At 42.7% G+C, this 132,804-nt stretch overlaps 2 protein-coding genes across 10 annotated transcripts; one reads left to right on the forward strand and one right to left on the reverse strand.

The window, feature by feature from the left end:
- Positions 1–10,350: 10,350 nt before the first annotated feature.
- On the reverse strand, positions 10,351–76,751 carry LOC123491232 (AP-2 complex subunit alpha-2-like). 6 transcript variants are annotated; one of them, XM_045221379.1, is made up of 23 exons: positions 75,950–76,751; positions 65,670–65,881; positions 44,999–45,192; positions 43,972–44,101; positions 41,599–41,700; positions 41,199–41,458; positions 37,335–37,503; positions 37,062–37,199; positions 34,772–34,954; positions 34,381–34,478; positions 33,850–34,081; positions 31,509–31,688; positions 29,188–29,342; positions 28,621–28,680; positions 26,416–26,487; positions 25,927–26,009; positions 22,516–22,605; positions 16,544–16,667; positions 16,277–16,393; positions 16,102–16,171; positions 15,844–15,978; positions 13,672–13,683; positions 10,351–12,833 (listed from the first exon to the last, which is right to left on the reverse strand). In XM_045221379.1, exons 1-23 carry the CDS (start codon positions 76,014–76,016, stop codon positions 12,756–12,758), a joined length of 2,961 nt encoding a protein of 986 aa, XP_045077314.1. In that variant the 5' UTR covers positions 76,017–76,751; the 3' UTR covers positions 10,351–12,755. The 6 variants fall into 6 exon arrangements, with proteins under 6 accessions (XP_045077314.1, XP_045077316.1, XP_045077315.1 ...); XM_045221381.1 differs by lacking the exon at positions 28,621–28,680; XM_045221380.1 differs by lacking the exon at positions 13,672–13,683 and having other exon boundaries at positions 75,950–76,750.
- Positions 76,752–80,741: 3,990 nt separating this feature from the next.
- On the forward strand, positions 80,742–85,770 carry prmt1 (protein arginine methyltransferase 1). Of its 4 annotated transcripts, none has more exons than XM_045221385.1 (10): positions 80,742–80,822; positions 81,953–82,048; positions 82,308–82,463; positions 82,852–82,915; positions 83,044–83,186; positions 83,773–83,884; positions 84,530–84,645; positions 84,812–84,962; positions 85,186–85,307; positions 85,555–85,770. In XM_045221385.1, the coding sequence occupies exons 1-10, from the start codon at positions 80,796–80,798 to the stop codon at positions 85,636–85,638; spliced, it is 1,071 nt and encodes a 356-aa protein (XP_045077320.1). In that variant the 5' UTR covers positions 80,742–80,795; the 3' UTR covers positions 85,639–85,770. The 4 variants fall into 4 exon arrangements, with proteins under 4 accessions (XP_045077320.1, XP_045077322.1, XP_045077321.1 ...); XM_045221387.1 differs by having other exon boundaries at positions 83,773–83,860; XM_045221386.1 differs by having other exon boundaries at positions 81,962–82,048.
- Positions 85,771–132,804: the final 47,034 nt, after the last annotated feature.

Below are 132,804 nucleotides of genomic sequence, written 5' to 3' on the forward strand. Positions count from 1 at the left end.
TGGTGTGTAATGAGGAGCAAGCGGATGCTGCACTTGACACATACAGTGCCTTCGGAAAGTATTCAGACCCCTTGACTTTTTCCACATTTTGTTAGGTTACAGCCTTATTCTAAAAATGTATTACATCTATTTTTTCCCCTCATCAATCTACACACAATACCCCATAACGACCAAGCAAAAACATGTTTTTAGAAATGTTAAATGTTAAAATGGAAATATCACATTTATGTGAGTATTAAGACCCTTTACTCAATACTTTGTTAAAGCACCTTTAGCAGCGATTACAGCCTCAAATCTTCTTGGGTATGACCGCCTGGTATGGCAACTGCTTGGCCTCTGACCGCAAGGCACTACAGAGGGTAGTGCGTACGGCCCAGTACATCACTGGGGCAAAGCTCCCTGCCATCCAGGACCTCTATACCAGGCGGTGTCAGAGGAAGGCCCTCAAAATTGTCAAAGACTCCAGCCACCCTAGTCATAGACTGTTCTCTCTGCTACCGCACGGCAAGCGGTACCGGAGTGCCAAGTCTAGGTCCAAAAGACTTCTCAACAGCTTCTACCCCCAAGCCATAAGACTCCTGAACAGCTAATCATGGCTACCCGGACTATTTGCACTGCCCCCCACCCCATCCTTTTTACGCTGCTGCTACTCTGTTAAGTATTTATGCATAGTCACTTTAACTCTACCCACATGTACATATTACCTCAACTACCTCAACTAGCCGGTGCCCCCGCACATTGACTATGCAACGATACCCCCCTGTATATATAGCCTCCCTACTGTCACTTTATTTTACTGTATATATAGCCTCCCTACTGTCACTTTATTTTACTTCTGCTCTTTTTTTCTCAACACTTTTTTGTTGTTGTTTTATTCTTACTTTTTTTGTTTAAAATAAATGCACTGTTGGTTAAGGGCTGTAAGTAAGCATTTCACTGTAATGTCTGCACCTGTTGTATTCGGCGCATGTGACCAATAAAATTTGATTTGATTTGATTTGATTTGATTTGATTTGATGATGCTACAAGTTTGGCACACCTGTATTTGGGAGTTTCTCCCATTCTTCTCTGCAGATCCTCTCAAGCTCTGTCAGGTTGGATGCTGAGCGTTGCTGCACAGCTATCTCTCCACAGATGTTCGATCGATTGCAAGTCCATGCTCTGGATGGGCCACTCAAGGACATTCAGAGACTTGTCCCAAAGCCACTCCTGCGTTGTCTTGGCTGTGTGCTTAGGGTCATTGTCCTGTTAGAAGGTGAACCTTCGCCTCAGTCTGAGGTCTTGAGCGCTCTGGAGCAGGTTTTCATCAAGGATATCTCTGTACTTTGCTCTGTTCATCTTTCACTCAATCCTGACTAGTCTCACAGTCCCTGCCGCTGAAAAACATCCCCACAATGCTTCACCGTAGGGATGGTGCCAAGTTTCCTCCAGAGTGACGCTTGCCATTCAGGCCAAAGAGTTCAATCTTGGTTTCATCAGACCAGAAAATCTTGTTTCTTGTGGTCTGAGAGTCTTTAGGTACCTTTGGCAAACTCCAAGCGGGTTGTCATGTGCCTTTTACTGAGGAGTGGCTTCCATCTGGTCACTCTACCATAAAGGTCTGATTGGTGGAGTGCTGCAGAGATGGTTGTCCATCTGGAAGGTTCTCCCATCTCCACAGAGGAACTAGAGCTCTGTCAGAGTGACCATCAGGTTCTTGGTCACCCCCCTGACAAAGGCCCTTCTCCCCCAATTGCTCAGTTTGGCCGGGCGGCCAGCTCTAGGAAGAGTCTTGGTGGTTCCACACTTCTTCCATTTAAGAATGATGGAGGCCACTGTGTTCTTGGGGACCTTCAATGCTGCTGAAATGTTTTGGTACCCTTCCCCAGATCTGTGCCTCGACACAATCCTATCTTGGAGCTGTACGGACAATTCCTTCAACCTCATGGCTTGGTTTTTACTCTAACATGCACTGTCAACTGTGGGACCTTGTATAGACAGGTGTGTGCGTTTCCAAATCATGTCCAATCAATTGAATTTACCACACGTGGACTCCAATCAAGTTGTAGAAACATCTCAAGGAGGATCAATGGAAACAGAATGCACCTGAGCTCAATTTCGAGTCTCATAGCAAAGGGTCTGAATACTTATGTAAATAAGGTATTTCTGTTTTTTATTTTTTAATACATTTCCCCAAAAAATTAAAACCTGTTTTCACTTTGTCATTATGGGGTATTGTGTGTAGATTGCTGAGGATTTTTATTTATTTAATCAATTTTAGAATAAGGCTATAATGTAACAAAATGTGGAGAAAGTCAAGGGGTCTGAATATTTTCCGAAGGCACTGTAAATGAAATTGCTTATTCCAGTTACTAATTAGCATGCACCCATTCAGAAAATGACTGAAAACTGCTAAATCCCCGTGGATTAATGAGGAATTGAAAAATGGTATGGTTGAGAGGGATGAGGCAAAAGGAATGGCAAATAAGTCTGGCTGCACGACCGATTGGCAAATGTACAGTCGTGGTCAAAAGTTTTGAGAATGACACAAATATTAATTTTCACAAAGCCTGCTGCCTCAGTTTTTATGATGGCAATTTGCATATACTCCAGAATATTATAAAGAGTGATCAGATGAATTGCAATTAATTGCAAAGTCCCTCTTTACCATGAAAATGAACTTAATCCCCAAAAAACATTTCCACTGCATTTCAGCCCTGCCACAAAAGGACCAGCTGACATCATGTCAGTGATTCTCTCTTTAACACAGGTGAGAGTGTTGACGAGGACAAGGCTGGAGATCACTCTGTCATGCTGATTGAGTTAGAATAACAGACTGGAAGCTTTAAAAGGAGGGTGGTGCTTGAAATCATTGTTCTTCCTCTGTTAACCCTGGTTACCTGCAAGGAAACACGTGCCGTCATCATTGCTTTGCACAAAAAGGCCTTCACAGGCAAGGATATTGCTGTTAGTAAGATTGCACCTAAATCAACCATTTATCGGATCATCAAGACCTTCAAGGAGAGAGGTTCAATTGTTGTGAAGAAGGCTTCAGGGCGCCCAAGAAAGTCCAGCAACGCCAGGACCGTCTCCTAAAGATGATTCAGCTGCGGGATCGGGGCACCAACAGTGCAGAGCTTGCTCAGGAATGGCAGCAGGCAGGTGTGAGTGCATCTGCACGCACAGTGAGGCGAATACTTTTGGAGGATGGCCTGGTGTCAAGAAGGGCAGCGAGGAAGCCACTTCTCTCCAGGAAAAACATCAGGGACAGACTGATATTCTGCAAAAGGTACAGGGATTGGACTGCTGAGGACTGGGGTAAAGTCATTTTCTCTGATGAGCCCACTCCCCGGAAAAGACAAGGTGAGCGCTACCATCAGTCCTGTGTCATGCCAATAGTAAAGCATCCTGAGACCATTCATGTGTGGGGTTGCTTCTCAGCCAAGGGAGTGGGCTCACTCACAATTTTGCCTAAGAACACAGCCATGAATAAAGAATGGTACCAACACATCCTCCGAGAGCAACTTCTCCCAACCATCCAAGAACAGTTTGGTGACGAACAATGCCTTTTCCAGCATGATGGAGCACCTTGCCATAAGGCAAAAGTGATAACTAAGTGGCTCTGGGAATATAACATCGACATTTTGGGTCCATGGCCAGGAAACTCCCCAGACCTTAATCCCATTGAGAACTTGTGGTCAATCCTCAAGAGGCGGGTGGACAAACAAAAATCCACAAATTCTGACAAACTCCAAGCATTGATTATGCAAGAATGGGCTGCCATCCGTCAGGATGTGGCCCAGAAGTTAATTGACAGCATGCCAGGGCGGATGGCAGAGGTCTTGAAAAAGAAGGGTCAACACTGCAAATATTCACTCTTTGCATAAACGTAATGTAATTGTTAATACAAGCCTTTGACACTTATGGAATGCTTGTAATTATACTTCAGTATACCATAGTAACATTTGACAAAAATATCTAAAGACACTGAAGCAGCAAACTTTTGAAGACCAATACTTGTGTCATTCTCAAAACCTTTGACTACGGCTGTACTGCAAATTGAGAAATCATGTGACTAAACTGAATAAAAAGAAGAAGAAACTATACTATGATACAAAGATAAATTATATAAAGAATGATAGTAAAACGCTTTGGGAACACCTTAAATGAAATATTGGGCAAAAAGGAAAACCCAGCTCCATCATTCATTGAATCAGATGGCTCATTCATCACAAAACCCACTGATATTGCCAACTACTTTAATGATTGTTTCATCGGCAAGCTTAGCAAACTTTGGCATGGCATGCCAGTAACAAATGCCGACACTATACATCGAAGTATAACTGACCATATTATGATTTCCGAAAAGTGAGTGTGGAAGAGGCAAAAAAAGTATTGTTGTCTATCAACAATGACAGGCCACCTGGGTCTGACAACTTGGATGGAAAATTACTGAGGATATTAGTGGACGATATTGCCACTCCTATTTGACATATCTTCAATCTAATACACAAAAGTGTGTGCCTTCAGACCTGGAGGGAAGCAAATGTCATTCCACTGCCCAAGGATAGTAAAGCCCCCTTTACTGGTTCAAATAGCCGACCAATCTGCCCGTTACCAACCCTTAGTAAACTTTTGGAAAAAATAGTGTTTGACCAGATACAATGCTATTTTACAGTAAACAAATTGACAACAGACTTTCAGCACGCTTATAGGGAAGGACATTCAACATGCATGGCACTTACACAAATGACTGATTGGCTGAGAGAAATTGATGATACAAATATTGTGGGATCTGTTTTGTTAGACTTCAGTGTGGCTTTTGACATTATTGGTCATAGTCTGCTGCTGGAAAAACTTGTGTTATGGCTTTACACCCCCTGCTAAATTGTGGATAAAGAGTTACATGTCTAACAGAACACAGAGGGTGTTCTTTAATGGAATCCTATTCAACATAATCCTTGGTCTTCATGGTGCCGCTTGCTTGGTGGTGCCCCTTGCTTAGTGGTGTTGCAGACTCTGGGGCCTTTCAGAACAGGTGACAGATCATGTGACACTTAGATTGCACACAGGTGGACTTTTAACTAATTATATGACTTCTGAAGGTAATTGGTTGCACCAGATCTTATTTAGGGGCTTCGTAGCAAAAGGGGGTGAATACATATGCACGCACCACTTTTCCGTAATTTATTTTTTAGATTTTTTTGAAACAAGTTATATTTTTCATTTCACTTCACCAATTTGGACTATTTTGTGTATGTCCATTACATGAATTCCAAATAAAAATCAATTTAAATTACAGGTTGTAATGCAACAAAATGCCAAGGGGGATGAATAATTTTGCAAGGCACTGTATAAGGTCCCACAGTTGACAGTGCATGTCAGAGCAAAAACCAAGCCATGAGGTCGAAGGAATTGTCTGTAGCACTCAGAGACAGAATTGTGTCAAGGCACAGATCTGGGGAAGGGTACCAAAACATTTCTGCAGCATTGAAGGTCCCCAAGAACACAGTGGCTTCCATCATTCTTAAATGGAAGAAGTTTGGAACCTCCAAGACTCTTCCTAGAGCTGGCCGCCCGGCCAAACTGAGTAATCGTGGCCAGACGGAAGCCACTCCTCAGTAAAAGGCACATGACAGCCGGCTTGGAGTTTGCCAAAAGGCACCTAAAGACTCTCAGACCATGAGAAACAAGATTCTCTGGTCTGATGAAACTAAGATTGAACTCTTTGGCCTGAATGCCAAGCGTCACGTCTGGAGGAAACCTGGCACCATCCCTACGTTGAAGCATGGTGGTGGCAGCGTCATGCTGTGGGGATGTTTTTCAGCGGCAGGGACTGGGAGACTAGTCAGGATTGAGGGAAAGATGAACGGAGCAAAGTACAGGGAGATCCTTGATGAAAACCTGCTCCAGAGCGCTCAGGACCTCAGACTGTGGCGACGGCACACAGCCAAGACAACGCAGGAGTGGCTTCGGGACAAGTCTCTGAATGTCCTTGAGTGGCTCAGCCAGAGCCCGGTCTTGAAACCGATCGAGCATCTCTGGAGAGACCTGAAAATAGCTGTGCAGCGACGCTCCCCATCCAACCTGACAAAGCTTGAGAGGATCTGCAGAGAAGAATGGGAGAAACTCCCCAAATACAGGTGTGCCAAGCTTGTAGCGTGATACCCAAGAAGACTCAAGGCTGTAATCTCTGCCAAAGGTGCTTCAACAAAGTGCTGAGTAAAGGGCTTGAATACTTATGTAAATGTCTTTTTTCGGTTTTCTATTTTTTATAAATTTGCAAAAAATCTGTTTTTGCTTTGTCATTATGGGGTATTGTGTGTAGATTGATTAGGGAATTATTTTTAAAATAAATCCATTTTAGAATAAGGCTGTAACGTAACAAAATGTGGAAAAAGTCAAGGGAAGGGGTCTGAATACTTTCCGAATGCACTGTATGTCTATGTATGCGGATGACTCAACACTATACACGTCAGCTACTACAGTGAGTGGAATCACTGCAACACTTAACAAAGAGCTGCAGTCAGTTTCAGAATGGATGGCAAGAAATAAGTTAGTCCTCAATATTTCTAAAACTGAAAGCATTGTATTTGGGACAGATCATTCACTAAACCCTAAATCTCAACTAAATCTTATAATGAATAATGTGCAAATTGAGCAAGTTGGAGAGACTTAACTGCTTGGCCAAAACATGTTGATGCAAGAGTAGCTAAGATGGGGAGAAGTCTGTCCATAATAAAGCACTGCTCTGCCTTCTTAACAACACTGTCAATAAGGCAGGTCCTACCGGCCCTAGTTTTGTCGCACCTGGACTACTGTCCAGTTGTGTGGTCAGGTGCCACACAACTGGCTCAGAACGGGGAAGCATGGCTGGCCCTGAAATGTACACAGAGAGCTAACATTAATAATATGTATGTCAATCTCTCATGGCTCAAAGTAGAGGAGAGATTGACTTCATCACTACTTGTTTTTGTAAGAAGTATTGACATGCTTAATGCACTAAGCTGTCTGTTTAAACTACAAGCACACAGCTCGGACACCCATGCATACCCCACAAGACATGTCACCAGAGGTCTCTTCACAATCCCAAAGTCCAGAACATACTATGGGAGGCGCACAGTACTACATAGAGCCATGGCTACATGGAACTCTATTCCACATCAGGTAACTGATGCAAGCAGTAGAATCAGATAAAAAAACAAAACTGATAGAAATACACCTTATGGAACAGCGGGGACATGAAGAGACACACACACACAGGCACAGACAAACGCTTACACTTACACGATAAGACATGCACTCTACACACACATAGATTTTGTATTGTAGATATGTGGTACAGTAGTTGCCTGATGGCACACACTTAAATGTATTGTGAAAAGTGTTATTAAATATAATGTCATGCAATATTTTAAATTGTATATAACTGCCTTAATGGTGCTGGACCCCAGGAAGAGTAGCTGCTGCCTTGGCAGCAGCTAATGGGGATCCTAATAAATACAAATACAAATAATGTAATCATTCAATCATAGCCTTTAAGTAGTGACCCACAGCTAAAATTAACATAACATTGCACAACTCAAGATAAATGGAAAGGACATGGATAATCTATATTTAGTTAATGTTTTATTTCTGCATCAAGGCTAATCTTTGCTTTCTACGGGGCACACGTTTGCATGTTCACTCTAGCCTAGGAGACGGCCTAGTTCGTCCCATTGGTGCATCATGAAGAGTTACTCCTCTCCCTGAAGCCCTATATTCGGGTCAAATTAAGAATAATAAATAATTAATCTAATCTTATCTCATTCCAGTTCTGCGTTTACCCGTTAACAGTTCAGGTTTATGACTGGGGTAAGATTTGCTGACCCTAAACCTGTGATTGAGGGACATTCTAACCTGGTGTTGAATTAGGAAAATAGAAATATGACTCTAGAACATGTCTGCTGTCGTTTTGATCATTGAGTGATAAAAACGCATGCAGGCGCAGCTTTCTTCGGTGGAAGCTCGTAATAGATGTGATCAGCACAACAAAGGACATCGGGAACAGGTGAATAATGGGTTTGGGTGTGGGTCACTTAGCCTCCCCCTGTGACCTGTTCATAGAGGAGGATGTAATACCAAATCAGGAGTTCCTTTCTGATTAATCAGGTCAAATCACGTCATCTCACACCAGAAGACATAAATGTAATTTATCTGTGGATTGAGGGTCGGTTTCCAAACACATCTCCATTGATCATGCTTTTTAGTCAAGGACTAGGATTAATCTGGGTCCAGGAAAAAGGCTCTATTATGTAATGATGACAGTGAGGATGGAATCTGTTATAATAATAATAATAATAATAATAATAATAACTATTTTGCACTATGGCGTATTTATTGCCTTACCTCCATAACTTACTACATTCGCACACACTGTATATATTTTCTGTTGTATTTTTGACTTTATGTTTTGTTTACCCCATATGTAACTCTGTGTTGTTGTTTTTATCGCACTGCTTTGCTTTATCTTGGCCAGGTCGCAGTTGTAAATGAGTACTTGTTCTCAACTGGCTTACCTGGTTAAATAAAGGTGAAATAAAAAAATATAAATAAAATAATAATATGCCATTTAGCAGACGCTTTTATCCAAAGCGACTTACAGTCATGTGTGCATACATTTTTACGTATGGGTGGTCCCGGGGATCGAACCCACTACCCTGGCGTTACAAGCGCCATGCTCTACCAATTGAGCTACAGGGGACCACCCATACGTAAAATCTTTGCACACTTGAGCTGCGTTTACACAGGCAGCCCAATTCTGAATTTGTCAAAAGATCTGATCTGATTGGTCAAAAGATCAGAATTGGGCTGCCTGTGTAAACGCTGCCTAAATCTGTAAAGGCCCACTCTGTGATCTGTTAAGGCCTCTGTGACATACTCCAGATCCTATCACCCCTTTCATCACTGCTTCAAAGTAATCCTCAGCCATTAGGTCAGAGCTACAGACAGTGGTGTAAAGTACTTAAGGAAAAATACTTGAAAGTACTACTTAAGTAGTGTTTTAGGGTGTCTGTACTTTACTTTACTATTTCTATTTCTGACTACTTTTACTTCACTACATTCCTAAAGAAAATTATGTACTTTTTACTCCATACATTTTCCCTGACATTCAAAAGTACTCGTTACATTTTGAATGGTTAGCAGGACAGAAAAATGTCTAATTCACACATTCATCAAGAGAACATCCCTGGTCATCCCTACTGCCTCTGATCTGGTGGACTCACTAAACACACGCTTCGTTTGTAAAGTGTTGGAGCATGCCCCTAGCTATCAGTAAATTTAAAAATCAAAGAAAATGGTGTTGCCTGGTTTGCTTTATATAAGGAATTTGAAAAGATTTATACTTTTACTTTTGATACTTAAGTATATTTAAAACCAAATACTTTTACTCAAGTAGTATTTTACTGGGTGACATTCACTTTTACTTAAGTCATTTTCTATTAAGGTATCTTTACTTTTAGTCAAGTATGACAATTGGGAACTTTTTCCACCACTGGTTACAGGTTGGTAACATGCAGTGTTTGGGAAGCTACTCTGAAAATATAGTTTACCAATTACTTCACACTGGAAGTTAAGCTACACTAATGCTACCCTCAAGAAAAATATAGTTTACTTGACTAAAGTTACTTTGAATAAGTATTTCACAACATCCAAACTACTTCATGAAAAAGCATCATATGTAAATCTGATATGTCAGACTACAAATCGCAAGAACAGATCACTTTGGGGTCATATGTTAACATAATGTGGAATTTAACATATTAAACACAAACAGTTTCAAGTGAGAGTTAGGCAAATCTGATGCCGAAAAAGGAACTTATTGCCTACCTCACCCACATTTTATTTTATTTTTTCAAAAACAGTAGTGTCTAGTTCCAGTAGTTAGCTACACCGCTACATGGCAAAAAAGTTAAAACACTACCTAGATTTGAATTTAATTCAACTACCACCAAGCTACTGGAAAATATAACTAAATTACGAGTTGAACTACATGTAGTACACTACTCCCCAACACTGGTAGCATGCCACACTGCCTGCTTTAGCAGGATCTTTATTCAATGAGCAAAATCACTTAACATCTCTACTCCTTAGTCAATGTGATGAGTTCTTATTGATAGGACTATGTGATACATCCAACTATGGTTCTGGAGAGCTGCCGGGTGTACAGGCTTTTGTTCCAGCCCAGCACTAACACACAACATCCGTTTTTTGTTGCGGACGTGGAACTGTGGTGAGCTTTGGAAAGAACTTCCTCTTGACGAACAATGATCATCATCACCATCACACACAGACACACACAATTTCCCACTAAGAAAGACAGAGCCAGAGTATATGGCATAGTTTTACTTTCACATTATTCAGTACAGAGTAAATCTTAAATCTAACACAGGTATCTGACAGGTTTAACACCGATACACAGGGCTGCATTAGCTAGCGGATACTGCATAGACGCGCACACACACACACACACACAATTATTCTACAGTTTCCACTACAATGATCAGACTGTCCCACCAATGCTGCATGGGTTAGATGTATAAGTGACTCCTGTTGAAACTAATATGATCATGTCTCATAAACATAATTTAGGATATTTTTATCACGTGGTACACCGACACACACTCAAACACACACGCGATGCCCACCCCTGATGACTCGATCCCGGTAGTTGTGATTGACAGTTGGTCTTTGAGTTCTCTCCTCCCTCTCGTCTCTAAGAATGGACATGTGGGCACGCGTGTCTGAAATGTGAGTTTACAGATAAGTGCTGTCCAGTGTCTTTGTGGTTGGTTGTGTTTTCAAAGATAATAATCAATCTATCTGCAGATTGCAATCTTCTCCCAATTAATACCATAAGGTAAGTACTTGTGTCGTGTGTGTGCGTGCACAAGCCTCTGCGTGTTTAGAGATCAAGTTCTGAGGTACTCATATTTTTTCAGTCAATCACAGTGTCAAGCAGCACTCTACTCTCCAATCCCATCCCTCTTTTCAGCACAAAAATATAACAAATAAAAATAATGAATACTAGGCCTCTGCTCTGCCGCTTCACTCTTCATGTCAACACGGACTGGCCCACTGCCCTCTAACTCCTCCCAACTACCACCTGAAGTCCCCATCAATGGGGCCTGCTCAATGCTTACTTACGCACGACATAAACATGTCATAAGCTGTCATAAAACATCCCATGTCATCTCTCAACCAATGATCCCTGCTTCAAGTGTCAAAAAACATTGCTAATCTGAAATAAATGTACATCAGTTTTCACGACGTCTTATAATTCCTTATCTGTTATGTCATGCTTACGATGGTGGTAAGTAGGCTTTATGATAGGTTTAAGTCAAGTGTCAACCTCGCCTCTGTCTGATTAACACTGTAAACAAGACCAGCTACCCTGCTACTCTCTCCATATCTCTCTCCTTCTAGCTGACACCTCTACCCTATTCACAGGGTACACACTGCTGGCCCTACTCTCTCACACTACCTACACACACACACACACACACACACACACACACATACACACACAACAGAAGCAACACAACATTACACCATTAAAGAAACATACAAACACTTCAATAACTCCACTACTAATAAAAGGAAAGAAATGGAAAGATGAGAAGATTAAAAAAAAAAGATAAAAAGGGGTAATTAATTACATTATTTCTTTTATATATATATATTCCATGAACAGGTACAGAATCATTTGAGTTTATATATAAAGTATGGTTACACGCCAGAAAGATGGGGGAAGTGGGAGTGGGGTTGTGTGTGTATGTGTTTGAGGGGTATTGATGGACTGAGGTCTCTTGGAACCACCTAAGTGCACTGGCCATTTCCACTGGAATAGAGCTGGAACTGTAGACTTGGGAATGTGCTGGAATTATTTTATGGAATATTATATATCAGCGATTATACTGATAGAGGCCCTTGGGATCTATGTATAACAGGTAGGGGTCTGGGACAGCAGAGGGTGGAGAAGAGATGGGGTTGGGGTGAAGGTGGGTGTTTAGAGTGTGTAGTTTTGGACCCTTACACAGAAGAGTCCCATTTCTTTAGTGTGATTTCGTTTTACCCCTCCCTCCCACTAAATGAGGACCATATACAGATACTTTAAACAGACACTTAAGCATGTACAAATATATGCATGTATGTGCCTACATGTGAGAGTTCTGGCTGTGTATTATACATGTATGTGTGTGTGTGTGTATGTAGAACTGGTCCTCCCATGCAACTCCCAGGAATAGTCTAAGGTTGAAATGTTGCGGAATCGACACACAGAATCTCCCACCCTCCCCCATGAATCACACATGCACGGATACACACACCAGCTGTCATCATAAGTACAGGAGCACTCAGGGCTTAAACAGACAGGACGGAGAATAACAGGACACACACACACCAGCATGATTCTGTAACACACACACACAGTCATACACTTACGTTCACAGGTAAACACCGAAAAAAAACAATTTTAGCGCCGATGATAATAAAACAGTAATAATAAGAAGAATCTGAATTATAATCGTGACAATAATAATAAATGACAATAATAATAGGGCAGTCGGGTAAGTGACAACAGCTGCTTTTTTTTCTCCCTTATGTAAGTATTTTTCCTTCTTCTCGTTGATTCTTTGTTTGGGGGGGTTGAAATGCTGGTCTCTGTGTGTTGGGTGTCTAGAGCGTGATGATGATGGTGGCCTGGGGCGCGTTGGGTGGGTTCTAGACTCAGGGTTTTAGAACTGTTCTGCCAGGAGGTCACAGACGCGCTGGGAGACGGTGTCCTTGCTGCTGCGCAGAGTCAGCCGGTACATCTGACAGAGAGAGGGGACATAGGTTTAACATGGGTAAACACACACACATACACACTAACATGCGCGCACACACACACACACACACACGTGTGCTCAAGAATACACACATCTGTGCACTCAAGACCGCACACAGACAACACACACCCCCTTAAACATGAATTAACATACATGGTGGTCAGTAAAGTTCAAACACACATAATATATTTATATACAGTGCCTTCAGAAAGCATTCATACCCCTTCACTTACTCTACATTTTGTTGTGTTACAGCCTGAATTCAAAATGGATTAAATTGTGTTTTTCCTCACCAATCTACTCACAATAACCCATAATGACGAAGTGAAAACAAGGTTTTTAGAAATGTTTGCAAATTGATTGAAAATGAAATACAGGAATATCTCATTTACATACAGTACCAGTCAAAAGTTTGGACACACCTGTGTGTAGATGGGTAAAAAACATTTATTTAATCAATTTTGAATTCATGCTGTAACAATAAAATGTGGAATAAGTCAAGGGGTACGAATACTTTCTGAAGGCACTGTATATATTGGATCATCTAAAGGTTTAACACGAGACAAGGGTAGAATGGATATACACTGATGACACATTATCAACCTGGAGTCTAACACTGCACAGAGAGAGAGAGAGAGAGAGAGAGAGAGAGAGAGCGAAAGAATGCAGAGATTCAAGTGTTCCATTTTGGGGTGTCAGTGAGAAAATGTGGAAAAATCAAGGTGGAGGGAAAAGTGAATGAGAAAGTGAAAAAAGGATGTGAAAGACAGAAGAGGGGGATGAGGAGAAAGAAAGAGAGAGAACAGGGACAGATGTGTGTTACCTGCTCGCCAGGCTTGATTTGCAGCAGCACACAGAAAGACACAGACAGCCGTGAGTGATGCAATGAGAGCAGCACAAAGAAGGACAGACGGACTCTGTGTGTGTGTGTGTATATATATATATATTCATGTACATTAGGGTGTGTGTACACTACCGTTCAAAAGTTTGGGGTCACTTAGAAATGTCCTTGTTTTCGAAAGAAAAGCAAATGTTTTGTCCCTTAAACTAACATAAAATTGATCAGAAATACAGTGTAGACATTGTTAATGTTTTAAATGGCTATTGTAGCTGGAAACGGCTGATTTTTTATGGAATATCTACATAGACCCATTATCAGCATTTTGCAATTATGTTAGCACAGCTGAAAACTGTTGTGCTGATTAAAGATGCAATAAAACTGGCCTTCTTGAGACTAGTTGAGTATCTGAAGCATCAGAAATTGTCGGTTCGATTACAGGCTCAAAATGGCCAGAAACAAAGAACTTTCTTCTGAAACTCGTCAGTCTATTCTTGTTCTGAGAAATGAAGGCTATTCCATGCGAGAAATTGCCAAGAAACTGAAGATCTTGTACAACGCTGTGTACTACTCCCTACACAGAACAGCGCAAACTGGCTCTAACCAAAATAGAAAAAGGAGTGTGAGGCCCCGGTGCACAACTGAGCAAGAGGACAAATACATTAGAGTGTCTATTTTGAGAAACAGACGCCTCACAGGTCCTCAACTGGCAGCTTCATTAAATAGTACCCGCAAAACACCAGTCTCCGGGATGCTGACCTTCTAGGCAGAGTTACAAAGAAAAAGCCATATCTCAGACTGGCCAATAAAAATAAAAGATTAAGATGGGCAAAAGAACACAGACACTGGACTTTTTCTTTGCAGCACTTGTTGGCTGCTTTTCCTTCACTCTGCGGACCAACTCATCCCAAACCATCTCAACTGGGTTGACGTCGGGGGATTGTGGAGGCCAGGTCATCTGATGCAGCACTCCATCACTCTCCTTCTTGGTCAAATAGCCCTTACACAGCCTGGAGGTGTGTTGGGTCATTGTCCTGTTGAAAAACAAGTGATTGTCCCACTAAGCCCAAACCAGATGGGATGGCGTATCGCTGCAGAATGCTGTGGTAGCCACGCTGGTTAAGTGTGCCTTGGATTCTAAATAAATCACAGACAGTGTCACCAGCAAAGCACCACCACACCATCACACCTCCTCCTCAATGCTTCACGGTGGGAACTAAACATGCGGAGATCCATCCATTCACCTACACTGTGTCTCACAAAGACACGGCGGTTGGAACCAAAAATCTCCAATTTGGACTCCAGACCAAAGGACAGATTTCCACCGGTCTAATATCCATTGCTCGTGTTTCTTGGCCCAAGCAAGTCTCTTCTTCTTATTGGTGTCCTTTAGTAGTGGTTTCTTTGCAGCAATTCAACCGTGAAGGCCTGATTCACGCAGTCTCCTCTGAACAGTTGATGTTGAGATGTGTCTGTTACTTGAACTCTGTGAAGCACTTATTTCGGCTGCAATTTCTGAGGCTGGTAACTCTAATGAACTTATCCTCTGCAGCAGAAGTAACTCTGGATCTTCCTTTCCTGTGGCGGTCCTCATGAGAGCCAGTTTCATCATAGCGCTTCATGGTTTTTGTGACTGCACTTGAAGAAACTTTCAAAGTTCTTTAAATTTTCCGGATTGACTGACCTTCATGTCTTAAAGTAATGATAGACTGTCGTTTCTCTTTGATTATTTGAGCTGTTCTTGCCATAATATGGACTTTGTCTTTTACCAAATAGGGCTATCTTCTGTATACCCCCCCCACCCCCACCCACCTTGTCACAAAAAAACTGATTGGCTCAAACGCCTTAAGGAGGAAAGAAATTCCACAAATTAACTTTTAAGAAGGCACACCTGTTAATTGAAATGCATTCCAGGTGACTACCTCATGAATCTGGTTGAGAGAATGCCAATAGTGTGCAAAGCTGTCATCAAGGCAAAGGGTGGCTACTTTGAAGAATCTCAAATATAAAATATATTTTTTGGTTACTACATGATTCCGTATGTGTTATTTCATAGTTTTGATGTCTTCAAACTTTTGACAGGTACTGTACATTTGTGTGTGTGTGTGTATATGCATGTACATGTGTGTGTGTATGTGTGTGCGTGTGTGTGTGTACCTGGGCCTGCGCATTGGGTTCCAGTCTCAGCAAGCAGCCGACCTGTTGGGCCTTGGTCTGGATGACTCCGGCACACACATAGTTCTCTGGGTTAGGATCCACATTCTCCAACAGGGCTGTCCCCAGGCCCAGCAACTAGAGACGAGGGAGGGGGGGGGGGAGAGAGAGAGACAAAATGGGAGGGAGTAAGATGTGGTAGACATACAGCAGGCAAGGGAATTATATGAATATGCGTACAGTGTGTGTGTGTGTGTGTACCTTGGCCTTGAGCACTTCTGTGTCCATGCCATGGCTGGCCTTGAAGATCTTTTGTGCTTCTTGCTGGGGCCTGAAAAGAGAAGAAAACAGTCATAAATACACACACGCACCCTCTTACATGCTCACCCTAGACACACTCTCACACACACACACCCCTACACACACTCTCACTCACTGGCTGAGTTGTTTCCAGCGCTGGAAGAAGTCTGCGGCGGCCATCTCTGTGGGTTGGAAGAACTTGTTGATGGTGACAGGCAGCTTGAGAGAGATGTTCTGCAGGGCTCCCCCATACCTGAGAGGAACACACACACTTTATATACTGAAGACGACAAAACAAAATGTGTGTGTATGTTTGGGATACTACTGATCTTGCATGCGTGATTGCTAGGTGTTTGTATTGCATGTTCTGTGTAATATTCTGTGTGCGTACACGCGCGTGTACCTGAACTTGATGTTGAGCAGCGGAGCGTCAATGAAGTCGGTCAGACACTCAATGTTGATGACCTGCTGCACCTGTGCTCCTCCCTCCACTAGGGGTTCCACTGTTTTGGTCTGCACATTGAGCTGTGGGAAAGCCAGTCAAGGAGAGGAACAGAGCCGGGACAAGAGACCACACCGGGGGGACTGTATATTGAATATAGCTATGCATGTTAAATACATGCAAGTATAGCCTACAACCCAAGGGACACACACAGTAGTGTTGCACGGTATACCGAAACTTCGATACTAGAACATGAAAAACGGTTCAGTACTAGAATTTGTTACTTTACTGGTTAAAGAGACAGCTTATTCTATGGAAATGTGCGCTACTTCTACGCAAATGTTGTTGATCAGTACAATAAAATAATTAAGGGAAACATATTTTATATCAACTGTAGCCCCATGAAATCAACCAAAACAAGCTCAACAACTCAATGCATGCACACACTCATATTGAATATGCATTCACCTGTATTGTGGATAGGCCTAGGCTACATCATGATTTACCCAATTTATCAATAGAGATTTACCATTCAAAAAAATTATTACCATTATGTTGATATGTAGTTAGATTGGTAAAAGCAAAGTCAAATGTATTGTATGATTGTGTAATTGATTCATTAAAGGGGAATGAAAACACTTAGTAAAACGAATCAAAGAGATCCCCTAATATTAAACATCTGCATTTAACATAGAAACATCTCTATTTTTAGGATTTTGATCTTGAACAACGTTTATTAGAGGTATGGGTAGGCCTAGGGCTGTGGCGGTCATGACATTTTGTCAGCCGGTGATTGTCAAGCAAATAACAGCCGGTCTCATGGTAATTTACCGTTAATTAACAGAAAACACATTTAGCATCCACGCATAGCCTACAAGCCACTGATGCAGACCTTTGGAACATCTACATTTTAAAAAGTCTACAAAATCCATATAATATAGCCTACACCATCACAATAAATCCATTATTTATTTTAGACAGGTCTAAAGAAACATGATATGAAGAAAATGTAGTCTATTTCAGAAGAACAGAATAGCATACTCTGAGTTGTCCTTATGTTAGGTTCTGATATGGCTATGCCATATGGCTGTGGGTTACGCTAGTTCATTTGGCAGACAAGATTTGCTTAGAATTCCATGGCATTATTTTATAGTATGAAGAATACAACTGAACATACAGTGGGGAGAACAAGTATTTGATACACTGCCGATTTTGCAGGTTTTCCTACTTACAAAGCATGTAGAGGTCTGTCATTTTTATCATAGGTACACTTCAACTGTGAGAGACGAAATCTAAAACAAAAATCCAGAAAATCACATTGTATGATTTTTAAGTAATTAATTTGCATTTTATTGCATGACATAAGTTTTGATCACCTACCAACCAGTAAGAATTCCGGCTCTCACAGACCTGTTAGTTTTTCTTTAAGAAGCCCTCCTGTTCTCCACTCATTACCTGTATTAACTGCACCTGTTTGAACTCGTTACCTGTATAAAAGACACCTGTCCACACACTCAATCAAACAGACTCCAACCTCTCCACAATGGCCAATACCAGAGAGCTGTGTAAGGACATCAGGGATACAATTGTAGACCTGCACAAGGCTGGGATGGACTACAGGACAATAGGCAAGCAGCTTGGTGAGAAGGCAACAACTGTTGGCGCAATTATTAGAAAATGGAAGAAGTTCAAGATGACGGTCAATCACCCTCGGTCTGGGGCTCCATGCAAGATCTCACCTCGTGGGGCATCAATGATCATGAGGAAGGTGAGGGATCAGCCCAGAACTACACGGAAGGACCTGGTCAATGACCTGAAGAGAGCTGGGACCACAGTCTCAAAGAAAACCATTAGTAACACTACGCCGTCATGGATTAAAATCCTGCAGCGCACGCAAGGTCCCCCTGCTCAAGCCAGCGCATGTCCAGGCCCGTCTGAAGTTTGCCAATGACCATCTGGATGATCCAGAAGAGGAATGGGAGAAGGTCATGTGGTCTGATGAGACAAAAATAGAGCTTTTTGGTCTAAACTCCACTCGCCGTGTTTGGAGGAAGAAGGATGAGTACTGTAATTGCAAACAAAGGTTTCTGTACCAAATATTAAGTTCTGCTTTTCTGATGTATTAAATATTTATGTCATGCAATAAAATGCAAATGAATTACTTAAAAATCATACAATGTGATTTCCTGGATTTTTGTTTTAGATTCCGTCTCTCACAGTTGAAGTGTACCTATGATAAAAATTACAGACCTCTACATGCTTTGTAAGTAGGAAAACCTGCAAAATCGGCAGTGTATCAAATACTTGTTCTCCCCACTGTAGCTGAATAAAATAGAAAATATATTTTCTCCAAAGGATTTGAGGGAGTGCGCACATGCAGCTATTCTGTGTTGAGCGGTTAACAAAGAAACAGGTACTCCTATATGCTTAATTTTGAGTTATTTATGTAACTTTAGTTGTGATACAAATGTATGTTTTGATTTTTAATACATTCTAAGGCTACATGATGCGACTAATGATGATTTGAAAAAGGTTGCATGAAAGGCATGAGCTCTGCTTTGTTTTTTTGCGCAGGCTGTAGACACTTCATTAGTCTCTCATTCACAATTTGACAAGCACTTGATAATGCCTTGAATTTCCTGGCTGCATCTCATTTGTGTGGCTGTAATCCCCCCTAAACAAATCCATGCCTTTTGCGACCTGTGGCCGTTGTGCCCTTGGGCTGAATATAATAATTATAATTCCGTTCTCCTGGCTGCGTTCCCGAAGCACCTCTCACTCACATGGCTCTCCTTCACGTGATCGGGTCTTTCTCACAGGCTACAAGTGAAGACCGACACATCGGGGACGCAACTGCACGCCTCCTTATCCAATTCCGAGGTGCATATTGAAGATATTGGAAGAACTGTCCACATTTACTTTTCGTCAGCCAACAAGATGAGTAGGCCTAACGAACAGCAAAAGCACTAGCGTATGTCCATCTACTATCTCCCATAGTACAAAAGTTGACCTATTCTATTTTGTGCGAGAAATAAATATTCCAAACATAGTCTGGGACAGTTGTGGGATGCGATAGATCCCAAATTAATACAACCACGAGCATCAAAAAACCTGTTTTAAGCAATGACCCTGACGCAACAGATGAGAACATTTAGCTTAAAATGTTCATAAACTATTAGGCTATTTCTTCACATTATAAGCGTGAATGTTCCATTAGCAGGAAAACACCATTCTCAAAAGTGACCACAAATGCAATTATGCATGTAATACTTTTATTATAAAGGTGCATTTTTATGGTGGAAATGATCTTCCCCAAACATGAAACTCACGCACTGCGTATGTATGGCAGTTAGGCTCTACACCTGTTGTAATGCAGGATTAATGTGCTTCATTTTAAGAAGTTATTTGGCCACTTTAGTTGTGATACAAACCTTATCAAAACATATAGGCCTATGGGCTAGGCTACATGAGGTGTGCGACTATGATTTGGAAAAAGACGCCAAAACAAAGCATGCACAACAGCTGGGCATCATTCACAAGTGATAATATATAATTCACAAGTGATAGGCTAATATTGTCATCCCATCACACTATTCTTGATTTAATCTTGCCTTTACATATATTAAATAATGTGTGTGAAATTTGTTTTGATTTAGAATGGACCATTATCATGCACCTGTCTCGAAACAGGTGCAGCGGGAAAAAATACTTGAATAGCGAATGGAGGACGCTTTTTCCGTGGTTCATTTTCATGCCAGCCAGGTAGGCTATACTCCTGTTGTAAAGAGAAGTAATGCGCTTAATATTAGGAAAATTGAGAAATAAATATAGGTCTAGCCTATACAAAGCTGATGGGATCCTCCTCTTTTTAAGAGGCCATCACTCTGTTTTCTCACGCAATTGCATAGCCTTTAGAAATGTTGCACAACATGAGCTCATGGGCTCTAATGAATGTTTGATTACATTTTGGATCACATTTGCATTGATGTCAGAGTGATTAGAGGGACAATAGAGTGCTGAGTACCAGGCAGTTAGCAAGTTAGGTAGGCTACTAATGACCATCAGCAGCATCAGAGCTTGGAGAAGCCTAATTACCGTGACTTAACAGTAACATGGAATTTGACTGCCGTCATACTCATGACCACCGGTGTGGTGGTAATACGGTCAATTTAACAGCCCTAGGTAGGCCATCTTGAATTGCCATAGTAACGACTGAAGCCTATGCGTCATTGACAGGATTTAGCAAATAGTGAGTTTTGGCATGTGAAGGGAGGCGCCTCACTTCCACTGGACCACAAAGGTTTCTCACATTCAGTGGTGTAAAGTACTTAAGTAAAAATACTTTAAAGTACTTCTTAAGTAGTTTTTTGGGGGTATCTGTCCTTTACTATTTCTATTTTTGACAACTTTTTCTTCACTACATTCTTAAAGACCATAATTTACATTTTACACCATACATTTTTCCTGACACCCAAAAGTACTCATTACATTTTGAATGCTTAGCAGGAAAGGAAAATTGTCCAATTCACATACTTATCAAGAGAATATCACTAGTCATCCCTACTGTCTCTGATCTGGCGGACTCACTAAAGACAAATGCTTCATTTGTAAATTATGTCTGATTGTTGGAATGTGCCCCTGGCTATTCGTAAATGAAAAACAAGAAAATGGAACCATTTGCTTAATATAAAGACATTTATAATGATTTATACTTTACTTTTGATACTTAAGTATATTTAAAACCAAATTATTTGACTTTTACTCAAGTAGTATTTCACTGGGTGACATTCACTTGAGTCATTTTCTATTAAGGGATCTTTACTTTTACTCAAGTATGACAATTGGGTACTTTATCCACTATTGCTCACATTAAGGTAAGAAACTGATTTAGCTATTCTCTTGTCTTTTAATGTTAATGTTTTATTTGATAGCTGTAAAAAATAAAATGTTAATATTGACAATTTGAAGAGCATTTGTCAATATAAGTATTTTGAGCTAAAACAAACTGGCTAGTGTCATTCAATATGTAGCTAGCTAGCTAGCCAGCCAGCCAGCCAGAGAGGGCTGCTGCAGGATTGTTTTTTCCAGTAAAAATGTAGCTAGCTAGCTAGGTATGAACCCCAATCCCCATAGCTATAATTATTAGCTAGCTAGCTAACTAACTAAATAGCCAGATTTAATTCCTAAAATTAGTAGCTAAGCCTGCTGGCTGTTGATTGCAAGAATTAATGTAGCCTAAGCCTGAAGCCTAACCCTTAAAAAAAATGTGTTTCAGGTTGTGGCACTCCAGTCAGTGTGATTAATTGCGGACATGGTCACTATTAAAGTCACTGGTCATTGCGCCTTTCTTGCATGCTTTTAATTTGTTCCTATTCTAACTCTTTGTGTATTAGGCTATAGGCCTAGTGCAATGTATGTAAGAAGAAATTGAAGTTATAAGAGCCAATTATTATTAATTCAAGGAATTCCTGCCAGTGATGCAACAAAATGCCAATATGCCGATTTACAGTTACAGTTAGCTGGTGTTCTAAAGCCTATTGTTTCCATTCCCCTTTAATACATACATTACTGTCCCAGAAAAATTGACGTAAAAAAAATAAATGTAATGATATTGAACATAAAAAATGCCCAAAGACTGAACAGAGCAGTAGCAGAGTTTATCTGTCTGGATCAACTGCCATTTTGTGACTTTGGCTAATATTCCTTCTTTTTTTGCTGTGGTATCATTTTGGCATCGTTTTGATATCGAGTATCGTGATGGTATTGCGTATTGTGATACTAAACCTGGTATAAATATAGAAGTCAAAACTCTGCTATCGTGACAACACTAACACATAGTGTGCAAGATAGGGGTGTGTGTGTGTGTGTGTGTGTGTGTGTGTGTGTGGGCGTGCGTGCGTGCGTAAACAGTAAGTGAATGCATTGAAGGATATGAGACTGCAGCTCCCCTGGGCAGCTGACTGTGGTGCTAAAGCTGACAAACTGCACCGAGGTCTTATTGCCATAGAACAGATACATCCTCCCTAGAAAAACAAACAAAAACACACACACACACACACGTTAGAAGATATGTCAAGTGGACACATTTAGGTGACATTTCCAAAAGAACACATACATGTTATAATACATTACGTATTGTTATGTATACTCCCTTATTTCAGGCTATAATGCAGCATTACAAACCAACTCATTCCCGTTTATAATGCATTATAATTAATAATTCTTCATACATAGAGTACAATGTGTATGGATACGGATACAGTCGGTAACTTACCCATGCCATCAGTAAAAGCACAATAGGCTACAGTTGAAGTAGGTAGTTTACACAGACCTTAGCCAAATACATTTAAACTCAGTTTTTCACAATTCCTGACATTTAATCCTAGTAAGAATTCCCTGTCTTAGCTCAGTTAGGATCACCACTTTATTTTAAGAATGTGAAATGTCAGAATAATAGTAGAGAATTATTTCTTTCAGCTATTATTTCTTTCATCACATTCCCAGTGGGTCAGAAGTTTACATACACTCAATTAGTATTTGGTAGCATTGCCTTTCAATTGTTTAACTTCGGTCAAATGTTTCAGGTAGCCTTCCACAAGCTTCCCACAATAAGTTGGGTGAATTTTTGCCCATTCCTCCTGACAGAGCTGGTGTAACTGAGTCAGGTTTGTAGGCCTCCTTGCTCGCACACGCTTTTTCAGTTCTGCCCACACATTTTCTATAGGATTGAGGTCAGGGTTTTGTGATGGCCACTCCAATACCTTGACTTTGTTGTCCTTAAGCCATTTTGCCACAACTTTGGAAGTATGCTTGGGGTCATTGTCCATTTGGAAGACCCATTTGCGACCAAGCTTTAACTTCCTGACTGATGTCTTGAGATGTTGCTTCAATATATCCACATAATTTTCCTTCCTCATGATGTCATCTATTTTGTGAAGTGCACCAGTCCCTACTGCAGCAAAGCACCCCGTGCTTCACGGTTGGGATGGTGTTCTTCGGCTTGCAAGCTACCCCCTTTTAGCCTATCAGAAGCTTCTAAAGCCATGACATCATTTTCTGGAATTTTCCAAGCTGTTTAAAGGCACAGTCAACTTAGTGTATGTCAACTTCTGACCCACTGGAATTGTGATACAGTGAATTATAAGTGAAATAATCTGTCTAAACAATTGTTGGAAAAATTACTTGTGTCATGCACAAAGTAGATGTCCTAACCGACTTGCCAAAACTATAGTTTGTTAACAAGACATTTGCGGAGTGGTTGAAAAACTAGTTTTAATGACTCCAACCTAAGTGGATGTAAACTTCCGACTTCAACTGTATATACAGTGGGGAGAACAAGTATTTGATACACTGCCGATTTTGCAGGTTTTCCTACTTACAAAGCATGTAGAGGTCTGTAATTTTTATCATAGGTAGTACACTTCAACTGTGAGAGACGGAATCTAAAACAAAAATCCAGAAAATCACATTGTATGATTTTAAAGTAATTAATTTGCATTTTATTGCATGACATAAGTATTTGATACATCAGAAAAGCAGAACTTAATATTTGGTACAGAAACCTTTGTTTGCAATTACAGAGATCATACGTTTCCTGTAGGTCTTGACCAGGTTTGCACACACTGCAGCAGGGATTTTGGGCCACTCCTCCATACAGACTTTCTCCAGATCCTTCAGGTTTCGGGGCTGTCGCTGGGCAATACAGACTTTCAGCTCCCTCCAAATATTTCTATTGGGTTCAGGTCTGGAGACTGGCTAGGCCACTCCAGGACCTTGAGATGCTTCTTACGGAGCCACTCCTTAGTTGCCCTGGCTGTGTGTTTTTCGGGTCTTTGTCATGCTGGAAGACCCAGCCACGACCCATCTTCAATGCTCTTACTGAGGGAAGGAGGTTGTTGGCCAAGATCTCGCGATACATGGCCCCATCCATCCTCCCCTCAATACGGTGCAGTCGTTCTGTCCCCTTTGCAGAAAAGCATCCCCAAAGAATGACGTTTCCACCTCCATGTTCTTGGGGTTGTACTCATCCTTCTTCTTCCTCCAAACACGGCGAGTGGAGTTTAGTCCAAAAAGCTCTATTTATGTCTCATCAGACCACATGACCTTCTCCCATTCCTCCTCTGGATCATCCAGATGGTCATTGGCAAACTTCAGACGGGCCTGGACATGCGCTGGCTTGAGCAGGGGGACCTTGCGCGCGCTGCAGGATTTTAATCCATGACGGCGTAGTGTGTTACTAATGGTTTTCTTTGAGACTGTGGTCCCAGCTCTCTTCAGGTCATTGACCAGGTCCTGCCATGTAGTTCTGGGCGGATCCCTCACCTTCCTCATGATCATAGATGCCCCACGAGGTGAGATCTTGCATGGAGCCCCAGACCGAGGGTGATTGACCGTCATCTTGAACTTCTTCCATTTTCTAATAATTGCGCCAACAGTTGTTGCCTTCTCACCAAGCTGCTTGCCTATTGTCCTGTAGCCCATCCCAGCCTTGTGCAGGTCTACAATTTTATCTCTGATGTCCTTACACAGCTCTCCGATCTTGGCCATTGTGGAGAGGTTGGAGTCTGTTTGAGTGTGTGGACAGGTGTCTTTTATACAGGTAACGAGTTCAAACAGGTGCAGTTAATACAGGTAATGAGTGGAGAACAGGAGGGCTTCTTAAAGAAAAACTAACAGGTCTGTGAGAGCCGGAATTCTTACTGGTTGGTAGGTGATCAAATACTTATGTCATGCAATAAAATGCAAATTAATTACTTTAAAATCATACAATGTGATTTTCTGGATTTTTGTTTTAGATTCCGTCTCTCACAGTTGAAGTGTACCTATGTTAAGAATTACAGACCTCTACATGCTTTGTAAGTAGGAAAACCTGCAAAATCGGCAGTGTATCAAATACTTGTTCTCCCCACTGTATACACACACACACACACGTGCAAATACACCCATTCAGCAGCCAAGTTATGCATTATGCTCACTCACCTAGCATCTAATGCATTATAGAAACTGAAGCATACCTAACCACTGAATAAAACATTCTGTATACTAAAATGGAGATGACAAAGCTAGGATGTGAACACAAATACTAAATGACGCCATCTATTAAATTCTGTGCACGCTCAGACGTACTTACCAAAGCTATAGAACAGTACAGACATCAGTTCAATAAGGTTACAGCATATAGGCTAATGTATTTCACATGGGACTTACCTGCAAGAAAATGTTTAATACTTCAAGAGAAGAATCCTAACTTGAGACCCACACAATCTCCCAGAACTCACATCAATGTGACAAATGTGACTTAGGATTCAAGCATCTCCCCGCATTGTCTAGTAGCCCAAACTCACCCAGGTTCTGGCGGTACTCAGACTTGATCCCGATCTGAAGCAGCTGGTTCTCAAACAACACACCGTTGTTCTTACACACAAATCTGACAGGAGAGAGAGAGGGAGAAAGTTAGTGCGGGAGGGAGGGAGAATGAAAGTGTTAGGATTTATCATCATTTATCATTAACTGTTTATAACATCTCAAAACATGCGGTGGTACATGCATCACCTATAAGTTACTGTAACTCTTCAGTTATGCCATCCTATCCCAATATCAATTCACTTTGCAAGCAAACATATAGATGTATCTTACCACACGTGAATGACCTAACATAACAGATGTCATTGACATCTACACAGTTTATGTTTTGTGTCAATCCAGTAGGTTGTTAGATACCTTTGCTCAAGAGTGATAGCACCAAAAACAAGCTAGCCCCACCGGAAAGAGAGAGATCGGGAGAGAGAAAGATGGAAAGGGAGAGAGGAGGAGGAGCGAGAGAAAGCTCTTACTTGTTGAGAAGCTCGTCTGACTCGGGCAGAGGAGGGGCAGGATCCTCAGAGGCCGCAGAAGGGGGAGCAGAGCTGAGAGAAGGAAGGAGGGATGAAGCAAGGATGGATAAGAAGAGGTGGATGACAGCACCAACAGAAAAGGCAGGGGGGGTGTGAGAGAATGTAAAATGTGTTTGAAGGGGACCAAATGATTTACAGATATTAAAAAGGGAGAGAGAGAGAGGGAGGGAGAGAGAGAGGATGAGTGTGTTGAGGAAGACCCAAAGCAGTGATGCATGACAAACAAAATGGAGGAAGGAGAACAAGCGAAAAAGCAGAGGTGGGTTAGTATGAGCACTTAGATCCAATTCACCAAAACTGACAGCATTAACATTAACAAAAATAATGAGAAATATTTTGCTGGTAAAAAAAAAAAAAAGTGTGGTACATGTACAGTGAGGGAAAAAAGTATTTGATCCCCTGCTGATTTTGTACGTATGCCCACTGACAAAGATATGATCAGTCTATAATTTCAATGGTAGGTTTATTTGAACAGTGAGAGACAGAAAAACAACAAAAAAATCCAGAAAAACACATGTAAAACATGTTATAAATTGATTTGCATTTTAATGAGGGAAATAGGTATTTGACCCCCTCTCAATCAGAAAGATTTCTGGCTCCCAGGTGTCTTTTATACAGGTAACGAGCTGAGATTAGGAGCACACTCTTAAAGGGAGTGCTCATAATCTCAGCTTGTTACCTGTATAAAAGACACCTGTCCACAGAAGCAATCAATCAATCAGATTCCAAACTCTCCACCATGGCCAAGACCAAAGCGCTCTCCAAGGATGTCAGGGACAAGATTGTAGACCTACACAAGGCTGGAATGGGCTACAAGACCATCGCCAAGCAGCTTGGTGAGAAGGTGACAACAGTTGGTGCGATTATTCGCAAATGGAAGAAACACAAAAGAACTGTCAATCTCCCTCGGCCTGGGGCTCCATGCAAGATCTCACCTCGTGGAGTTGCAATGATCATGAGCACGGTGAGGAATCAGCCCAGAACTACACGGGAGGATCTTGTCAATTATCTGAAGGCAGCTGGGACCATAGTCACCCAGAAAACAATTGGTAACACACTACGCCGTGAAGGACTGAAATCCTGCAGCGCCCGCAAGGTCCGCACATATACATGCCCGTCTGAAGTTTGCCAATGAACATCTGAATGATTCAGAGGAGAACTGGGTGAAAGTGTTGTGGTCAGATGAGACCAAAATCTCTTTGGCATCAACTCAACTCGCCGTGTTTGGAGGAGGAGGAATGCTGCCTATGACCCCAAGAACACCATCCCCACCGTCAAACATGGAGGTGGAAACATTATGCTTTGGGGGTGTTTTTCTGCTAAGGGGACAGGATAACTTCACCGCATCAAAGGGACGCTGGACAGGGCCATGTACCGTCAAATCTTGGGTGAGAACCTCCTTCCCTCAGCCAGGGCATTGAAAATGGGTCGTGGATGGGTATTCCAGCATGACAATGACCCAAAACACACGGCCAAGGCAACAAAGGAGTGGCTCAAGAAGAAGCACATTAAGGTCCTGGAGTGGCCTATCCAGTCTCCAGACCTTAATCCCATAGAAAATCTGTGGAGGGAGCTGAAGGTTCGAGTTGCCAAACGTCAGCCTCGAAACCTTAATGACTTGGAGAAGATCTGCAAAGAGGAGTGGGACAAAATCCCTCCTGAGATGTGTGCAAACCTGGTGGCCAACTACAAGAAATGTCTGACCTCTGTGATTGCCAACAAGGGTTTTGCAGAGGGGTCAAATACTTATTTACCTCATTAAAATGCAAATCAATTTATAACATTTTTGACATGCGTTTTTTCTGGATTTTTTTTTTGTTATTCTGTCTCTCACTGTCCAAATAAACCTACCATTAAAATTATAGACTGATCATATCTTTGTCAGTGGGCAAACGTACAAAATCAGCAGGGGATCAAATACTTTTTTCCCTCACTGTATATATGAAGAAATATACAGCATAGGTAGGCTACAATTCCATATTCCAACAACCCACATGCAATAGAGGGTGTGTGTCCATGTGACTAGTCTAACGTTGAGATGTCCATGCAGCCTCCCTAAATGGCTTTAGTTTAGATAAGAACAACAGTGTTCGTGTGTGTTTGGGTGCAACATGACAGTCAGCCATCTTATTACTGGCCCCTTACTCCGAGTCACCAGGACCCTCCACCAATGGGGAGTCAGAGGCCTCGGGAGCGTGAAGAGCGCTGCCAATGTCCAATCACAATCAAGGACAAGAGACACACAAGCACGCACATTGCCAGACAAGCACGCACACACACACACCAAAAACACAGAGAAAGGGAAATAGAAAAGGGGAAGGAGAGAAAGTAAGAAAAGAGAAAGACAGTCACATAGACAGCAAGATAAAAAGAGAACAGACAAGATTACACATAGAAGACGCAGAGGAAACAAGAAGACTGACTGATAGAAAAACAGATGACCAGCACATATCACAGACAGCAAGCGTCATAAGAATTAAAACAACAACGCTAATTTTCAAGAGCTAGCTTCATATTCTACCACAGTGCATCTGGACAACTAAGACACAACAACCACACCACAAACAACATCAAGTTGCTACTAGACACTGATCTTAGGTCAGTTTTGAATTTCTAAGGGTAGGCTTGGAGGGTGGGGGGTGGGGGGGGTAATTTAGGCTGATCCCAGATCTGTGTCTATGGGAGTCTTCTAGTCACAGGGTGAACATTCACCTCAGGAAGCCGTCGTCGTTCACACCGGCAGAGGAGGCAGCAGGCCCCGCCTCTGAAAACACATCAACCAATAGGCTGCCTGCACTGGGAGCGGCCCCACTAACGGGAGCGGCCGAACGAAGGCCAAGCAGATCCGCTGAAGGGGAGGGGGTGGACTGGAAGACAGAGAAAGATGGACAGAGAACAGAGGGTGGGAGAGAACAGAGAGAGAGAGAACAGAGGGAGCGAGAGAGAAAACAATTGTATAATAATAGCAGTGTTTTGAGAATATTAAACTAAATCCAATACACAGACAGTGATTGTGTTTTTTCCAAAGCGTTCACCATCTCTTTCAACTGCCACCGGTTTTCGAATACAAGTGATTTATGTCATTGTGCTGTGTCTTGAAATTGTTACAAACTAATTTCCCCTTCGTAGAACAACAAAGATGACAAGGGCGGGAGGGTCTACTAAGCTATCTATTAAGATGGTCATACCAAGGATCATTTAGCTATTGGATTTGGAATTTTAGGTCCCCTTTAGGTATACATAAAAATAAAAAAACATTGAATTTGGCCTTACTGCTATTAGCCCATAGAAACGCATTCAATAACAGATTCATACATGGAAAAAAAAAATATCAAAAGGAAGTTTGTTTTAAAATGTCTGTCCTATATCTGAGAGATACACTACACGACCAAAAGTATGTGGACACCTGCTTGTCGAATATCTCATTCCAAAATCATGGGCATTAATATGGAGTTGCCCCCCCCCTTTGCTGCTATAACAGCCTCCACTCTTCTGGGAAGGCTTTCCACTAGATGTTGGAACATTGCTGCGAGGACTTAGTGAGGTCGGGCACTGATGTCGGGCGATTAGGCCTGGCTCGCAGTCGGTGTTCCAATTCATCTCAAAGGTGTTCGATGGGGTTGAGCTCAGGGCTCTGTGCAGGCCAGTCAAGTTCTTCCACAACGATCTCGACAAACCATTACTGTATGGACCTCGCTTTGTGCACGGTATGGACCTCGCTTTGTGCACGGGGGCATTGTCATGCTGAAACTGGAAAGGGCCTTCCCCAAACTATTTCCACCAAGTTGGAAGAATCATCTAGAATGTCATTGTATGCTGTAGCGTTAAGAATTCTCTTCACTGGAACTAAGGGGCCTAGCCCGAACCATGAAAAACAGCCCCAGACCATTATTCCTCCTCCACAAAACTTTACAGTTTCCACCGCTCCAGAGTCCAATGGAGCCGATCTTTACACCACTCCAGCCGACACTTGGCATTGCGCATGGTGATCTTAGGTTTGTTTGTGTGCGGCTGCTCGGCCATGGAAACCCATTTCATGAAGCTCCCGACGAACAGTTCTTGTGCTGATGTTGCTTCCAGAGGCAGTTTGGAACCTGGTAGTGAGTGTTGCAACCGAGGACAGACGCGTTACGTGCTTCAGCACTCAGCGGTCCCGTTCTGTGAGCTTGTGTGGCCTACCACTTCGCGGCTGAGCCATTGTTGCTCCTAGACTTCAGAATAACAGCAGCTACCGGGGCACCTCTAGCAGGGCAGAAATTGGACGAACTGACTTGTTGGAACGGTGGCATCTTATGACGGTGCCACGTTGAAAGTCACTGAGCACTTCTGTAAGGCCATTCTACTGCCAATGTTCGTCTATGGAGATTGCACGGCTGTGATTTTATACACGTCAGCAACGGGTGTGGCTGAAATAGCCGAATCCACTAATTTGAAGGGGTGTCCACATACTTTTGTATAAATAGTGTATAAGAAAGATCAGGTAATTATTTAACCAATTTATTTTGCCACTAAACTACTTCCATATTTACTTCCATTCATTTTTTAAACTGGTAACGGGCTACCTTCAGACGAGTCTTGTGAGGCTTGTGGGCATCCTAGAGCAAAACAACCAACATGTATGTGTTCGTGAGAGTCTCATATTAGTGTGCAGTCCCAAACTGTTTGGGCACTACAGACAGAAGTTGGCAGATCGGCAATACCGACATCAGAGCAAAACGGAGAACACCATCGTGTTCTTGAGTCTCATCTTTCCATAGAGTGGTTCAGACGCTACAGAGGTTTTCGTGAGAAGACCGATTTTCTGGATGTCTCATGGTCTGACAAACACCGCAGTAACTTGGCCACCTTTGACTGCAGAAGGCCGCCATTGACGGATGCAATGGATTGAGACACACCCCATGCAAAAACATTTGTTTATGCTAATTCGATTTCCACAGGTGTGCGGACATCGACTCTGGGGGTTAATGCACTTCTTTTGTAGGTAATAGGTGCCATTTGGTATGCAGATACAGTATATTGAATTGGATGCTCACAGCGTTAGAGGCTGCGATGGCAGCGTCGCCCCCCCTGTCCCCTCCACCATTGAGCTCTCCTCTCTCCTTGCCGTCCTCCAGCTCTACCGACACAGCACCTGGACCCTTCTTCTTCTTCAGCTTGGCCAAGATGGACGACTCCCTCTCTGGGAAGGGAGGCATCTCCTCCAGCACAGTGGCCTGAAGAGGCGGAAGGAGGGAGAGGAAGAGGGGAAGGAGGGAGAGAAAGGGAGAGAGAGGGGGAAGGAGAGCCAGAAAGACACCATTCTTTGACCAGGCAAGTCAATAAACAAGGCTCATGGTAGCTGTTGTTATGTGGTTACTGTTATGGCAATGTGACTAAACCAGTCACTGGGGTTACAGTTATGACTATTTACAAATCCTGTCAGGCCTGTGACCGTATAGCAACGTCCATGACAATGGTTTAGGTTCACATTTGAAACACTGAACCGCAGCTGAACACTGCAAGGTTATGTTGTTGCTGCTCTGTGGCCTGCAATCAAATCAAAAAGTATTCTACAGTGCCTTCAGAAAAGTATTCATAACCCTTGACTTTTTCCACATTTTGTTGTGTTACAGCAACATTTTTACAAAATGTATTAGAAGTGAAAAGCTGAAATATCTTGAGTCAAGTATTCATACCCTTTGTTATGGCAAGCCTAAATAAGTTCAGGAGTAAAAATGTGCTTAACAAGTCACATAATATGTTGCATGGACAATAATTGTGTTTAACATGATTTTTGAATGACTACCTCATCTCTGTACCCCACACATGCAATTATCTGTAAGGTCCCTCTGTCAAGCAGTGAATTTCAAACACAAATTCAACCACAAAGACCAGGGAGGTTTTCCAATTCCTCGCAAAGAAGGGCAGCTATTGGTAGATGGGTAAAAAATAAAAAGCAGACATTAAATACATGCATTCTGTTTGCAACAAGGCACTAAAATAATACTGCAAAAAAATGCACTTTTTATACTGAATACAAAGTGTTATGTTTGGGGCAAATCCAATACAACACATTACTGAGTTCCACTCTCCATATTTTCAAGCATAGTGGTGGCTGCATCATGTTATGGGTATGCTTGTAATCGTTAAGGACTGCAGAGTTTTTCAGGATAAAAATAATGGAATGGAGCTAAGCACAGGCAAAATTCAAGAGAAAAACTTGTTTCAGTCTGATTTCCACCAGACACTGGGGGAGATGAATTCACCTTTCAGCAGGACAATAACTTAAAACACAAGGCCAAATCTACTCTAGAGTTGCTTATCAAGAAGACAGTGAATGTTCCTGAGTGGCTGAGTTACAGTTTTGACTTAAATCGGCTTGAAAATCTATGACAATACTTTAAAATGGCTGTCTAGCAATGATCAACAACCAATTTGACAGAGCTTGAAGAATTTTGAAAAGAATAATGGGCAAATATTGTACAATCCAGGAGTGCAAATATCTTAGAGACATACCCAGAAAGGCTCACAGCTGTAATCGCTGCCAAAGGTGATTCTAACATGTATTGACTCAGGGGTGTGAATACTTATGTAAATGAGATATTTCTGTATTTCATTTTCAATACATTTGCAAAGATTTCTAAAAACATGTTTTTACTTTGTCATTATGGGGTATTGTGTGTAAATGGGTGAGATTATTATTTAATTCAGGCTGTAACAACAAAATGTGGAGTAAGTGAAGGGGTATGAATACTTTACGAAGGCACTGTAAGTGCATTTAAAATGGCAACATACTTTGCAGTAAAAAAAAGAAGAAAAGAAAGAAAACAAGAGGCAATGAAAGATCAGTAAAATAACAAAAACAAGTGCAGAGCTGTGGTAGCCTGACGCCTCACACTAAATTCTTCCTCTGCTCTGTTGTTCGCCACAGAGAGTCTGAAACTGCTACCGTAGAAGTCGTTTGTATGGCTTTAAAATGAGGGGCGTTGTACAAAACAAATTCATCAGCGATTGGATAGTCTAAGAAATCTAACCAATCAGATTATCAAAGTTGATAACGTCATCTTGTAGACCGGCTCTGGCCCAACCCATCAGTTTCTGGGACCAATCAGAACGGTAAAAATGGGTTCACATTCTAGAAATTGTTGGGGAGAGGGGCAAATCCAGATTCATTGTGGAAAAGAAACGTCAGTTCGTCAGAGCGATGTGGAAGGGTAGCCAGGTAAGAGCTGTGTGTGTAGTGGTAACACCCCCTGGCACAGTCACATATACGACTCTCCACTGGAGACCAGGGTTCGATCCCTGTGCCCACCCTTCCAACCAGTCTCAATAAAGTGTCAGAACACCTACAAATATATGTATTTTTTTTTACAGATCAAAAACCCAAGTCCTCACCAGGACATCGGTGCTGGCGATGGAGGAGAGCTTGAGGTACTCCACGGCCCTCTGCTGCAGCTCCACGTCAGAGTTCCTGATCTGGCTGTCGGAGCGAAGCACCTCCTGGATGGTGGCCTTGGTCTCTGGGAACAGGTTGATGAACTTGATGTAGGCGGAGAGCAGCAGGGCACGTGTGGGCACCGAACACAGGTGGAACTTAGAGTGGAGCAGGTTGAACTGGACCAGAGGGCTGGAGACAGGGATGAGAAAGAGGAGAGAGAGGGAGGAGAGTGAGAGTGAGAGATGAGAGAGAATAGAGAGAGAGAAAGAGGAGCGGTATGGAGATAAAATAATAGCGGGAAGAGAGGAGAGAGGATGTGAATGGAGAAGAAGATGGAGAGAAGGATGACAAAAAGGTAGAACCATAAAAAGAAAAGAGAGAAAGAGGGGGAGGAAAAACCTGATTAATACATCCGAAAACAAGGAGCCGCATATTTGTGTGCGTCTCAGGTTGATGATGTCACTGGTGTGGGAGAGGCCACCACTCACCTGGAGCGGGGGTCCCCGGCGATGAGGTTTCCAAACTCTCCCAGGATGTACCCCCCCACCTTCACCATGTTCTCATGACAGGCTGGGGCCTGCAGCGCCTGGAGAGGGGGCGGAGGGGGACAGTTAAAAACATAAGTTATTTGAACAGATTTTATGATAGCCAAATGCTATGGGTCTTCAGGGACGTGTTCATTAGGCACCAAACAGAAACAAATTACTCAAACAGGGAGGACTTTATAAAAAAAACACAGGTTTTTGATTCCCTTTGCAATAGTTTTAAAAACGTTTTCACCCTAATGTACTCAACCAGGGAATATGATTGAGGAATTTCCAAGCTGAGATAAAAAGAGCACCATTGGATCCAGACGTTTCCGGCTTGGGGAACCCCTACCTCAAAGACAGTCTTGGCGGCGTAGCCCTGCACGTCGTCGCGGTTGATGACAATCTGGATGACGCGGTACCACACCTCCTCGCTCACGTAGTCCCCAGCAATGCGGATGAGGTTAAGGATGGTGTCCACATACCATGAGTAGTCCACCGCATACTTCTCTGCCAGGATGGCCACCTTCAACACCTGGGAGAGAGGGAGCAGAGAGTTAACACCAGGGGTTCCCAAACTTTTTTGGCCCACGACCCTATTTTGATATCTGAAAATTCTTGCGACCACACCCATGCGATAAAAAAAACTAAATAACAGCCATGTTTACTTTTTTATTTGGGGCTATGGCAGTCAATTGAAAAACATTCTAACAGTATTTCTGATTGTCTTCTTAACTCACCAACACATACTTTTAATGTGGAGCAGTCTATTGCAAATTAGTCTGACAAAATGTATCTTATCTCACCACCACTAATGAGATGGATGTGCTTGTTGCATGTCACGTCGGAGCTTCTCAAAGTCAAGGGGCGTGATCGACAGTGCGCACCTCATCTCTGCTGTCACATCCAACCTGGATCGATATTTGGTTTTAATGCAGACGAGAGCACGGAATCCAGCTTCACACAGATATGAGCTGGCAAATGGTAGCCTACCATGAGTTTTATGGTGCTTTCAAGACAACTGGGAACTCGGATCACGATGTCAGTGATCTTTAAGTCGGAAAGTCAGAGCTCTAGAAAGAGTCCCGAATTCTCGAGTTGGATGACAGTTCAAAACAATTTTTTCCCAGTCAGTGCTGATTTCTTTTCGAATTCCCAGTTGTCTTGAACGCACAGAAGTCGGAAGTGTGAGATTTCCGAGTTCCCAGTTGTTTTGAACGCGGCATTAATGCTTAGAGGGAGACGGCAGGGTATTCCCTTTGAGTCAGGAACCAAAACCCCTCCGTAGTGACCCGTGAATGTGTTGTCTGCAGCACATGACAGCTCGATCAGCTGTTCAATTTCACTAACCAACTGAGCCAGGATCACAGTCAAACGGATTGGGATGTAGGTCCGTCTCAAAGTGCTCTTCCAAGCATTGGAGGTAAGCAGTCAGCACTTGTGTGAGACACTTACTGATGCTGTTTTCTGTTATTTTATTTTCATTACACAGAAAGTCAACCAAGTCTGTCTTTTTTTTACATCCATTGTGAATGACAACAATTCCTCTCTTAAAGAATTATCTCCAACACTCCCCCTCGATAACCACCAAGCCTCGGTGTGAAATAGAACATTGTCATGCTCTGATCACATATCTCCACATAGTTTTGCGAACAGGCGTGCGTGCATTGGATGTGGTTTGATGTAGTTTACAAATCGAAGTTACCTGCTGCAGTATATTTCAGAGTTCTGTGCTCAGCTCTTTTGCCACCAGCTGCTCTCTGTGTATCATACAATGTGTCCATATGGCAGAGGGAGACACATTCATAACTAGAGTGCAGAGGCCTGCCCGCTGTTCCCTGATAGATGGAGCCCCATCTGTGCAAAAGCCCACCATTCGATACCATATGGAATCTGTTTTTTGTCAATATAGCCACACAGCACACTGAACATCCCCTGTGCCGTTTCATGCTTGGGAAGTGTGAGACAGAAAAAGATGTCCTTGTGAATAGCATCCCACAACATGTATAGCGAACAAAGGTCAATGCATGGGCATCTCAGCCCTCACAGCTAAAGTCCATTTGGAGAGCATAAGCTGGGGAGTTTGAGTCGTTCAGTCAGAGTTTCCACTTGATTGCTAGCAATAGCATACATTCTTCATTTAACAGTGTTATCTGACAAAGGTATTGATGTGAGTTTCTGTGCCTCCCCACACACTGTTTTTACTATATCAATTGCGGCCGGTATGTCAGTCTCTGCAATAGTGTGTGGTTTTATAACGTAGCGTGCCTAGCCATTCACAGTGGAAATGATTGAAGTGCAACGGTCAAGTGCGGCCTTTTCCCATGATCTAAGGTCGCTCTCTAGTTTAATCTTTTAGATTCAAAAAATGTTCATTTAGATTTGTAAGGTTAACCACATTACAATGATTTTGAGATACAAAGACGATACAATATATATATATATTTTTTTTAAATGTAATTCTGTTCAATTTCTTTTCAAGATTTTGGAAATTCTCCCGCGACACCATTTTCATATCAGGCGACCCCTAGTTTGGTAACCGCTGGGTTACACACTCTTTGACACAGACACAAACGCAAAGACACACATGCAGGCATACACCCAGTGGTTACCATACAATATACACACACGCAGACGCGTACCATCTCCTCTCTGATGGAGTAGTCGGCTGTCTCCAGGTAGCTGAGCATCTCGGCAACGATCTGCTTGGCGTTGCTACGGTCACACATGGCGTAGAGCAGGTCAGCAGCCCTCTGGCGAACACTCACATCCCTCTCAGTCTGGAGAGAAAAAGATAAGGTATAAAATGTTACAAAATCCATCAAAGTGCATAAAACAAAAATGTTAATCAAAAAAGCAGTGTCCCGTCTGAGCAGGGTGAGTGTGTGTGTAGCGTGAGTTTGACAGAGACAGACCTTGAGTGCGTTGATGACGGTCTCAATGTGGGTCTTGACGGCCTCATGGGAGAACTCCGAGCTGGCCAGGGTACACATGCTCTCCAGAGCCAGGTAGCGCAGGTTGGTCTCTCTGTGCTGCAGAAACTGACCCAGCTGGTTACAAGCACGCACCAGCAGGTTGGGTTCACTGGAGAGGGGGAGGTAGGTGGAGGGATAGAGTGAGCCACACCACACCATAATTGCCATTCTTTAGGTTTAGGATGAGAAAGAGAGACAGAGAGAGAGATACACAGAGAGAGGGAGAGAGTAGAAAGAGGAATATACTGTGTGTGTGTGCGTAAAAAATAATACATACCCCTTGACTTATTCCACATTTTGTTGTGTTACAGGCTGAATTCAAAATTGATAAAATAGATTTCTCTCACCCATCTACACACAATACCCCATAATGACAAAGTGAAAACATGTTTTTAGAAATGTTAGCAAATTTATTGAAAATGAAATACAGTATTCAATAAAGTATTCAATATAGTATTCAATACATGTTAGAATCACCTTTGGCATCGATTGCAGCTGTGAGTCTTTCTGGCTAAGTCTCTAAGAGCTTTGCACACCTGGACACCTGGTGGTCCTCTGTAGCTCAATTGGTAGAGCATGGCGCTTGTAACGCCAGGGTAGTGGGTTCGATCCCCGGGACCACCCAAACGTATAAATGTATGCACACATGACTGTAAGTCGCTTTGGATAAAAGGGTCTACTAAATGGCATATTATTATTATTATTATTATTATTATTACAATATTTGCACATTATTCATTTTAAATTCTTCAAGCTCTGTCAAGTTGGTTGTTGATCATTGCTAGACAGCCATTTTCAAGTCTTGCCATAGATTTTCAAGCCGATTTAAGGCAAAACTGTAACTAGGCCACTCAGGAACATTCAATGTCGTCTTGGTAAGCAACTCCAGTGTAGATTTGGCCTTGAGTTTTATTGTCCTGCTGAAAGGTGAATTTGTCTCCCAGTGTCTGTTGGAAAGCAGACTGAACCAGGTTTTCCTCTAGGATTTTGCCTGTGCTAATCTCTATTCCGTTTATTTTTATCCCCCCAAAATCTCCTAGTCCTTACAGATGACAAGCATACCCATAACAGGATGCAGCCACCAACATTCTTGAAAATATGAAGAGCGGTACTCAGTAATGTGTTGTGTTGGATTTGCTCCAAACATAACGCTTTGTATTCAGGATATAAAGTTAATTTCTTTGCTACATTTTTTACAGTTTTACTTTAGTGCCTTATTGCAAAAAGGATGCATGTTTTTGAATATTTTTATTCTGTAAAGGCTTCCTTCCTTTCACTCTGTCAATTAGGTTAATATTGTGGAGTAACTATCCTCAGTTTTCTCCTATCACAGCCATTAAACTCAGAAACTGTTTTAAAGTCACCATTGGCCTCATGGTGAAATCCCTGAGCGGTTTCCTTCCTCTCCGGCAACTGAGTTAGTAGGAAGCCTATATCTTTGTAGTGACGGGGTGTATTGATACACCATCCAAAGTGTAATTAATAACTTCACCATGCTCAAAGGGATATTCAATGTCTGCTTTTTAAAATTATTACCCATCTCCCAATAGGTGCCCTTTTTTTGCAAGGCATTGGAAAGCCTCCCTGGTCTTTGTGGTTGAATCTGTGTTTGAAATTCACTGCTCGACTGAGGGATCTTACAGATAATTGTATGTGTGGAGTACAGAGATAACTTAGTCATTAAAAAAATCATGTTAAGGGCCTCCCGAGTGGCGCAGCGGTCTAAGGCACTGCATTGCGGTGGTTGAGGCGTCACTAGATCCGGGTTCGATCCCGGGCTGTGTCACAGCTGGCCGCGACCGGGAGACCCATGAGGCGGTGCACAATTGGCCCAGCATCGTCCGGGTTAGGGGAGGGTTTGGCCGGCCGAGATGTCCTTGTCCCATCGCGCTCTAGCAACTCTTGTGGCGGGCCGGGCGCATGCACGCTGACATGGTCAGCAGTTGTACGGTGTTTCCTCCGACACATTGGTGAGGCTGGCTTCTGGGTTAAGCGAGCAGTATGTCAAGAAGCAGTGCGGCTTGGCAGGGTCGTGTTTCGGAGGACGCATGGCTCTCGACCTTCGCCTCTCCCGAGTCCGTACGGGAGTTGCAGAGATGGGACAAGACTGTAACTACCAATTGGATATCACGAAATTGGGGCGAAAAAGAAAATATATATATATAATGTTAAAGACGTATTGCACACAGAGTGAGTCCATGCAACTTATTACGTGACTTGTTAAGCAAACGTTTACTCCTGAACTTATTTAGAGGTTGAATACTTACTGACTCAAGACATTTCAGCTTTTCATTTTTTATTAATTTGTAGAAATGTGTAAAAACATAATTCCACTTTGACATTATGGAGTATTGTGTGTAGACCAGTGATACAATATCTACATTTAATCAATTTTAAATTCAGGCTGTAACAACAAATGTGGAAAAAGTCAAGGGGTGCGAATCCTTTCTAAAAGCACTGTATATAGACACTGAGTGTACAAAACATTAGGAACACCTTCCTAATATTGAGTTGCACCCCCTTTTGCCCTCAGAACAGCCTCAATTCGTTGGGGGAATGGACTCTATAAGGTGTACACTGAGTATACAAAACATTAGCTCTTTCCATGACATAGACTGATCAGGTGAATCCAGGTGAAAGCTATGATCCCTTATTGATGTCACCTGTTAAATCCACTTCGAATCAGTGTAAATGAAGGGGAGGAGACAGGTTAAAGAATGATTTTTACGCCTTGAGACATGGATTGTGTATGTGTGCCATTCAGAGGGTGAACGGGCAAGACAAAATATTTAAGTGCATTTGAACTGGGTATGGTAGTAGGTGCCAGGAGCACCAGTTTGTTTCAAGAACTGCAATGCTGCTGGGTTTTTCACGCTCAACAGTTTCCCATCGCTCGTCGTCCTCACCAGGGTCTTGACCTGACTGCAGTTTGGCGTCGTAACTTCAGTGGGAAAATGCTCCCATTTGATGGCCACTAGCATGCTGGAGAAGTGTGCTCTTCACAGATGAATCCCGGTTTCAACTGTACCGAACAGATGGCACAGTGTGTATGGCGTCGTATGGGCTGATGTAAATGTTGTGATCAGAGTGCCTCATGGTGGCGGTGGGGTTATGGTATGGGCAGGCATAAGCTACCGACAACAAACACAATTGCATTTTATCAATGGCAATTTGAATACACAGAGATACCATGACAAGAATCTGAGGCCCATTGTCGTGCCATTCATCCGCTGCCATCACCTCATGTTTCAGCATGATAATGCACAGCCCCATGTCGCAAGGATCTGTACACAATTCCTGGAAGCTGAAAATGTCCCAGTTCTTCCATGGCCTGCATACTCAGACATGTCACCCTTTGAGCATGTTTGGGATGCTCTGGATCGACGTGTACGACAGCTTGTTCCAGTTCCCGCCAATATCCAACAACTTCGCACAGTCATTGAAGAGGAGTGGGACAACATTCCACAGGCCACAATCAACAGCCTGATCAACTCTATGCGAAGGAGATGAGGCAAATGGTGGTCACACCAGATACGGACTGGTTTTCTGATCTACGCCCGTACCTTTTTTTTAAGGTATCTGTGACCAAAAGATGCATATCTGTATTCCCAGTCATGTGAAATCCATAGATTAGGGCCTAATGAACTGTAACTCAGTAAAATCTTTGAAATTGTTGCATGTTGCGTTAATATTTTTGTTCAGTGTATATGTGAGAAAGAAAAATATACAGAGAAAGAGATACTGAAAGAAGGAGAGAAGAAGAAGAAATAGACGCCTAGACTGACAGACAGACAGTCCCCTCACCTGTCGTAGTGGATAATGAGCGAGATGGCCTCGAACAGGATGGCGTTCTTGGCGTTGGAGTGCTGCACCTTTTTGGACTTGGGTGGTTCCTGGGCCTTGTTCAGGATGGTCTCCAGACACTCCACCAGGCGGCCCTTCACGGCACCATCCTCCGGCGGGGGGTAGCACTGCAGCAGGCGCAACAGTTTACAGGACAGCCACGGGGCCGGGACAAAGTAGTAGGTGTAGTCCTGCAGGTCAGTGGAGGCTGACGACACAATCTGGAGAAGAATAAAGGGAGGAGGAGAAAGAGAGATTGGTTGAAATCCTGGTGATAGAGACATTGGGGCAAAGGGAGGATGGATCGCTGGACTGATATACATGATTTGATAGGTATACATGCACACATGCGCACACACACCCTGCTCAGACGAGACACAGCCAGGGACACACAGGTTTTGAACTCATCTGGGTTCTTCGAGCTGAGACAGGTGATGAGGGAGATGGCTGCCGTGACAACACCCTGCGAGAGAGAGACACGGTCATCATCAGAAACAACAGTAACACCTAAACGGCATAAACTTCAACCTTACAGTCTCAATGAAGTCGGTAGTTATGTTGCAACATCCATACCAGCGTACCACTTAGAATACATATCCATTCCTTCATACTAAGATAGCACCCTCGGCTGTGTTGTCAGCAACCGGATGCATACCATTTTCAGGGGAAATGGAAGAGAGAGCCTGTGACGCGACTTACGCTTTTTGGACATTAACAAGGCGACACTCCATCTTAACTCATCCTCCACATTTAGATTTTTGAACAGTGCAGAAGATAACCTCCCATGACAGTTTTTTGTTGTTGTTGTCAAGACCAGTATCTGAGGCATCTATTTTCAGGCATTTATTTTATGCCTGCTACGTTAGGTTACTCTGGCTGCATTTAGACAGGTAGCCCAATTCTGGGGGGTGTGTTACCGCCCCAACAGATCCACAGATGATGCAATCTCTATTGCACTCCACACTGCCCTCTCCCACCTGGACAAGAGGAACACCTACGTGAGAATGCTATTCATTGACTACAGCTCAGCATTCAACACCATAGTGCCCTCTAAGCTCATCACTAAGCTAAGGATCCTGGGACTAAACACCTCCCTCTGCAACTGGATCCTGGACTTCCTGACGGGCCGCCCCCAGGTAGTAAGGGTAGGTAACAACACATCTGCCACACTGATCCTCAACACAGGGGCCCCTCAGGGGTGCGTGCTCAGTCCCCTCCTGTACTCTCTGTTCACCCATGACTGCATGGCCAGGCACGACTCCAACACCATCATTAAGTTTGCCGACGACACAACAGTGGTAGGCCTGATCACCGACAACGATGAGACAGCCTATAGGGAGGAGGTCAGAGATCTGGCCGTGTGGTGCCAGGACAACAACCTCTCCCTCAACGTGACCAAGACAAAGGAGATGATTGTGGACTACAGGAAAAAAAAGAGGACTGAGCACGCCCCCATTCTCATCGACGGGGCTGTAGTGGAACAGGTTGAGAGCTTCAAGTTCCTTGGTGTCCACATCACCAACGAACTATCATGGTCCAAACACACCAAGACAGTCGTGAAGAGGGCACGACAAAGCCTATTCCCCCTCAGGAGGCTAAAAAGATTTGGCATGGGTCCTCAGATCCTCAAAAAATTATACAGCTGCACCATCGAGAGCATCCTGACTGGTTGCATCACCGCCTGGTATGGCAACTGCTTGGCCTCCGACCGCAAGGCACTACAGAGGGTAGTGCGTACGGCCCAGTACATCACTGGGGCAAAGCTTCCTGCCATCCAGGACCTCTATACCAGGCGGTGTCAGAGGAAGGCCCTCAAAATTGTCAAAGACTCCAGCCACCCTAGTCATAGACAGTTCTCTCTGCTACCGCACGGCAAGCGGTACCGGAGTGCCAAGTCTAGGTCCAAAAGACTTCTCAACAGCTTCTACCCCCAAGCCATAAGACTCCTGAACAGCTAATCATGGCTACCCGGACTATTTGCACTGCCCCCCCACCCCATCCTTTTTACGCTGCTGCTACTCTGTTAAGTATTTATGCATAGTCACTTTAACTCTACCCACATGTACATATTACCTCAACTACCTCAACTAGCCGGTGCCCCCGCACATTGACTCTGCAACGGTACCCCCCTGTATATATAGCCTCCCTACTGTCACTTTATTTTACTTCTGCACTTTTTTTCCTCAACACTTTTTTTGTTGTTGTTTTATTTTAACTTTTTTTTGTTTAAAATAAATGCACTGTTGGTTAAGGGCTGTAAGTAAGCATTTCACTGTAATGTCTGCACCTGTTGTATTCGGCGCATGTGACCAATAACATTTGATTTGATTTGTCCTTTTTTTTCACTAATTGGTCTTTTGACCAATCAGATCAGCTCTGAAAAATATCTGATGTGATTGGTAAAAATACTAATTAATGTGGGAAAAAATCTGAATTGGGCTGCCTGTGTAAACACAGACTAAGAGTAGCATTCTAGACTAGTGTAGATATTGTAACAGAGCCAGCTTGCGCCACCTATTGGCCTGGAAGATAAATGCACTAGTACATCTGATTCAACCTGATAAATCAGGGGCGTATTCCTTAGTGTAGGAAACCGCTTTGCAACGAAAGCAAATGTTTCTAATTAGACAAGTTCAGTTTAGTTGCTCCCCGGTTTTCAGGTTTGATTCCTAGTGAATAAACCCCAGGTGTGCTAGTGTTGGGCTGGAGCAGACATGTATGGCCTGTCTCTCACCATGTGCTGGTCGTTGAGGAGGTGCACCACCCGGGAGGTCCACTCCCCCATCAGAACCAGGTCTGGGGAGGCCTTGTACAGACGCAGAAGACACAGGGCAGCAGACTGCTTCACACTGTCCATGGTGTCCCTGGCAATCGCATCACAAACAACACAATGTAAATGTAAACACAATGCTCACTATTAGTATTTGTATTTATTATGGATCCCCATTAGCTGCTGCCAAGGCAGCAGCTACTCTTCCTGGGGTCCGGCAAAATTAAGGCAGTTGTACAATTTTAAAAACATTACAATACATTCCTTACAGAATTCACAACACACTAAGTGTGTGCCCTCAGGCCCATACTCCACTACCACATACCTACAACACAAAATCCATGTGTACGTGTGTGTATAGTGCGTATGTTATCATGTGTGCAATTTTCCTAAGTCCCTCTTTGTGGCACCTGACCACACGACTGAACAGTAGTCCAGGTGCGACAAAACTAGAGCCTGTAGGACCTGCCTTGTTGATAGTGCTGTTAAGAAGGTAGAGCAGCATCTTAGCTACTGTTGTATCAATATGTTTTGACCATGACAGTTTACAATCCAGGGTTACTCCAAGCAGTTTAGTCACCTCAACTTGCTCAATTTCCACATTATTTATTACAAGATTTAGTTCAGGTTTAGTGAATGATTTGTCCCAAATACAATGCTATAAAGGAGTACCAGTCTCCAACAACTCTGGTCCTGGAAAGATATTGTCTGTACCGCAGATTTTGTCTAACCATGCTGTTATAGCATATTAATACAAAGAAAATCATGTCCTCTCCGTGTACACAGTCCCCCTCCCCCTTCCTCCATTTGCCTCTCCGGTCTCCTCACCCTCCCTTCCCTTCCTCCATCCCTCTCTTCCCAACCCCTCCCTCTGACAAATGTTGTTGTAAAAAGTAATATAAGAATACAATTTGACTGACTGATTGCTCTCTCCCTCTACCCCCCTCTCCCTCATTACTCCTCCCTCTCTCTCCATCCCCTCCATTCTTACCCGGCCACCAGAATGCGTGGGATCTCTCCAGCGAAGGCCTCGGCCATCTCGCGGCTGCCCACGTTGGCGATGCAGTGCAGAGCCAGGCACATGAAGGTGGGGTTGCGGCTAGACAGGTCGTTCTTGATGGCGTTATTGATGAGGCGGATCAGCTCACTGTTGCTGTTCACCAGCACCGAGATGAACAGGTAGCCCTGGGAGTGGAGAGAGGGAGGGAGGGAGGGAAGAGAGAGGGAGAGATCAGTCAATCATATTTTATTTGTATAGCCCTTTTTACAACAACATTTGACACAAAGTGGTTCACAGTAACCCGACAAGCAGCAGCCAAGTGGCAAGGAAAAATGTGTTAATTCCTAAAAGGAAGAAACCTTGAGAGGAACCAGCCTCAGATGGGGGAGGGAGGGAGGAGAGAGGGGGTGAGGCGATACATTGGAGGGATGGAGTGTAGGGGACAGAGGATGGAGGATGCAGGATGGAGGGAGAGGAGGGAGTTGCGTCATCGGAAGAGAGGTGAATATGATGAAAAGTGGGGCGGGCGGAGGAGTGAAAGAGGGAAGCAGAGACTGAGAAGGGAAGGAGGGGAAGGGTGTAGAAAAAAAAGAAGAGAGAAAGTGAGCTGTAGGGAGTGATGGCAGGACGCCTTGTGGAGGGTTCATCCCTCCCTGCTGTATTTGTCTGCGTCCCAAATGGCACCCTATACCCTATGGGCCCTGGTCAAAAGTAGTACACTATATAGGGACGCATTTGAGACACACTTTCATGTGGCTGAGACTCAGAGAGACGGAGTGGGCCATCATAACCTCCAGAACCTGAACCGTGGCTGCCTGCCACTACCCCTCATATCATATTCCTTTCATAACACACTCATTCCCTTATAGTGCCTTCGGAAAGTATTCAGACCCTTTGACTTTTTGCACACTTTGTTACGTCACAGCCTTATTCTAAAATTGTTTTTTTTTTCTTTTTTTCTCAGCAATCTACACATAATACACCATAATGACAAAGCAAAAACTGTTCTTTAGAAATTTTGGCAAATGTATTAAACATGAAAAACAGAAATAGCATATTTACATAAGTATTCAGACCCTTTGCTATGAGACCCGAAATTGAGCTCAGGTGCATCCTGTTTCCATTGATCATCCTTGAGATGTTTCTACAACTTGAATGGAGTACACCTGTGATAAATTCATTTGATTGGACATGATTTGGAAAGGCACACACCTGTCTATATAAGGCTCCGAGACAGGATTGTGTCGAGGCACAGATCTGGGGAACGGTACCACAAACTGTCTGCAGCATTGAAAGTCCTCAAGAACACAGTGGCCTCCATCATTCTTAAATGGAAGAAGTTTTGAACCACCAAGACTCTTCCTAGAACTGGCCGCCCGGCCAAACTGAGCAATCGGGGGAGAAGGGCCTTGGTCAGGGAGGTGACCAAGTACCCGATGGTCACTCTGACAGAGCTCCAGAGTTCCTCTGTGGAGATGGGAGAACCTTCCAGAAGCACAACCATCTCTGCAGCCCTCCACCAATCAGGCCTTTACGGTAGTGTGGCCAGACGGAAGCCACTCCTCAGTAAAAAGCAGATTTAACTCTTTGGCCTGAATGGGAGAGGAACCTGGCACCATCCCTAAAGTGAAGCATGGTGATGGCAGCATCATGCTGTGGGGATGTTTTTCAGCTGCAGGGACTGGGAGACTAGTCAGGATCGAGGGAAAGATGAACGGAGCAAAGTACAGAGAGATCCTTGATGAAAACCAGCTCCAGAGTGCTCAGGACCTCAGACTGAGGCAAAGGTTCACCTTCCAACAGGACATCGACCCTAAGCACACAGCCAAGACAATGCAGGAGTGGCTTCGGGACAAGTCTCTGAATGTCCTTGAGTGGCCCAGCCAGAGCCCGGACTTGAACCGGATCGAACATCTCTGGAGAGACCTGAAAATAGCTGTGCAGCAACGCTACCCATCCAACCTGACAGAGCTTGAGAGGTAATGCAGAGAAGAATGGTAGAAACTCCCCAAATACAGGTGTGCCAAGCTTGTAGCATCATACCCAAGAAGACTCAATGCTGTAATCGCTGCCAAAGGTGCTTCAACAAAGTACTGAGTGAAGGGTCTGAATATTTATGTAAATGTGATTTCTTTTTTTTCTTTTTTTAAATTAGCTTAAATTTCTAAAAACCTGTCTTTTGCTTTGACATTATGGGGTATTGTGTGTAGATTGATGAGGGGAAAAAACAATTTTATCAATTTTAGAATAAGGCTGTAACGTAACAAAAGTCAAGTAATGTGGAAAAAGTCAAGGTGTCTGAATACTTTCCGAAGGCACTGTATCCTGCAGTTTTCAAGGGGAACAGCATTAAACTTAAACTAACTAGTTTTATAAAATATCATTTGTTCCCAAATGTGTTACTTGATTGTAATAGAATCAAGTATCTCTACCTACCTATTCACCTACCTATCCATTCACCCATCCCTCCCTTCATTAGCCAGTCACCCTCTCCTCAGACAGAAAACACTCGCAGCCATTACACAGCCGAATAAGCTGCAGAGAGGAGAGCAGAGATGAGGAGAGGCATTTCATTTTGTTGAGCGACAGCATAGAAAGATGGGACCTAGAATGTTTGAGTGTCCTGACTGAGTGCATTGCCTAATGCTCGTCTCCTGTGTCACTATGGCTACGTCCTGATTCTCCACTCTTTTCCAGAAATGTGCACTTGCACACTCCCGTCATTGATTTAAAAGCATGGAATTGGTGTAAGTACTGGCTGGAGGGAGTTTCCACCATTGTCAAATCCATGTGAGAAAGTATGCAATTGCACACTTCGGGAGAATGGTAGAGAATTGGGACTTAGCCCACGTATTGTTTCTAATGCTGTCAAGCTGGGCGATCCCAAAGCCATAACGGCTAGCAGAGCCATATATTTACAGAGTTAGAGAATTAGAATCCGAAATACTTGTCATGAATTGATCCATTTAATGTTCAAAGGCACAAACATGTCGTCCGTTATTAAAGTTGGCAGAACTCTCCATGGCTCTGTCGGCTAGTAGCCTCCCACTGGCTGCCACTTAATGTATGTTCTACTGTGATGAGGGAGAGAAAGATCAATAACACTTCATTTGTAGTGATCGCTATCACAGGCTTACATAATACTGTCATTCGAATGTGTTAGGGGCCTACGTATATCGTCACTGGATTGATATAGGCCCAACATGTGATGCATCTGAAGTCCTTATTACAAGGCTTCATTATGCCTCATAAGATAGTGGGGGAAAAAAGTATTTAGTCAGCCACCAATTGTGCAAGTTCTCCCACTTAAAAAGATGAGAGAGGCCTGTAATTTTCATCATAGGTACACGTCAACTATGACAGACAAATTGAGAATTCTTTTCTCCAGAAAATCACATTGTAGGATTTTTTATGAATTTATTTGCAAATTATGGTGGAAAATAACTATTTGGTCACCTACAAACAAGCAAGATTTCTGGCTCTCACAGACCTGTAACTTCTTCTTTAAGAGGCTCCTCTGTCCTCCACTCGTTACCTGTATTAATGGCACCTGTTTGAACTTGTTATCAGTATAAAATACACCTGTCCACAACCTCAAACAGTCACACTCCAAACTCCACTATGGCCAAGACCAAAGAGCTGTCAAAGGACACCAGAAACAAAATTGTAGACCTGCACCAGGCTGGGAAGACTGAATCTGCAATAGGTAAGCAGCTTGGTTTGAAGAAATCAACTGTAGGAGCAATTATTAGGAAATGGAAGACATACAAGACCACTGATAATCTCCCTCGATCTGGGGCTCCACGCAAGATCTCACCCCGTGGGGTCAAAATGATCACAAGAACGGTGAGCAAAAATCCCAGAATCACACGGGGGGACCTGGTGAATGACCTGCAGAGAGCTGGGACCAAAGTAACAAAGCCTACCATCAGTAACACACTACGCCGCCAGGGACTCAAATCCTGCAGTGCCAGACATGTCCCCCTGCTTAAGCCAGTACATGTCCAGGCCCGTCTGAAGATTGTTAGAGTGCATTTGGATGATCCAGAAGAGGATTGGGAGAATGTCATATGGTCAGATGAAACCAAAATATAACTTTTTGGTAAAAACTCAACTCGTCGTGTTTGGAGGACAAAGAATGCCGAGTTGCATCCAAAGAACACCATACCTACTGTGAAGCATGGGGGTGGAAACATCATGCTTTGGGGCTGTTTTTCTGCAAAGGGACCAGGACGACTGATCCGTGTAAAGGAAAGAATGAATGGGGCCATGTATCGTGAGATTTTGAGTGAAAACCTCCTTCCATCAGCAAGGGCATTGAAGATGAAACGTGGCTGGGTCTTTCAGCATGACAATGATCCCAAACACACCGCCCGGGCAATGAAGGAGTGGCTTCGTAAGAAGCATTTCAAGGTCCTGGAGTGGCTCTAGCCAGTCTCCAGATCTCAACCCCATAGAAAATCTTTGGAGGGAGTTGAAAGTCTGTGTTGCCCAGCAACAGCCCCAAAACATCACTGCTCTAGAGGAGATCTGCATGGAGGAATGGGACAAAATACCAGCAACAGTGTGTGAAAACCTTGTGAAGACTTACAGAAAACGTTTGACCTGTGTCATTGCCAACAAAGGGTATATAACAAAGTATTGAGAAACTTTTTGTTATTGACCAAATACTTATTTTCCACCATAATTTGCAAATAAATTCATAAAAAATCCTACAATGTGATTTTCTGGAGAAAAAAAATCTCATTTTGTCTGTCATAGTTGACATGTACCTATGATGAAAATTACAGGCCTCTCTCATCTTTTTAAGTGGGAGAACTTGCACAATTGGTGGCTGACTAAATACTTTTTTCCCCCACTGTATGCTTTGTGAGTCTTTACATGCAACCACAAATCGTCATTAAGGCTATTCACTTAGATTGTTAATAATGGCGACGGAGGGGATGGCTGCCGTTTTACGGGCTCCTAACCAACAGTGCTATTTTGTTAGTTTTTACCATCGGTCCCCATTGTTTGTCACTTATTTTGTACATAAAGTTGCTGCTACCGTCTCTTATGACCGAAAAGAGCTTCTGGACATCAGAACAGCGATTACTCACAAAATACTTGGATGAATTTTTTTATTTAATGAGTCCCACGCGAAGGATATAGGTCCAAATCCCCGTCATTGGCGTGAAGAAAATATGAAAATACAGAGGGAGAAGGTCGGGGTGCCTTGTTTGGGTTCGTAGGCAAGTGAGTAAATTGCCATTACCATCGGTCCTATTGCAATCACTGGAAAACAAACTCGATGATCTACGATCCAGACTCTCCTACCAACGGGACATTAAAAACTGTAATATCTTATATTTCACAGAGTCGTGGCTGAACGACGACATGGATAATATAGAGCTGGCTGGGTTTTCTGTACATCGGCAGGATAGAGTAGCTACGTCTGGTAAGACGAGGGGCGATAGTGTGTGTCTATTTGTCAATAACTGCTGGTGCACAATGTCTAATATTAAAAGAAGTCTCGAGGTATTGCTCGCCTTAGGTAGAATACCTCATGATAAGCTGTAGACAAAACGATCTACCAACAGAGTTCTCATCTATATTTTTCATTGTCGTCTATTTACCACCACAAACCGATGTTGGCACTAAGACCATCCTCAGTTAGCCTTGAGCCAGGCCCATCTCCCGGCTATCCACAACTCTATCAACAGGACGGGACCTCCTAGTGTCGACACGGAGCCGATCCATCACGACTGGTCTGCCGACGTAGTCGTTTGATGCGGTTTCAACAGGCTTCCCGTTGTGACGACCATGAAGATACACCTGCTAGCACCGGCCCGCTAGCACGCGCAATCAACAGCCGTGCCTCCTGCTCGCCTGTGCTGTAGCAGCCTACGAACTGCTCCCGGACTTACCTATTGCTGTTCAATGGACCTTATGATCACTCAGCTTAAGCTACTGTTCCTTTACACGGTACCCCATCCTGTTTATCTGTTTAGCCTCAGCCCAAACTTTCGTCGCCATTACCAGTTGTTGTCTTAGCCCTCTCGAATAACACCTGTGATTGCGTTATGCCTCTCCCCCATGTCAATATGCCTAGCCTATTGCTGTTTGGGTTAGTTGTTATTGTACTATTTCACTGTAAAGCCCCCTGTCCCGCTCAACCTGCCTCAGATAGCTTCTTTGTCCCACCCCCAATACACGCAGAGACCGGCTCAATCGGTACCTCCAGTGATGCTATCTCTTTCATCGTTACCCAATGCTTAGGTGTACCTCCACTGTACTCATATCCTTCCATATCCTTGTCTGTACATAATGCCCTGAATCTATTCTACAACGCCTGGAAATCAGTCCCGTTTATTCTCTGTACCCAACGCACTAGAAGACATTTTTTACATTTTAGACATTTAGCAGACGCTCTTATCCAGAGCGACTTACATGAGCAATTAGGGTTAAGTGCCTTGCTCAAGGGCACATCGACAGATTTTTCACCTAGTCGGCTCGGGGATTAGAACCAGCGACCTCTCGGTTACTGGCACAACGCTCTTAACCACTAAGCTACCTGCCGCCCAGTTCTTAAAGCCTTTAGCCGTATACTTATTCTATTCCTCCTCTGTTCCTCTGGTGATGTAGAGGTTAACCCAGGCCCTGTAGCCCCCAGTATCACTCCTACTCACCAGGCGCGATCATTTATTGATTTCTGTAACCGTAAAAGCCTTGGTTTCTTGCATGTTAACATCAGAAGCCTCCTCCCCAAGTTTGAGTTATTCACTGCGTTAGCACACTCTGCCAACCCTGATGTTCTAGCAGTGTCTGAATCCTGGCTTAGGAAGGCCACCAAAAATTCAGAAATGTCCATCCCGAACTACAACATTTTCCGTCTAGATAGAACTGCCAAAGGGGGCGGAGTTGCAATCTACTGTAGAGATAGCCTGCAGAGCTCTATCATACTATCTAGGTCTGTGCCCAAACAGTGAGCTTCTACTTCTAAAAATCCACCTTTCCAGAAGTAAGTCTCTCACTGTTGCCGCTTGCTACAGACCCCACTCAGCCCCCAGCTGTGCCCTGGACACCATATGTGAATTGATTGCCCCCCATCTATCCTCAGAGTTCGTACTGCTTTGTGACCTAAACTGGGATATGCTTAACACAATCTAGCCATCCTACAATCTAAACTAGATGCCCTCAATTTCACACAAATTATCAAGGAACCTACCAGGTACAACCCTAAATCCGTAAACATGGGCACCCTCATAGATATCATCCTGACTAATTTACCCTCTAAATACACCTCCGCTGTCTTCAACCAAGATCTCAGCGATCACTGCCTCATTGCCTTAATGGGTCCGTGGTCAAACGACCACCCCTCATCACTGTCAAACACTCCCTAAAACACTTCAGCGAGCAGGCCTTTCTAATTGACCTGGCCCAGGTATCCTGGATGGATATTGACCTCATTCTGTCAGTAGAGGATGCCTGGATGTTCTTCAAAATTGCTTTCCTCTCCATCTTAAATAAGCATGCCCCATTCAAAAAATTCAGAACTAAGAACAGATATAGCCCCTGGTTCACCCCAGACTTGACTGCCCTTGACCAGCACAAAAACATCCTGTGGCGTACTGCATTAGCATCGAACAGCCCCCGCGATATGCAACTTTTCAGGGAAGTCAGGAACCAATATACACAATCAGTTAGGAAAGCAAAGGCTAGCTTTTTCAAACAGAAATTTGCATCCTGTAGCACTAACTCCAAAAAGTTTTGGGACACTGTAAAGTCCATGGAGAATAAAAGCACCTCCTCCCAGCTACCCACTGCACTGAGGCTAGGAAACACTGTCACCACCGATAAATCTACGATAAATCGAGAACTTCAATAAGCATTTTGCTACAGCTGGCCATGCTTTCCACCTGGCTACCCCTACCCCGGCCACCAGCTCTGCACCCTCCGCTGCAACTTGCCCATGCCCCCCCTCCCCCGAACTGGTCATGGGTGCACCTCAGCAACGCTCAAGGTCCTAAACTATATAATAACCGTGATTGATAAAAGACAGTACTGTGCAGCCGTCTTCATCGACCTGGCCAAGGCTTTTGACTCTGTCAATCTCCGCATTCTTATTGGCAGACTAAATAGCCTTGGTTTCTCAACTGACTGCCTCGTGTCAAATCGGAGGGCCTGTTGTCTGGACCTCTGGCAGTCTCTATGGGTTCAATTCTCGGGCCGACTCAGATCCACCTCTACGGAGACGACACCATTTTGTATACATCTGGCCCTTCATTGGACACTGTGTTAATAAACCTCCAAACGCGCTTCAATGCCATACAACACTCCTTCTGTGGCCTCCAACTGCTCTTAAACGCTAGTAAAACTAAATGTATCAATCGAACGCTGCTTGCACCCGCCCGCCCGCCCGACTAGAATCACTACTCTCGGCGGGTCTGACTTAGAATACGTGGACAACAACAAATACCTAGGTGTCTGGTTAGACCGTAAACTCTCCTTCCAGACTCACATTAAGCATCTCCAATCCAAAGTTAAATCTAGAATCGGCTTCCTGTTTCACAACAAAGCCTCCTTCACTCATGCTGCTAAACATGCCCTCGTAAAACGGACTATCCTACCGATCCTTGACTTCGGCGATGTCATTTACAAAATAGCTTCCAACACTCTACTCAGGATGTAGTCTATCACAGTGCCATCCGTTTTGTCACCAAAACCCCATATATTACCCACCACTGTGACCTGTACGCTCTCGTTGGCTGGCCCTCACTACATATTCGTCGCCAAACCCACTGGCTCCAGGTCATCTATAAATCACTTCTAGGCAAATCCCCGCCTTATCTTAGCTCATTGGTCACCATAGCAACACCCACCCGTAGTATGCGCTCCAGCAGGTATATCTCACTGGTCATCCCCAAAGCCAACACCTCCTTTGGCCGCCATTCCTTCCAGTTCTCTGCTGCAAATGACTGGAACGAACTACAAAAATCTCTGAAGCTGGAGACTCTTATCTTCCTCACTAACTTTAAGCATCAGTTGTCAGAGCAGCTTACCGATCACTGTACCTGTACACAGCCCATCTAATTAGCCCACCCAACTACCTCATCCCCATATTGTTATTTACATTGCTCATTTGCACCCCAGTATCTCTATTTGCACATCATCTTCTGCACATCTATCACTCCAGTGTTAATACTAAATTGTATTTATTTTGCACTATGGCCTATTTATTGCCTTACCTCCATAATTTACTACATTTGCACACACTGTATATAGATTTTCTATTTTCTATTGTGTTATTGACTATGTTTTTGTTTATTCCATATGTAACTCTGTTGTTGTTGTTTTTAATCACACTGCTTTGCTTTATCTTGGCCAGGTCGCAGTTGTAAATGAGAACTTGTTCTCAACTGGCTTACCTGGTTAAATAAAGGTGAAATAAAAATAAAATAAAAAAGAAGAAGGATTCTCTGCCACTCTACTCTCTTCTCAAATTCTCCTCCTCTGTTCCTCTTGCTAATAGAAAGTCTTCTCAAATGCTTTCACATGGAAGGCCATTCTAGTTCAAGAGGCTTGTCGTCCTTTAGGGTTGGGTGCAGAAGAAAGAAGGAAACGGATACTGTAACAATGACCTGAGGAGAATGAGAGACCGGGAGGTAGCCTACACGTCACCACATCATGACAAAGTGTTGTGTAGCCATTGTCTGTGTCCCAAATGGCACCCTATTCCCTACACAGTGCACTACTCTTGACCAGGGCCTTGTTTCCCAGAGTCTTCGTGGCGTTAAGATCACCATTAGAACCTTCTTACGATGTATATTTAGTACCCGAGGTGTTTCCCAGAGCCTTCATTAGTAACGTAGCTCTTAAAAACCTTTGCAAATCAATGCGTGATCCAGACCACTCGTAGAGCAGCCAAAGTGCATTGCTACGCCTCGAACATACCTATAGTGTCATTGCGCAAAAGGGTACGCAGCATTATCTGGATATGTGTGCAACAAAAGTTCAACATTCACCTTCTGCTACCATTTCTGACACCCTAGACCCACTTCAATTTGCTTACCGCTCCAATAGATCCACAGACGATGCAATCGCCATCGCACTGCCCTATCCCATCTGGACAAGAGGAATACCTACGTCAGAATGCTGTTCATTGACTATGAACAAGCTAATCTCTAAGCTCGGGGCCCTGGGTCTGAACCCCACCCTGTGCAACTGGGTCCTGGACTTCCTGACGGGCCGGCCCCCAGGTGGTGAAGGTAGGAAACAACACCTCCACTTCGCTGATCCTCAACACAGGGGCCCCACAAGGGTGCATGCTCAGCCCCCTCCTGTACTCCCTGTTCACCCATGACTGCGTAGCCACACACACCTCCAACTCAATCATCTAGTTTGCAGACGACACAACAGTAGTAGGCCTGATTACCAACAATGACAAGAACTCCTACAGGGAGGAGGTGAAGGCCCTGGCGGAGTGGTGCCAGGAAAATAACCTCTACGTCAACAAAACGAAGGAGCTGATCGTGGACTTCAGGAAACAGCAGAGGGAGCACGCCCCTATCCACATCGACGAGACCGCAGTGGAGAACGTGGAAAGCTTCAAGTTCCTCAGCAGACATCACTGAAAATGGTCCACCCACACAGACAGTATGGTGAAGAAGAAGCAACAGCGCCTCTTCAACCTCAGGAGGCTGAAGAAATGTGGCTTGTCCCCTAAGACCCTCACAAACTTTTACAGATGCACCATTGAGAGCATCCTGTCGGGTTGTATCACCGCCTGGTACGGCAACTGCACCTCCCGCAACCGCAGGGCTCTCCAGAGGGTGGTACGGTCTGCCCAACGCATCCCCGGGGGCACACTGCCTGCCCTCCGGGACACCTACAGCACCCGATGTCACAGGAAGGCCAAAAAGATCATCAAGGACATGAACCACCCGAGCCACTGCCTGTTCACCCCACTATCATCCAGAAGGCGAGGTCAGTACAGGTGCATCAAAGCTGGGACCGAGAGACTGAAAAACATATTCTATCTCAAGGCCATCAGACTGTTAAATAGCCATCACTAGCCGGCTACCACCTGGTTACTCAACCAAAATTCTTATTGGATAAAGTCTTTCAAAAGCGAACAATGCCTCCTTCCCTCGGCTGTGCATGTTTCTAACAGAAAAAAGCATCAGTAGTTGTCCCACACGAGTCATGACTGCTCACCTCCAACGCTTGAAAGATCACTTTTGGACCTACTTCCCAATCTGTTTGACTGTGATCCTGGCTCAGTTGACATGCTGGTAAGTGAAATCATATGACCGAAGACTGCAGACAACGCATTCACAGAGAATAATACCATGCCGTCTCCCTCTGAGCATTAATGTAATTAACCTCTACGTCAACAAAACGAAGGAGCTGATCGTGGACAACTGGGAACTTGGAAAAAAACGAACTCTAAAGACTGGGAAAAATAGTTTTGAACGGTCATCCAACTCGGAATTCCAACTCAGGAACTCTTTCTAGAGCTCCGACTTTCCGACCTTAAGATCACTGACGTCATGATTTGACCTCCGAGTTCTCAGTTGTCTTGGAAGCACCATAGAGCTCATGGTAATAATATGCCATTTAGCAGACGCTTTTATCCAAAGCGACTTACAGTCATGCGTGCATACATTTATTTGTGTATGGGTGGTCCCGGGGATCGAACCCACTACCTTGGCGTTACAAGCGCCGTGCTCTACCAGCTGAGCTACAGAGGTACCCTTCACCAGCTCATATCTATTCAGTCTGCATTAAAACCAAATATTGATCAAGGTTGGATGTAACAGCAGAGATGAGATGCGCACTGTCGACCAAGTCCCTTGACTTTGGGAAGCTCCGACGTGACATGCATCAAGCACACCCATTTTATTAGTGGTGGTGAGATAAGATACATTTTGTCAGACTAATTTGCAATAGACTGCTCCACATTAAAAGTATGTGATGGTGAGTTGAGAAGACAATCAGAAATACTGCTAGAATGTTTTTCAATTGACTCCCATAGCCCCAAATAAAAAAGTTAACATTGGCTGTTAATTACAGATTTATTTTCACATGGTTGGGGTCGAAAGAGTTTGGGAACCCCCTGCACTACTGTAAGTCGCTCTGGATAAGAGCGTCTGCTAAATGACAAATGTAAAATTTATTTAAAAAAAACTAGCAATAAGTTAGTCTACCAGTACCAGTCGACTTGGTTGCTATTGCTCTCCCCCTCTCGTCACGCACATTTGAGCTGCTGCTCTGCTTCGAGTCTCTTGCTCTCCCTCATGCATTACAGCTAGGGTTAATAAAATATCATTTATTTCCTCCTACTAACGTTACAGCATTTGTTGCATTAGTTATTTGTTTGATTATGATGATGATCGGAACCTGTTAGTGGTAGTTTTGTGATAACTGCACTGTGATTTTAAAGAAAGAAAAAAACATTGTTTTTCGGTTAAGGATTTTTCTTAACATTCAGGATCTACATTTTGTTTAAACGTTTTAACATTTAAACGTTCTAGGGCTGTCCCCGACTTTAAAAAATCTTGCTCGGCCAAAAGTCGTCTGTTCTTTCGACCAATCGATTAGTAGAAATTTGTTCCATATATAGTGTTTTCCATATATGTGTTTTAATCAAATCAATTACATATGAATTGAGCTTGTCTGATGCTTTAAGCGCACTGTTTGATGAAATAAGACACAAATGACTCAAGAGGGAGCCAGAGATCAAGAAGAGAACCAGCTTAACCTGACCATCCTCCTCCTGCTGACTTTTACAGATTCGGCCATTACTCTCCTGAAGTTGCCGGTAATAGGCTACACGAGAAGTCGGCAGCCTTTCTCATGTGGAATGCCAACTTATCTTACAATTTCTACCGATCTGCGTGCCAGTTATGGTTTTCATATGCACATTTTTGTGGAACATTTTAATTTAATTTATAATAACGTCTTAGTATCTCATAATCATTGTCATGTGGTTAATCAAAATTCTATCCAAATATAAATGAAAATTATACAAAACTAAAAAGTAACTTCTATTGCCATTGCCAACTAGGTAAAAATAGCCTAGATAAAGCCTACAAATAAAAACATTGCAGCCTGCAGGTAGAAAATATCCAGGTAGCCTATAGGCCTACATCTATGCATAATCAGTGCACGTCCTTACTTAACATTGACAGTAGTGCTCCAAACAAATAACTATGATTAAATTGACAAAAATCGTAAATGGAATGAAGTTACATTTACATTTTAGTCATTTAACAGACGCTCTTATCCAGAGCAACTTACAGTTAGTGAGTGCATAAAAAAAAATCATACTGGCCCCCCGTGGGAATTGAACCCACAACCCTGGCGTTGCAAGCGCCATGCTCTACCAATTGAGCTACAGGAGGCCAGAAGTTGTTTCTCACAAGTGTAGCATAGGTTGTGCGCTCTGCAAACAACGTGTCCACTCTTACAATGAGAATGGTAAAAGACTGGAATAATAATACATTGAAAGCATTAACAGAAATGACTGTAACCAAACAAACATTGTAGATTAGAAATTATAGGAATTAACGGTAAATGTAGGCTACTACTGGTGATATATGTAATGGGGAATTGATAGACACTAACAATCAAGGCAAACAACTCACACAAAGTTATGAAACAATGAATGTGCACAAATTGGCAGGAGAGAGCGCATTCTGAAGAGAGACGTGCATTGTGCATTTTAGCCACACTGACCTTCTTCTTGGACTGCGCCATCCATGTGGCCTCCGCAATGGATTAGTTCACTGAGATGGGCGTGAATCAGACAGGTGTGTCGTATGCCTTAAAAATCAAAACAATTTGCTACTGCTCGACTAAAAAAAAATATTGGTCGACCAACAGCCTATCAACCAAACAATCGACCAGTCGACTAATTGGGGTCAGCCCTAAAACGTTCACAACCCTAATTTGAGACGTAACCATTGTTTTGTCTTAAGGTGCATTGGAGCGTTCCTCCACCAAACGGTGAAGAGGCATGACATCATCATTTCAATTCAAACCCTCTGAACCTGGGTTGTGTTAGAGTGAATAGATGACATGATTTCTTACTGTGAACATCAGAGGCATGTCTTCACAGTATTTTTATATGTGAATATTCCACAATGATGTACCCTACTGAATGTGCAATGTGGCCTTGTAAAAATACTTTGTAACGTATTGCCTTCCTTTTTCCTCAATGAAACCACTAATCTGACATGACTAGAGTGAATGTGTGGTTTCCACAACATTATCAAAGGAAGGAAAGGAAGGCAAAACATTTTCAAAGTATTCAAACCAGACCAAAGGCTACCATTGTGAAAGAGTTAGTACTGAAACACGCCCTGTCAGGTCAAACTTCAACGTAAATCTTTTTATATACATATCGTATAACCCAATAGTCATACATACCGTGACATATATAGGACTACTTATAAGTCTTTGCACTGGCAATTGAATGTTCCGGTCAGAATATCTGAACACCAAAGCAGAGCTTGACATTCGAATGAATGACACTAAGTTCAATGATCTGTTGTACTGCAAATATAAACAGACAAGACTAGGACCCCAGAATGGGTTATGTTAATGGACCAGTGTATGTTTACTATAAGCATTGAAAGAACAGTTTAAGAGAAAAAGTAATACAGTGGCAGAGGGTATTTACAAACAGCACAGGAATTAAATCATCAACATGTATTGATCACATCTTTACTAATGCTGCAGAAATTTGCTTTAAAGCAGTATCCAAATCCATAGGATGTATATAGTAGCCATATCTAGGAAAACCAAAGTTCCAAAGGCTGGGCCTAATATAGTGTATAAGAGGTCATACAATACGTTTTGTTGTGATTCATATGTTGATGATGTAAATAATATTTTCTGGTCTGTGGTGTGTAATGAGGAGCAACCAGACGCTGCACTTGACACGTGTGAAACTGGTTATTCCAGTTACTAATAAGCACGCACACATTAAGAAAATGACTGTAAAACTGTTAAATCCCCTTGGATTGATGAGGAATTGAAAAATTGTATGGTTGAGAGGGAGGAGGCAAAAGGTATTGCAAATAAGTCTGGCAGCCCAACTGATTGGCAAACGTACTGCAAATTAAGAAATCATGTGACTAAACTAAAGAAAAATAAACTATACTATGAAACAAAAATAAATGATATAAAGAATGATAGTAAAAAAGCTTTGGAGCACCTTAAATGACATTTTGGGGAAAAAAGTAAACTCGGCTCCATCATTCATTGAATCAGATGGCTCATTCATCACAAAACCCACTGATATTGCCAACTACTTTAATGACTTCTTCATTGGCAAGATAAGCAAACTTAGGTATGACATTCCAGCAACAAATGCTGACACTACACATCCAAGTATATCTGACCAAATTATGAAAGACAAGCATTGTAATTTTGAATTCCGTAAAGTCCGTTTGGAAGAGGTGATAAAATTATTGTTGTCTATCAACAATGACAAGCCACCCGGGTCTGACAATCTGGATGGAAAATTACTGAGGATAATAGCGGACAATATTGCCACTCCTATTTGCCACATCTTCAATTTAAGCCTACTAGAAAGATTGTGCCCTCAGGCCTGGAGGGAAGCTAAAGTCATTCCACTGCCCAAGGATAGTGAAGCCCTCTTTACTGGTTCAAATAGCCGACCAAAGTCGTGCTATAAATTCTCAGACAACACAAAAATTCCTTGATGCCCTTCCAGACTCCTTCTGCCTACCCAAGGACGTCAGAGGACAAAAATCAGTTAACCACTTAACTGAGGAACTCAATTTAACCTTGCGCAATACCCTAGATGCAGTTGCACCCCTAAAAACGAAAAACATTTGTCATAAGAAACTAGCTCCCTGGTATACAGAAAATACCCGAGCTTTGAAGCAAGCTTCCAGGAAATTGGAACGGAAATGGCGCCACACCAAACTGGAAGTCTTCCGACTAGCTTGGAAAGACAGTACCGTGCAGTACCGAAGAGCCCTCACTGCTGCTCGATCATCCTACTTTTCCAACTTAATCGAGGAAAATAAGAACAATCCAAAATTTCTTTTTGATACTGTTGCAAAGCTAACTAAAAAGCAGCATTCCCCAAGAGAGGATGGCTTTCACTTCAGCAGTAATAAATTCATGAACTTCTTTGAGGAAAAGATCATGACCATTAGAAAGCAAATTACGGACTCCTCTTTGAATCTGCGTATTCCTCCAGGGCTTAGCTGTCCTGGATCTGCACAGCTCTGCGAGGGCCTGGGATCGGGAGAAACACTTAAGTGTTTTAGTACTATATCTCTTGACACAATGATGAAAATAATCATGGCCTCTAAACCTTCAAGCTGCATACTGGATCCTATTCCTACTAAACTGCTGAAGGAGCTGCTTCCTGTGCTTGGCCCTCCTATGTTGAACATAATAAACAGCTCTCTATCCACCGGATGTGTACCAAACTCACTAAAAGTGGCAGTGATAAAGCCTCTCTTGAAAAAGCCAAACCTTGACCCGGAAAATATAAAAAACTATCGGCCTATATCGAATCTTCCATTCCTCTCAAAAATTTTAGAAAAAGCTGTTGCGCAGCAACTCACTGCCTTTCTGAAGACAAACAATGTATACGAAATGCTTCAGTCTGGTTTTAGACCCCATCATAGCACTGAGACTGCACTTGTGAAGGTGGTAAATGACCTTTTAATGGCGTCAGACCGAGGCTCTGCATCTGTCCTCGTGCTACTAGACCTTAGTGCTGCCTTTGACACCATCGATCACCACATTCTTTTGGAGAGACTGGAAACCCAAATTGGTCTACACGGACAAGTTCTGGCCTGGTTTAGAGCTTACCTGTCGGAAAGATATCAGTTTGTCTCTGTGAATGGTCTGTCCTCCGACAAATCAACTGTACATTTCGGTGTTCCTCAAGGTTCCGTTTTAGGACCACTATTGTTTTCACTATATATTTTACCTCTTGGGGATGTTATTCGAAAACATAATGTTAACTTTCACTGCTATGCGGATGACACACAGCTGTACATTTCAATGAAACATGGTGAAGCCCCAAAATTGCCCTCGCTAGAAGCCTGTGTTTCAGACATAAGGAAGTGGATGGCTGAAAACTTTCTACTTTTAAACTCGGACAAAACAGAGATGCTTGTTCTAGGTCCCAAGAAACAAAGAGATCTTCTGTTAAATCTGACAATTCATCTTGATGGTTGTAAAGTCGTCTCAAATAAAACTGTGAAGGACCTCGGCGTTACTCTTGACCCTGATCTCTCTTTTGACGAACATATCAAGACTGTTTCAAGGACAGCTTTTTTCCATCTACGTAACATTGCAAAAATCAGAAATTTTCTGTCCAAAAATGATGCAGAAAAAATTAATCCATGCATTTGTTACTTCTAGGTTAGACTACTGCAATGCTCTACTTTCCGGCTACCCGGATAAAGCACTAAATAAACTTCAGTTAGTGCTAAATACGGCTGCTAGAATCCTGACTAGAACCAAGAAATTTGATCATATTACTCCAGTGCTAGCTTCCCTACACTGGCTTCCTGTTAAGGCAAGGGCTGATTTCAAGGTTTTACTGTTAACCTATAAAAAGCGTTACATGGGCTTGCTCCTACCTATCTTTCCGAGTTGGTCCTGCCGTACATACCAATACGTACGCTACGGTCACAAGACGCAGGCCTCCTAATTGTCCCTAGAATTTCTAAGCAAACAGCGGGAGGCAGGGCTTTCTCCTATAGATCTCCATTTTTATGGAACAGTCTGCCTACCCATGTGAGACGCAGACTCGGTCTCAACCTTTAAGTCTTTACTGAAGACTTATCTCTTCAGTAGGTCATATGATTGAGTGTAGTCTGGCCCAGGAGTGTGAAGGTGAACGGAAAGGCTCTGGAGCAACGAACAGCCCTTGCTGTCTCTGCCGGGCCGGTTCCCCTCTCTCCACTGGGGGTTCTCTGCCTCTAACCCTGTTACAGGGGCTGAGTCACTGGCTTGCTGGTGCTCTTTCATGCCGTCCCTAGGAGGGGTGCGTCACTTGAGTGGGTTGAGTTACTGACGTGATCTTCCTGTCTGGGTTGGCGCCCCCCTTGGTTTGTGCTGTGGTGGAGACCTCTGTGGGCTATACTCAGCCTTGTCTCAGGATTGTAAGTTGGTGGTTGAGGATATCCCTCTAGTGGTGCGGGGGCTGTGCTTTGGCAGAGTGGGTGGGGTTATATCCTTCCTGTTTGGCCCTGTCCGGGGGTTTCTTCGGATGGGGCCACAGTGTCTCCCGGACCGCTCCTGTCTCAGCCTCCAGTATTTATGCTGCAGTAGTTTATGTGTCGGGGGGCTGGGGTTAGTTGGTTATACCTGGAGTACTTCTCCTGTCTTATCCAGTGTCCTGTGTGAATTTAAGTATGCTCTCTCTAATTCTCTCGTTCTCTCTTCTCTCTGAGAACCTGAGCCCTAGGACCATACGTCAGGACTACCGGGCATGCTGACACCTTGCTGTCCCCAGTCCGCCTGGCCTTGCTGCTATTCCAGTTTCAACTGTTCTGCCTGCGGTTCTGAAACCCCTACCTGTCCCAGACCTGCTGTTTTCAACTCTTAATGATCGGCTATGAAAAGCCAACTGAGAGACCTGAGCCCTAGGACCATACGTCGGGACTACCGGCCGTGGTGACTCCTTGCTGTCCCCAGTCCGCCTGGCCTTGCTGCTATTCCAGTTTCAACTGTTCTGCCTGCGGTTATGGAACCCCTACCTGTCCCAGACCTGCTGTTTTCAACTCTTAATGATCGGCTATGAAAAGCCAACTGAGATTTATTCCTGATTATTATTTGACCATGCTTGTCACTTATGAACATTTTTGAACATCTTGGTATGGTTCTGTTATAATCTCCACCCGGCACAGCCAGAAGAGGACTGGCCACCCCTCATAGCCTGGTTCCTCTCTAGGTTTCTTCCTAGGTTTTGGCCTTTCTAGGGAGTTTTTCCTAGCCACCGTGCTTCTACACCTGCATTACTAGCTGTTTGGGGTTTTAGGCTGGGTTTCTGTACAGCACTTCGAGATATTAGCTGATGTACGAAGGGCTATATAAAATAAAATTGATTGTTACCAACCCTTAGTAAACTTCTGGGGAAAATGGTGTTTGACCAGATACAATGCTATTTTACAGTAAACAAATTGACAACAGACTTTCAGCACGCTTATAGGGAAGGACATTAAACATGCATGGCACTTACGCAAATGACTGATTGACAGAGAAATTGATGATAAAATTATTGTGGGGGCTGTCTTGTTAGACTTCAGTGCAGCAATTGACATTATCGATCATAGTCTGCTGCTGGAAAAACTTGTTTTATGGCTTTACACCCCCTGCTATAATGTGGATGAAGAGTTACTTGTCTAACAGAACACAGAGGGTGTTCTTTAATGGAAGCCTCACTAACATAATCCAGGTAGAATCAGGAATACCCAAGGGTAGCTGTTTAGGCCCCTTACTTTCTTTCCATCTTTACTAACAACATGCCACTGGCTTTGAGTAAACCCAGTGTGTCTATGTATGCGGATGACTCAACACTATACATGTCAACTACTACAGCAACTGAAATAACTGCAACACTTAAAGAGCTGCAGTTAGTTTCGGAATGGGTAGCAAGGAATAAATTAGTCCTAAATATTTCCAAAACTAAAAGCATTCTATTTGGGACAAATCATTCACTAAACCCTAAACCTCAACTACATCTCGTAATGAATAATGTGGAAATTGAGCAAGTTGAGGTGACTAAACTGCTTGGAGTAACCCTGGATTGTAAACTGTCATGGTCAAAACATATCGATACAACAGTAGCTAAGATGGGGAGAAGTCTGTCCATAATAAAGCGCTGCTCTGCCTTCTTAACAGGGCCTAGTTTTGTCGCACCTAGACTACTGTTCAGTAGTGTGGTCAGGTGCCACAAAGAGGGACTTGAGAAAATTGCAGTTGGCTCAGAACAGGGCAGCACGGCTGGCCCTTAAAAGTACACGGAGAGCTAACATTAATGATATGCATGTCAATCTCTCATGGCTCAAAGTGGAAGAGAGATTGACTTTATCACTACTTGTTTTTGTAAGAGGTGTTGACAAGCTGAATGTACTGAGCTGTCTGTTTAAAATACTAGCACACAGCTCGGACACCCATGCATACCCCACAAGACATGCCACCAGAGGTCTCTTCACAGTCCCAAGTCCAGAACAGACCATGGGAGGCGCACAGTACTAAATAGAGCAATGACTACATGGAACTCTATTCCACATCAGGTAACTGATGCAAGCAGTAGAATCAGATTTTTTTTAAACAGATAAAAATACACCTTACGGAACAACGGGGACTGTGAAGGTACAGACATATGCATACGCACACATTGTGATATTGTTGTATAGTGGTATTAAACATTTTGTATTGTAGATATGTAGTGGTGTAATGTTATATATTTTGTTTTATATGTAATGTAAGTGCTTTAATATGTTTGGACCCCAGGAAGAGTAGCTGCTGCCTTGCCACAAACTGAAAATATACAGACAACCCACACAGACAGACATAGCCGCAAGGACACAGCACACATACATGTTTTATTCATACAAGTTGGGTGCTCTCACACACGCACGCGCACACACACACACGCGCACACTACACTTACGATCTGTTTCTCTGTGTACTTGTTGGAGCTGAGCAGGTTGACAGCCTCCATGTGTCCAAAGTCGATGTCATGTCCCAGCAGGAAGATGAAGAGCAGCTTGCAGACATACTTCTTTTTACTATAGCCATCCAGGGCCTTGTCCCCCTTGAACTTGGAGCGGATGTTGGCCAGCTCCTTATTGATCCGCTTGATCTCCGCCTCCTTGCTCTTACCTGGGGAGGAAGTGGGGCAGCCATTTTAGTTTGGATTCAAGTTTTAATACTTTATTGCAATACCAACCGAAGTTGTAAGTAATTAGATTTTATGCAGCTCTTTAAAAAAAGGGGCAAAACGATACACATGTGCCTTGGGAAAGTATTCAGACACCTTGACTTTTTCCACATTTTGTTACGTTACAGTCTTATTCTAAAAGTTTTCCTCATCAATCTACACACAATATCCAATAATGACAAAGCAAAAACTGTTTTTTAGAAATGTGTGCTAATTTATTAAAAATAAAAAACTGAAATATTACATTTACATAGGTATTCAGACCCTTTACTCAGTACTTTGTTGAAGCAACTTGGGAAGCGAGTACAGACTTGAGTCTTCTTTGGTATGACTAAGCTTGGCACACCTGTATTTGGGGAGTTTCTCCCATTCTTCTCTGCAGATCCTCTCAAGCTCTGTCAGGTTGGATGGGGAGCGTCGATGCACAGCTATTTTCAGGTCTCTCCAGAGATGTTCGATCGGGTTCAAGTCCGGGCTCTGGCTGGGCCACTCAAGGACATTCAGAGACTTTTCCCCAAGCCACTCCTGCGTTGTCTTGGCTGTGTGCTTAGGGTCGTTGTCCTGTTGGAAGGTGAACCTTCGCCCCAGTCTGAGGTCCTGAGCGCTCTGGAGCAGGTTTTCATCAAGGATCTCTCTGTACTTTGCTCCGTTCATCTTTGCCTCAATCCTGACTAGTCTCACAGTCCCTGCCGCTGAAAAACATTGCCACAGCATGATGCTGCCACCACCATGCTTCACCGTAGGGATGGTGCCAGGTTTCCTTCAGACGTGACACTTGGCATTCAGGCAAAAGAGTTCAATCTTGGTTTCATCAGACCAGAGAATCTTGTTTCTCATGGTCAGAGTCCTTTAGGTGTCTTTTGGCAAACTCCAAGCGGGCTGTCATGTGCCTTTTACTGAGGAGTGGCTTCCGTCTGGCCACTCCACCATAAAGGCCTGATTGGTGGAGTGCTGCAAAGATGGTTGTCCTTCTGGAAGGTTCTCCCATCTCCACAGAGGAACTCTAGAGCTCTGTCAGAGTGACCATCGGGTTCTTGGTCACCTCCCTGACCAAGGCCCTTCTCCCCCGATTGCTCAGTTTGGCCGGGCGGCCAGCTCGGCACTTATTAAAGATAATAATGGTATGGAGTAAATCCATTTGAATTCATTCACTTTTTGACATCTCCCCTTTTGATTTGAACAAAACCTTCCATACATATTTGCCCATTGTATCAATTAATGAATTACACAAGTTCCTATTTTACCATTATGAGTTCTTAAATAACCTAAGTTAATTATTTATTCAGGCAGCCATTGGCTGCAGATGGAATAGGAAGCTTATCATTGTGTAATTATAAGTAGCCGCAATCATTATTATAATTGAAATTATACTTAAAATCATGTAATACGTAGCCTACCAATTGCAAGGTGCAGCCTGTGTCCAAAACATTGGAGTCTGGTCCAGTCATTCAACGCAACATGTTCCACCTTCTCCCTTAATTTGTTATAGTGTTGGGATGGCGACTTGGGAGAAATATGTGCGAGATGGAATCTTGTATCTCCTGGCCAGCTTGTTTATCATCTTCTTGAAGCAGTCTTTGCTGACTGTGTAAATAGGAACCATGTCTTTGGCTATGTGATAGCCTCTGTGATTTCCATGTGTCTGCAGGATGTTTTTCGTAGGGCATTATACTTGAAAACGTATGAGTAATCAATGCCTGTTTAAAAGGGCAACTCCACCACTTTTCAAACTCATTTCATTATCTCCAGCACAATACCCGTGTCAACATATGTGAAAATGGCACATTTCTACGTTTTGTAGAAAAATATATATATAAAGATAAAACAGGTACTCCCGAGTGGTGCAGTGGTCTAAGCAGTGCTAGCTGTGCCACTAGAGATCCTGGTTTGAGTCCAGGCTCTGTCGCAGCTGGCCGCGACCAGGAGACCCATGGGGCAGCACACAATTGGCCCAGCGTCGTCCAGGTTAGGGGAGGGTTTGGCCGGCAGGGGTATTCTTGTCCCATCACGCACTAGCGAATCCCGTGGTGGGCCGGGTGCAGTGCACGCTGACATGGTCGCCAGGTGTGCAGTGTTTCCTCTGACACATTGGTGCGGCTGGCTTCCGGGTTAAGCGGGCATTGTGTCAAGAAGCAGTGCGGCTCGGCTGGGTTGTGTTTCGGAGGACGCACGGCTCCTGACCTTCGCCTCTCCCGAGTCCGTACGGGAGTTGCAGCGATGAGACAAGACTGTAACTACTACCAATTGGATACCACGAAATTAAGGAGAAAAAGGGGGTAAAAAATATAAAATAAAAATAACGTTACATTTTCAAAACAGTGAATTTCAAACAGTATGAGAGCCGCAGTGACTTGGGGAGCAGGAAAATACCCCCCTTGGTCTAGAAACTCGTTGCAAGTTTTGAAAATTCTACCCGGTGATGTCACAGAAGCATTTTTTTAGGACCTTTCTACTTATATTTTTAACAACAGATCATAGAAACGTTTTCACATACAGTATGTAGACACTTGTTTGGTGCTGGAGGTGATGAATATGAGGTTGAAAAGTGGTGGAATTGCCCTTTAATGTAGGTGGCTGGTTGTGGCTGAAGGGCTTTGCTGCTGTCGGGCGCTTTTTCATACCATGCAATCGTCGTAAAGTAGGGGATGGTTATTCTTCAAATGATGTAATACATTTGTTGTGTTGCCTCTTGTTGTCGCATCTTGATGTCACCACAACACTGAGGCACTTTTTGCACAACACTTGCATTTGGTTGACATCGGTTTGCCTGTAGCCGAAATACTGCCATACCACTGAAGATGCACCCTTTTTTGGCACCAAATCGACGTTCTTGTTAGCACTAGCGGCACTCATGTTTCCGACACACACTGATGTAAAGCCACAGTTTCTAAACCTCATACTGTACTGTCTTTGGTAAAGCCCTTTCTCTCCTCACCAGCATGTGCTTTAAGCGGGGACGCTTGTGATTGGCTAGCATGTGCATGCCATGCAGAGAGTCCGCTAGTGATTGGTCAGCATCCTCTGTGCATGTAGAGAGTGAATGAACGGAGTCTAGCGGATCTCATTGGAGGAGGTACTGTAGTCTAGTTTTTGTTGTATTAACGGAGTGTCAAAGAAAATAGAAAATCGCAGACTCTTGCAAATCTGAATTTGATTAATCGTGCAGCCCTATAATCTAAGGTTATTGTGTTGTGCCCGCCATCGGTTGAGACAACATGCTCTTGAATACAGGGTGAGTGTCATGTTTTGGCTGATAAATGTACTAAAATGGGAATAAAATTTACATTTTAACTGGTACCACAAAGATGGTTGGAGATCAACACAGAGAATGTTGACTTGAATTGGAATATCTGTTGTTTTAAATTATACTGTCAATCCTCCATAGGAAACCTATTGAAATCAAAGAAATATAGATACAGTGGGGGAAAAAAAGTATTTAGTCAGCCACCAATTGTGCAAGTTCTCCCACTTAAAAAGATGAGAGAGGCCTGTAATTTTCATCATAGGTACACGTCAACTATGACAGACAAATTGAGAGAAAAAAATCCAGAAAATCACATTGTAGGATTTTTTATGAATTTATTTGCAAATTATGGTGGAAAATAAGTATTTGGTCACCTACAAACAAGCAAGATTTCTGGCTCTCACAGACCTGTAACTTCTTCTTTAATAGGCTCCTCTGTCCTCCACTCGTTACCTGTATTAATGGCACCTGTTTGAACTTGTTATCAGTATAAAAGACACCTGTCCACAACCTCAAACAGTCACACTCCAAACTCCACTATGGCCAAGACCAAAGAGCTGTCAAAGGACACCAGAAACAAAATTGTAGACCTGCACCAGGCTGGGAAGACTGAATCTGCAATAGGTAAGCAGCTTGGTTTGAAGAAATCAACTGCGGGAGCAATTATTAGGAAATGGAAGACATACAAGACCACTGATAATCTCCCTCGATCTGGGGCTCCACGCAAGATCTCACCCCGTGGGGTCAAAATGATTACAAGAACGGTGAGCAAAAATCCTAGAACCACACGGGGGGACCTAGTGAATGACCTGCAGAGAGCTGGGACCAAAGTAACAAAGCCTACCATCAGTAACACACTACGCCGCCAGGGACTCAAATCCTGCAGTGCCAGACGTGTCCCCCTGCTTAAGCCAGTACATGTACAGGCCCGTCTGAAGTTTGCTAGAGTGCATTTGGATGATCCAGAAGAGGATTGGGAGAATGTCATATGGTCAGATGAAACCAAAATATAACTTTTTGGTAAAAACTCAACTCGTCGTGTTTGGAGGACAAAGAATGCTGAGTTGCATCCAAAGAACACCATACCTACTGTGAAGCATGGGGGTGGAAACATCATGCTTTGGGGCTGTTTTTTCTGCAAAGGGACCAGGACGACTGATCCGTGTAAAGGAAATAATGAATGGGGCCATGTATCGTGAGATTTTGAGTGAAAACCTCCTTCCATCAGCAAGGGCATTGAAGATGAAACGTGGCTGGGTCTTTCAGCATGACAATGATCCCAAACACACCGCCCGGGCAACGAAGGAGTGGCTTCGTAAGAAGCATTTCAAGGTCCTGGAGTGGCCTAGCCAGTCTCCAGATCTCAACCCCATAGAAAATCTTTGGAGGGAGTTGAAAGTCTGTGTTGCCCAGCAACAGCCCCAAAACATCACTGCTCTAGAGGAGATCTGCATGGAGGAATGGGCCAAAATAACAGCAACAGTGTGTGAAAACCTTGTGAAGACTTACAGAAAACGTTTGACCCGTGTCATTGCCAACAAAGGGTATATAACAAAGTATTGAGAAACTTTTGTTATTGACCAAATACTTATTTTCCACCATAATTTGCAAATAAATTCATTAAAAAATCCTACAATGTGATTTTCTGGATTTTTTTTCTCCTCATTTTGTCTGTCATAGTTGACATGTACCTATGATGAAAATTACAGGCCTCTCTCATCTTTTTAAGTGGGAGAACTTGCACAATTGGTGGCTGACTAAATACTTTTTTCCCCCACTGTAATTGAATAGATATGACAATTTATTTGTATTTTACCCCCTTTTTCTCCCCAATTTCGATCTTGTCTCATCGCTGCAACTCCCCAACGAGCTCGGGATGCGAAGGTCGAGTCATGCGTCCTCCAAACATGACCCGCCAAACCGCGCTTCTTAACACCCGCCCGCTTAACCCGGAAGCCAGACGCACCAATGTGTCGGCGGAAACACTGTTCACCTGATGACCAAGGTCAGCCTGCAGTTGCCCGGTCCCCCCCACCCCCCGCCAAACCCTCCCCTAACCCGTGCGACGCTGGGCCAATTGTGCGGTGCCCTATGGGACTCCCGATCATGGCCGGTTGTGATACAGCCCGGGATCTAACTAGGGTCTGTAGTGACGCCTCTAACACTGCGATGCAGTGCCTTAGACCGCTGCGCCACTCGGGAGCCCCCAGACATGACAATTTAAGTTGACATTCGACGGTGGGTGGACCGACAGTTTGGGGTAATAATTAGAAGTTAAAATGTAAATTAAATTTAAATGGTGTACCAGCTGAATTGCAGTGGTCTGATCTATAAATTATATTATGAATTCTAATTTTATTGTGTTGCGGTCACAACACAAAATCCTATGAGTTTACGCGTTTTTAGATCATTGTTGTTAAAGGTTTAAAAATGCTAACTTGTTTTTATTTATTATTGGGATTATATCAAACTCAACCGTTTATCTTTTCAAGTTTGAAGACATGGATGTCTCATGGTATGGTGGGGTATGCAAAATGGGTCAACTTTGAGTACCTTTATCTGCTGAATGTTTTGGCATTCAGGTTCAAAAAGTCACTTTGAGCAAACATGTATGGAAAGTTTTGTTTAAATCACAAGGGATGCTGTTAAAAGATTATTGAATTCAAATGGATTTACCCTATGGTTTCATGGATTCATTTTAATATTCTCCTGATCTGTGGCTAAATTTTGGCTAACAGATCCAAGTCACAGAATCTGCAGTTTAAGAAGTAGGCCTATATAATCAAAGGTTAAGCTTACATTCTTTGACTAAAACTGAAGGGAAAAAGCCTACTCTCTGGATTGGTCTAATCTGAGTCTGAAACCTGCCCTCAATAGAATAGCTTTACACTTACTTATTTCAGATAATCTGTTCAGTTTGCATAAAATGTCTGGAAATAATAATATGCTGCATAGAACATAAGCAAGCGGACACAATCATGCATGTTCGATGCATGACCCATGAGCTTATGAGGAAATCACACCTTTCATAATCTGAGACATACATTTAAGGAATGGTTATAACAAGAGAAAAGTTGTGTGAAGGGTGTGGTCAAGAGGAGACGGTTTTCAAGAGTGAGGGGTGGGGGAGGGGTGAAGGGCTCTTGGAGTAAAAACACCATCGCCTACACATTTTACTCAATGTACTTGCACTGCCCCCCCACCCCCAACCCCACCCCACCCCTTCTTTTTACGCTGCTGCTCTGTTAATTATTTATGCATAGTCACTTTAACTCTACCCACATGTACATATTACCTCAACTAGCCGGTGCCCCCTCACATTGACTCTGCACCGGTACCCCCCTGTATATAGCCACCCTACTGTTATTTTATTTTACTTCTGCTCTTTGTTTCTCAACACTTTTTTGTTGTTGTTTTATTTTACTTTTTTTTATTAAAAATAAATGCATTGTTGGTTAAGGGCTGTAAGTAAGCATTTCACGGTAATGTCTACACCTGTTGTATTCGGCGCATGTGGCAAATACAATTTGATTTGATTTGATACTTGCTACATCTCACCCGCTAGCGCCCGACAGTTGCCCCCTTGAAGCAGGGCAGTGTAAACAGTATAAATGGTAATAGCAGAGCAATATTTTTGAAACAGCTGAAATGTATAGACCTTTTCCTAATATGAGATATGTTTTATTGAGTTTTACCTGAAATTGCAGTAACAGCCTGTTACATTTTGAAATTGTCGCAGCAGCCGACAGCTGCATTGAGCCACATAAAACTATTGAAGCCCATCCCGACATTTTTTTTTTTATGTAGATCATACAAATAGGATATGTTTTTTCATTTGTAACATTGTGTGATGATTTCAGAGGTGGTACCACTAGTCCCAGAGTGGTGGGGGGAATTTGTTTTCCTGGGGCCCAGTTTTTACTGATGCGGTAGTAGGCTAACCAACCAACTCCGGACACTAGTTGTAGCGTATGTCATAGTAATAAATCAGCTGTAAAAAGTGGTTTTGTATGAGCTATGATGGGACCAGATTTGCTCTAATTAGGTCATATGGTTTATAAAACAATTAAAACTGGACAAACTCCTGGCCCTAGGAGGATGAAAACATTAAAACCCTTTACACAGACAACAACTGCAATTGGACAATAAAACTAAACAGGGCCGAGCTAGCTTTATGCAGGGTTGCATCATGTAGGCCTTTGCATCTGTAATTAAAAAGATACTCATACAGTATGTCATCACTATTGTGTCGAATTAATTCCAGGCAATAATGTTTTATTCAAAGGGCCTAGGTAGCCTAGCCACCCAAAGTTTGAATATAAACCAAATTTATTCACAATCACATTTTCTAAGAACACAAATAAAATGGGCCTATTTTAGGCTATAAATGCATAGCTTAGACTATAAAAACATGTTACATTTCCCCTGGCCAGGCCCAGATGGGATCAGAGTACATAGGCTTCTCTAGGCTACATGTAGCTGTGGTTGTTATCAGTAGGCTACAGTTGATCAAACTGAAGCACAGACGAATTGTGCATCTTGACAAATCATATAGTGTAATATGTTTTAGAAGAAAAGTTTGTCATTGTTGAATAGTTAGTGCTTTACTGGGTACTGGCTTACTGTGATAATACCGGTCAATTTGAGCTGCGGACCAAGAATGTCACATTGCCAGCCACAACGAAAGGTAAGGAAAGGAAGGAATGTGAATTGAAAAGTAGAAATCTTTCGCCACTCCGCTCCTCAGACTCTCCTTCAAATCTCGTAGTGGGAATAGGGCCATGTGGGGGAAAGAGAGAAGGGGTGAAAGAGTAGCCTAACGGGGAAACTTGAAAGAGGTAAGGCCTAGCCTGTGTAAAGTGCTTAGCTAGCCTAATTCTCCCTCATTCACCCTATGTAGTTATGAGGAATAGATAAATAAGCAAAGGGAGTGAGAGTTTACTAAAAGAATAACAGGAACAGCGACTAAATTGGGGAACAGTAAGGAAGGAGAGATCAAGGAGGGAGAAGAGAGAAAAAGCCATACAAATCATCAGAGGGATGGATGGGAAGAGGACAAGAGGTGGAGGTGGGACAGAGGAGGGACGGGGAGGTGTGAATAAGGGTGAAAGTCAAGATATTAGTGTGTGACTGTGTCTATTTCAAATAGAGGCAGTCCTTGCCATTGCAGTTTATATGCTGGACTAAGGTAAGGTGTGTGCTGTTTGAGTTTTCCAACTTTTCGATCTAGACTACTATATGTCATATTGTGATCTCAGACAGCAGTCTATTCAAAATTAATCTTGTGCTAACCCCACAACAACACTAGCCGTCTTGCAACCTTTTCAAGTCCTGTTTTTGTTATTCTGTTGTTTATGTTTGAAAGAGGGGCATGGTACCCTAAATGCCATGCGGTGCCCCCTTACGAAAAAAGATTGCAGTCAGAGCACAGTATAACTGAAGTACACTGCAGTATGCTGCAAATACTGCATCCAAAATAACCATTTTTTTTACTGCAATAATTTTGCAGTGTAACTGCAGTTATTCTGCGTCCAAAATATCAGTCGACTGCTGTTACTGAACTTTTTTTGTAAGGGCCAGCTTTACATGAAACAGTTGGAGGCTGAAATCGAGACACTGTCTAGTATTCTAAACGCATGCATTTTCCCTTACAATATTTTTTCGTAAGGGTTATGTGCACGAGGTGTGTGTGTGTGTGCTGTGTGTGTGTATTTTGTGAGAAAGAGTGTTCTGCTCTATCATGACAGTGGTTATGAAAAATGGCAGTGTCATGCATTTGGATACTCTTATAGACTAACAACAATCTGTATTTTTTTAAAAACCTTTATTTAACGAGGCAAGTCAATTCTTATTTACAATGACGGCCTACACCGGCAAAACCCGGACGACGCTGGGCCAATTGTGCGCCGCCCTATGGGACTATTATGATACAGCCTGGAATCGAACCAGGGGGTCTGTAGTGACGCCTCAAGCGCTGAGCTGCAGTTCCTTAGACCACTCGGGTATAATGTATGGTTCGTGTGTATATATGTGCACTATGACAGACAATGCAATATAGACCAGGACTCTAATTAGAAAAACTGGATTAGCAATATATGTATATTATTCCAACTATTAACAATACATTAAAATGTCACTAAACTAGGTAGGCGCAAACACATGATCGCCTACTATGTTGCGAGTGGCGACCAATTCCAATCGACCCAGTCGTTCAACTGGCTGGTTTAGCTACTGTATATCTGAACAGCGATACAACGTAGCTGTCCATCCAGCCCTGCTTAATTTGCCTGATAAATGTATTATCACAAAAAAACAGAGCAAAATTGACCCTGGTGGCCCGTCGCGATATCAACAGTCAGCTACCCTACTTCTGTTCTGGTGCAGGTGATGTGAACAGCAGTGACAACATCTGATGGGTAGCGGCCTAGTAGTACGCTACGAGTCTGTCACACAACACATAATCACGGTCGACCGTGTATCATCACAAACACGGTCGACCGTGTATCATCACAAACACAGTAGGCAGCGCAAATGGAAAAGGGATGCGGTGCAGCAGTAACTGTGCCCGCGATGACCTCTCCATAGCTATAACCCTCTCCTCACCATCTGAGATCTAGCTAGCTAGCTAGCAGTTTCACTTTACACCACTACATTTCAGGGCACACTTGCAAACAAATGTATGTTGATCAAATGTCGTCCTCCATGCAAATGTTTATAATAACATGGCACGTTGAAAAGCTAATCAATGATGGAAAAAGACACTCACAATTACGTATGTCCGAAATGAACACCGCTAATCCCCGCATCCCATCTCCCTTCGACACAGCCGGCATTTTTGCTGGTTTCTGTCCTCACTCCGGCCTTTCCCGTCAAAAATGAATCGTCGACGGCCAGCTATCAAACGTCAGCTCGCGTTTAGGTGTTACAGTACAGGGTGTGTTAGCTTGTTTCCTAGCTAATTAGCCAGCTAACCAACTTTTAACAGTTTATGTTCCTTGGCGTTTTACCAAAGATAGTACGTTTAATAGCTTCCTAACACATTTGCTAGTTTGGATGGCCGTGCCGTGGTTCAATTCAGCAAGCTAGCGGTATGGTTACTAAAGTGTATCCGCGTTAACTAGCCGACGTTTCCGCTGGCTAGCAAATTCATTCAAACCTTCCCTTCGCCCACGACCAGATGACGGTGAAAGTACACGCAGTTGTAACTAACTATATCTACCCGATGAATATATGATATATCCAGATATCAGAGAAAAAGCAGAATGCCAAAAAATATCCACTCGGTCTGATATTTGACTCTGTCAGTGAGTCACGCACGGCAAGCTAGCTAAACAGCTAGCTAGCTATATCAAATGTTTGGAAACATCACCAGTTGACCGTGATCAGTCAGCATACAATCGTATCTCCACAATGTATTTATTCCAATAATGTATATCCGATGGCTAAACGAAGACAATTCGATGTCATCAATAATTTATGTCAATTCGCTACTCGGTAGCCTTGGACAAGGCTCGTGACAGCACAAGCAGCGCGACCACTAGACGCGTTCGTTTTGCGCAGACTCCGGCACTTCTATTTCCCTGGTCTCGTCCTCTCCAGTGTGTTGTGAACAACATTAGCGTGAGCAACAATAGTGGAATCAGAGGTTCGACTTCAAAATAAAAGTCCTCCATTGAAACTGACGCAAACAGATAAAAATTGTGAAATCATGCCACAATTGGACTAGATAATCCTAAACAAGGTTGGAATGTTGTTATATAAATTAAACAAAAGACAACGTCTTAGCTCTTATTGCGGGACTCTGAAACCACTGAAATGAGCAACATTAAGCTCACCAGTCAGCCTGTATATTGAAAATTCATTTTGCACTGTGCAGCCTAAAATATGGATTGTACACCCATGAAATGGGGTATCACCATAGTGCCCTCTAAGCTCACCACAAAGCTCACGGCCCTGGGACTGAACTCCTCCCAATGCAACTGGGTCCTGGACTTCCTGACGGGCTGTCCCCAGGTGGTGAAGGTAGGCAACATTACCTCCACCACACTGATCCTTAACACGGGGACCCCACAAGGGTGCGTCCTCAGTCCCCTCCAGTACTCCCTGTATACCCACGACTGCGTAGCCTCACACAGTTCCAACTCCATCATCAAGTTCACTGATGACACGACAGTAGTAGGCCTGAATACTACCAGCGACAAGGTGGCCTACAGAGAGGAGGTAGGCGCTCTGATGGCGTGGTGCCAGGCAAACAACCTCTCCCTCAACGTCAGCAAAACAAAGGAGCTGATTGTGGTCTTCAGAAGGAACCAGGCTGGGCACGCCTCCATCCTCATCAATGAGGCCGCCTGGAGATGATCAAAAACGTCAAGTTCCTCGATGTACAAATCTCAGAGGAGCTGAAATGGTCAAACCAGACAGACACCGTGGTTAAGAAGGCGCGACAGCGACTCTTCAACCTCAGGAGGCTGAAGAAGTTTGGCCTGTCCCAAAGGGCCCTCACGGTGTTCTACAGGAGCACCATCGAGAGCATATTGTCGAGCTGCATCACAGCCTGGTGCGGCAACTCCACCGCTGCTGACCGCAAGGCTGTACAGAGTGTGGTACGCTCAGCCGAATGCACCATTGGGTGCACATTGCCTGCCCTCCAAGACACCTACAACACCAGGTGTCGCAGGAAGGCAAAGAAGATCATCAAGGACCTCAGACACCCGAGCCACGGCCTGTTCCATCCCTCAGACGTGGGCATTATGGGAGCATCATGGCAAAAACTGTGAGACTGGCCAATAGCGTCTACCCCCAGACCATCAGGCTGCTGAATAGTCACCCCTAGGCAGCTACCTGCTCCCCATGTCCCCATCCTGCCCCCCAGACTTCCTAGCACTGCGACCCTTTGCATCTGACTAATAAACTCATGTAATCTAATCTATCAGCCTATTCAGTGACACTCACAGAACACAACTGTGTAGAGTTTATACAAATATTAGCATCTTAGCTCTTATTGCAGGACTTTGAATGTGGGAAGTCACCTTTCCAGTCAGTCTATTGTGTGTATTGGACATTCATATTGCACTGTACAGCCTAACCCAATGGTCACCAACCGGTCAATCGTGATTCAGAAGCCCTACACACCGGGTAGGCAAAGTGTTCCCATTATTTAAACATTTAATTTGTCTGAAAAGACAAACTCTGCCTGCCTGGAGGACCGGGAGATCTGTGGCTAATCACAGTGCCTACAGCTTCCACGACCCCACGGCCACAGCAAAGTTTGATACTAGCCTACATGAGATTTCATAACTTTTAAAACAATGACCAGAGGGAGACTGTCAAAGAATACAGCAAGAGCTGCTGTTTTTATAAGTGAGTTCATGTTTAAGTTTTTATTCAGCACTATTTTTATTCAACACTATTACAAAACATAAAACGCGCATCTCCCTACTTCCACTCGCACTGCAGCTGCATTGAATGAGTAGCCAAGTGTATCGATAGCCCTGCATTTGTATTATTATTAGCAGCTCGTCATGTCCATTTTAATATTGAAGAATATTTAACTTTCTTTGGTTGTAGGAACAACATGAATTTATTCATGAGGCAGATGCAGAGCCAGAGTGACTCGAGTTTCGCCATCAGGTGAAAAACGGTGTCCCCTCTCTCTGGTCAGTCTAACCTGAGGAAAGGAAGGAGAGAGCAGGGACCATGTCTCTCTCCCGCCGCTGAGATTTATGGTTCAACTGGGAAATTGGAAACAAACAAGGTCGAATCATGATGTCAGTGATCTTCAGGTCGGAAAGTCGGAGCTCTAGAAAAAGGCCAGAGTTCCCGATTTGGAATTCGGAGATGGATGATGATCGGAGATCATTTTTTCCCTGAGTTCCCCAGTTGTCTTGAACACTCGGAAGTCTGATATTTCCCAGTTCCGAGTTGCCAGCCGTGTTCAAAACAACTGGGAACTCGGAAATCTCAGACTTCCGAGCGATCAAGACAACTGGGAACTCAGAAAAAAATGAGATCCGACTGGGAAAAATTGTTTTAAACGGTAATCTAAGACACAAATATTTGTGTAAACTCTACATAGTTGTGTTCTGTGGGTGTCACCGAGTAGACTGATACCCCATTTCATGGGTGCGCAATCCATATGTTAGGCTGTATAGTGCAATATGAATGTTCAACAGACATAGGTTGACTGGTGAGCTTAATGTTGCTAATTTTAGTGGTTTCAGAGTCCTGCAATAAGAGCTAAGACGCTAATATTTGTGTAAACTCTTCACAGTTGTGTTCTGTAAGTGTCACTGAGTAGGCTGATACCCCATTTCATAGGTGCACAATACATAGGTTAGGCTGTACATTGTATATAAGTATGCCCCCAATGCAATTCTGAATTGCAATTATTTATATTATTTATATAACAACATTTAACCTTTTTTTTTTTTTTTCATTATCTAGTCCAATTGTGCCATGATTACCCTATTTTTATCCGTTTTAATCAGTTCCAATGGGGGACTTTTATTTTGATGGCGAACCGCCGATTTCACTATTGTTTCTCACATGAATGTTGTTCACGACACACACATCTCGGCCTCAGCTCAAAATTCAATAACTGATTGGTGAAATGTTGACTATTTGCTCGTCTTAAAGTTGGACGCTGGGTGGCACAAAATATGCCGTATTTAAATCAGTTGAAGTGCATTTATTACATGGTATATTATTTTTATTACAAAGATTTGAGAGAGATAATAAAATTGTTTAATAAAAGGAGTCTGGCTTTTGAACTCAAGTAAATTGGTTTCTTGCCCCCCCCCATGGTGGTCAGGTTAATTATCTATTTTTGTGAGTGGTATCGTCCTCTGGGAAAGGTGGTGGTCAATATTTCCATCTTTCAGATGAGACCTCCAACTGAAGTTCTGTTCTGACTCTTTTAGGGCCAGTTTTCCAGAGCATTGCTGGACTTAAAAGCCCTTGACACCATTGATACCATATTTGCTTCAGTGTCCCTAGCTTGTTGGCTCCACTGCAACGCTTCCCTGTTCAAATAAAGGTGCATAAGAACATCTGCAATTGCACGTTCTCTAATTGCAGGACTGTCATGCTACAACCTTTTTATTGAGCTTTTCCTTCTGCAGGACAGGAAACAGTGATAAACAGGACTGACATGGGCCCAAATGTTTAAGATATAGCCTGCAAATTGTAATAAATATTTTGTACTATGTAGAAAAACACAATTGGAAATCAAAAACAGCAAGAGCTTGTGGGATATACCAACGCTGTCGGCTTTATCCCAGCAGTTAATATTACAATGACAATTGGTCATTTACTTAGATATAGATGAGCACTACTTAAATGTTGTTTGTTAGATAGATAGCGCAAAGATCTTAATCCAATAACCTTTCTTCAGTCAGAAGTGCAGCAGTTTTAGCCAACCACAATCATAGCTGGACTTTAGGTGTAAGTGTGAACCAATGAGGACTCTTTATGCAAAACTGGGGGCTTTCGTTTGGGAGGTGCCTGCAACACGTATCCAATCACGAACCGTTTTTTGCGTCAAAGGGTGGGGGCTCAAATTTGTGCATTTTAATACCACTGTGCGTCTGCGTCAATGCCCACACGGAATTGAAATGGCGGAGACTGCGGACGGAATGGAGGTAAGCGCAGTGGTGTGATCGAGTCGTGGTTTAAGACATTTTAAACCACATATAATTTCTTTCTGTAGCTTAAAATGTAAGTATTTTCACATAGCTAAAGTAACTATGTTTCTAATGTCATTGTAGGCCGCGGAGCCTGCTAGTTGGCTAGTTCAGAGAGTACACGCACTTCACTAGCAAAGCATCCATTTTAGCCAGGCACAATCTAACGTACACTGCAAGGCTCATTCATTTGTTGAATGAGCACAGCAAACTCTTACTGTGTATATGCGGTTGTCATGTAATTCTAGTTAGTGAATTATGAATGGATTTGGGAAATTGATTAGTAATGACAAGTATATGTTGTGTGATATAATCTTTATGAAAGCCATCGTTAGCTCGCGCTTCGGGGAGAGACCGCATGGGTGGTAGGTTAACAATGCTAACTAGTATTTCACAAGGCACATCTGGCACACTTTTCCGGCATTTGATTTAAATAGCCCAAGGTCCGTTTGAATCCATCAAATGCGTTTCAATAACTAAATACATTTAATATTTGTTAGCCATTGGTGTTAACTATAATATGTATTGCTAACGTTACCTAGTCGGCAGCCCGGCAGGAGCTATTCACCACTTTCTTAGCTACATAATTTAGGTATTTGTGGCCAGCCAATTCCTTTAATAAAGTTCTCATTTTAATTAGGGAAGCTCGCTAGTAACGTTATGTAGAGCGCGCCATTCGAGTAACTACTGGTTTCTACGTTTGTTTTCTGTCCCAAGTCAGTCAGTGAAGGCCTAAATCACCATGTGCTTTCGCTCTCACCCTTTGTGCTCGGAGAAAATAATGCTTCATGCACTGAACTTGGGGCTTAGCTACAACTACGTGAATTTAATACCACACACCCGTACTCGCAAATGTAAATAAGTCGTTGGCAGTATTGTCCTATGAACATAAACGTTTATACGTTTTGAGCAACTTAAAGTCATTAAGATTATATCTTCACACAAATGTCACATCTATTCAAGAAAAAAAATTTTTATCAGCACGTTCTGCCTGGCTGCAACTGGTTTGGATAGAGGACTATCATAGATGTCAAATGGTCATTGTTGCCAGTCTGGGGCTGGTTGTGACTGGTATCTCTTTTGGTGAGATTTCTCAGGGGGAGAGCTCGGCCAAGCCTGCAGCAGAAGACATGACTTCTAAGGACTATTACTTTGACTCATATGCCCACTTCGGTATCCACGAGGTAGGTATCTTCATTAAAATGTTTATTTGGTGAAAAAATTGATGCTACAACCAAAATGTTTAAAGACCCATGCCACACTGATATAAACAGAATTTTGGTCAGCACATCTGTGCCAAAATACAATGGGGCTAGTAATATAGGCTGTCGAGATGAGTGGTACATTGTCAAATGGTCAAGCATGTATACATCCCATTTGGAGTGACTCACCTCGGTCAGTGTTGCCTTGAAACTAATCTTTCTCTTGGGTCCTGCTCTGTAGGAGATGCTGAAAGATGAGGTGCGCACCCTGACCTACCGGAACTCCATGTTCCACAACAAGCACCTGTTCAAGGACAAGGTAGTGTTGGATGTGGGCAGTGGGACTGGCATCCTCTGCATGTTCGCAGCTAAAGCTGGGGCCAAGAAAGTCATAGGAGTAAGTACCCCCACCTTGTTTGCAAACGGGGAAGAGACTCATACATACACACCTCATTTACTGCCATGCACTGTCAATAGTCTGTAGTACTTTTAGAACTTGTGATGCAGCATCACCATTTTCTATGCTATGTGTGATATGTCCCCATTGTCATACCATATTGTGTAAGGCATACATGTTCCTAATCTGGCACAGATGTGAATGTTTTGCATCAAGACCTGTTTTACTTGCTTTACCATAATGAACAGAACACGTAGAATGGCCATGAGTTCCCAGTAGACTTCAGTTGCCTTAATGGGAGCTCAAAAGGATACCATGGTTCTGGTTAGTTGTCATTACTTGAGACCCCCAAAGGCCTGCTCTCTAACCCCCGCATTTGTGTTTTCAGATTGAGTGCAGCAGTATCTCTGACTACGCTGTGAAGATTGTCAAGGCCAACAAAATGGACCACAGTAAGTCAGTCCTTTCCCCCTGCCACTTCAGTTTTCAGTCACCCCTATCCTTCACAATGGTTCAACCTGGCTTGAAGGAATGTTGTGGCTATTTAGTTGTAACTCATCCCTCTTTTCTCCCCATTCAGTTGTGACCATCATCAAGGGGAAGGTGGAGGAGGTGGACCTCCCTGTAGAGGGAGTGGACATCATCATCTCAGAGTGGATGGGCTACTGCCTCTTCTACGAGTCCATGCTGAACACTGTCATCTACGCCAGGGACAAGTGGCTGGTATGTTCCTGCCTGTATATTTAATTAGTACATTATGGAATAGACTTAAATGCTTGTTTGAATGTCTTAATTGCTGTCTTTCCCTATACTGAAATCTTCGGGGACAAGTGTCAGGTGTTAAACTCTGTTTGGCCATATACCAAGGCTTTTAGGAGGTTCAGTTCCTGACTTGCTGTGGAATTGACCATAAAATAAACCTCATTCCAGTGGGTCTTGCCAGTGCCAGGCTGGAGTGACTTATTGGGAACATTTCAGCTATAGCACTGGTGTGAACTCTAAGAAAATGTTTTTGCCTCACCTGTTGTCCTTACATAGTTAACTGCGTGTGCCGTAACAATATTCAGTCCGATCAAATTATGTATCTGTGAAGTGTATTGGATTAGTGTAAGACTTTTTGTCTGGAGTTGGCTTCCCTCTTTGGAGGCGCAGCACCCCGCGCAGACTGGCGCACACACCACCAGCAGTCATTGTGCCATGATTCCACACAGCTGCTACTAAACGTCAGGCCTTTGGATAGCCTGCTAATGTCATTCCCAAGTGTATTAACCCGCCATGCTCTTTTTCCCTCTCCCTTTCTGTCTCCTAGAAACCAGAGGGACTGATTTTCCCAGACAGGGCTACCCTGTACGTCACAGCCATTGAGGACAGGCAGTACAAGGACTATAAAATCCACTGTGAGAATTCCTCTAAATTTTGGGGTAATGTAGTTGATGTAATTTGGCCAGCGTTGTACCCATGTTTTTGGTTGGAGAGGAGTTAGTCAGGGGACTTTTGTGTCAGGTTGGATTCTGTGATCAAAGACTGTCGCGGCCCTTATCTAAGCAGATTCAGCTAACTCTCACGGTTGAGTCGGTCAAAGGAGCCAAAAGCATATTGTACTGTGCTTGTATTAAGATCACTTTATTGGTCAATTGCACACAAGGTCCAACTAAAATGTCGTTAAAATCGCTTTTAACCTAACCGCTCCGGAAAATACATGCATAGGTTTTGGAGAGGTGCGGGGGAATGCCACACTAGGTGCCCGGGGAGTTAAGTGCCTTGCTCAAGAGTGCAATGGCATCTAGGATTTGATACCAGCGACCCTCCGGGAATCGAACTGGCAACCCTCCAGTTGCTGGCTTGCCTCTAACCGCTAAGCTACCTGCCACCTCTAATAGTTAGCCATATCAACTCTGCTCTAGCTAACTAGTCTGGACTTTGAAGTGTGCACTTCTAGACCTAGCAAAGCGAACTACGTTCTTTGAAGGAAAATGAAAGACTAATGCCAACAATTTAATAGTTACTTTTTAAACTTGGCGTCTACCTATTTGTGGTGGTAACCCCCTATATCTTCGCTGTAACAGGGTGGGAGAACGTGTACGGCTTTGATATGTCCTGCATCAAGGAGGTGGCCATCAAGGAGCCCCTGGTGGACGTGGTGGACCCCAAACAGCTGGTCAGCAGCGCCTGCCTCATCAAAGTGAGTCAATCACACTCCGCAGCCACCCCCAATGCACACAGTTCCGTGACCCCCACTTGGAATGTGACCTTTTCTTGTTGGCACCACATCTCCAGTTCAAACAGAGGTTTTTGCATTTCTTGTCATCTGTCTCACGTTGTCCACCCCCCCTCTACATTGTCCCCAGGAGGTGGACATCTACACGGTGAAGATCGACGACCTGTCCTTCACCTCGCCCTTCTGCCTGCAGGTGAAGAGGAATGACTACATCCACGCCCTCGTCACCTACTTCAACATCGAGTTCACGCGCTGTCACAAGAGGACAGGCTTCTCCACCAGTAAGTCTTTATGCTCCACCCGTAAACCTTCTGCACTACAATAATAGATATGTTCAAATAAATATGTTCACTGAATCCTTATAAATTAAGTCTATGGTAAATGACAGCACAAGTAATCTTCAATAATTGAGAGAATACATTTTCTATCTAGAATTTAAGGGATTTTTTAAAAAATCTGTTACGTGAAGTCATATTAAACCTGCCCCGTTTCTCCTCTCCCCAGGTCCAGAGTCCCCCTACACCCACTGGAAGCAGACGGTATTCTACCTGGACGACTATCTGACTGTGAAGACTGGAGAGGAGATTTTCGGGAACATCAACATGAAGCCCAATGTCAAAAACAACGTAAGAAAGAGGGAAAAACCTCCCAGTCTGATAAGTTTATTGGGATACCTTTTTAAGTGTCCAAGCCCACCCTTTTTTACCTTCTGTTGGTTTGAGTGTCTTGTAAGTCTGGTTGTTTACCCCTCCTTTTTTGAACTAGAAATGATTACTGCCATCTGTTCTGTCCCATGGTGTTCTGTGGTTTTTAAAGCTGTGTTTATCCAATGTCCACTCTTTTAATCTGTTTCTGTGTCTGTTTTGCTTTCAGAGAGACCTGGACTTCACCGTTGACATAGACTTCAAGGGTCAGCTCTGTGAGGTGTCCAAGACCTCAGAGTACAGAATGCGTTAGGTGCCCCCTTCTCCCATACCCCATTGTGTGTTTGTGAAAGGGGGAGTGCTGAAGGAAGATCAGGGGTCAGTGTGTCTGTATGATCACTTAATTCTCATCCTCCAGAACTTGACTGGTACTCCTAAGCAATGTTTGAAATATTCTGTCTTGCTTTCTTGTAACGTTTGATCAGATGTTCTGAGGTTTAAAACAACCAAAGGAACAATGGAAAGGCATGGCGACTCATTGTGCAATAGTCACTGAAATAGTGTTTGTTTTTACATGTGCTTATGTCTTTACGTTCAACTCATTATCTTAGCCTGTGCTTAAACTCAACGCGTGCGCGCACACTGACCCCCTCACCTGCCTGTACATAGTGTTATTGTTCAGTCACTTTGGCCTCTGTTGTACATTCACGGATCTTGTTGACATGTCAGAACCCCCCCTTCCCGTTTTCATAAGAGGCGCCTCCTGTGATGGGTTTCTGTCCCCCCGCCAGCCAATTACTGGGAGGGGGATGCAAGTCAGCCATTGGTGTATTTACAAATTCCGAATGAGAGTAATTGGAGGAAATCCTCTCCAGGCTATAAAAAGCAGTTGCAGCTGTGATGAAATCTGACTACCATTACGTGGAGCTTGCCTCAAGACGAGCTGAATGGTCCCATGGATCATCATGTCTGATTTGGATGGATATCTCTGTACTGATGACCTCCCCTTGCACGAGACTGACCGTAAGCAGTTTGTTCTCATCCAGCAGGTGGGGGTGATGTAGTCTAACCATGGATCAGTTATCATTTCCCCCATTCAGATCGGTCTTTGCTGAACCTGTTCCCTGTTCTAGCAATCAGAATTCATAAGAGCCCCCTACTAAGAAAAGCAAATGTGGTTTTGATTGGAGGAGTTTAGCCCAGTGTACCTTAGGGCTAGACCTGGTGATGGATGGATTATTGGGACCACATCAAAGCGTCCACTCTTCCCAGTGTTGGACTAAAGGAGATCCCTCTACCCTGTTGTCGTCACCGCCTGGATTCAGTAGCATTGGTTTAGCTGATCCCAGGGCCCCTTGTTTGCTGGATTATCTGTCTGGTTTGCCCTCTAGCGCAAAGTGCAGCACTTAAATCTGAAACAAATGTGTGCTGGTTTGGCCAGACCGCCAGCCAGAAGGGGCAGATGTCGACCTGATTGGTTATCACACGTGTGGGCTATGCAGGGTGGAGATTGGTCAGACTGGATTGTTTCATGTTATGCTTTTTTTTGTCCTTGCTGGTTTATGCATCACACATTTTTTTTATTTATCTTTTTAAAAAATAAAGTGAAACTGGAAAATATCATTTCTGTTCAGATGATAAAATTGCCATGGGCTGAAATCATGTCTTTATGGCAATTGGAATACAGTTGTCTCTGAAGAAACATTTCATAAATAGTGTCAATGTGTATTGGACACATGGCCAGTGTTGCTTAAATCTGTCAGGATTTGTATACTCATTGATTAAACTACTTGGTTTATCTGAGTCCATTTGTCATCAAAACAGTGGTGACTGTTATTGTATGAAAATAATCTGTTTAGGTTTGTGTTAATGACATGCAAAAGTCTTTAAGCAGTGGATGTTTCAACAGAATCTGCTATACTAAACAAATCTAAATGCAACAATTTCAAAGATTTTACTGAGTTACAGTTCATAGGAGGAAATCAGTCAATTGAAATAAATTCATTGGGCCCTAATCTATGGATTTCACATGACTGGGCAGGGGTGCAGCCATGGGTGGGCCTGGGAATGCACAGACCCACCCACTGGGGAGTTAGGCCCAGCCAATCAGAATGAGTTTTTCCCCACAAAAGGGCTTTATTACAGACAAATAATCCTCAGCACCCCTCCAGATGATCCCGCAGGTGAAGAAGCCGGATGTGGAGGTCCTGGGCTGGCGTGACGCTGGTTTGACTTACTGCCAAATTATCTAAAATGACATTGGGGGTGGTTTATGGTAGAGAAATTAACGTTAAAATCTCTGGCAACAGGTCTGGTGGACATTCCTGCATGCAAATTGCACACTCCTTCATGTTGAGACATCTGTGGCATTGTATTGTGACATTTTAGAGTGGCCTTTTATTGTCCCCAGCACAAGGTGCACCTATGTAATGATCAGTGGCGATTTTAGCATGTAAATCTGGGTGGGGCAAACTCAAACCACATTTAAAAAAATGCATGCTAGCAAAGCCAATAAACAATACATTAATTGCAATATAATGGTGACGAAAGGTGCCCACAAACTGTTAGGGCCTACATAAAGCTGTCCCAACAGCAGAGCTTTCTTTTCAGCACCATGGAGTGAATCCTTACCACCGCTTCACCTGGCTATCGGCAGAGCCTTGTCTGGCAGTGAAACCGTTAATTCAGCCTCATCTACTGCCTTTAAAAAAAAACTGCTGCTATGGCTGACTTGCTTGTGGATTTGTGTAAGTCGATAAGAACCGCATTCTCGTTCAACAATAACAAATGGCAAAATGAGTTTTGAACCATACACAAATATTGGGTCGGCGCACAATTGGCCCAGCGTCGTCCAGGGTAGGGGAGGGAATGGCCGGCAGGAATGTAGCTCAGTTGGTAGAGCATGGCGTTTGCAACGCCAGGGTTGTGGGTTCGATTCCCACGGGGGGCCCGTATGAAAAAATATAATGTATGCACTCACTAACTGTAAGTCGCTCTGGATAAGAGTGTGTGCTAAATGACAAAAAATGTAAAAAATTACATTTATGTTCAGTAAATTCAATGTTTATTCATATCATTAAAACTCAGCTCAAAGTATGTGCAAGCGAACGAGCTGCGACGAGGTAGGCCTATTCATTCAGCTCTTTCAAAATGGACACCGGCAGAAATTCAGATGTTAGTTCTGATAAATTCAGCGAGTTGTTGAGGCCTTAACTTTACTCTTTCAAGTTACCACACAGAGAGAAAGACTTACATAGCTTACAATTTGAAGTATTTTATTAGGCCAATGTTGTCTAAAAAGGAAGGAAAATACAAAACATGAAGATCCACTTTTATATAAAATATACCAACAAACAAACCAACGGTCGCAATATCAACTGGAATTACGTGGGTCTATTCATGAACTTTTTGTTGAAAACAAATATTTTAATGGGAAAAGACTCACTGGCAAACATGGTTACAGACCAAACAACATTATATAGTATCCCCTCCTTGTGAAGAAAAGCACATGAGCTAATTATAACACACAAAGTAAGCAAAACAATTAAATCATTCCAACATTGCCTAAAATGATTAATAAGATACTGTAATGACCCGGGCTGGGTCATAAAGGAAAAAGAGACGGACACCAGGTGTGCAGGGCAGAACACAGGTTTATTCCTAAACTGGGCTATTGTTCAGGCCACAGCCCACGCCGCTAAATTCCGAATGTCCACAAATACACAATGGCAAGTTAAGGGGCAGACTCATAGGAGCAGGTCAGTATCCCGAATAGAAAAAGAGAGAGATGAGACAGTAAACCCTATTTATTTTTTACATTTTTTGTCATTTAGCAGACGCTCTTATCCAGAGCGACTTACAGGAGCAATTCGGGTTAAGTGCCTTGCTCAAGGGCACATTGACAGATTTTTCACCTAGTCGGCTCGGGGATTAGAACCAGCGACCTTTCGGTTACTGCCACAACGCTCTTAACCACTAAGCTACCTTATGCATTTCAAAACCTCGCGGGATTACCCATCATACCCCTGTAGTATCTGAACAGTTTATAATTTTGGCTGACGTTTGCAAATGGTGTGTTAGAGGAACTTTACTCTGCTTTGCTGAAACATCTGGAAAGCATTACTACAGGGGCCCCTTGGAATAGAGGACATTTGGAGATGTGGAGGTCAGGGATTGGTCTATCAAATACCACCCATATTATGTTACATAGGAGAAATACCATGGTTGGAACAAAGGACAGGGAGAATAATCAGATTTGAGATTGGGTTAGTTATTCTCCAGATTCTGCAGAAATCTGTAAATTGATGCTGGAACCTTTGATATAATAAACCTTTATAATCAAAAAAAAGGGGGGAGGATTTGCATCGATCTATATCTCTTCCTATTTCTTCTGTGCTAGTCATTGTAGGATAAAATCCTCTTGAACATGAAGCACCTTTAATCTCCAAATCTTCATCGCTGTCTCCATCTTCACTTTCATCAGAACTCAAATCTCTTGTATCTTTCTTCTTCCAACTTCCATCACCCCTTCTTTCCGCTCTGGCCAACCTCTGTCTGATCACAGGGTCATATCCACCCATGATCTCTTCTGAATCACTCTGATCATCATCATCATCAAATTCCATCCTCCTGAACCTCACTTTACCCTTAGTTTCCAGACATGTCGTTTTCTTCTTACTTTTGGAGTTTGGATTCATCTTTATGGTCGTTTCTGCTTGTCCTCTCTCTATTATTCGTTCATCTTCATCTCTGATGCAATACTCACCCTCCTGAATGATCACTGGAAGCTGAGGATAGACGTCCTTAAACTCTACTTCTTCCTCGTAAGGTGGGGGTCTTTTTGTTGAATCCTTATGTGAGAAAGGTGTATTGACTTCTGCCATTCGTTTTTCTGTTATCTTCGCCTCTGCCATTTTCTCTATACCTCTGTCTCTTTTATCTTTTGTATCTTTTATCAGTTTTTGTCCCTCATTTTCAAACAACTTAAGAACCCCCAGCTCTCTTTGTCTCTTTTCTTTACGTTGTTCCCCTTTTTCCACCTTCTTTTGATCTGCCTTATACGTCGACACAAGCACTTTCATTATCGACACAAGCACTTTCATTATCTTGATTACGTCTGGGTTAAGAGTCCCTTCCACTGGCCATGGTTGTTCAATGTCAGGCCAACGTTTATTCCATTTTCCAGATAACCTTGCAATACCATTAACTAGAGGATTACTATTTTGTACTACATCAACAGGAGTAATTACTTTCATAGTTTTGATGTCCTTTTTCCCCATTGTAACAACTCTTTTATATTCCTTTATTGTGAATTATTTATTTATTTTATTAATATTTATTTTAAACTAATTAATTTGTAAACCAAAAAATACTTTAAGCTTTTTTATTTCTTTTTTTTAATTATTATTATAATTTATTTATTTATTAATTACGTTTTTTTTTTATTCTACCAAATTATTGATTAGTGGCAATCTTACCACATCCGATCAGGAAAAGTAAAGGAAACTAGTCAACTTCAGAGCAATCAAAAAATAAAGACCTGTAATCCAGTAACACTACAGCACCCACAAACCAATTGCTTAATAAGCACCCAAATCACCTTAATTTTACAGAATAATCTCAGTGCTGGATTTCCAACACAACTCTAATCAAAACAACTCATGCACAAAAAACCCTAATGTGCAATTCTCAATTACATCAATTGATCAGTCTGTTGCCAAGTCCCTGCCAAATGGTCACAACATGAAATATTCTATGCATACACAATGTATCTATTATATCCTGTAAGGAAAGTAAGTTTGTGGATAGAACAGTACTGGCCTTAATTGGACTGGATCCGGGGCAGCACACGCTGTCGCGTGACACACTGGTCAGCACCTCCTCTCTCTCTGTCTCCTCCTTCTCGTTTCTCACATCACAGGAGAACAAAAGAAACAGACAAGAATTTAGTATTTTATGCACTCACTGGGTTATTTCAACCATACAATACCCTTTTAGACATACCTATGTTCACATTCGCGCTAAGAAATAAGCAAACAGCTTAACTCAGGAATATTATAAATAGCGCAATAATATTTTCTTTTCTTTCTTTCTTTATTTACTTTTAATCCGTCAACATAACTCTCATTTATAAATTCAATGGATCTCAATCAAATAGTTTCATAATTAAGCAACAGCCACTTAACAAACAGAATACTTTACTTGTGTGTATTCAAAGTCCCCCTCCTTTCTGTGTCTCCCAGCAGCTCAGGCAGGGGAGGCAGGGGAGTGGCACACTCACTCCGCGCAACTCTAAATTCCTAAAATCCCACACATGCGCAGCTCATTCACCAGTGCGATTTCAGGGTGAGAGGAGCTCCCGCAAGCAACTTTCTCCAAGTCAAACAGCAGACAGACCAGCTGTCCCTCTGTTTTTTCCAACACAGACAAACAGTAACACTGAACAAAACGCACAAACCAACACAAAACATAGAACAACAATCCTACTTTGAAGTTTCTTAACTTTATTATCTTCACTTATTCTACTCTTAATCTGTAGAGTTATACTTATTTTATAAATCCTCTCTATGCAATCATAACATCCTCCCGGGGGCTCATAGATTATTTTCTTATTCATTACAAATACTCTCTTTTATACAATTATAACGTCCTCCCGGGGGCTCATAGATTATTTTCTTATCCATTACAAATCTTCTCTTATACAATCATAACGTCCTCCCGGGGGCTCATATATTTTTAACACTTTTAAAAACGAATCCTCTCTATACAGTCATAACGTCCTCCCGGGGATTCATATATTTTTAACAATTTTGGAAACGTTCTCTCAAATGGAGACTCATAAGGTTTTAACCGTAATTAACATATTTCCTTACAAAAAACTAAAACCCCTGTTCTCAACCAAAACATATATATGTACAGTGGGGAGAACAAGTATTTGATACACTGCCGATTTTGCAGGTTTTCCTACTTACAAAGCATGTAGAGGTCTGTAATTTTTATCATAGGTACACTTCAACTGTGAGAGACAGAATCTAAAACAAAAATCCAGAAAATCACATTGTATGATTTTTAAGTAATTAATTTGCATTTTATTGCATGACATAAGTATTTGATACATCAGAAAAGCAGAACTTAATATTTGGTACAGAAACCTTTGTTTGCAATTACAGAGATCATACGTTTCCTGTAGGTCTTGACCAGGTTTGCACACACTGCAGCAGGGATTTTGGCCCACTCCTCCATACAGACCTTCTCCAGATCCTTCAGGTTTCGGGACTGTCGCTGGGCAATACAGACTTTCAGCTCCCTCCAAAGATGTTCTATTGGGTTCAGGTCTGGAGACTGGCTAGGCCACTCCAGGACCTTGAGATGCTTCTTACGGAGCCACTCCATAGTTGCCCTGGCTGTGTGTTTCGGGTCGTTGTCATGCTGGAAGACCCAGCCACGACCCATCTTCAATGCTCTTACTGAGGGAAGGAGGTTGTTGGCCAAGATCTCGCGATACATGGCCCCATCCATCCTCCCCTCAATACGGTGCAGTCGTCCTGTCCCCTTTGCAGAAAAGCATCCCCAAAGAATGATGTTTCCACCTCCATGCTTCACGGTTGGGATGGTGTTCTTGGGGTTGTACTCATCCTTCTTCTTCCTCCAAACACGGCGAGTGGAGTTTAGACCAAAAAGCTCTATTTTTGTCTCATCAGACCACATGACCTTCTCCCATTCCTCCTCTGGATCATCCAGATGGTCATTGGCAAACTTCAGACGGGCCTGGACGTGCGCTGGCTTGAGCAGGGGGACCTTGCGTGCACTGCAGGATTTTAATCCATGACGGCGTAGTGTGTTACTAATGGTTTTCTTTGAGACTGTGGTCCCAGCTCTCTTCAGGTCATTGACCAGGTCCTGCCGTGTAGTTCTGGGCTGATCCCTCACCTTCCTCATGATTATTGATGCCCCACGAGGTGAGATCTTGCATGGAGCCCCAGACCGAGGGTGATTGACCGTCATCTTGAACTTCTTCCATTTTCTAATAATTGCGCCAACAGTTGTTGCCTTCTCACCAATTTGCTTGCCTATTGTCCTGTAGCCCATCCCAGCCTTGTGCAGGTCTACAATTTTATACCTGATGTCCTTACACAGCTCTCTGGTCTTGGCCATTGTGGAGAGGTTGGAGTCTGTTTGATTGAGTGTGTGGACAGGTGTCTTTTATACAGGTAACGAGTTCAAACAGGTGCAGTTAATACAGGTAATGAGTGGAGAACAGGAGGGCTTCTTAAAGTAATTCTAACAGGTCTGTGAGAGCCGGAATTCTTACTGGTTGGTAGGTGATCAAATACTTATGTCATGCAATAAAATGCAAATTAATTACTTAAAAATCATACAATGTGATTTTCTGGATTTTTGTTTTAGATTCCGTCTCTCACAGTTGAAGTGTACCTATGATAAAAATGACAGACCTCTACATGCTTTGTAAGTAGGAAAACCTGCAAAATCGGCAGTGTATCAAATACTTGTTCTCCCCACTGTATATATCTCTAACATAAATCTTATCATAGCATGAGTCGACACACAGCTGGAACACAGCAGAGACCTCCCCATTTCCACACACGCATAGGCTCTCTTTCTCTCACACACACACAATCAATAATCAAACAAGAATGCATCCGTTCATACAATACTCTAAAGCATGCTTCCGTCACTCCTTTTTTCCTTTATATTCCTTCCTAAATTTCTGCTACCTTGAGTTGCAGATATTCAATGAGAAGCTACATCGGACATATACCTAGTCAACTATATACCGAGAGGTAACATACAATTGAATATATATTCTACAATCTCAGTTTCCAGAACTGACCTAGAGTCAACCTAGTGACTTTCCTAGGATTTGCGGCCCATCTTAATGATCACCTCATTTGAGGGCTTCCGTAGATCAGCGACATCCTAACAGTATACATTTTTCCTTATTTCCTTGCCTTATTCCTTCATTTTATTCCTGGACACTCCTTTAATTGTATTCAAGCCAAATATCCCTGTGCCCAGTGTTATCAATTCCTATAGACACTCCCCCCTGTTAGCGTTGTTTTCAACGCAAACAAATTTAGAAATTTAGAACGGATTGTCATCCTACAGCAAATAACAGCAAGGCGCACACACAAGTTCTTTAACGGTACATCCCCCAACGCACACACAGCACACGAACTGACCAGCGCCCAAAGTTGTGAGAAAGCTCACCTTATCTGCCGACCTCTGTAGCGGGAGTCAGCTCGCAGCCCATGATGAAACGTTGAACAGACGCAACACGTCCCAAAATCCTCGTCGCCAATTAATGTGGTGTCGAGACAACGATGCTGATATGCTGTGTAGACAAGGAATCCGCTGACACTGTACTTGATTATAAAGGTTTATTATATCAAAGGTTCCAGCATCAATTTACAGATTTCTGCAGAATCTGGAGAATAACTAACCCAATCTCAAATCTGATTATTCTCCCCGTCCTTTGTTCCAACCATGGTATTTCTCCTATGTAACATAATATGGGTGATTTTTGATAGACCAATCCCTGACCTCCACCTCCAATTGTCCTCTATTCCAAGGGGCCCCTGTAGTAATGCTTTCCAGATGTTTCAGCAAAGCAGAGTAAAGTTCCTCTAACACACCATTTGCAAACGTCAGCCAAAATTATAAACTGTTCAGATACTACACCCCCCCCCCCAACCTTTCCGTCTGTCCTGGCATATTTAATCCCTGCTAGCACCCATGAGACAATAACACACCCACGAACACAGAACACAATACCGGGTCATTACAATACTAATGAGATAGACCTACAGTATACAGTTGAAGTCGGAAGTTTCACAATTCACAATGTATCACAATTCCAGTGGGTCAGAAGTTTACATACACTAACTTGACTGTGCCTTTAAACAGCTTGGAAAATTCCAGAAAATTATGTCATGGCTTTAGAAGCTTCTGATAGGCTAATTGACATCATTTGAGTCAATTGGAGGTGTACCTGTGGATGTATTTCAAGGCCTACCTTCAAACTCAGTGCCTCTTTGCTTGACATCATGGGAAAATCAAAAGAAATCAGCCAAGACCTCAGAAAAACGCCTGAAGGTACCACGTTCATCTGTACAAACAATAGTACGCAAGTATAAATGTCACGCCCTGACATAGAGATCTCTAGTTGGTTTGGTCAGGGTGTGAATATGTGTAGATCTATGTTATCTATTTCTATGTTGGCCGGGTGTGGTTCCCAATCAGAGGCAGCTGTCGATCGTTGTCTCTGATTGGGGATCATACTTAGGTAGCCATTTTGCCTACCTATGTTGTGGGATCTTGTTTCAGTTTGGCATGTTGGATGTTTAGCCTTTTGAACTTCACGTTCTGTTGGATTTTGTTATTTTGTCGGTGTTTAATATAATAAACGACTATGTACGCATACCACGCTGCACCTTGGTTCGATCCTTTATACAACGAACGTGACAATAAACACCATGGGACCGTGCAGCCGTCATACCGCTCAGGAAGAATACGCGTTCTGTCTCCTAGAGAAGAACGTACTTTGGTGCGAAAAGTGCAAATCATTCCCAGAACAACAGCAAAGGACCTTGTGAAGAAGCTGGAGGAAACAGGTACATAAGTATCTATATCCACAGTAAAACTAGTCCTATATCGACATAACCTGAAAGGCCGCTCAGCAAGGAAGAAGCCACTGCTCCAAAACCGCCATAAAAAAGCCAGACTACGGTTTGCAACTGCACATGGGGACAAAGATCGTACTTTTTGGAGAAATGTCCTCTGGTCTGATGAAACAAAAATAGAACTGTTTGGCCATAATGACCATCGTTATGTTTGGAGGAAAAAGGGGGTTGCTTGCAAGCCGAAAAACACCATCCCAACCGTGAAGCACGGGGGTGGCAGCATCATGAGGTGGGGGTGCTTTGCTGCAGGAGGGGCTGGTGCACTTCACAAAATAGATGGCATCATGAGGAAGGAAAATTATGTGGATATATTGAAGCAACATCTCAAGACATCAGTCAGGAAGTTAAAGCTTGGTCGCAAATGAGTCTTCCAAATGGACAATGACCCCAAGCATACTTCCAAAGTTGTGGCAAAATGGCTTAAGTCAAATCAAATCAAATCAAATTTTATTGGTCACATGCGCCGAATACAACAAGTGCAGACATTACAGTGAAATGCTTACTTACAGCCCTTAACCAACAGTGCGTTTATTTTAAACAAAAAAAGTAAGAATAAAACAACAACAAAAAAAAAAAAGTGTTGAGAAAAACAAAGAGCAGAAGTAAAATAAAGTGACAGTAGGGAGGCTATATATACAGGGGGGTAACGGTGCAGAGTCAATGTGCGGGGGCACCGGCTAGTTGAGGTAGTTGAGGTAATATGTACATGTGGGTAGAGTTAAAGTGACTATGCATAAATACTTAACAGAGTAGCAGCAGCGTAAAAAGGATGGGGTGGGGGGGCAGTGCAAATAGTCCGGGTAGCCATGATTAGCTGTTCAGGAGTCTTATGGTTCTGACAACAAAGTCAAGGTATTGGAGTGGCCATCACAAAGCCCTGACCTCAATCCTATAGAAAATGTGTGGGCAGAACTGAAAAAGCGTGTGTGAGCAAGGAGGCCTATAAAAACCTGACTCAGTTACACCAGCTCTGTCAGGAGGAATGGGCCAAAATTCACCCAACTTATTGTGGGAAGCTTGTGGAAGGCTACCCGAAACGTTTGACCCAAGTGAAACAATTTAAAGGCAATGCTACCAAATACTAATTGAGTGTATGTAAACTTCTGACCCACTGGGAATGTGATGAAATAAATAATAGCTGGAATAAATCATTCTCTCTACTATTATTCTGACATTTCACATTCTTAAAATAAAGTGGTGATCCTAACTGACCTAAAACAGGGACTTTTTACTAGGATTAAATGTCAGGAATTGTGAAAAACTGAGTTTACATACACCTTAGCGAAATACATTTAAACTTCTGACTTCAACTGTATAAGCAATAGGCCTATATCAACTGAGATGTAGAACTATGGCATAAGGGAACGATTAGCGGATAAGTGGCAATCCGTAATTTCGATTAAGACATTAATGAGCGAGCTAAGACGGACATAGTCAATATAACTATTTATTCAGCACTTTTGAAATGTACAGCGACAGAATTCAGAACATGGGCTGTTCTTACAGTATTCTCCCTGTACACCAAGTCAGAACCGTAGGATAAATAAAGGGGGCATATAACCAGACAATGAAAGCTCTTACAATATTCTATGATGACATTTCTCTAAACAGGCTATAGGCTACATGTGCACCACCAAGTCAGAACAATGACCAAATTATTAAGGTGAGGCACATGGGCTACTAACAGCTTACTACACAACATACACTTAGTATTACTATCTTAGCTACAGTATACATATCTCCCTGGCACATTACATAATTTATGCAGCAGCATACAAGACATTTTTGGACTCACTGTTGTTGTGCTGTGCTCACTTGAACAGGAAGGTGGCGTGGTGGTCCTTCTTGTGGGCAAATGCTGTCATCAAACTTTGTCATCAAGGTCTGGCATTCTCTGATGGTGCTTTCAGGACAACTGGGAACTCTGAAAAAAACAAGGTTGAATCATGACGTCAGTGATCTTCAGGTCGGAGCTCTAGAAAGAGGCCTGAGTTCCCGACTTGGAATTCCAAGTTGGATGATACAGTGAGGGAAAAAATATTTGATCCCCTGCTGATTTTGTACATTTGCCCACTGACAAAGAAATGATCAGTCTATAATTTTAATGGTATGTTTATTTGAACAGTGAGAGACAGAATAACAACAAAAAAATCCAGAAAATTGATTTGCATTTTAATGAGGGAAATAAGTATTTGACCCCCTCTCAATCAGAAAGATTTCTGGCTCCCAGGTGTCTTTTATACAGGTAACGAGCTGAGATTAGGAGCACACTCTTAAAGGGAGTGCTCCTAATCTCAGTTTGTTACCTGTATAAAAGACACCTGTCCACAGAAGCAATCAATCAATCCGATTCCAAACTCTCCACCATGACCAAGACCAAAGAGCTCTCCAAGGAAGTCAGGGACAAGATTGTAGACCTACACAAGGCTGGAATGGGCTACAAGACCTTTGCCAAGCAGCTTGGTGAGAAGGTGACAACAGTTGGTGCGATTATTCACAAATGGAAGAAACACAAAAGAACTGTCAATCTTCTTCGGCCTGGGCCTCCATGCAATATTTCACCTCGTGGAGTTGCAATGATCATGAGAACGGTGAGGAATCAGCTCAGAACTACACAGGAGGATCTTGTCAATGATCTCAAGGCAGCTGGGACCATAGTCACCAAGAAAACGATTGGTAACACACTACGCCGTGAAGGACTGAAATCCTGCAGCGCCCGCAAGGTCCCCCTGCTTAAGAAAGCACATATACAGGCCTGTCTGAAGTTTGCCAATGAACATCTGAATGATTCAGAGGAGAACTGGGTGAAAGTGCTGTGGTCAGATGAGACCAAAATCGAGCTCTTTGGCATCAACTCAACTCGCCGTGTTTGGAGGAGGAGGAATGCTGCCTATGACCCCAAGAACACCATCCCCACCGTCAAACATGGAGGTGGAAACATTATGCTTTGGGGGTGTTTTTCTGCTAAGGGGATAGGACAACTTCACTGCATCAAAGGGACGATGGACGGCGCCATGTACCGTCAAATCTTGGGTGAGAACCTCCTTCCCTCAGCCAGGGCATTGAAAATGGGTTGTGGATGGGTATTCCAGCATGACAATGACCCAAAACACACGGCCAAGGCAACAAAGGAGTGGCTCAAGAAGAAGCACATTAAGGTCCTGGAGTGGCCTAGCCAGTCTCCAGACCTTAATCCCATAGAAAATCTGTGGAGGGAGCTGAAAGTTCTAGTTGCCAAATGTCAGGCTCGAAACATTAATGACTTGGAGAAGATTTGCAAAGAGGAGTGGGACAAAATCCCTCCTGAGATGTGTGCAAACCTGGTGGCCAACTACAAGAAACGTCTGACCTCTGTGATTGCCAACAAGGGTTTTGCCACGAAGTACTAAGTAATGTTTTGCAGAGGGGTCAAATACTTTTTTCCCTCACTGTAGTTCAAAACTTATTTTCACAATCGGAGCTCATTTTCTTCTGAGTTCCCAGTTGTCTTGAACTCATTGAAGTCTGATATTTCCCAGTTCTGAGTTTCCAGTTGTTTTGAACGCGGCAATGTATTCAACCTTTTCTGGCCCATGGTGTTGCGTGTGAATGTTTATCCTTTTAAGCTTGGAAAAGAGACCCTTAAACCCACACACCCTCTCCACTGAATAGCAGGCAGGGGAAGCAAAATAGTGATTGCTTTGCAACGCTTGCAGTTAGCCACTGATTCCTTCCAAACCACTCATTACAGAACTAAGAACCGATATAGCCCCTGGTTCTCCTCAGACTTGACTGCCCTTGACCAGCACAAAAACATCCTGTGGCGTACAGCATTAGCATCAAATAGCCCCCGCGATATGCAACTTTTCAGGGAAGTTAGGAACCAATATACACAAGCAGTCAGGAAAGCAAAGGCTAACTTTTTCAAACAGAAATTTGCATCCTGTAGCACTAACTCCAAAAAGTTTTGGGACACTGTAAAGTCCATGGAGAATAAGAGCACTTCCTCCCAGCTGCCCACTGCACTGAGGCTAGGAAACACTATCACCACCGATAAATCTACAATAATCGAGAATTTCAACAAGCATTTTGCTACAGCTGGCCATGCTTTCCATCTGGCTACCACTAACCCGGCCACCAACTCTGCACCCTCTGCTGCAACTTGCCCATGCCCCCCGCTTCTCCTTCACACAAATTCAGACAGCTGATGTTTTGAAAGCGCTGCAAAATCTGGACCCCTACAAATCAGCTGGGCTAGACAATCTGGACCCTTTCTTCCTAAAACTAGCACGGAAATTGTCGCAACCCCTATTACTAGTCTGTTCAACCTCTCTTTCATAACGTCTGAGATCCCCAGAGATTGGAAAGCTGCCGCGGTCATCCCCCTCTTCAAAGGGGGTGACACTCTAGATCCAAACTGCTACAGACCTATATCCATCCTGCCCTGCCTTTCGAAAGTATTCGAAAGCCAAGTTAACAAACAGATCATCGACCATTTCGAATACCACCGTACCTTCTCCGCTATGCAATCCGGTTTCGAGCTGGTCACGGGTGCACTTCAGCCACGCTCAAGGTCCTAAACGATATTATAACCGCGATTGATAATAGACAGTACTGTGCAGCCGTCTTCATCGACCTGGCCAAGGCTTTCGACTCTGTCAACCACCGCATTCTTATTGGCAGACTAAATAGCCTTGGTTTCTCAAATGACTGCCTCGCCTGGTTCACCAACTACTTCTCAGATAGAGTTCAGTGTGTCAAATCGGAGGGCCTGTTGTCTGGACCTATGGCAGTCTCTATGGGGGTGCCACAGGGTTCAATTCTTGGGCCGACACTTTTCTCCGTGTATATCAATGATGTCGCTCTTGCTGCTGGTGACTCTCAGATCCACCTCTACGCAGACGACACCATTTTGTATACATCTGGCCCTTCATTGGACACTGTGTTAACAAACCTCCAAACGAGCTTCAATGCCATACAACAATCCTTCAGTAGCCTTCAACTGCTCTTAAACACTAGTAAAACTAAATGCATGCTTTTCAATCGAACGCTGCTAGCACCCGCCCACCCGACTAGAATCACCACTCTCGACGGGTCTGACCTAGAGTATGTGGACAACTACAAATATCTAGGTGTCTGGTTAGACTGTAAACTCAACTTCCAGACTCACATAAAGAATCTCCAATCCAAAGTTAAATCTAGAATCGGCTTCCTATTTCGCAACAAAGCCTCCTTCACTCATGCTGCCAAACATGCCCTCGTAAAACTGACTATCCTACCGATCCTTGACTTGGCGATGTCATTTACAAAATAGCCTCCAACACTCTACTCAGCAAATTGGATGTAGTCTATCACAGTGCCATCCGTTTTGTCTCCAAAGCCCCATACACTACCCACCACTGTGACCTGTACGCTCTTGTTGGCTGGTCCTCACTACATGTTCGTCAGTCAAACCCACTGGCTCCAGGCCATCTATAAATCACTGCTAGGCAAATCCCCGCCTTATCTTAGCTCATTGGTCACCATAGCAGCACCCACCCGCAGTCTGCGCTCCAGCAGGTATATCTCACTGGTCATTCCCAAAGCCAACACCTCCTTTGGCCGCCATTCCTTCCAGTTCTCTGCTGCCAATGACTGGAACGAATTGCAAAAATCTCTGAAGCTGGAGACTCTTATCTCCCCCAATAACTTTAAGCATCAGTTGTCAGAGCACCTTACCGATCACTGCACCTGTACACAGCCCATCTGAAATTAGCCCACCCAACTACCTCATCCCTATATTGTTATTTAATTTGCTCTTTTGCACCCCAGTATCTCTATTTGCACATAATCTCTTGCACATCTAGCATTCCAGTGTTAATACTATTGTAATTATTCTGCACTATAGCCTATTTATTGCCTTACCTCCATAACTTGCTACATTTGCACACACTGTATATATATTTTCTGTTGTATTTCTGACTTTATGTTTTTTTTACCCCATATGTAACTCTGTGTTGTTTTTATTGCACTACTTTGCTTTATCTTGGCCAGGTCGCAGTTGTAAATGAGAACCTGTTCTCAACTGGCTTACCTGGTTAAATAAAGGTGAAATAAATAAAAAAAAATAAAAAAAATAAAAAAATTTGTTGAATTTGCGATTTCCAACTTGTTGTGTAATGTTTATGGCCGATGAGCACTGATAAGTTTGATCTATAATTTCTCTTCATATGACAAGCATTGAAAAGGATTTGCCAGTAGATTGTTGACGTGACTCATGATGATGACTGCTTGTCTAGCTTGCTAGCTAAGATTGTGAAAGTATGATGTTGACATGATCAGCCAGAGCCCGGACTTTAACCCGATCGAACATCTCTGGAGAGACCTGAAAATAGCTGTGCAGCGACGCTCCCCATCCAACCTGACAGCTTGAGAGGATCTGCAGAGAAGAATGGGAGAAACTCCCCAAATACATGTGTGCCAAGCTTGTAGCGTCCTACCCAAGAAGACTCGAGGCTGTAATCGCTGCCAAAGGTGCTTCAACAAAGTACTGAATACCTATGTAAATGTTTGTTTGTTTTTCATAAATTTGCTAACATTTCTAAAAACCAGTTTTTGCTTTGTCATTATGAGATATTGACAAAGGATTTAAAAAAAAAAGTTTTTGAATAAGGCTGTAACATAACAAAATACCAATTTGTAAGTCACTCTGGATAAGAGCGTCTGCTAAATGATGTAAATGTAAAAAGTCAAGGGGTCTGAATACTTTCCGAATGCATTGCATATATTCAGTAAAGATCATGCTGTTTAAATCAGCTTCTTGATATGCCACACCTGTCAGGTGGATGGATTATCTTGGCAAGGGAGAAATGCTCACTAACAGGGATGTAAACAAATTTGTGCACCAAATTTGAGAGAAATAAGCTTTTTGTGCATATGGAAAATTTCTGGGATCTTTTATTTCAGCTCATAAAACATTGGACCAACACTTTACATGTTGCGTTTATATTTTTGTTCAGTATACATCTTCTGGATGAATAAAATACACTACAGCAAGCTATACAGGACCGGTTGCCAAAATGTAATGGAGGGTATTGCAAATACTTCCTTAATCCCCACGATGCGTATCAAAGTAGTGTAGTGGAGGTATACGCCGTATCAATAACGCTGGCTGATGGAACAGATTAGAATGGTTAGCGGAAAATGTTCACATTTTCAGTGCAGCAATGTGCACACGGCAGAAGGCCTAGAACTGTGCGGGGAAATTCAAATGTATTTATAAAGCCCTTTTTACATCAGCAGATGTCACAAAGTGCTATACAGAAACCCAGCCTAAAACCCCAAACACCTTTCTAAAATGCGCACCTCAAATGCGAGTGGTTTCATGGACAGATGGAAAAACCTGTCCGAAATTTAGAGGAGGGAGGGAGATCTAAAGATGCCTCATATCGATGCCTCATAGGCCGTTTTCAAAGTGATTAGTCTTTTCTTTTCTTTTTTCTTACTGCAAAGATTTCTCTCCACCCCATTAAAAACATTTTAGACTTACAGGAAATTAGCTGTAAAACTGCAAAAAATGTTCTCTCTGCACCATGGCAAAATGAGTAGAATACCATTACATTTGTTATAATATTGCCACATTTTCTCACTGCCCTGCAGACATCTTGCTTTAAAACTACAACATTTTCTCTACTCCCCATGGCAAAATGTGTAGAATTGCAGGAAATCCTAAGGAGAGCCCTGATTGTACATTTAAACGTGTTTCTAGTTAGCTACTGAAGAGCAGCCAATTACCAAGTACCCATAACAGTCTATAGCCTACCATTCCTACTGAGGCAGTCTTCTGCCAACATCATTATTAGGCAAAAAAAATGCATTTGCCTATGATTTCAGCAGAAGTGGTACTATTATTCAAGGTTGGCATGTCTCCATCCTGTCTGTTATTTGGCATAACTTGTAGCTTTCTTGCTACTCATTTAACAGTTTAACAGGATAATGTGCTAGCTAGCTGGTTAATACAGTGCCTTCAGAAAGTATTCACACTCTATACTTTTTTCACATTTTGTTGTGTTATAGCCTGCATTTAAAATGGATTAAATTGAGATTTTTGGTCACTGGCCTACACACAATAGGCCATAATGTAAAAGTGGAACTATGTTTTTTTTAATGTTTACTAATTAATAAAAAATGAATAGCTGAAATATCTCGAATCAATAAGTATTCAATTCCTTTGTTATTGCAAGCCTAAATAAGTTTAGGAGTAAAAATGTGCTTAACAAGTCACATAATATAAGTTGCATGGACTCACTCTGTGTGCAATACTAGTGTTTAACATGATTTCTGAATGACTATCTCATCTCTGTACCCCACACATACAATTATCTGTAAGATCCCTCAGTTGAGCAGTGAATTTCAAACACAGATTCAACCACAAAGACCAGTGCTTTGCAAAGAAGGGCACCTATTGGTAGATGGGTGAAAAAAAGCAGACATTAAAGATCCCTTTGAGCATGGTGAAGTTATTAATTACACTTTTGGTTGGTGTATCAATACATCCAGTCACTACAAAGATACAGCTGTCCTTCCTAACTCAGTTGCCGGAGATGAAGGAAACCGTTCAGGGATTTCATCATGTGAACAATGGTGACTTTAAAACAGTTACAGAGTTTGCTGTGATAGGAGAAAACTGAGGATGGATCAACAACATTGTAGTTACTCCACAATACTAACTTAATTGACAGAGTGAAAAGAAGGAAGCCTGTACAAAATACAAATATTCCAAAACATGCACACTTTTTGCAACAAGGCACTAAAGTAATACTGCAATAAAATGTGGCAAAGCAATTAATTTTTGTTCTGAATACAAAGTGTTAAGTTTGGGGCAAATCCAACACAACACACATGACTGAATACCACTTTCCATATTTTCAGTCATAGTGGTGGCTACATCATGTTATGGGTATGGTTGTAATCGTTAAGGAATGGGGAATTTTTCAGGATAAAAAAGAATTGAAATGGAGCTAATCACAGGCAAAATCCTAGAGGAAAACCTGGTTCAGTCTGCTTTCCACCAGACACTGGGAGATTAATTCACCTTTCAGCAGGACAATAACCTTAAACACAAGGCCAAATCTATACTGGAGTTACTTACCAAGAAGACTGTGAATTTTCCTAAATGGCCGAGTTACAGTTTTTACTTAAATCTACTTGGCAAGACCTGAAAATGGTTGATCAACAACCAATTTGACAGAGATTGAATTTTGAAAAGAATAATGGGAAAATGTTGCACAATCCAGGTGTAGAAAGCTCTTAGAACGACTCACAGCTGTAATCTCTGCCAAAGGTGCTTCTACAAAGTATTGACTCAGGGTGTGAATACTTATGTAAATGAGATATTTCTGTATGTTTGCTAAAATTTCTAAAAACATGTTTTCACTTTGTCGTTATGGGGTATTGTGTGTAGATGAGTGAGAAAAAATCTACTTAATCCGTTTAGAATTCAGGCTGTAACACAACATAATCCTGGACAAGACTGACACGTTTTTATTAGATTTTATTTACTGCAGTGTCTATTAATTGTCCAAACACACTGCCGCTTTCCCACTCTATATTGCTATAGAATCTTCCCAATGTCACGGTCGTTGAGAGACGGGGCAGACCAAGGTGCAGCGTGGTATGGCACGGGCCATGCCGGACTGGGAACACGCACCACTGGCTTGGTGCGAGGGGCAGGCACGGGCCGTGCCGGACTGGGAACACGCACCACTGTCTTGGTGCGAGAAGCAGGCATGGGGCGTACCGGGCTGGGAACTGGCGTTGGAGATCCAAGACTGTTCCAGTCCTTCTCGCTCCACCGCCAGGACTCCTCTGGGAGCCCCCACGAGTGAGGGAGCAGAAATTCATCGTCGTCGTCTTCCTCCGACTCCTCTGTGTAAAACTGCTCCCATTCCTGCTCCCATGGTTGTAGGGACTCCACCTTTAGCCCCCCCCAAAAATGTTATTGGGGCTGCCTCTCGGGCTTCCTCTTCGGCCGGCACCGTTGATGTCGCCATTGATCCTCTCCTACCCGGGCTTCCTCCTTTGCCCAGGGTCCTTTATCGGCTACACTCAACTTCATTGCCTCCCGGTAACGGACGGCCTCCTCCTCAGTAATTTTCCCCCAACCGAGGAGGACATCTACCAAGGTTACCTCCCGTTGAGTCCCAGGCGTTTGCTCTTTCTGGGCACGCTGCTTGGTCCTTTTACGGTGGGATCTTCTGTCACGGTCGTTGAGAGACGGGTCAGACCAAGGTGCAGCGTGGTATGCGTACATGTTTATTAGAACAAATAAACACTCGACAAAACAACAAAAGCAATGTAACCGTGAAGGTCCTAAGGGCTAACACCACAAGCCTATCAGGAACACAAGATCCCACAACTAAGGTAGGCAACCAAGCTACCTAAGTATGATCCCCAATCAGAGACAACGAGCGACAGCTGCCTCTGATTGGGAATCACACCCGGCCAAACCTAGACATACACATACTAGATCTCACATAAATCTCAAACTGAAACGCACACCCTGACCCAACCAACAAGAGTTCTCTAGGTCAGGGCGTGACACCCAAATACCTTACTCTACATTATTTGAAAGTATGAAAACGTGAAACTTACCATATCTAAGTGCTCACTTTTCAGAAAATGTAAAAAAAAAAGTAATCATATTCTTCCTGGGGGTGTATATGAACAGATTTTAATACGATTTCATGTTGTTAAAAACGCTGTCAGTCCCACTTTAAGGGTGTATTCAAAGACAGTACAGTATGAAAAAAGGCAGAAACTGCCTCTCCAATAGAAATCTTCGATCACACTTGTAGGTGATGTCATGGTGCCGTTGGCTAGCTAAACTCATGCGTAGAAACACGTCATCGGGTCAAATCAAAGGCACTCCTTCGATCTAAATTTGTTACGGATGAAAATGAAAACATGTCAGTTTGTCACTTTCATGAGGTTGGAATATTTACATGTTCAGCTACTTAAGACATTGGCTCCAATCTAGGTTGTGCCTTCAGATTTCGAGAAAATGAACAACTAAGGAAGTTTTTCACTTCTCTCCTTGACTTCTCAAACCCCAAACACTGGTCTGGTCTGTTTCACAAGTGTTCCCAGAAGTCTTGCGATGTCTGGGTTAAGAACCTCTGTGGTGTTGTCTTTCTTCTTCTCGGTGAAGCCATAGTTAGCTAGCTAGCTATGTCCTTTGCTAATTAGCTAGCTGGAAGGTAGGGCCTATTGTTTTTTCTCCATTTGAGGCCACAAGGAATGTTTTTGCTAGCAAACCACAAGTTCCTGCCTCCATTTGGAGCCACGCCTCAGTCATTTGATTCGCTAAAATTAAATGATGACAAATACTTTACTCATTAAGGTCACACCCATAGAATTATATGGTCACTCCCACTAAGGTCTAACCTTTTTCCCTTAACCAAAAGTGTAATTAATAACTTCACCATGCCCATGTCAGCTAAAATGTTTTAGATTGGTAAGTGGCCATCTATCTAAACTTGTAGTAATAATCATGGCCGAATTACCAACCGGGGGGCCCCCATTGATTTTGTTAGTCACTCTCACTCAGATATCATATTAAAAACTGCAAATATTTCTCCCCACCTTGTAATATACAGTATTTCACAGCGGTTTAGATGGTACAATGATTCTCTACACTATATTTATTGCTTGTTTTGTCACATAAACTGAAATTAGGCAAACTATTTGAATTTTTGCAACGAGGAAATGGCAGAGCGATATTTGCATACTGCACCTTTAAAACTGCTCCATAGCAAAAACGCTCCATAGGAACAAGAAAATTAACTCTAAAATGTACTTTTTTTTGTCTCTGCTGTCAAGAGGTTAGCTTAGGGACCCCAAAAGGCTAGGGGTCGCTCTGACTGCATATGTGGGTATGGATATGGGTCTGCGGCCCTTCATGACGAGTTCTGATTTTTTATGGACCCCATCAAAGTTACCAATCTCTGACCGCTACATCAACTAAAACAAGGCAGAAGTAAACATGTCGTCTCCCACGAATGATCCATCGCCCCCCTTGGGCCAATCAGTGTAATTTAGTAAATGCTGGATCTCTATGGCAAGACGCATCATTCACCCAAGTTTCGTCAAAATCGGGCCAGTGGTGTCTGAGATATCGCACGTGACTAACGTACATACAGTTGATTACTATACTGCCCCCCTTGGGCCAAGCAGTGTAATTTTGTAAATACCAGATCTCTATGGCAAGATTTGTATTTATTTATTTTATTTAACCTTTATTTATCTAGGCAAGTCAGTTAAGAACAAATTCATATTTACAATGACAGAATACCAAAAGGCAAAAGGCCTCCTGCGGGGATGGGGACTGGGATTAAAAATAAAAATGTAGGACAAAACTCACATCACGACAAGAGAGAGACACCACAACACTACACAAAGAAAGACCTAAGACAACAACACAGCATGGCAGCAACACATGACAACACAGAATGGTAGCAACACAACATGACAACAACACGGTAGCAGCACAACATGGCAGTAGCACAACATGGTAGCAGCACAAAACATGGTACAAACATTATTGGGCACAGACAACAGCACAAAAGGAAAGAAGATGCATCATTCAACCAAGTTTCGTAAAAATCAGGTCAGTGGTGTCTGAGATATCGTGTGGGTTAGCTAGACTCCTATCCCTGAGCATGTGGACCAAATGTCATCACTCTGAGTCAAACACATCAAGAGATATAAACATGTGCCCATTATAGTTGTCAGAAGGGAACCGATGTGGATGTGGTGGAGGAGTCAGGCGCAGGACACAGAGGTAAAGTCCAACAGACTTTAATAATCCAAAGTCAAATGTCCAAAAGTAACACGACCTCGACAAAACAAGAGGCGAGGGAGAATTACGCATACACGCGTAAACACTAAACACAAAACAAACAGAGTGCAAACACGTAGCTCCGAACAGCATGACAGTGAAAACAACACACAATCATACTAGTGCAAAACAAGGAACTTATACGACACGTAATCAACACACAAATGGACACAGGTGTAACAGACAGACAAAAGCAATCAAATAACGAAACATAGAGCGGTGGCAGCTAGTACTCCGGGGACGGCGAACGCCGAAACCTGCCCGAACCAGGAGGAGGAGCAGTCTCGGCCGAAACCGTGACAATAGTGCCACAGTGTGGTCGATATGACTGTTCTTGCATATGTCCAGTCTTAATCTAGGTTACCCAGAATTAAAATTTCTGCAAAGGTTGTCACTTCCCATTTAACTTCTGGGGGGAATGACGTTAACAATTGTGATTTCCGTTGTGTGAAGAAGGAAGCGAAGTCTCCTCCCTCGCAAAAGGAACCTCTAGACCAAATCCCTACCTTCTGCTAATTTCACCCGTGTTTATGATCCGTGTGGATGCGCGGATTTAGCATGCTTGCCAACTGGCTATGGCAAAAGTTTTATATATCAAGCAATGTATGAAGAAAAGTCAAACTAACCGTGTTCAGCAAGCGGTTGATAGGACTGGCAGTGGACGAAGTCTACATTTCAGACTAACTTCTGGTTAGCCATTGGTATTGCCATTCATCCTACTTTACTATCAACTGGCAAGCTGTATCAGGCAGCTTAAGATGCGAGGGAAACATACACTAAGTTTACAAAACATTAGGAACACCTGCTTTTTCCCTTATTGGTGTCACCTGTTTAATCCACTTCAATCAGTGTAGATGAAGGGGAGGAGACAGGTTAAATAAGAATTTTGAAACCTTGAGACAATTAAGACATGGATTGTGTATGTGTGCCATTCAGAGGGTGAATGGGCAAGACAAAAGATTTAAGTGCCTTTGAACGGGGTATGGTAGTAGGTACCAGGCACACCGGTTTGAGTGTGTCAAGAACTGCAACGGTGCTGGGTTTTTCATGCTCAACAGTTTCCGTGTGTATCAAAAATGGTCCACCACCCAAAGGACATCCAGCCAACTTGACCCAACTGTGGGAAGCATTGGAGTCAACATGGCCAGTATCCCTGTGGAATGCTTTCGACACCTTGTAGTCCATGCCCCATTGAATTAAGGCTGTTCTGAGGGCAAAAGAGGGTGGATTCAATATTAGGAAGGTGTTTCTAATGTTTTGTGCACTCAGTGTATATTTTCTAGCTATCCATCTGATTGATGAAGTAGAGAAAATGCCATAGTTCGCAAGATTGAACCTGCTGGGGAAAAGCTAGCTAACATTTGCTGACGTTAACTCCCACCATCAGCCTGAGTTGAGTTCACCTTGCTAGCTAGCTAAGTGGACTGTAGCTAGGTTTCTAGAAAATAACAATTAGCTATATAATTGTTAGTTATATTTTAAAGACTAGTTACTGACTATTGAACACTTTTTATCAAACTACTTCGTTCCCCTGCCTGTTTATAGATGCATTGGTGACTGAAAAAGTGAGCAATATAAGTGCCCCTCCTGATTTCACTGCAAATAATTTGGCTGATTAGGCTTGTGCACATTTACCTGAGTGTTTCATTAGTTTGCTAAGTTACTGACTGACTAGGCTAATTCGTATTCATGTTTTTGTTGTTGTTGTAATTCAGGTGGAGAGTGAATTGGATCACAGAAAGCAGCATGCTGCTGACAGACCATGGCCCATATTCATAAAGCATCTCAGAGTAGGAGTGCTGATTTAGGATCAGTTTTACCTTCACACGGAGTACAAATACATTGACAAGGGGGAGCTGATCCTAGATCACTATTCCTACTCTGAGACACTTTGTGGATATTGGTCCTGGAAGAAAGCTGTTGCCCAATACTTTGCACAGCAGTCGTTTCACCACAGTACCCTAGAGGTATTACAGTCAATGATTATAAACTGAATATTGTATGTAAATTGCCATATATTTGTTGTTGAAGTATAAAGACATGTTACAAAACATGTTTGAAAGGTTGGTTAAGTCTCGAGGTTCCTCGGGTCTCCACTGAATTGGGTAGATCCGCTTTTAGTTTTGATGTGCCCCACTGCTGGAACAATCTGCAGATCTCGTTGAAATTGGATGTTATGGTGGCCACTCAGGCAGTTTAGTGTATTGATGGTAGCTGAGAGATGTAGATGTTATCTATGATTGTATTTTTGATTTGTTTACTTTAACTGTTGCTTGTATTCTATGCACAGCCCCCCGTGTAGCTCAGTTGGTAGAGCATGGCGCTTGCAACAGCTGGGTTGTGGGTTCGTTTCCCACGGGGGGCCAGTATGAAAAAATTTATGCACTCACTAACTGTAAGTCGTTCTGGATAAGAGCGTCTGCTAAATGACTAAAATGTAAATGTAAAATAAAATGTGTAAATTGTAAAATGCAGGGCTCCCTTGTAAAAGAGACCTTGGTCTCAATGTTGAAATGAAGGTAAAATAAATATATCAATGACACTAAAGAAAGGGTTGGATTTTCAATAACGTGCAGTAAATGCTAACACAGCTTTTGTGATGAAAGGTACATAATGTATGTATTGTAATCTCCCTATCAGGCCAATGTATGCTGTGACATGGGCCTGGATCGTGAGACATCTTTTTCAAGCTGCCTGACTGAATGCTGGGGCCTTCAGTGCTACCGGAAGCAAGGGCCTTACCTGGGAGCACAGCAACAGTCCCTCTCTATCACACAGCCATGCTGTCAACATATATTGTATGTAACCACTCAAATTCATACAAACATCTACGGGCGAAAGCACTGACATATATTCACTTTGTCTATTTGTCCCATTCTTCAATCTTGACTGGGATATATATTTTAGTTGACACACTTGTGTGATGTGTCTGATATACATGAATAAAAATGTATTCACCCTGGACATGCAGTGATTTTCAATGTTTTGAGTCATAAGCTCTAAGTTTTGTCTTGATGTTGAAGTTACCACAGAAGTTAGTAAAATAATATATGTGAAGACCAACATGCCAAACATGCTATGAAAAATGTATTGTTTTGTAATCTAACAATTGAAAAATGAAAATGAGTTGTTTATACTAAACCGTATTGCATTTGTTCATCCCCAAAATGTGGCCATTGAAAGGCTTGATAGGTGCATCCTTCTTCCTCTGCGGATAACTAACAACAGGGTGGCAGGATTTTTTAAATGTGGTGTAGAGTTCCATAGACCAGAAGACTCACCTGGGGATAGGGGGATGGACACATGTTAGTTTTGATAGACTTTTACAGGGAGGAGAGAGAATGAGTTTGAGTGAGTACACTAAATCCAATCCAACCAGTGGCCCTGGATAATCTCCTATGTCATCACACAGGCAGACTGCTATAGTGAAGGAGGTTTACGTAGCGCATCAAGTATACTATTATGAGTGGAGCTTGTTGTGCGTGCATCAAAATAACCACAAGTCATTCAGAGTATCACAACAGTTCAGAGTATCACAACAGTTCAACTACTATTCCACAAGATTACAATTATTGGTACCATGATTGTCTATTAATTATTTTTGTTTTTATTTCCATTCGCTATAATGGGGGATCCTGTTTTCTGCAAACAATGCCTGCAGTACCGCAGTCGGCTATGAACATCCCCGGCTTCAATGAGTGCGGGCAGTCGATCTCCCCTGGTACGCACGGACAGAGACAGATACACAGTCCCCTCCCCAATTTTATCATGGGGACAAAAATAATGGTAATCAATAGCTTCATAAACCCTGCGCATTTCTATAATTTCTCTTCTTAAAATTGTATTTTAAACCTAACCTTAATCCTAACTTTAACCACACTGCTAACCTTATGCCTAACCCTAACCTTATTTTGACTTTATGGCTGTGGAAGCTAGGAAACAAGAGTTATCTCTGGTGGAAACCTATGTCACTTTGATACTATGTCACTTGTTTTTTTTTTAATTTATTTTTTTATTTTTTATATTATTATAATTTTTTTTTTTTTTTTTTTGGGGGATGGATCAGCTTAATATTGCAGATAGATTGTATCTTCTATCAATGTAATTGTCTGCATCACTTCCAATCCCCCATGTTTTTTTATTTTTATATATATATATTCCCCTTTATTACTTTTCAACCCCACCATCCTTTCCCTACTTGGAGTAAATTAGTGAACAACAACGCCCAGGCCTCTACTTCCGGTCTATACTTACTATCTACACCTTATGGACAGAGTTAATTTTACAATAATTCTATATATATATATATATATATATATATATATATATATATATATTTATTTATTTTTTTGCTCCTGAACTTCTTCTACTCTCAACCTCTCCGATCATTTTCATGATGTCCATCCGGTTTGCTTCTAAATGCCATATCTTTCTAACTGTGCTCTTTCCCAAAAGCTCCCAACATACAACCTATATACTTATTATGGACACAGTATGCTTACATTATTAGCTATCTTTGTTATTATTTGTTGTTATTTGTTATTAGTCCCATCCTTCAACTCTATTCAATACCTCCCATCTATCTCTTAACACCATCCATATAGGATTTCTATTTGCCATATATATTTCAACCATACTGTGATGTTTTACAAAAGTTCTGAACCTTTCTATTCTCATTGCTTCTACAGATTGTGAATTAAAAATAAACATTTTTGCTAAAAGTATTATTATATTATTGATTGATTGACTATGACTTTTCAGATCACCCAGTAATGCTATCTGCAAGGTTAGTTCCAGGTAAATATTGCAATCCTTTAGCCATTCCTGGACCTGTGTCCAAAAACAAGCTACAAATGGACAGAACCAAAACAAATGATCTAATGATTCTATCTCTTCACAGCAAAATCTGCAGAGCTGGGAAGATTGTATCCCCCATATAAATAACATTCTATTGGTAGCAAGAATTTTATATAATAATTTAAATTGAAAGATTCTAATTTTTGAATCCGGTGTCGTTTTGCGTGTCAGTTCATAAACACTATGCCATGGGATCGGTACGTCAAAGATCTCTTCCCAACTATTTTGCAATCTATATGGGACTGCTGTCAATCCTTTGGTCCTTAAGTGAAACTGATATACTTTTTTATTTATCACAGTTTTCCTTAACCAATTATGTTCTTTAATGCAAGGCCGACAGACAAGTTCCTTACTTTCTCCCCCTTCAACTTTCCTCTTCCACTTTTGCGGTAAGGCTGCAATTATTTGGTTGTAATTTTGGGTAGAGCAGACATTTCCATATGTTTTTATTAGCTGCATGTGCGACATAACTCCACCAGTCCTACCGATGATATCATTTACGAAGATTATACCTTTTTTAAACATTCTGTCAATAAATAAAGGTTTTTTGTCAATTAGTATATTTGAATTTAACCACAATATTTTTTGCATTATTTGTTCTGTCGTTTCTGGAGGATTAAATTGAAATTGCAACCAACTTTCTATGGCTTGTTTTAGAAATAGTGACATTTGGGAGATTATTTCCTTTTCAAATAACTGAAAGTGAGAGGTTGTAATCTGAATAAAGGGAAAAAGGCCTTTCTTGAACAGTGGGTGAGACAATCTTACTAATTTGCTTGAGAACCAGTTCGGATTTAAGTATAACTTTTGGATGACTGAAGATTTTAGTGATAGGTCTAATGCTTTAATATTTAATAATTTCTGTCCTCCGAATTCATATTCATTATATAAATATGCTCTTTTAATTTTGTCTGGCTTGCCGTTCCAAATAAAATTGAATATTTTTTTCTCATATAATTTAAAAAACTGTTTGCTAGGCGTAGGCAAGACCATAAGCAAATAGGTAAACTGGGATAATACTAAAGAGTTAATCAGGGTGATTTTTCCACAAATTGACAGGTATTTTCCTTTCCATGGTAGTAAGATCTTATCTATTTTTGCTAACTTTCTATTAAAATTTATTGAAGTGAGATCATTTAGTACCTTTGGGATATGTATTCCGAGTATATCCACATCACCATCAGACCATTTTATTGGTAAACTACATGGTAATGTAAAAATTGTATTTTTTTGTGATCCAATACGTAATATAGTACATTTGTCATAATTTGGTTTTAATCCAGAGAGGTTAGAAAATGTATCTAGATCCTCTATGAGGCTGTGGAGGGATTCTAGTTGTGGATCTAAAAGAAAACATGAATCATCTGCGTACAATGACACCTTTGTTTTTAAGCCCTGTATTTCTAATCCTCTGATATTATTATTGGATCTGATTTTAATAGCTAACATCTCGATGGCCACAATAAATAGATATGCCGATAGTGGACAACCTTGTTTCATTTTTTTACATTTTACATTTTAGTCATTTAGCAGACGCTCTTATCCAGAGCGACTTACAGTTAGTGAGTGCATACATTTTCATACTGGCCCCACGTGGGAAACGAACCCACAACCCTGGCGTTGCAAGCGCTATGCTCTACCAACTGAGCTACATCCTCCACTCACTATAACAGGGGTTAGACACTACACAGACTCATTTCCTAGAACTTTAAAACACTGGCAGTTTGTCTACTTCACTTCTTTAGTCTACTCTCTGATCACTCCAGATAGCCCAGTAAATAAAACAAATGCTGACAAAATTGGTATCAAACCATGCAAGTCTGAGTAGCATGGAATAACATACCATCTTATTGAAACAGTTCATCAAGAAACAATTCTACTGCAACTTTTCATGCACAGTGGGAAGTTGGAACGAACAACAAACTTAGTTAGACAGAACCTAGCAATAGACTGGGTGATAACGTATGGAGGTCTAACTTATGAAGCTAACTTATAGTTAGATATAACCTTCTCTTACCATGATTAACAGATTTCCCAATCTTCTCCTCCTCTTCTTCATCTTTAATGTTGACATTCAGCTCCAGTGTTTGACTGCAGTCTTCCAGCTTCACTGATGCCATCTCTGGATCCTGCAGTGCAAACTGGGCTCCACTGTCACAATCAGGACCCAGTGACTGTAGGTTTGGACTCAGTGTGTAAGGAGAGAGGCAGGCTGGGTTTGTCCTCACTGTTGATGTTACCGGCCTCAGACTTAATCTGTAGTAATAAAGAGAAACGGAAAGCACAGCCATGTGGTTTGCTTTGTTCTGAAGAATGTTTCACTCCTCTTGACAGTTTGAAACTTTCTGAGACATAGCCATTATTTACCATTTTACACCTAGGGTTACTATACATGATTTTGACCCATTTTATAAGAGATTCTCCAAAATTGAAATGCTCCAGGCATTTATATATAAATTCCAGTCGAACTTTATCAAATGCCTTTTCGAAGTCTGCTATGAATAGCAGGCCTGGTTTCCCATATTTTCCATAGTGTTCTATTGTTTCCAATACTTGCCTTATATTGTCTCCAATGTATCTTCCATGTAAAAAACCTGTCTGATTAGAATGAATAATATCCGACAATACCTTTTTAATTCTATGCGCTATACATTTTGCTAGGATTTTTGCATCACAACACTGAAGTGTAAGGGGCCTCCAATTTTGTAAATGGACTGGATCTTTATATTTTCCACTTGTATCCTGTTTCAGTAATAATGAGATCAGACCTTCTTCTTGAGTGTCAGATAATCTACCATTTACATAGGAGTGGTTAAAACATGCTAATAACGGTCCTCTTAGTATATCAAAAAGGTTTGGTATACCTCGATTGGTATGCCATCCAACCCTGGAGTTTTCCCGGACTTAAAGTCTTTAATTGCATCCAGAAGTTCCTCCTCTGTAATTTCACCTTCACATGAGTCTTTCTGTGTGGCTGTTAATTTGACATTATCAATAGGAAAAAATCTCTACAATTAGCTTCAGTTAGAGGAGATGGAGGCGACTGAAAAGAAAACATATGCTTAAAATACTTTGTTTCTTCCTTCAAAATATCATTAGGTGAATTATGGGTGACTCCGTCAATTGTAACCAGTTTCATTAAGTTCTTTTTGGTAGCATTCCTATGTTGAAGATTAAAAAGAATTTTGTGCATTTTTCCCCATATTCCATCCAGTTTGCTTTATTTTTATAATATATTACACTTGATCTTTCTTGAATAAGTTTTTCCATTTCTTTTTGTTTTTCCTCTAATTTATTCTGAGCCTCTATGTTACAGTTTTTATTGCCATCTATCTGTTCTGTTAGACTTTCTATTTCCTTTCTTAGTATAAACTCTTTTGACCTAAATTGCTTTTGTTTTCGAGATGAGTACTGAATTGCATGGCCTCTAAAGGCACATTTAAAGGTGTCCCATACAATAAGGGGATTCGCTGTACCTAAGTTATGTTGGAAAAAGTCAGTTATAAATTCCTTTGTTCTAATTATAAATAAATTATCATCTAATAGGCTTTGATCAAATTTCCAATATCCTCGCCCACGTGGAAATTCAGTCAGAGTAATGTATATGCCTATTATATGATGGTCCGACCGCATTCTGTCCCCTATCAACACTTTTTTTACTTTTGGTGCCAACGAGAATGAGATAAGAAAGAAGTCAAGACGACTAGCTTGATTCAGTCTCCGCCATGTATATCTCACTAGATCAGCATATTTAAGCCTCCATATATCTACTAGTTCTAATGTATCCATGACATTCACAATTTCCTTAAGAGCATGTGGGTGATTGTTTGTGGTGTGATTTCCTTTTCGGTCCATTGAGCTATTTAAAACAGTATTATAATCCCCCACCATAATAATATTGTCTTGAGTTGCTTGCAGGCTTGATAATTTATTATATATATTGTCAAAGAATTGTGGATCATCATTATTTGGTCCGTAAAGGTTAATGAGCCATATCTGTTTATTGTCCAATACCATATTTAAAATAATCCATCTACCTTGCGTATCTATTTGGACAATTTGCACATTCGGATCGAAATTACTATTAATTAATATCATCACCCCTTTTGAATTTCTTTGCCCATGGGAGAAGTATATTCCCCCCCATTCTTTTTCCACGCTACTTCATCTCGAATTGTTGAATGAGTTTCCTGTATACAATAGATATTATATTCCTTCTCTTTGAGCCATGTAAATATTGTTCTTCTTTTGTTATTATCAGCTAAGCCATTACAATTATAACTGGCTATACTTATTTCACCACACACCATAATGAGATACAAGTTTCAAGTCTATTTATCATTATATATGTTTGTAAATTTACCAATAAAAAATAGCGTAATGATTGAGTGTCCATATAGCTGTACCGTGATATTTGCATTGCTACGGAGTAACCCTTCAATTGTTCTCCACTAATTCCCCCGCTAAAGCCCCTCCCCATCCCAAGTTGAGCCGTCATCCCAGTGATCAGCATCCCCCCACGTCCCTCCGTATCCCTAAGGCCCCGAGAGGCCAGGACCCATCCATCGAAAACAGCACACAGTGCCACCCACAAAACAGAAGCAGGTTAACCGCCAAAAGCATTTCCAATGCTTTCACCTCTATATATATATATCTATATAACTATTTTTTTATTTTTTATTATGCATATCCTATTTTCCATCATTATCAATTAATATGCGTAATAATGTCGGCAGTTCATGCATAGGATTCTAACATATAACCAGGATTGCCATTGTATTACATTTAATTCATTGACAAGCAATTATTATCCTAGGCTTCTCACACAGTCAAATGGCAACAAAAGTGACATAGTAATCAAAGTGACATAGTAAAGGAATCAAATAAGTGACATTGTAAATACACTATACAGTGCATTTGGAAAGTATTCAGACCCCTTGACTTTTTCCACATTTTGTTATGTTATAGCCTTATTCTAAAATTGATTAAATTGTTTTTTTCCCCTCATCAATCTACACACAATACCCCATCATGACAAAGCAAAAACAGTATCACATTTACATAAGTTTTCAGACCCTTTACTCAGTACTTTGTTGAAGCACCTTTGGCAGCGATTACAGCCTCGAGTCTTCTTGGGTATGACGGTACAAGCTTGGCACACCTGTTCAAGTCCGTGCTCTGGCTGGGTCACTCAAGGACATTCAGAGACTTGTCCCAAAGCCACTTCTGCGTTGTCTTGGCTGTTTGCTTAAGGTCGTTCTCTTGTTGGAAGGTGAACCTTTGCCCCAGTCTGAGGTCCTGAGCGCTCTGGAGCAGGTTTTCATCAAGGATCTCTCTGTACTTTGCTCCGTTCATCTTTCCCTCGATCCTGACTAGTCTCCCAGTCCCTGCTGCTGAAAAACATCCCCACAGCATGATGCTTTCACCACCATGCTTCCCCGTAGGGATGGTGCCAGGTTTCCTCCAGACGTGACGCTTGGCATTCAGGCCAAAGAGATGATCCACCATAATTTGCAAATAAATTCATTAAAAATCCTACAATGTGATTTTCTGGAGAGAAAAAAATCTCATTTTGTCTGTCATAGTTGACGTGTACCTATGATGAAAATTACAGGCCTCTCTCATCTTTTTAAGTGGGAGAACTTGCACAATTGGTGGCTGACTAAATACTTTTTTCCCCCACTGTACCTCCATTGGTATGCCATCTAACCCTGGAGTTTTCCTGGACTTAAAGGCTTTAATTGCATCAAGAAATTCCTCCTCTGTAATTTGGCCTTCACATGAGTCTTTCTTTACAGCTGTTCATTTTACATTATTACGGTAATAGAAAAACAATCCATACAATTATCTTCGGTTTGCTTAAAGTACTTTGCTTCCTCTTTAAAAATATTGTTTGGTGAATCACGGGTGACTCCAACATTTGTCACAAGTTTCAGTCAATTATTTTTGATAGCATTTCTATGTTGAAGATAAAAAAAATAATTGATTAATTTTCCCCCATATTCCATCCAGTTCGCTTTATTTTTTATAATATATTTCACTTCTTTTTGTTTTTCCGCTAACTTATTCTGTGCCTCTATGGTACAGTTTTTATTGCTATCTATCTGTTCTATTAGTCCTTCCATTTCATTTGTTAGTATGGACTCTTTTGACCTAAATAGCTTTTGTTTTAGAGATGAGTACTGAATTGCATGGCTTCTAAAGGCACATTTAAAAGTGTCCCATACAATAAGGGGATCTGTTGTACCTATGTTATGTCGGAAAAAGTCCTTTATAAATTATTCTGTCCTAGTTCAAAACAAGTTATCATCCAATAGGCTTTGATTACATTTCCAATATTCTCGCCCATGTGGAAATAATGTAAGAGTAATATACATGCCAATTATTTGATGGTCCGACCGCATTCTGTCCCCTATCAACACTTTTTAAACTTTTGGTGCCAGCAAGAATGACATAAGAAAGTAGTCAAGACGACTAGCTTGATTGAGCCTCCGCCATGTATATCTCACTAGGGTCAGGATATTTAAGCCTCCATATAAAGTGCATTCGGAAAGTATTCTGACCTCTTGACTTTTTCCACATTTTGTTATGTTACAGCCTTATTTTAAAATCGATGAAATAAAAAATGTTCCTCATCAATCTACACACAACACCCCATAATGACAAAGCAAAAACTGTTTTTTATTAAAAATAAAAATAAACAGAAATACATTAAGTATTCAGACCCTTTGCTATGAGACTCGAAATTTAGCGCAATTGCATCCTGTTTCCATTGATCATCCTTGAAATGTTTTTACAACTTGATTGGAGTCCACCTGTGGTCAATTCAATTGTTTGGACATGATTTGGTAAGGCACACACCTGTCTATATATAGGTCCCACATTTGACAGTGCATGTCAGAGCAAAAACCAAGCCATGAGATCGAAGGAATTGTCTGTAGAGCTCCGAGATAGGATTGTGTCGAGGCACATATCTGGGGAAGGGTACCAAAAAATGTCTGCAGCATTGAAGGTCCCCAAGAACACAGTGGCCTCCATCATTCTTAAATGGAAGAAGTTTGGAACCACCAATACTCTTCCTAGAGCTGGCCGCCCGGCCAAACTGGGGGGAGAAGGGCCTCGGTCGGGGAGGTGACCAAGAACCCAATGGTCACTCTGACAGAGCTCCAGAGTTCCTCTGTGGAGATGGGAGAACCTTCCAGAAGGAGAACGATCTCTGCAGCACTCCACCAATCAGGCCTTTATGGTAGAGTGGCCAGACGGAAGCCACTCCTCAGTAAAAGGCACATGACAGCCCGCTTGGAGTTTGCCAAAAGGCACCTAAAGGACTCTCAGACCATGAGAAACAAGATTCTCTGGTCTGATGAAACCAAGATTGAACTCTTTGGCCTGAATGCCAGGCGTCACGTCTGGAGGAAACCTGGCACCATCCCTACGGTGAAGCATTGTGATGAAAGCATCATGTTGTGGGGATGTTTTTCAGAGGCATCGACTGGGAGATTAGTCAGGATCGAGGGAAAGATGAACGGAGCAAAGTACAGAGAGATCCTTGATGAAAACCTGCTCCAGAGCGCTCAGGACCTCAGATTGGGGCAATGGTTCACCTTCCAACAGGACAATGACCCTAAGCACAGAGCCAAGACAACCCAGGAGTGGCTTCGGGACAAGTCTCTGAATGTTCTTGTGGCCCAGCCAGAACCCAGACTTGAACCTCTGGAGAGACCTGAAAATAGCTGTGCAGCGACGCTCCCCATCCAACCTGACAGAGCTTGAGAGGATCTGCAGAGAAGAATGGGAGAAACTCCCCAAATGCAAGTGTGCCAAGCTTGTAGCGTCATACCCAAGAAGGCTCGAGGCTCTAATCGCTGCCAAAGGTGCTTCAACAAAGTACTGAGTAAAGGGTCTGGATAATTATGTAAATGTCATATTTCAGTTATTTTATTTTGTATAAATTTGCTAAATATTCTCAAAACCTGTTTTCGCTTTGTCATTATGGGGTATGGTGTGTAGATTGATGAGGAACAAATAATTTAATCAATTGTAGAATAAGGCTGTAACATAACAAAATGTGGAAAAAGTCTGAATACTTTCCGAATGCACTGTATCCACTAGTTCCAATATATCCATGACATTTGGGATTTCCTTAAGTGCATGAGGTTGATAGTTTGTAGTGTGATTTCCTTTACGGTCCATTGAGGTATTTAAAACCGTATTATAATCTCCCACCATAATAATAGAGTCTTGTATTGCTTGTAAGTTTGATAAATTATTATATCTATTTTTTAAGACCTATTTTTATATTTGGACCGTATAGATTTATGAGCCATGTCTGTTTATGGTCCAATAACATACTTAAAATCATCCATCTACCTTGCGGATCTGTTTGGACAATTTTCACATTCGGATCAAAATTATTGTTAATTAATATCATCACCCCTTTTGAGTTTCTTTGCCCATGGGAGAAGTATATTTCGCCCACCTTCATCAAAAATTGTTGAATGAGTTTCCTGTAAACAATAGATATAAATACTGATCGTCTTTTCTTATTATCTGCTAAGCCATTACAATTATAGCTGGCTATACTTATTTCACCATTTACCATAATGAGATACAAGTTTCAATTCTATTTATCATAATATATGTTTGTAAACTTACCATTGAAAAGTGCCATAGTAATTGAGTTTCCATATAGCTGTACCATGATATTGTCACGAATACAGCCGAGGCTGCCCCTCCTCCTTGCTCGGGCAGGCTTCGGCGTTCGTCGTCACCGGAGTACTAGCTGCCACCGATCGATGTTTCTGTGTTACACTAGTCTTGTCTTTATTAATCACACCTGTTACCCATTATGCTTATTTGTGTCCCTATAATTACCTCTGTTTTCCCTCCTGAGTTTGTGCGTGATTGTCCGTTGTTTTACATCGTTTGGTGAGCTGTTGTTCTGCTCTTCCCTGTGTGGAGGGTTTGTTATGGTTTACTTTTGTTTAGTAAATCCATTCATTTTCTCAGTTCTGTGTCCTGCGCCTGATTCCATTTCACCACTTCACCCAGACGTTGACAGATATTTACATTGCTACTAAGTAAACCTCCAATTGTCCTCCACTATTCCACCTGAAATAGACGCTGAGTCCGTACGTTACGAGGATTTCACCCACCGTTTCCAGGCAGTATTCGATCATCCGCCGGAGGGGAGAGCGGCGGGGGAGCGTCTGTTTCACCTCAGACAGGGGAGAAGGAGCGCACAGGACTTCGCCCTAGATTTCAGGACACTGGCAGCCAGCACGGGATGGAATGAGAGGGCCCTGATTGACCACTACCGATGCAGTCTACAGGAGGATGTTCGTAGGGAGCTGGCCTGCAGGGACACTAATCTAAACCTGGACCAGCTGGTAGATTTATCGATTCGGCTGGATAACCTGTTGGACACCCGTGGACGTCCTGATCAGGGTCCGTCCATCCCCCAGCACTTCCGACTCCACTCCTATGGAGCTTGGAGGTGCTGATGTGGAGAGACCCGGCAAGGGGGTGGTCTCCTGCACCAACTGTGGCCGCAGAGGACACACTGCGAGCTGGTGCAGGAGAGGACCTTCATGGAATCGAGGCTGGGAAGACTGAATCTGCAATAGGTAAGCAGCTTGGTTTGAAGAAATCAACTGTGGGAGCAATTATTAGGAAATGGAAGACATAGAAGACCACTGATAATCTCCCTCGATCTGGGGCTCCACGCAAGATCTCACCCGTGGGGTCAAAATGATCACAAGAACAGTGAGCAAAAATCCCAGAACCACACGGGGGGACCTAGTGAATGACCTGCAGAGAGCTGGGACCAAAGTAACAAAGCCTACCATCAGTAACACACTACGCCGCCAGGGACTCAAATCCTGCAGTGCCAGAGGTGTCCCCCTGCTTAAGCCAGTACATGTCCAGGCCCGTCTGAAGTTTGCTAGAGGATGATCCAGAAGAGGATTGGGAGAATGTCATATGGTCAGATGAAACCAAAATATAACTTATTGGTAAAAACTCAACTCGTCGTGTTTGGAGGACAAAGAATGCTGAGTTGCATCCAAAGAACACCATACCTACTGTGAAGCATGGGGGTGGAAACATCATGCTTTGGGGCTGTTTTTCTGCAAAGGGACCAGGACGACTGATCCGTGTAAAGGAAAGAATGAATGGGGCCATGTATCGTGAGATTTTGAGTGAAAACCTCCTTCCATCAGCAAGGGCATTGAAGATGAAACGTGGCTGGGTCTTTCAGCATGACAATAATCCCAAACACACCGCCCGGGCAACGAAGGAGTGGCTTCGTAAGAAGCATTTCAAGGTCCTGGAGTGGCCTAGCCAGTCTCCAGATCTCAACCCCATAGAAAATCTTTGGAGGGAGTTGAAAGTCTGTGTTGCCCAGCGACAGCCCCAAAACATCACTGCTCTAGAGGAGATCTGCATGGAGGAATGGGCCAAAATACCAGCAACAGTGTGTAAAAACCTTGTGAAGACTTACAGAAAACGTGTCATTGCCAACAAAGGGTATATAACAAAGTATTGAGAAACTTTTGTTATTGACCAAATACTTATTTTCCACCATAATTTGCAAATAAATTCATAAAAAATCCTACAATGTGATTTTCTGGAATTTTCTATCTCATTTTGTCTGTCATAGTTGACGTGTACCTATGATGAACATTACAGGCCTCTCTCATCTTTTTAAGTGGGAGAACTTGCACAATTGGTGGCTGACTAAATACTTTTTTTCTCCACTGTAGGTGTTTCCGTAGGGGCAACTACGGTGGAGAGTCCAAACCATGTCTCCACAATGCACATTCCCTCAGAATATTCCGATTTGGCTCTCGCCTTCTGTAAAAAGAAGGCGACTCAATTACCACCCCTTCGATGAGGGGATTGTGCGATAGTTCTCCGGGAGGGCGCTGCACTTCCCAGGAGTCACGTGTATCCTCTGTCACAGGAGGAGATGGTGGCTATGGAGACATATGTCACCTAATCTCTGGGACAGGGATACATTCGGCCCTCCACTTCCACTGCCTCCTCGAGTTTATTTTTTGTGAAGAAGAAGGATGGAGGTTTACGCTCGTGCATTGACTATCGAGGTCTAAATCAGATAACCGTAAAATACAGCTATCCTCTACCTCTCATAGCTAGTATGACAGAGTCATTGCACGGGGCGCGCTACTTCACAAAATTGGACCTCAGGAGCGCGTACAATCTGGTTCGTATCCGGGAAGGGAACGAGTGGAAGACGGCATTTAGTACCACCTCTTGTCACTATGAGTACCTCGTCATGCCGTACGGGTTGATGAATGCTCCCTCAGTCTTTCAATCCTTTGTCGATGAGATTTTCAGGGATCTGCACGGACAGGGTGTAGTGGTGTATATAGATGATATTCTCATCTACTCCGCTACACGCGACGAGCATGTGTCCCTGGTGCACAAGGTGCTTGGTAGACTGTTGGAGCATGACCTGTACGTTAAGGCTGAGAAATGTCTGTTCTTCAAACAGTCTGTCTCTTTCTTAGGATACCGCCTGTCAGAGTCAGGGGTCAAGATGGAGTGTGAACGCATTTCAGCCGTGCGTAATTGGCCGACTCCTACCACGGTAAAGGAGGTTCAGCGATTTTGAGGGTTTGCCAACTACTACCGGAGATTTATCCGGGGCTTTGGTCAGGTAGCAGCTCCCATAACCTCTTTGCTGAAGGGTGGACCGGTGCAATTGCAGTGGTCAGCTGAGGCTGACAGGGCTTTTGGTCAGCTGAAGGCGCTGTTCACCTCGGCTCCCGTGCTGGCTCATCCGGATCCTTCCTTGAAATTCACAGTCGAGGTGGACGTGTCCGAGGCTGGGATAGGAGCTGTACTGTCTCAGCGCTCGGGTACGCCTCCCAAACTCCGCCCCTGTGCTTTCTTTTCGAAGAAGCTCAGCCCGGTGGAGCAAAACTATGATGTGGGGGACCGGGAGCTGTTAGCTGTTGTGAAAGCTGAGGAGACATTGGCTTGAGGGGGCAAAACACCCATTTCTCATTTTGACTGACCACCGCAATCTTGAGTACATACGGGTAGTGAGGGGACTGAACCCTCGTCAGGCAAGGTGGGCCATGGTTTTTCACACGTTTTGTGTTCACCCTATCGTACAGACCAGGTTCCCAGAATGCTAAGGCAGACGCTCTGTCCCGGCTGTATGACTCAGAGGAGCGGACCAGGGAGCCCACTCCCATACTTCCGGCTTCTTGTCTGGTGGCACCGGTGGTATGGGAGGTTGACGCGGACATTGAGCGGGCGTTACGCACAGAGCCCACTACCTTCCAGTGTCCAGTGGGTCATGTGTACGTTCCGTCTGAGGTTCGCGATCGTTTGATCTATTGGGCTCACACGTCACCCTCTTCTGGCCATCCTGGAATCGGTCGGACAGTGCGCTGTCTTAGTGGGAAGTACTGGTGGCCTACCTTAGCTCAGGACGTGAGGGTTTATGTTTCTTCCTGTTCGGTGTGTGCCCAGTGCAAGGCACCTAGACACCTACCCAGAGGGAAATTACAACCTCTCCCCATTCCGCAAAGAACGTGGTCACACCTATCAGTGGTCTTTGTTACGGATCTTCCTCCGTCACAAGGTAACACCACGATCCTGGTCGTTGTGGATCGGTTTTCTAAGTCCTGTCGTCTCATTCCTTTGCCCGGTCTCCCTACTGCCCTACAGACCGCGGAGGCCCTGTTTACACACGCCTTCCGGCACTACGGGTTACCTGAGGATATAGTGTCTGATCGGGGTCCCCAGTTTACATCTAGGGTCTGGAAGGCGTTCATGGACCATCTGGGGGTCTCGGTCAGCCTGACTTCAGGGTTTCACCCCGAGAGTAATGGGCAGGTGGAGAGAGTAAACCAGGATGTGGGTAGGTTTCTGAGGTCATATTGCCAGGACCGGCAGGGGGATTGGTCAGTTTACATCCCCTGGGCAGAGATGGCACAAAATTCCCTCCGCCACTCCTCCACTGACCTGTCTCCCTTTCAGTGTGTACTAGGTTACCAGCCGGTCCTGGCACCATGGCATCAGAGCCAGATCGAGGCACCTGCGGTGGATGAATGGTTTCGGCGCTCGGAGGAGACATGGAACACTGCCCATGTACGCCTGCAAAGGGCTATTAGGAGACAGAAGGCGAGTGCCGACCGCCACCACAGTGAGGCTCCGGTGTATGCACCGGGGGACCGGGTCTGGCTCTTGACCCGAAACCTGCCCCTTCGCCTGTCCTGCCGGAAGCTGGGTTGGCGGTTTGTGGGGCCCTTTAAAGTCTTGAGGAGGTTGAATGAGGTTTGTTATAGGTTACAACTCCCTCTTGAACCCCTCGTTCCATGTGTCTCTCCTCAGGCCGGTGGTAGCTGGTCCGCTCCAGGAGTCTGAGGTGCGGGAAGTTCCTCCGCCCCATTGGACATCGAGGGGGCACCGGCGTACCATTCTGGATTCGAGGCATCGGGTGGGAGGCCTGCAGTATCTCGTGGCGTGGGAGGGGTACGGTCCGGAGGAACGGAGCTGGGTTCCCAGGAGGGACATCCTCGACCCCTCCTTGTTAAGGGATTTCCATCGTCGTCATCCGACTCACCCTGCTCCGCGTCCTCCTGGCCGTCCCCGAGGCCGGTGTCGACGCACGGCTGGAGCCGCGCATCGGGGGGGTACTGTCACGAATACAGCCGAGGCTGCCCTTCCTCCTTGCTCGGGCAGGCTTCGGCGTTCGTCGTCACCGGAGTACTAGCTGCCACCGATCGATGTTTCTGTGTTATACTAGTCTTTATTAATCACACTTGTTACCCATTATGCTTATATATAGTTTCAATACATATACAATACCAGTCATAAGTTTTAGAACACCTACTCATTCAAGGGTTTTTCTTTATTTTTACTATTTTCTACATTGTAGAATAATAGTGAATACATCAAAACTATGAAATAACATATATGGAATCATGTAGTAACCAAAAAAGTGTTAAACAAATCAAGATATATGTTATATTTGAGATTCTTCAAATAGCCACCCTTTGCCTTGATCACAGCTTGCACACTCTTGGAATTCTCTCAACCAGCTTCATGAGGTAGTCACCTGGAATGCATTTCAATTAACAGGTGTGCCTTCTTAAAAGTTAATTTGTGGAATTTCTTTCCTTCTTAATGCGTTTGGGCCAATCAGTTGTGTTGTGACAAGATAGGGGGGTATACAGAAGATAGCCGTATTTGGTAAAAGACCAAGTCCATATTATGGCAAGAACAGCTCAAATAAGCAAAGAGAAACGTCAGTCCATCATTACTGTAAGACATGAAGGTCTGTCAATACGGAGCATTTCAAGGACTTTGAAAGTTTCTTCAAGTGCAGTCGCAAAAACCATCAAGCCCTACGATGAAACTGGCTCTCATGAGGACCGCCACCGGAATAGAAGACCCAGAGTTACCTCTGCTGCAGAGGATAACTTCATTAGAGTTACCAGCCTCAGAAATTGCAGCCCAAATAAATACTTCAGAGTTCAAGTAACAGACACATCTCAACGTCAACTGTTCAGAGGAGACTGCGTGAATCAGGCCTTCATGGTCGAATTGCTGCAAAGAAACCACTACGAAAGGACACCAATAAGAATAAGAGACTTGCTTGGGCCAAGAAACACGAGCAATGGACATCAGACCGGTGGAAATGTGTCCTTTGGTCTGGAGTCCAAATTGGAGATTTGTGGTTCCAACCACTGTGTCTTTGTGAGACGCGGTGTGGGTGAACAGATGACGCATGTGTATCTCCCACTGTAAAGCATGGAGGAGGAGGTTTTATGGTGTGGGGGTGCTTTGCTGGTGACACTGTCTGTGATTTATTTAGAATTCAAGGCACACTTAACCAGCATGGCTACCACAGCATTCTGCAGCGATACGCCATCCCATCTGGTTTGGGCTTAGTGGGACTATCATTTGTTTTTCAACAGGACAATAAAATAAAATAAAAATAAAAAAATGATGACAATGACCCAACACACCTCCAGGCTGTGTAAGGGCTATTTTACCAAGAAAGAGAGTGATGGAGTGCTGCATCAGATGACCTGGCCTCCACAATCCCCCGACCTCAACCCAATTGAGATGGTTTGGGATGAGTCGGAATGCAGAGTGAAGGAAAAGCAGCCAACAAGTGCTCAGCATATGTGGGAACTCCTTCAAGACTGTTGGAAAAGCATTCCTGGTGAAGCTGATTGAGAGAATGCCAAGAGTGTGCAAAGCTGTCATCAAGTCAAAGGGTGGCTATTTGAAGAATTTCAAATATAAAATATATTTTGATTTGTTTAACACTTTTTTGGTTACTACATGATTCCATATGGGTTATTTCATAGTTTTGATGTCTTCACTATTATTCTACAATGTAGAAAATAGTAAAAATAAAGAAAAACCCTTGAATGAGTAGGTGTTCTAAAACTTTTGACTGGTAGTGTATGTAAAAAATCTTGCTTATCTTAATTTCCACAATTCACGAATAATATGAGTAATAATGTAGGCAGTTCATGCGAAGGTTTGCTGCTGTCACGTCTTCTCCCGTTGCTCCCCTCCAGCGGTCTACTGAACCACCGGTCTGAGCGCACCACCTAGGCAACACCAGAATGGAAACCCAACGCACCCTAATCACCTCCAGCGCACCTGCACCTCATCATCTCATCAGCACCCCTACAGTTGAAGTCGGAAGTTTACGTACACCTTAGCCAAATACATTTAAACTCAGTTTTCACAATTCCTGACATTTAATCTTAGTAAAATTCCCTGTCTTAGGTCAGTTAGGATCATCACTTTATTTTAAGAATGTGAAATGTCAGAATAATAGTAGAGAGAATGATTTATTTCAGCTATTATTTCTTTCATCACATTCCCAGTGGGTCAGAAGTTTACATATACTCAATTAGTATTTGGTAGCATTGCCTTTAAATTGTTTAACTTGGGTCAAACGTTTCAGGTAGCCTTCCACAAGCTTCCCACAATTAGTTGGGTGAATTTTGGTCCATTCCTCCTGACAGAGCTGGTGTAACTGAGTCAGGTTTGTAGGCCTCCTTGCTCGCACACGCTTTTTCAGTTCTGCCCACACATTTTCTATAGGATTGAGGTCAGGGCTTTGTGATGGCCACTCCAATACCTTGACTTTGTCATTAAGCCATAACTTTGGAAGTATGCTTGGGGTCATTGTCCATTTGGAAGACCCATTTGCGACCAAGCTTTAACTTCCTGACTGATGTCTTGAGATGTTGCTTCAATATATCCACATAATTTTCCTTCCTCATGATGCCATCTTTTGTGAAGTACACCCACAGCATGATGCTGCCACCCCCGTGTTTCACGGTTGGGATGGTGTTCTTCGGCTTGCAAGCAACCCCCTTTTTCCTCCAAACATAACGATGGTCATTATGGCCAAATAGTTCTATTTTTGTTTCAACAGACCAGAGGACCTCCAATTGACTCAAATGATGTCAATTAGCCTATCAGAAGCTTCTAAATTCATGACATTATTTTCTGGAATTTTCCAAGCTGTTTAAAGGCACAGTCAACTTAACTTCTGACCCACTGGAATTGTGATACAGTGAATTATAAGTGAAATAATCTGTCTGTAAACAATTGTTGGAAAAATTACTTGTGTCATGCACAAAGTAGATGTCCTAATCGACTTGCCAAAACTATAGTTTGTTAACAATTCATTTGTGGAGTGGTTGAAAAACAAGTTTTAATGGCTCCAACCTAAGTGTATGTAAACTTCCGACTCCCCATGGGTTACTGCATTAAGTGTTGCCAGCACTGCCACTACCTGGGTGGGGGCACCCCACTGGAATCCCCACCGGCTAGGTACAAGGTCCTCAAGGTTCTCATTAGTAGCTTTGAGAAATTCCTTGAATATTATGCTCACCCATCAGGGGATTTTGGCTTTGTAGGACCAACCCTGCCAGGCAGGCTCAGAATCTTGTGGGGGCGGTGCTGCTTTAGTGGGTCTCTGACCGCTTTCTGTCTTGGCTGCCTATAGGCTACTTACAGTAGGCCAATAAAACAGATAAGGCCTTCTCCTTAGTGTATGGGTCGCTTAGGTGGGTGTCTAGGGTATAGGGTTGGGGACCATTCCATCATGATAGGACAATAAATAACTAAAATGTATATCCCATATCTGCACAAAATTGAAAGCTCTCTCTCACAACCCCTGCTCACAGACACACATGGGCTCTGGTATTCGCAACCATTTTATTTTTCAAACCATAACTCCACACTTTTCCAAACACAAAAACACACACCCCACCTTCCATCACCATACACCCGCACATACCCACATACTGTGCTTTCTACGTCCTCTGTTTGCTGTGTTTTTATCCCTACCATGTTGATTCTGAGGAATTTTGTGTTCCAGTTCCTTATATTTGAAGATGTATTATTTCGCTAATTATCCTTTCTTCTAATGCTGTCTTATCTATTTATAAAATACTATAAATAGAAAGTCGAATACTAATTATTTTACAACAGTCCCTGTCTTGAATGGTATAGTGTAGTTGTAGTTTATCAATTTTAGTATTTTATTGGTTTTCCTATATTTACATTTTAAGTCATTTAGCAGACACTCTTATCCAGAGCGACTTACAGTCAGTGAGTGCATACATTTTCATACTGGCCCCCCGTGGGAAACGAACCCACAATCCTGGCGTTGCAAGCGCCATGCTCTACCAACTGAGATACAGGGGACTATATATATATTTATTTATTTATTACAATCCCTACCATGGATAGTATTGGGTGTCCATTATTCGACTCCTCTATGGGAACTTTGTCATATTTAGAGTAGCCATGGAGTTGTCTTGGTGTCTCGGAACATTTGGTTATCAATATACAGTTTATCGATTACGAGAGCTACACGTTTCCCCTTTCATCTATTCTCCTTGAAGAGTGGGTACAGAACTTTGCGCTGTTCTGCAATTTCTTTTCGTACCAGCGAGTCTTTTACCCAGGCTTTTAACCATTATTTTCTCTTTAAAGAATGCAAATTTGGCAATGATTGGGCGTTAATATCTCTGTCCTCTCTGTCCTAAACGGTGTACACGTTCGAGTTGGATTTTGTCGACAACATCCCCTGGGATCTGTAGTGCTGTAAGAAATAATTATTTCACCACGATTTCAGGATTTTCGGCTTCTTTTTCTTTGATACCAGTAAGTACCAGATTTTCTCTCATAGATCTAGTCTGTATGTCAAGTAAGGCTTCTTTCGAAAACCATGTTTTCCTTTTTAAGTTCATTAACGTCCGTTTCCATCTTATTGACTGTACCTTTTAGCTTGTTTGTTTCCTTCTCCATTGTCGCAGCTTTTTCGTTACTCATCTTGAGGCTCGCCTTCAACTCCTTTATATCTTTACTGACTAATTCAAGTATGCCCAGTTGATAATTTATCGACTTTAACAAATCGGTTTCCACCCTTACCATTCCAGGTGGTGAAAAGCATAAATCGTCTGTGTCCGTCGAGGAGTCACGTTTTCTTTTGGGGATTGGTTCTCCATGTTTACTCTCCGCCATATTTGGTTGTTGTTTGTTTTGGTAATATTGGTCAATAAATGTTTCTAGCCTTATAATTTGTTTTATGTTGTTATCCAGATTGAAGGTTATTACCCACGAGTATGTGGAGTGAAGTGCTAATATATAGTCAAACTTACAGATATTGAATATTACGTTTTTATCTTGAGGTGATCTGCACCGCTGTGTTCATTCCGCCATCTTGCCCTGTTAATCAATTCTAAATAGTCAATAGTCTGAATGTTAACATGTAACACAAGAAGGAAAGCTATAACGTTACAAACAAACAAGATGAGTCACAGTAAAAAACTATCTGTAGTAGAGAAGGGTTTTTTCCTCCATCCAACAACAATGAAAATTAATGGATTGGCTTTGATGATAAAGTGGATGTGACAAGCCCACTAACCAATCCCAGTAGACCTTTTCCTTTCTGCGCGGTAACATGGGTGTTTTTTTTTCTCAAGGACCAATGGAATCGCTCTCCATGATTCAAAATCCAGGCCAGCGAATTGAAGCTCCATCT

Source organism: Coregonus clupeaformis, chromosome 7 (genome assembly GCF_020615455.1).
Source record: "Coregonus clupeaformis isolate EN_2021a chromosome 7, ASM2061545v1, whole genome shotgun sequence".
In the NCBI taxonomy this organism is placed as follows: Eukaryota; Metazoa; Chordata; class Actinopteri; order Salmoniformes; family Salmonidae; genus Coregonus; species Coregonus clupeaformis.

Bases quoted from the DNA above. Each gene is read 5' to 3' on its own strand.
- LOC123491232 (XM_045221379.1), bottom strand. From the start codon at position 76,016: ATGCCGGCTGTGTCGAAGGGAGATGGGATGCGGGGATTAGCGGTGTTC. The intron at 41,701-43,971 runs GTGAGAGACAGG...TCTCTCTCGCAG, and splicing joins TCCTCAACGACCAGCACATG to GGTGTTGTCACGGCAGCCAT. The intron at 16,668-22,515 runs ATATCCTTCAAT...TGGCTTTCCCAC, and splicing joins CCCAGGGGAGCTGCAGTCTC to AGCTCAATGTGCAGACCAAA.
- prmt1 (XM_045221385.1), top strand. From the start codon at position 80,796: ATGGCGGAGACTGCGGACGGAATGGAG. The intron at 82,916-83,043 runs GTAAGTCAGTCC...CTCCCCATTCAG, and splicing joins GGCCAACAAAATGGACCACA to TTGTGACCATCATCAAGGGG. The intron at 84,646-84,811 runs GTGAGTCAATCA...CATTGTCCCCAG, and splicing joins GCAGCGCCTGCCTCATCAAA to GAGGTGGACATCTACACGGT.